The 101970-nt window shown below is 39.9% G+C and overlaps 8 protein-coding genes across 15 annotated transcripts; 6 read left to right on the top strand and 2 right to left on the bottom strand.

Annotated features, from left to right (window-relative positions):
• Window positions 1–3036: 3036 nt before the first annotated feature.
• On the bottom strand, window positions 3037–9073 carry lsm1 (LSM1, U6 small nuclear RNA associated). The gene is made up of 4 exons (XM_028034489.1): window positions 8895–9073; window positions 8698–8766; window positions 8429–8544; window positions 3037–4147 (listed from the first exon to the last, which is right to left on the bottom strand). The coding sequence occupies exons 1-4, from the start codon at window positions 8938–8940 to the stop codon at window positions 3977–3979; spliced, it is 402 nt and encodes a 133-aa protein (XP_027890290.1). The 5' UTR covers window positions 8941–9073; the 3' UTR covers window positions 3037–3976.
• A 959-nt stretch (window positions 9074–10032) lies between these two features.
• Window positions 10033–17119, top strand: bag4 (BCL2 associated athanogene 4). Its single transcript, XM_028034486.1, has 5 exons — window positions 10033–10308; window positions 10770–10889; window positions 11066–11287; window positions 12709–12978; window positions 15564–17119. Exons 1-5 carry the CDS (start codon window positions 10231–10233, stop codon window positions 16005–16007), a joined length of 1134 nt encoding a protein of 377 aa, XP_027890287.1. The 5' UTR covers window positions 10033–10230; the 3' UTR covers window positions 16008–17119.
• Window positions 17120–17267: 148 nt separating this feature from the next.
• On the top strand, window positions 17268–20636 carry LOC114154953 (dual specificity protein phosphatase 26-like). The gene is made up of 3 exons (XM_028034488.1): window positions 17268–17985; window positions 19076–19287; window positions 19370–20636. Exons 1-3 carry the CDS (start codon window positions 17807–17809, stop codon window positions 19564–19566), a joined length of 588 nt encoding a protein of 195 aa, XP_027890289.1. The 5' UTR covers window positions 17268–17806; the 3' UTR covers window positions 19567–20636.
• Window positions 20637–22842: 2206 nt separating this feature from the next.
• LOC114154181 (serine protease inhibitor A3K-like) lies at window positions 22843–26621 on the top strand. 3 transcript variants are annotated; one of them, XM_028033030.1, is made up of 7 exons: window positions 24426–24507; window positions 24865–24943; window positions 25034–25658; window positions 25745–25815; window positions 25894–26087; window positions 26172–26319; window positions 26390–26621. In XM_028033030.1, exons 3-7 carry the CDS (start codon window positions 25040–25042, stop codon window positions 26573–26575), a joined length of 1218 nt encoding a protein of 405 aa, XP_027888831.1. In that variant the 5' UTR covers window positions 24426–24507; window positions 24865–24943; window positions 25034–25039; the 3' UTR covers window positions 26576–26621. The 3 variants fall into 3 exon arrangements, with proteins under 3 accessions (XP_027888830.1, XP_027888829.1, XP_027888831.1); XM_028033029.1 differs by lacking the exons at window positions 24426–24507; window positions 24865–24943 and adding an exon at window positions 22843–22893; XM_028033028.1 differs by lacking the exon at window positions 24865–24943 and having other exon boundaries at window positions 24391–24507.
• A 1493-nt stretch (window positions 26622–28114) lies between these two features.
• Window positions 28115–30758, top strand: LOC114153984 (serine protease inhibitor 2.1-like). The gene is made up of 6 exons (XM_028032694.1): window positions 28115–28186; window positions 28585–29212; window positions 29294–29364; window positions 29448–29641; window positions 29724–29871; window positions 29946–30758. Exons 2-6 carry the CDS (start codon window positions 28591–28593, stop codon window positions 30138–30140), a joined length of 1230 nt encoding a protein of 409 aa, XP_027888495.1. The 5' UTR covers window positions 28115–28186; window positions 28585–28590; the 3' UTR covers window positions 30141–30758.
• A 407-nt stretch (window positions 30759–31165) lies between these two features.
• carnmt1 (carnosine N-methyltransferase 1) lies at window positions 31166–38926 on the top strand. The gene is made up of 9 exons (XM_028034664.1): window positions 31166–31335; window positions 31523–31718; window positions 32681–32847; window positions 32991–33131; window positions 33349–33527; window positions 33734–33847; window positions 34480–34583; window positions 34672–36346; window positions 37231–38926. Exons 1-8 carry the CDS (start codon window positions 31199–31201, stop codon window positions 34864–34866), a joined length of 1233 nt encoding a protein of 410 aa, XP_027890465.1. The 5' UTR covers window positions 31166–31198; the 3' UTR covers window positions 34867–36346; window positions 37231–38926.
• Window positions 38927–39570: 644 nt separating this feature from the next.
• On the top strand, window positions 39571–61726 carry trpm6 (transient receptor potential cation channel, subfamily M, member 6). 6 transcript variants are annotated; one of them, XM_028034812.1, is made up of 42 exons: window positions 39573–39725; window positions 42066–42145; window positions 42329–42367; window positions 44355–44541; window positions 44848–45061; window positions 45594–45718; window positions 45827–45998; window positions 46193–46367; window positions 47543–47666; window positions 47746–47818; window positions 48628–48728; window positions 48825–48959; window positions 49779–49832; window positions 50557–50691; window positions 50779–50898; window positions 51076–51350; window positions 51557–51785; window positions 52476–52628; window positions 52724–52861; window positions 52968–53096; window positions 53221–53472; window positions 53560–53734; window positions 54515–54626; window positions 54737–54933; window positions 55058–55190; window positions 55701–56142; window positions 56856–57161; window positions 57236–57506; window positions 57593–57690; window positions 57809–57911; window positions 58196–58242; window positions 58335–58399; window positions 58526–58551; window positions 58673–58723; window positions 58902–58967; window positions 59068–59366; window positions 59484–59566; window positions 59646–59851; window positions 59957–60008; window positions 60165–60277; window positions 61195–61298; window positions 61375–61726. In XM_028034812.1, the coding sequence occupies exons 4-42, from the start codon at window positions 44374–44376 to the stop codon at window positions 61378–61380; spliced, it is 5727 nt and encodes a 1908-aa protein (XP_027890613.1). In that variant the 5' UTR covers window positions 39573–39725; window positions 42066–42145; window positions 42329–42367; window positions 44355–44373; the 3' UTR covers window positions 61381–61726. The 6 variants fall into 6 exon arrangements, with proteins under 6 accessions (XP_027890614.1, XP_027890613.1, XP_027890612.1 ...); XM_028034811.1 differs by having other exon boundaries at window positions 39573–39798; window positions 61295–61298; XM_028034808.1 differs by having other exon boundaries at window positions 39573–39798.
• A 360-nt stretch (window positions 61727–62086) lies between these two features.
• On the bottom strand, window positions 62087–86645 carry rorb (RAR-related orphan receptor B). The gene is made up of 10 exons (XM_028034464.1): window positions 86206–86645; window positions 70474–70559; window positions 70218–70359; window positions 69170–69601; window positions 68596–68717; window positions 68258–68390; window positions 67334–67441; window positions 67119–67229; window positions 66693–66805; window positions 62087–66564 (listed from the first exon to the last, which is right to left on the bottom strand). Exons 1-10 carry the CDS (start codon window positions 86210–86212, stop codon window positions 66400–66402), a joined length of 1419 nt encoding a protein of 472 aa, XP_027890265.1. The 5' UTR covers window positions 86213–86645; the 3' UTR covers window positions 62087–66399.
• Window positions 86646–101970: the final 15325 nt, after the last annotated feature.

Genomic DNA, 101970 nt, shown 5'->3' with positions numbered 1-101970 from the left:
ATTACAAACACAGAAACACAATGCAATATAGAATCAATAATCAAAACAAAGCATTAAGTCAAGTTCCATCAATAAATTTGTAATTGATTACATTTCAAATACAATTCTAAACAGGTGGGTTTTTAGTTGAGATTTAAAAGAAGTCAGTGTTTCAGCTGTTTTACAGTTTTCTGGAGGTTTGTTCCAAATTTGTGGTGCATAGATGCTGAAAGCTGCTTCTCCTCGTTTGGTTCTGGTTCTGGGGATGCAGAGCAGAACCAGAACCGGAAGACCTGGGAGGTCTGGAAGGTTGATACAACAACAGCAGATCTTTAATGTATTGTGGTGCTAAGCCGTTCAGTGATTTATAAACTAACAACAGTATTTTAAAGTCTATTCTTTGAGCTACAGGGAGTCAGTGGAGGGACTTTAAAACTGGTGTTATGTGCTCTATCTTCCTGGTTTTAGTGAGAACGCGAGCAGCAGCATTCTGGATCAGCTGCAGCTGTTTGATTGATTTGTTGGACAGACCTGTGAAGACGCTGTTGCAATAATCAATACGACTGAAGATGAACGCATGGATGAGTTTCTCTAGATCTGGCTGAGACATTAGTCCTTTAATCCTGGAAATGTTCTTCAGGTGATAGAAGGCCGACTTTGTAACTGTCTTTATGTGGCTCTGGAGGTTCAGGTCAGAGTCCATCACTACTCCCAGGTTTCGGGCCTGATCGCTGGCCCGAAACCTGGGATGTAAACAATATGAATGTAAACAATAGTAAAGTATTTGGAAAATTATGAAATCATGGTAAGTTGTTTGGGAACAACATGGAACTGCTGCATTAATTCTTCTATAGGACTACCTATTGCAGTTTTCATTAGTAAAAGAACTTCTCTGTAGTGGATATGGCACCAAACTGACTTCATTACACCCTGCAGGATATAGTCGTTTTCAGATCTTCAGTGGATGACCAGCAGAAATAAAAAGGTGACAGCCTTGGAGGTGCTGAATTATCTTCGATCATGACAGTGACATACAGAAGATGTGCATGAAGTGTGAGCAGTAATCAGAATTCAGGTCAATTCTGATGATTCTGATTATGAATCATCAAACGATGAAAACACTAGTCATGTTCCTCCAAGCAAGATATTTATGTCAAAAATGGTGAAATGCATCAGCCTTCATCTCCATGTAAACTCCAAGGAAACTATGTGCAGAAAACATAATAAAGGGCCTACGAGTGTGGCAATAAATCATGTCTTAAGATATCAAGTCATGTCAAATATCATTTATATCCTTCACAAAAAATAATCATCTACTGGTGTCACAGCAATCAAACCCTTTGTCTGTCTCCATAGTATTTTGACAATGTATCTTTGGCTCCGAGCTCCAATGTGTTGAGGCCGGAAGGCCTCTTTGTCATCACCCTAATCTTTAACTCGATCCACAGATTTAAGCTGTGGCTCTTGCTGGTTGCTTAGTTTCAGTCAAAGGAAACATGTTGGTAAGATCAGAAGTTTACTTTAAACATAAATCTGACACAGATACAAATAATTTTGGACTTAATGTTAATTAACATTATGTTATAATGTTAATGGGCCTTTTTTAAAAAAAAAAAAAAAACCTCACATCCTGACACTCATGTGTCTATATTGAAACTAAAGCTGGTTAGTGGCCCTTTTCCTTAAGTGCTAAGGCAGACAGACTTAACAGTTTTGAAACTTCCCACTTTGATCCATACCCTGAGGAATCCACAGCTAAGCACATAAAAGTCTTTTATCTGTTGATGTGAAGATGTAAACGCTTGAATGCCAGCGTGGAGCTTGAAAATGGAATGAACAGACAGCCATAGTCTAATGTGTATCATTATCTCTATTGTGTACCTCTTTGTCTTATTAGTGATGAATTATGTAAAATGACAAATGGTCAAATGATTGGGAGTGACTTTTCCTCTAATATTGATTTGTTGGAAACGCACATTGATCTTCGTAAATGTAATTTCTAAGGGCATCCAGGGATGATTTAGGACCAGGGGCTATTAGCCATCACTTCGATCGCACTTAATGCTACCTCCTTTGTTGGCATCACATGTCAAGCCAGGGTTCTACCTCAGTCCTTATGGGAAGGGGGCGTCGCAGCCAACTGCATAGAGATGTAATGGAAATAACTGCTAAATAATTTTAGATCTGACTTTTAACTTCTGTTCTGCCTTAAAACATAGCCATCTCAGTTGTAAAAGTATTCACACACCTTTAAGTTATTGACATTTTCTCTCTTAACTATAATTTTGAATGTGTCTTTTTGGAATGTTGTGTGTTAAATCTACACACAGCGGTGAATAATTCTGAAATAAAAAAAAGATCCATAATTTTCTAAATATTTTCCCAAATCTAAAAAATGTGCCATGCATTTCTATTCAAGCTCCTTTACTTTGAGAATCTCACCGACTGCCTTCAGAAGACACATATTTACAAAACAGAATGCAACGCTGTATAATTTAATCTTGTGATAAATCCAGACGTCCTTTGATCTCAGTTGTTTCTTAGGGAACATTAGAATACAAACAGCATCATGAAGAGAGGCCAGGGAGAAAGAGTTTGAGAAGTTTAAAGAAATAGAGTATGGAGCTACATTGCTGCCCAATAAAATCAGGGCTGCCGAATTTCCGACCTCATCCTTCTACGTTTTCTAGGTGTGTATCTGCTTCTACACACACAAATCCAATACTCAAATCACTAGCAGAACTCTGCTGAATGTAATGAAGCTATTTAATTCAGGTAGACTGGACTATAAACTGCTCCAAATGTTTGCAGGACACCTTCCTGTGAGAACTGGAGCTCGGGATCCCTAACATACACTGACAAGAGGCCCATGGTAACACTGGAGGAGCTGCAGAGATCCACAGGGGGAGTCTGGCAAGGATAAAGTTTACTTAAGGGTCTTTGAGAAAGAGGTGTGAAAATATATGTGGAAATGTTTTCAAGTATTTTACAAAACTAGGCAAAAAATACTTAACTCTTCCCTTTAAATTGAAAAAAAAAAAACTATTACAAAAAAACTGAAGTTAAACACTAATTTCCAACTTTTATTTTGAAGACCTGAGGAAATCACAGGCTTTATAAATTTACTTTAGATCTCTCAGGGAACCTTCCCTTCACAGACAGGCTGTGTGTCTCTCCCCTGCATTAAAACAAGTAGTAATACTAATGACATTAAACATATTGAGCAGCGGAAGAGGGCAAAACCATGTGGCAGTGGCAATAATTGGTTTAATAGTGGGCTGCATGCAAAATTCGTCTCCCGCACGGGAGCTCTGTTACATGATCATCATTAGTCCAAACAATTAACAGGCGGATTATTGACTGATGAGGGCAGATAGGATCAATCTATCCGAACGCAACAGGACACAGGCTGTCTGATCCACTGATCTGCCTAAATTCAATTGCCACAGTGAATGATGCTTTTTGCTTGTAGATCTGCAAAGTCCCGTGTAGGAGGTCACTCTGCAGGACGCACCCTGATGGGTCATTCTAAAAATAAACTGCTTTTATAGCAATGCATACATCAGAGACAGAGGAACAATTAAATGATATGATTATACGTTTTCTCAAGCAGCTCCCATAATGACAGACTAATTCTTTTATTTGAGAAAGTAGTGCTCATCATTAGCAGACCCAGACATCCTCAAACATGAAAGCTCACCACATTGTGACAAAATACAAAGTGCTTCTATATACTCAAAACTACTAACAGTAATTTGGGAAAACAACGTTTTTTTGTTTTTTTTTACTTTACCGCTATGATCTTGCAAAACTGAGATGAGCTGATCACATTTTCCTCCCAATACTTAAAATAAAAATCGACCAGTACAGTAAATAGATCCAACTTGAAAATTCTGCCCACAAAACACAAAACTCCTCGGATCAAAGGTACAAGTTGCCAGTCCGATACAAACTGAGAAAAAGGCTCGTGAGAAAAGAAAAACGAAAGAAAGCTGCTTTAGTACTCGTCCAAGTTATCCGCTTTGGGAACGGAGAGGCCTCGATCCTTCAGGACCTGCAGCTTGACTTTCTCCGTCTCCTGCTTGGCTTGCTGCTGCAGCCGCTGCTCCTCTAGGATCTCTTCGATGGAGACCTGCTGCAGGATGGTGTCGCAGGGCTTATCCACGTCCTACAGAAAGACACACACTCCACGTCACAGCCCAACTGTTTATGATACCTACAACTTCACTAAAGATCCACACGTTATGTTCTCTGCTTCTTCAAACACCGACTCCCCAACTGTTCTGCAACTAATGTTTCATCAAAGGGGGCCAGCAAAGAAATCATCAGCAGCATTTACACCCGTTTATGAGCAATTAAAAAAAATTTTATAATGAGAAACACGACTGATGAAATTAACCTAAAATGGTAAATGAGACTAAATCAGACAAAACTCTAATTCAAAGGGATGATCATGTTAGTATCACATCCATACACTTGATCTAGCCTTAATTTAAATAGGTTATACATTAGACAGAACTGGGATTCATGTACCAGTAAATGGGGACAGAACAATAACCTCCATGTTTACCGACACCTCTAGCAAATATGTTAAAAAATTCCTTAAAAATATATTTTTTATTGTAGCAGAATAATCTCAGGTCAAACTACATGTTTAATTTAGCACATTTACTTGAACACAAGTACACCCCCCTGCTCTCATTGGCACCCCCTGCTGTTCAGATTTTGTACAACGACCTATGTGACAGAAGGGCAATTTTTCTCTTTACACATTACCCGGTTAGAGCATACAGAGAAATTGTAACTACTGCTCTTCACACAATCCGTTTAGGTCACCAGAGTCCCTGGTTCTCTATCTTGCTCTCTTCTGCTCACTCACGAGGTTTTTTGTTTTGATTTGGGACTGTGATGACCTTGGAAGAAGGTTAATTTTTGCCTGGTGATCCATTTTTGCATTTGGCCATATGTATTGAGTCATTATTCTGTTAAAAGGCCAGATGATGCCCTATCTTCACTTTTTTTTTTTTTTTTTATAAACATGAAGGGTTTTTTGCTTCCTTGAATGTCAAGCAGTCCACGAATCAACAAAATCTTAAGATTTTGATGGGCTTTTGGAAGAGAAGGAAGCAGATCCTCCACAACGAATGACAATCGGCATGATGTGATTTTCCACAAATTTATCTTTAACACTACACACACACACCTGCAGTGTGTGCTGCAGAACAGCTCAACCTTAGCCTTATCTGACCATGGTTCCAGTTAAAAATTACAGTGGAGTTACATCTAGTATGTTGGAGAGAAACGGCTTTTATTTTTTATACTCATTTCCTAGTTTAATAGTAGCTCCAACAGTGCATACGGATCAAGTTTAGCTTAGCAGCATTTTTTTTCCTTATAGAAATTTTATGATTTGAACAAATGTATGCAGCCCCATAACGTAAAAAAAAAAAGAAGCCCGTTATCTACTCTTTCACACTTTGAAGCGTGGCAAAGAGAAATGTCCCTGTGTGTCATGTCATATTTTTACCTCAGTAGAGCAAAGTCATAGATTATTAACTGGAAGTTCCTTGAAACTTCATTATTTTTTCAAAAAGCCAGGATTAAAAATAAATGCTTCAGTTACCTTATGTTTATATGAAGTCTTAGGAGTACCATTTGTAACTTGTATTTCTTTATGCGTGACTGTTTTCTGGCTGAATGAATGCAGTCAAAAGAAAAGCTGGATTTTTTTTTCTGCATTTCTCAGAGATATGAAGCTCACGCAATAGAAAAACAAGTTCATTTAAAGGCTTTTTACACATCTTTATCAGGGGTGATAAAAATAGTGGAGGGCTCTGCATGTTTGCTGCTAACAGTAGTCATAGAAAGCATTCTGAAGCTAATGTAATAGTACAGGCTGTATTATTGCCAGTACACATTTAGGACTCAATACATGATGTACATTTAGAGTGTGACAAGCGTCTGGCTCTATGACTCAGCCTTGCTCTGTGCGTTGGCCTAGAAATCTCTACTACTATTTTCTGTTTTCAAAAGTGTCATGTTTTTAGTCTTGCTGCGCTCACTTAAAGTATGTTCAATATTCAAAAATAAAATCTTTTTCTGTAGGGTTTGGACTTTAGACTGAGTGTTTTCAACTTAGTTTTTAAGTGCCTCACATGAAGACAGATTACAGGAGCAATAAAAGGATATTTTCTTAGCTTTTTAAAGTTACTCACTCTTGTTACCTTCTGCTTATATAAGCAGCAGGTTGTGCCGAGCAGCCAGTTTTCTAACATGCTCCAATAGCTTTTTTTTGTAGATGTTTTTGATGGCATTCCACATACTCAGCTTAATTGAATAAAGAACACTTACAAGTCAATTAACTGTGACAAATACTATCCGGGTCAATTATTGAAGCCCATGTATTGGACATTTGAGAATAAAGATTTTAGCTTTTAATAACATAAACCTGCTTTAATTTTTTTTTAAAATACAAGGATACGTGGAAATTGAACCAATGTCATATCATCACAGTCATGAGACTATCATACAGGAACAATCTTAAGTCACTTTTTTTAGGTTTGTTGCAGGACTGACTGCTACCAGAGATCCGTCCTGCCCACAGAATCACAATCCACGACGACTAACTGGAAATACTTTAAGACATTTAGTTGTTCTTTGGGGGTAAATAAATATTTTGTTTTATTGCTGAATTTGAATTGAACTTGTATATTTTGGCAAAGAAGCTTTTGCAAATATTCCTACATCAGTATTCCAAATGAGGTGTTTTGACAGACACTTACTGCATAAGCTGCAATAAGTGTCAAGAACTTGTAAATACAACTTAAAACGTACATTACATTAAATCTATTCTCTTACAATCGAGAGAAAAAAGAATAACTTTGTAGGGATACATAAAATCATGATCACCTTTTTCTATATTCTTAGCCACAAAACAAACTTATGTTACCGCACCATCATTGCCACCTGGTAATATTTTTCATCTCCTCCACTGGGCTTGAGTAAAATTAGCCTAACACTTGACCAGCAGCATTTTTTTGTTTGGTTTAATTTTCAGAGGTGTGACCAAGTCACTGAGTTGCAAGTCTCAAGTAAGTCTCAAGTCTTTGTCCTCAAGTCCGAGTCAAGTCTCAAGTAAAGACAGGCAAAAGTCGAGTCAAGTCTCAAGTCAGGAACCTTTAATTTCAAGTCATTTCGAGTCGTTTTTATTTTATTTTATTTTATTTTTATAATTTGCAATTATACAAAAAATTCAAATAATAGACCATTTGTTCGTCTTAAAATATGTATTTATCTCAAATGATAGAACATGTGTAGCTGAACACAAAGTATAAAAAACATTTTTAAATTGGACCACTTTATTGCCCAGTTCTGTTAAACTTGATATTCAATAAAAAAAGACGAAAATGCTGACATTTCCACAGCACAATACAAAGAACCATAACAGCAGTTTTTTCCTCTTTTCTCTGACCTGTCAAAACAATATATTGTCAATATAATTTCCCAACGTAGATGTCTTCAAATACACCAACCATCCTTAGATGATACTAGACCCGGCTCATCATCATGATGGGACAGAGAGACTCTGTTCCCTGTGTTCAGGTCCAGAATCTGCTTTCTGTTACGGAGCCCCGCTCACTATCCACCGGCTTCCTGAGCTAACACGGTGCACATTATTTGTGGAGGCATTTGACGGACCGGATTTATGGTAAATAATCACCAATTTAACCCGGAGTACACATGCTAACACGAAGTTAGCTAAAGTCAACTATCTTACAGCAAAAGAAAAGCGCCACCTACCGATCTTTGTGAAGCTTCAAATGCCGGACAAAGTTGGACGTCGTGGCATCTCCATCCGATATTCTCTTCTTGCATGTTTTACAAGTTGCAGTTCGGTTTTTAGTCGAAAGTTCATAACCTACGTAGCCAAAAGAAATTACTCGCGGAAGCATATTCGAGCGGTTATTTCGTATTTCGTTCCCTGAGCTCTGCAGCTTTGCCGCGTTTTTTTAAACGTCCAAATCCTGTTAATTTGATTGGTTGTGCTGCAGCTACGTACACACACATACATAAGAAGAGAGGAAAACCATAGTGACGGTCTGCGCATATTGATACGGAATGAGGGACATTAATTAATGACGCCACTTTATAAATAATGTGTTTTAAATTTTAAGACTTTGAGTAAAAAATATCAAGTCTTTTCAAGTAAACAACTTCAAGTCGAGTCAAGTCCCAAGTCAATGGCATGAAAGTCAAAGTCAAGTCCGAGTCTTTCAGCATTTTTTCAAGTCAAGTCTCAAGTCGTGATTTTAACGACTCGAGTCTGACTCGAGTCCAAGTCATGTGACTCGAGTCCCCACCTCTGTTAATTTTGCAATAACGCAACGCTGCTGGACACCGGTTTGCGTCATAGTAACAAACAAAAAGAGCAAAGTAAGAATGCCAGTACCATCTCTCCAAGCAGGACTACATTCTCCCCTCTCACGATGAAAATTCCTCTCGGGATGTCTCCAAACTTTTTCCCCACGTGGATGCGCTCCACCGTCTGGTGAAACACTAAATTGGCTGAGAAACAAAAGCAGGACGCATGTCAAGAGAGTTGTGGGTAAAACATGTAAAAATGGTGAACTAGTTAAGCAAACTGAACTGATTGGACTCGATTATCTAGTGTGGAAAAAAAAACAAAATCAAAGTGGAGCTGATTTAAAGAAGCTGTACCAAACTGGTCGATGCTCCTGAGGTAACCAATCAGAGTCCTGCCGTCTCGGAGCAACACCAGGTGCTTTTCTGCAGGGTAGAACCGAACACGAAGCGCACTAAATTACACATTTAATGTGCATACAAATATTTCAAGTCTCTCCGGAGAAAGCAGAATGTTCTGTGCAAATGAGGAATAATTGATGCTTCCAGCTTACTGTCGATGTCGTCAATGAGGCTCGCCGTCCCTGGTACATAGTTCATCTTGAGCTTCGGTATTTTTTTTCCACTTCCAGCACATTTATTTACCGTCAAGCCATGAATATTTCAGAGTATGTTTCTTCTAACATCTGCGCAGGAAGTGCCTTCTTCTTCTACTACTACGTAACGTAGGTTGCCATCATTTGACTTGCATTACCGCCACCTTCTGGTTCAAGTAAACGGTACTTGCTACGATAAAAGTGAGTAAATTTTCACTTGCTTGTAGTTATGAATTTCTTACTACGAGACTGGAAAAAACCACACAAGTATCTTAATATTTCACTCTTTCCTTAAATTTTATTTCTTTTTTTCTTACCTGGTATATGTATTCCCTCTGGTGTTTACAGTTTTAACTCTACATGCCTATTTTTGTCTGAGTACTTAATTTCCAGCGCCTACGGAGAGTGATTCTATAAACATTTGTAAAAGTAGGGTTCAAAAAGGAAAGGACCAGCAAGTTTGTTGAATTTCCTGACTCCAATCTAACACAATACTTTTCAATTAATTGGCGTGGAGACTACGGGAGGGATGGTCATAAATTCCCACGCACCCCTTAAGCCTGGTGGAAAATGTTGAAGCTTTAATATCTCCAGTGGGTTGGTCAACGTTATATTAAATGCTATAAAACAAAAATATAATATTACTCTGTGTGTGTAGTGGCCCATATAAAAATAAAATGTTTAATACCTGGTGTTCTGAAGTAGTATAGATCAAACTTTTCGAAGAAAGACCCCAACAAAAGACATGCTAAAATGTATTAATAAAATGATATAGTTTGAGTCGATTTTGGATTCTTATCAGTTCTTAAGAGACTGTTGAAGTAAATGTGCCACCAAAGATCGTTTATAGGCTATTGATATTGTCAAATTTCATAAGATTAGTTTAAAAAAAAAGTATTTGAGGAAAATATTTCTCATGTAAGCACAACAAGGTAGTACCGATAATTTTACGTTTCTGTTATTGCAATGTAAACACATTTAGAGTACATGTTAGGGCTGATCACTCTGTAAAGATTTTCACGATGCCATAAAAATGCGTTTGAGTGAGACATCTTGATATTTTGTTCCCTCTTTGTTTGTTTAAAGGGACAGGCCAGTACTTCCCTTAGCTTCGCCTCACTATCGTTTCCTGACTTTAATCTGACGACCTGCACTTCCGCGAAGAAACCGCTCTGGGAATCCTGGCAGCTTAAATAAGTATCGCTGTGCTAGTTAAAGGGTTTTTTTCCCCTTTACAATGACAGATGACGGGACGGCTGGCCGCAAACGCACGTAGCTAAAGCATCACCATCAAATGCAGTCAAATCTGAAACCTGACTGGCCCTCGACTTGTAACTCGGGAAATAACCACGGAAACTGGAATAGCGCTATGGTGAGTGAATGAAAAAGGTTTAAATAGTAATATTTGCTTTAAAAAAACGCAATGCAACGTGTTTAATATCAAGAAAAATAAAACCTAGGGGAATCAGTGTATGATACCGAAGTGGCTTACGTAGAGAAATGTTAAAGTATTAGCTGCACGGCTAACTGAGCTAGCTGGCATTATGTAATAGTTACAACTAGCTTGCTTGTAAAGCTCCTGTTCAGGTTTCGGCTTTTTCACTAGACACAACCTGCATGTTAACGATATTTAATCTGACACGTGAGTAAATTTAGCTTAGCTGCAGTGTATGAAGAGTTTGTCCTAAACCGGTCCAGCCAGCGCAGTAATTGAGCCATTGTAATTGTTAAATCCGATATTGTTTGTTTAAGGACAGGCAGCCTGCCTGTGTCAGCTACCACTTCCTGTTAAACATTAATGTACTGTTTTTTCTTTGTGGCATATGTTTACAGGATGCTCCCCAGTACCCAGGTTACCCTTCACATTACTGGTATCCACAGTCTCACTCCACTGGACACTATGCAAACACTTATCCCTCGGGATCAGATGTTCAGCAACAGTACAATCCACAGGTACAGGTCATTATGCAACACAACCCGACCTGCCTTGGTCCAAACAAGTTGGAGTTAATCTACTAATCTTCCTAAGCCTCTCCTGAATGCTTTTCATTTGTCTCACATTTATATTACGCCTACATAAAACTGCACATTTCTACAAATGGTAAATCTCTTCTTTGCTTTGGTTAAAGGTAATGCCAGGAGGCTATCCAAACGGCCATGGAGTCTACAACACTGCACAAAACCAGTATCCAGCGAGTGGTTTTCATCCATCCAACCCTTTCTACTGTGCTGACCCCCAGAGAAGTTCCTACCCTAGCCAAGGCTGTCCGGCTGAGCAGAGCAGTGGGCCGTCAGGCCAGCCACACACCCAGCACCAGCATCATCATTATTCTGGTCCGCACTGTCAAGGGGTGAGATGACGTTACACCTGAAATGCACAAATCAAATCAGTTCAGAATTAGATAGTTTGCTATCTAATTCTGAACTGTGGAACAGACAAGTAAATGGGGTGAGGAATCTCCTGGATTTATAGCAGATTTGTGAGAAAAATATTGGATAAAAACAGGGCTGAAGCGATTCCTCGAGTGATTCGAGTACCGCGATTATTAAAATTCCTCGAGGAAAATTGATCTGCCTCGAAGCTTCGTTAAGTTATATTTTATCATTTAATACACCGTGTTCCGGACGGATTATTACTTGCGCTACGCAGAGATCTCACTTCCGCCTAAGTTGTTGACAAAAACTAAGTGTTAGCAGCATAATGTCCAGTTTTCAAGTTCGGCCGTGGGGATTTTATTGATCGGTGATAATGTCTGGGTCTTTGTTGTTTTTCGGGGGACCAATAAGCATCCTTAAAATGACTAGCGCGATGCCTGGAGTACGGCAGCTTTTCTTCTCCTTGAGCTGCTGCCTGGTGGCGGTTCAGAGCGACCAGCACTGCAGGTGTATTTATACAGGTGAGCGGATAGACTGAACACTGCGGGTGGCTGCGCATTAGATGATGAATGTAAGTGTAGCTTTACGGACGAACCGGGAAATTTATTTCATATCATCCCAGTCTCAACAAATGTGTGGCGGAGCTCATCGTGGCGGCACGTAGCTGATAGATGTTTCTGTGTGTGACGAACAAAGATGTCAAATCCCGTCGCTAACATAAACACAAAAGCTATAAATGTCTGGGCAAGGTGAGAGTTCATTTATTAAATTGACTGGAGATGAATGCATAAACGAAAAGCTGGAGCATAGATATTTTTTATAAGAGTATTTGTGAGCCTGCCTCTTTATTATTAAATTGAATATAATTTCAGATTTCTGTATAACATTTCTTCAGGTTAACTTAGAAAGTGAGCTATTATTGTTACAGGTTATTTTTCTAAACTACAGAAAAGTTATTGTTAGGGAAGCTCAAATTGGACTGATGTTGATATGCGATAGAAATACGGCTGTTAGATTTACCAAAGTTTTATTTTATCTTTTTTTTTATCCAATTACTCAATTAATTATAAGAATAATCGATAGATTACTCGATTACTACAATATTAGTTTACAACAACCCTAGATAAAAACAAGGTGCATTTAGTTCAGGTTTTTAACAGCCTAAGGCAAGCTCTGTAGTGTTGTGCTGGATTTGCTTTTAAAGTTTTCCCGAAGGCAGCGGGTGAACGCTTATGGACTGTATGTGAGGAGTTGCCGACAATGCCCAATGCTGGTCGGGAGCGAGGCTTGTTTCAGTTTTCTCCTTAAAGTCATATTGATCTCTATACAAATGTGTTCATCTGCGCAATACTGAAAAGATGTTTTAAAAACCAACATGTGTTGGCTGCTCCCTCAGGGTCCTGGATACCCATCTGGACCATACTCCCACTACAGTGAAGGTGGACATGCTGTGCCTCCAAATCCCCCCTATCCCACTGGGCAGGCCCTCCATCCCAGCCCTCAGGGTGATGCTTGGGGGCACACAGGGCCATATGCTCCCTCACAGCAGCAGTGGCACCCAGGGCAGCAGCCTTCACAAAACCACTATGGAAATCATGTCCGCCCAGCACATCCTCCAGCATGGCCAGGAACTGGAACTGGTGCTCCACCACCCTATCAGCCCAAGGTAAGAATAACAGCAGTCAATTTGTTGAGATACATTCAGCGTCTTGCGTAAATATTCGTACTTATTTTGTCACATTACGGCTACAAAGTCTCTTTCAAAAAGGGATTCATGCAGTAGCTCAGCTTATTTATTAAGCAAAAGTCAAATATACTGAGGTTTTCAAGATTTGTTTTACAAAGACATATCTGAAAATCCTGCATTTGTGTTTGGCTCCCCCTGCTCTGATATAGACCACTATATCAGACTTAAATGTTGCAGATGTTTGAAAGGGGCTTAGGTTATAAAAAGTATCAGAAGCTTCGACTTTTAAATGGAGAACTGTTCAGTCATCCACAACTCTTTTACATTTGTTTTCAAGTGGCAAGGGGAAATTTCTTGTAAGATGGATGGAACTAAATGAAGGACGACCCTGGACGGAAATCAGTTGGAGACAAGAAAACTAGAGTGCAGTGAGGGTTCACTTTCTAAATGCAGTCAAAACTACAATTAAACAGTTTTGATGCCAGGGCATTAATGTGTGAAACTGTGCTAAGTTCATACTTTCACGTCTTTGGCAAGATTTTTAAAAAATCAAGCATTCTTCATCCAATCTGATTGAGTTTAAACTATGTTTGCAGAGGAAAAATTGCCAAAAATGTTGTTCCTAGATGTGCAAAGCTTGTAGTTTCATACAGTAGCAGACATGACTGAAGGGACAGACTCACCTGGCTGCCGTGTCGGCCCCCTCTCTCTTTTCACGTAATGGTATGATCCCATATCCTCACATGTGATTGGCCACAAGGCTGCCATACTACTGATCAAACCAAATCTCCGCTGTGAGCACAGCGGAGCCACTGACACAGAGAGCTGAGCAGCAAAACAAAACTGGGCGCTAGCTTGCGATCTCTTTCTCCTCCCTCAGCTGGTTTATCGCCTTCCATATTTCATGTTTTGTGGTTGTTGTGCTGCTATGTTTGTAGCACAACGACCCCTCCCGTACATTGACGAACGGCTCTCAGTGAGGAGCCGTCGTTCATTTCAAAGAGCCGTCGCATTAGAGCCGATACGTTCGCGACCGAAGGTATCCAAGATGGCGTCGCGGCGGAAGCGCTATGGTTGCATTGCACACTAAAAAAAAAAAAAAAAGAACGATGCTAGGGCCAATCACAATAAAAGGATGGATGCAACAGACTGTTCGCCAGAAAGCACACAGCTGATTTGTACGAATGTAGAGTGTTTGATACGTTGCCTAGCGACGGCGGTGACTTTTGAGGGGGGAGCTTCGAGCACGTCGTCATCTGCCATAAATGTCCCAGGTAACGTTAAACTCCTCCACGTCCTGGTCATTGTAGTAATGTTAGCGCCATACTGTACGCAAAATGTTCATCTCATATCAGCCTTTATAGTCGTATTCTGTAAAACTGAATATGGGTTCCGATGAGACTCGCTTGTCAGAAGCACAGTTTGAAAATAACCTGTAAGCCGGTATTGCACATATTTTTCATTTGACCCACCTTTCTGCATTAAAATAACTTTCTATGGTCTGATGTAATATTCTGATCTTAAATGTCGCGTTTTCATCAGTTGTAAGCAAAAAAGCCTCGTCATTAATTTAAAATATTTAACGTGAGTCTGTGTGGAATCATCTACATAATATTGTTCACATGTGAGCTGAGTTAATGAAACGCATTAACCTTTCCTTAATATTTTTAATTTAATATGACTGGTTGTAGAGGTCAGCCAGAGTGACGCTCTTCCTCATTTTTAGCCTCTTTCATGGAGGTAAAATGGCAGAGATGAAAAGTAAACAATACCTGAGAAGGTGTTTTCCTCGGCTGGAGATGCCTTAAGTGTTGAAATTTAGCTGCACACCACCTGTTGTTCAAAACGTTGCATTTCATGTTCAAATGTTTATTTGACAGAAGGATTCTTTAAGTCAGCTTTAATTTTGTTTGAATCAAATACAACATGATGCATAATTTGAATCATTTTATTTCCTAACTCAATGAAAGTCAATAAGGGGCTTATGCTAGGCTAAATCCTAATCAATTCCCAGCCCTAGGTTTTAGTGTTGCTTCAAAGGAACTAAGTGTTTCAGAGGTTTTGCATTTTTATAGAAGTTTGTTTCAGATTAGAGAAGCATACAGACTGAATGCTGCTTTTCCATTTTTGGTTCTGATTCTGGGGGTGCAGAGTAGAACCAGAAAACCTTAGTTGATACAACAGAAGATTTTTAATATATTTTGGTACTATGCCGTTCAGTGATTTATTAACTACCAAAAGTATTTTAAAATCTGTTGTTCTCTGAGCTACAAATGCACTTTTTGATTTTTCATATTTATATTAGTAAAGAATAAGAAAATTACATATAATTGTTATCCCACTTAACAATTCAGCATCATTTGATATTGATTTATCACAGAAAATCGCAAACAAAATGCATTAATTTTGTTGTTCTAACATGACAAAATGTGAGAGGAGTGTGAATACTTTTGTATGGCACTTAAGATATTATTCTTTGTTCCTTTTTTAACAATATTATTCTTCTAACTGCAGTTGTAAAGACACAAGTAAAGCTTAAACACACTGTGTTTGTGGCATTGTAGGACCAACAGCACCAGCGAACCCCTCAGGTGGGACCTAAACCCAGGTCAGCTCCAGCCCCGAATCCCCCCAACGGAAAGCCCGCTGAAATAAGCTCACCTCCTCAGATTTACAGCAAAGCTGGGCGAAGCGATCCCAGTCCTTCTCAGCCCGAGCCCCAACCAGCAGCCGCTCCGGTCGGACCTCAGCCACTGAGTGACAACCCCGGGCTCGCCAAGGTCCAGCAGGTCATGGCCCGGGTTCAGCTGCTTCAGGAAGACGTTGACGAGTTCGTCGGGAGAAAAACGGACAAGAGCTACCGATGTCTGGAGGAACTGCTGACCAAAGAGCTGCTGGAGCTGGACTCTGTGGAGACTCAGGGACAGGAGACTGTTCGACAAGCCCGCAAAGAGGCCGTGCAGAGAATTCAGGCCATTCTGGACCAGCTGGAGAAGAAAGCTTTCTGAACGAAACCTTATTTATCTGCCTGTTATTTGCTTATTATTATTTTCTTTGCTCAGATCTTCCATGGGCAAACAGAGGTGTTTAGTCTCCCTCTGCAGAGCTGTAACAATATTTGCTGACATCTTGTCATTATCATTTAGATGAGGTAACGGACATAGACCCCCCACAGGAATAGACACACCTCTGATTTAAAGTTTAAAAAGTCCTTTAAGGAGTGTTTTGTGCTGGCAGTAAACATAAAACTTGTATATCATAAGTGACTTTCAGCCTCTGTGAGTGACTGAGCTCGCTACCCTCGTCTTTTACATCATGCCCTCACCAACATGGCGCTGGGTCCTTGCTTGTTGTGTTTATTACGTCGTGCCACACGTTCAGACCACCCTCGGGATATTCGGTCCGTTTTCATCCTAACCTTCTCGGGACTACACACACACACACACATTTCCTCGGCTGATTATTGTAACATTTGCATGGTCATGCTGTTGTCCTCTCTTGTGACGGCTTTGGGATGCACTTAGTTGCTCATAGTCGCCTCCTCATGTCTCTGCAGCAGCTGGTGCAGTGTTTCTCTTATTCTCAGCCTTGCATGTACTGTAGTGTCAGATTAGCACTCACACAGTCTGTCACTCAGCCCGTATTGTAGCAGATTTAGTGAAAACCCCCTGAAGACCACTGCCCTGATTCCTCCGGCCACTGCGAGTGGAGACCTAAAATCAGACCTACACGTTGAACGCCCTGTATTTCTCTGTAGAAGCGAAGGACAATGTCAGCAGTTTCTTTTTAAAAGTAGAGTTTTCTTCCTCACTTTTTCTACACCTGTGAAAGTAGAATATTACATTTTCAGTATATTACATTTTCAGTATAGATGTATGCTTAAAGACAGTGTTAAATGCACAAGAATTAAGTTGGGGTTTGTTCACTATTTTGCCTAGGGCACAGACTCTTGTTTGGACTGCACATGTGCACTACAGGTCTTCGTCTCTACACCCCTCTCACCCCCCCATCTCAAACATTCTTGTTTTTGTTTGAAAAATGAAGAAGAAAAAGTGCCATATTTGATATGGTGATTTTTATATCTGATCAGAAGGAGAATATTAAAAACAACCAAAAGGTTTGCATGGAAAATCTTTTTTTGCGTTGTGTTTATTTTTGTTAGTTTTAGCTTGTGATGCGCGTTGCCAACAAAAGCTGGAAGTCTTTTCTTGATTACGATTCAGTCAATTTCACTTTTTTGTTTTCCCTTCTTTTTTATGTTCTTCACTGTTTTGTATTGACTTTTATTACAGTTAAACATCTTCTATGAGCTACATTTATTTTTCTCGTTCCTGGAAGGAATTATTCAGTCTGATATAAAAAGAAAAGAATTGATATAAAAAGAAAAGAATTGTCCTCCTTCCATCAAGTGGAAACTTGCCCTGGGGCATCACTCTTCTAGCCAGCTTTCACATCTTTAAATAGGCTGCTATTTTAATTCAAAAGCATAACGTGCAGCCCTGAAGGCTTGAAGGCATGCAGCCCAGATTTAATGCAAGGGTCAAATGTCCTGACAACACTCGAACATACGGGGTCGTGGTGAGTAAATCAGAGAAGACTAACGTCACCTGTGGTATTCACTCTGTTGTGTTTGACACACAGGCTGCTGAGGATTTCCATGGATTATGTTGTTAAATATCAGTGATATTAAGCTTTTGTGATGTTTTTTTTTTTTTTTTCAGTCAGTTCAATTAAGTTGTTTATAAACAGATAAAAAGGGTCATTTTTCCACATCTGAAGTCCAGGCGTCTTGTGAAAGGAAGAAGCAATGTCTTACTCATCCAAGCTTCCCGCTTCCTGGAATGATGAACGACCACGTCGGAAAGTGGAAATCGATCTGAGCTCGCCTGGTTTGGCAGTGTTTGAGTTGGAAAGACTGCTGTTCACAGGCAAAGCCATCATTAGCCATGCAGATGAGGTGTGGCCGAGGCTTTACATCGGGGACCAGTAAGAATCTCATTTTTTCCTCTTGTTAGAAAAATATTGTTCATTTGCTTTGAATTCTGCTTGAATCAAGTGTGTGTGTGAAACGGAAACTGCTCGTAAATCAGTTTTTAAAAAAAAACGAAATGGGTAACATAAGAGTTGTCGAGCTGTTGGATACTTACACCGACTCCAGCTGCGGTATGTGAGAGTTTCCACTGACACCAGGCCATGAAGGCATGCCACAGCTCCAGGCTATTTTCTTTATGCATGCCTAAGATGGTCTACATATCAGTCAGTCACTATGTTGCATGCTTACTTCATGTTTTATTGAAAATAACTTCAAAAAATACCTTGCTTGTTCTTTTTGGTGAAAGATCATGTCAAAAAACTACATCTGTTATGAATTTATTAGTTTTTTGTTTTTTTTGGTTTGCTTTCCATTTCACACAACATGCAAAATGATTCTCTAATGGCTCTACTATCTTTCCACATGTTCAGACTAAAAGTGTCTGAACAAGCAAAATGGCTCTAACTCAGATTGAATCAAGAGCATCTTCAAATAAGTGTTGCCACAGATTCTCAATTAGGTCTTCACATTGACTACTAGGCCATTCTAACACATGAGTACTGTGTGATCTAAACCCGTCTATAATACCTCCGTCTGTATGTTTAGGAGTTTTGCATCCTGCTGGAAGTTGAGTGTTCATTCAGTCTCAACTCTTCTGCTGCCTCTAACAGGTTTTCTCCCCAATACTGACCTGGATTTAGCTCCATCTACCAGCATTCCCACAGCATGATGCTGCCACCATCACCATCGATTGCAAAGAAGACATTGATTTGTAATGTTTTAGTTTTCCATTTCTTTTGGCTTTCTCTCAGGATCACCGTTATTGGGCAAGATTGTGTGCATAGACACAAAATTTTAATTTGATGATTGTTGAGGAGTACGAGAGACAGGAAATCGTGAACTTTTTTTTTTTTTTTTTTTACTGTTTGTTTGTCCAGGCGATTATTTGTCTGTTTGAAATTTAAATAATAATAATAAAAAATTCACAGAGGTTTGACCATATTTGGTTTGTTGTCCTTAAATTTAATATGTTGTTTTTTTTAGACACGGCGCAGAAAACCTTGCGGATCTGTCCAGGCATCGCATCACTCACGTCCTGAATGCAGCTCACAGCAAACGAAGGGGGCAACCAACCACATACGAGCAAATGAAGATCACCTACATGGGCATCGAGGCACACGACTCCTGCAACTACGACATGAACATCAACTTTCAGGCCGCAGCAGACTTCATCCACAGAGGACTAAGCACAGGAGGTAAGACGGCAACCACTTACAAACCATTACCGCCACTTTCAGAAGAAATGAATTAAATTTCACGTCTTTCTTTTATTCTCAGGGAAAGTTCTGGTGCATTGTCATGTGGGAGTCAGTCGCTCTGCCACCCTGGTGCTGGCTTACCTGATGCTGAAGCAGAAGCTCTCTCTTGTGGAGGCTATTTGTGCTGTGAAAGACAATCGGGGTGTGATCCCAAACAGAGGTTTCCTCCGACAGCTCATTAAACTGGACAGGCAGCTCTTTGGCAAACATCATTAAACCACGAGAAACCACAATCTCAAGAATGTTCACATCTGAAATCAGTTCATTTCTTCTGGTCTGGACTTAATGTGTGCAAGGACGTGATCCTAAAAACTTTTTTGTCTTTTTTGTTGTTTATAGTTTGACGTCTTAGAATGTAAAAATGAATTTATTTCCCGACTTACAGACATCCAAAACTCTCTAAAATCCCAATGTGAAAACTCATGAAGGTTTTTAAGTAATATGTAACAATCCACTTCTGTTACATAAAGACACAGTTGATATTTGATCAGAAGGTGAGCGTGTTAGCTGATATAGTCTCTAAATATTTTCTGGAATGCATTTATACTATTTGTACCTATTTTAGAAATGGATACAAGTAGTAGCTATTTCTAAAAAAGGGGAAACTCCTTGTATGCCAATATATTATCTTCAAATTAAAAGAAAATTTGCTGTACTTCAAGAGCTGCAAAAATGTAGCCTTTGTGGCTGAATTTTACCTGTTTACTAAAACAGGTAAACAATTTGTTTGTTTGGTCTCCAAACAAACAAATTCAGTTAATTTGTCCAACATTAAAACCGTTTTTATTCATAAAACCTGCACTGAATATTCTTGTTGTGAGAGAGGGAGGAGCTCAGAGAGCGATTTGAGGCAACTTAGGATAGATGTCTAGTAGATGAGTGATAAGAAAAATTCTATAGTTTTTTTAATGGAATTAAATTGTAATATATTTGTAAACCTAATGAATAAGCATAGTAGTTGCTACAGTGATGTATTAGACTGGTTTTGAAGACTTACCCACTGATAAAATATGAGCATCAGTAGGCAGGAAAAACAGCTGCAGCCCTCATTAGCACACCTGAGACAGGTTGTCTACTTTAAAGTGCAAATCTGTGCAGGGAACTAGCTCAGTGGGTGTCTGTGGGTTAACTGGGTGCTGATGGGTTCTTCAAAGGCTTCAGGGGCAGAAAGTGTAAGTACTGATTTTGAGATCTATACTATGTGAAAAGACAAAATCTTTCATGTGAAAAAAGTTGTAGTAAAGAGGTTGTGTATGGTAGTAAGTAAAATTACTGTTCCAACTGCATTTAGCTAGTTCCTTTTTTTGACTTGACCTATTACTTCGACTTCTTACCTGGATTCGGTTATAAGTCACAGAAGTCCTTATATCCTCTTTCTTAGATCACCTTAGATGTTGGCTGCTCCTGTGATTTTTGTTGTTGTTGGATTTTCTCTGCAGTGATCTGGCAAGGGAGAGGCCAACACCAGCTGGAAGCCCCAGACACCCTTGCAGACAGTGGTGATGACAGAATTTCCCTGGTGACATTTGCAAACAAGGAGTTTGCCTTCCATCTCTACAGGGAAGTTGGCAGATCTTGCTGCTGCTGAGGGCAAAAACATCCTTTTTTCCCCAGTTAGTGTCTCTGCTGCCTTGGCTGCTCTGTCTGTGGGAGCGAGGGGCAATACCTACCAGCAGCTTTTCAATGGTCTGAGCTTCAACAGCTCCCAGGTGAATCAGGCAGATATAAACCGGGCCTTTCATACGTTCATTGGAAGTTCATTGAAACTATCTTCATAAATCTGAAATGAAAAAGTGAATTGTAAAAAAGAAAAAAAAGCTCCCTGTGCCCCACCCTCTAAACTTGTGTGTTACAAAATGACTTGCGTACATTAACTATTTGCTGGTTGAAATAATTGCACAATATTTAAATATTTTCAGGAAAGAAAGTTTAATCAAAAATGAAGCCACTTTTCATTGGCTGTATATTTAGTTTTTTTTAGCTGTCCATGAACAAAACATCTATTCTTAATCCTCACAGTATTAATGTCCAGACCAGGTTTTATATTAAGTGCATTGTATTTTTACTGTGGGGATTGTGTATGCTAGAGTCTTCACATATTTATCTACAGAGAGCACAAAATGTTGTTTTCAGAGACCATTTCTGTATCACAACCATTCAACCACTTCACGACAAGCCTCCATACTATAGTACCTTAAACTTTTATGAAATGATACAAGTGTTACTTAGTCATGTTGGAAACTTAACTTGTTCTTGAGCTGGTTAAGTTTTTTTACATATAATTAAGGATGTATTAGCACATGATGCTCTCCAAATTATGTCTTGTCAGGACATTTATTTTTGTACTCAAATTTTCTTTTAAATAGTCGAGATATAACACTTTATATATATATATATATAAAATGAAGTTATTGACAATAGTGCCACCTGCTGGACGGAATTACTTAAATCTTCGCAGATAGAATTTGAAGCAAATTGAAACTTTTTCTGTTGTCCTCCTAAATGTTACACTTGCAGTGTTGGATGCAAAAAGGTTTAGTGACAAAATACAAGATACATACTGTAATAATGTGATTGCAATACTGATAAGAACAATGGTACAAATTTGCTTTTTGTTCACGGCGAGCTTCCATCTCTATTTTCCATCACAAATCATTTATCTTGGTTTGGACTTATGCAGCAAAGAAAATTTGACAAATGAGCATTGGCAAAATTGTTTTATTGTGATACCTTAGATGTTTTGCTTTTTAAATCCAGCTTTCTGTCTTCTGGTCAAAAATCATACTTTTCCCCCACATATAAAAGAATCCAGAAATGAGACTAATCCCTTTGTGAAAACCCCTGGAGGTCTATGATCTCCAAAAATCCATTTTTGCAGGGCAGTCCAGTTCCAGTCCTCAAGAGCAACACTCCTACAGTACAAGCTGCTGAGCGCTCTGCAGAAAACGTTTATGGGTAGAATTGTAAACCCAAACATCTGATGTTCTAACTAAAATTTCAAAGTGAAGTCTTTCTGCCGTCTTTATGAATGGAACACTTTGTTCTGCAAATAAAACACATTTCAAAGCATGTACTAATGAAATTTTTACAAAAGACAAACTAAAGATTTTTATTGGCTTCTTTAAACTTAACTGGATTCAGAGCCATGTGCCAAGCCCAGTGACATAGATTCTATCTTTTCTTCTGTCTTTTAACCTCCTTTTTAATTTGCTGACACGCCACAGAGTACACAAACATGTGACCGATGCCAGGCATACATAAACAGACTGAAACTGATTAAACAACCTTGGAGGGTACAGATTGCAGAGAATAAAAAGCTAAACTCTCACTACGATCTTCGCCTCACTTGGTTACATCCATAAGGCAGTGTTTCCCAACCCTGGTCCTCAAGGCACACTGTCCTACATGTTTTAGAGGTTTCCTTGCTTTAATGTGCCTGTTAATCAGTCATCAATTGAAATCAGCTGGACTGAAGCAAGAACATACCTAAAACATGCAGGGCAGTGTGGCTTGAGGACCAGGGTTGGGAAACGCTGCCATAAGGTGAGCTAATTGTGGCCCCAGTGCTGGATGGCGAATGTAACTCTGTATCTGTTCCATTTGTATGGCTTGTAACATTTGATCATTTTTCAGCATTGAAGCCTGCTTTAATATATACATATATAACCAAATCTAATTTCTCAAGGTAATTTACACTCGGGTTCTGGTCGGGTCCTGAAACTGGTTAACGGACCTGGTGGAGCACAGAGACAAAAATGAATGAACTCCAACACCAGTTTAACCCTGACAGGCCAGTTCTGATTCCTTCCCCCACAAGAAGTGATGTTTCTGTAGCTGAAGATCAGCTCAGAAGCCCCTGCTTTCAGACACTGCCTTTCCCACATTGCACGCATACCCTCTCATCTACCACTAGTGAGCCCATGGGAAGAGGCACCACAGTGCCTCACCTCCAGGCTTGGCTCTGGAGTGGGGCCCCAGTGACCATGGATATAACTTGTAAGGGGTCTTTAGGCTGCTCTGTCCATGCACATAGGACCAGTTTGTCATGGGTGACTCTACCAGGGCCACGAAGCCCTTCACAACATGGCTCCTGATCAGAGACTCAACCCCTCCACCACAATAAGTGGGTGCCACATGGAGGGGATGTGAGATACATCCTGATATGATGTTGTGCTTGTGAGGCTAACCATTTATTTTATTTTCACAGCAAAATCTCTCCCTGCTTTGTTGTGATTGGTCATCTACTCCACCAACACTGGTTTTACACATTCAGATTGGGTCTGATCTCTTAAGGCACTGGGTGGCTCATTAGTAGAGCTGGCACATAATGTACAGAGGCTGTGGTTCTTGTAGCGGTTGTCTTGGATTTGGTTCCTGGTCTTGAGCTGTTTGAGTATCTATCTCTTCTCTTTCGTGACAAGTTGCTATTGAGTAAGGGGCCTAAAAAAATATCTCAAATGTTGAATATGATTTGTAGGATGGGGCCCAGCAAATATACCTCAGCTTTTTAGTATCATTAAAAGACAACCAAGTTGTTATTCAAATATAACTGAGACTTCCTCTGCCAATTCATCATACTAAGCAGGAAGCTCTTCTGACATCATAAAACTATGAAAATAAAGAAAGGACAAACATATGAAAAACAAGCTGAACTATCACAAACCAGTTCATTTCCTAGCTTTGGAGTTATGGAGAAAGAATCTTCCTCTTATCCTGCAACTTTTAGATATATGTGTTCCAACAAACCTAACTTAATGCTTGAATTTTCCCATTGGCAGTCTTTGCAAAGGTCTGTCACAAGCCATTAAATATATTCAGGCGTTGGTAGCCCTTGAGGACTGGAGTTTTGTATCTCAGGTGTAAAGTAACAAAACTAAGCAATTTCTGGCAAAACTAGATAAATTTTAGTGAAGGTGCCTCTCTCTTACTGACTTCAAAATAGAGTATCAGTAAAACAGAGAAAAGTGGTTGATTATTAAATGTTCATCAGCTTTGAGCAATGAGGGCTGCATTCAATAAAGAGAGATTTTTCCACATGCTCTATAGCTAATGAGCATGCTCAGAAAAGAGACTGCAGCCCAACTTTCTGCAGGGCAACAAGTCAGCTGGACTTTCAGAAACAATTGTCTATATATCTTTTATTCAGAGCTAAACCTTGTAAGTATTGGTTTAATAATTGTGTGGTATGAAAAAAGAAGAATGCTGTGTAAAACTTTCAGGCTGTATATTTCATAAAGAAAAAATCTGAATTGTGAGTTTAAAAAAATGACCTGTGTCTTAGATTTTGTGTCACTTCTTTACAAGCTCAGTTTCCCATAATGAGTATTGATTGGTGCAGAGCATGTAAGAAACTTCATTCCTCCTAAACAGTGTGTGTGCTGTCCTCTGTCCATAAAATGAGCAGTTGTGATGAGAGTATTCTGTGAAAACAATTTAGAGAAGAACCTGCTTGAAAGTTAATCTTAGCTTATTTTTTTTTCCATTTAACTTGACCTGTTTGAAAAATCTATGCAGTTGTGACTTAAAAGAACCCAGCATCTTTAAATCAGATGTCTATGATTAGACAAGCGGAGGACAGTGAAGTCTCCCGTAGGTGAAGAAACAAAATGGAAACTTGGCCTCATGTTTTGCTGGCAAATATCATGCAAACTCAAATGAATGCAGTTTTGACCCTGTGTTTCAGATCACAATGGTGTCTACAATTGTGGTTCTCTGGACCTTCTTGACAGTGATCTGTACAGCAAGAGGCCATCAACCCATAGCGCAAGCTAAACAAGCCACAGACCTCTCTGCAGACATCAGTGACGACAAACTCTTATTGGTGTCCTCAGCAAACAAAGAGTTTGCCTTCAGTCTCTACAGGAAGTTGGTAGCTCATGCTTCCGCTAAAGGCCAACACATTTTCTTCTCCCCAATTAGTGTCTCTGCTGCCTTAGCTGCTCTGTCTGTGGGGGCTCGAGGAGCAACACGTCAGCAGCTGTTTCATACTCTGGGCTTCAACAGCTCCCAGCTATCTCAGACGGATGTAAATGCTTCATTTCTGAAAATCATTGGAAGTATGGCATTTAAGATCAGCCAAGGCACCGCTGTGTTTGTTGACAACCTGTTCACACCAAAGCCTGACTTCCTGCATGTCCTGAAGCAGTGCTATTTTACTGAGGGCTTCAAGATTGACTTCACTAACCCTATAGAGAGCACCAATACCATCAATCGGTATGTATCTGGAATGACCAGTGGAAAAATAACTCAATTAAAAAACCTGGATCCAAGCACAGTCCTTTATCTCCTGAGCTACATCTACTTCAAAGGTAAATAAATGTCTTGTAGCAGATTCAGGGTCTTCATTTTTGACTCTTGTTCCTTAGCCTGCATGTAACCATGTCTGTTCAAACAGGAATCTGGGCGACTCCATTTGATCCAAAGCTGACTACGCTAGATTTGTTCAGAGTGACTGAAACCATTGAGGTTTAATGTCTAGCACACAAAGCAGCTGAAAGATGCAATTTTCTTCAGCATCCAGTTGACCAACTAAACATCTTTCAGGTTCCAGTCCCGATGATGAGGATGGAAGCTGATGTGGAGACTTTTTATGATGAGGCCATTGCTACATCAGTCCTCCATCTGCCCTTCAACAACTCTTACTCCATGCTGCTGCTGTTACCTGATACCATGGCGACACTGGAGAACAAGATCAGTCCTGCACATATCACCAGGTGGTTGCAGCGGATGAAACAAAGGTTGGAAGAAGCTTTATTGTGGCACCTATTTATTTGTGCACTCAGCTCTGTGGTTAATTGCCCCCCCTTTTTTTTTAAACTTAGTAAGTACAAGATCTCTGTTCCAATGTTCTACATGAAGACCTCCTACAAGCTGAATGATGTGCTGGCTGAAATGGGAATGGCAGACATGTTTGGGGATCATGCAAACCTCAGTGGCATTGCAGATGGACAGAAACTGGTTGTGTCTGAGGTAAGCAATGGAAACAGAAGAAAACATTCTTCCCTGTCAACTGTTTCTGACTCTTTTTTTGTGCTATTAGGTTGTACATCAAGCAACACTGGATGTTGATGAGACTGGGGCTGCAGCTGCTACTGGTGTTGGCATCTCTTTTTTCTCTCACACAGCCCCGGAATTGAAGTTTAATCGTCCTTTTATAGTGATGATCACTGAGGTCTCTGCAGAAAACATAATTTTTATGGGCAAGATTGTAAATCCAAACATTTAAGATTGTTTTTACATTATGAATAAAAAGAGGTCGTTTTTCTAGTGTGTCCTGTGGCTGTATGGAACATTTTGAGCTCCAAATGAAGGTGTGGGGGCTGTGGGGTTGATTTGTGTGAGGGGTGAGGGGCAGGGACTTAAAATGAACTTCAAAGCAAGCAGTACAAAGCACTGCTTGCTTTGAAGTGGTGATTTTATTTTCCTTTAAAAGATTTGCAACTGGGTTTCAAAGCATAAAACTGACACTACTTTTGGAAATCCATCATTTAAAAAAATTCAGACTAGGTTTAAATCTAAAATTCTGTGGTTTTAAAGGGTCCCAAAAATATTATAAACTGCTCCCAGTCAACCAATCAGAGCCAGGGGGAGGGTCTTGGTGCACTCAAACGTGTGTGCAAGTTTGCTTCTAAATTCTGTTTTCAGCAAAACTTTGGGAAAAGTTGAAATGTGTTCAAAATAAAACTTAACCTATGCTCATAAGATGACATGAAAACAATCAGACTAAGTATGTTGGTCATATTGGAAGACAAGATAATCTCTCAGACCATCTACTATATATCCTAAATGTACAGAAAAATGTTCATGACTTGTATTACTTGCTGATCTTGGCCACCCTTGACTGCTTCATTTGTGTGGTGTGATAGGATAAGGTATTTTCTAAAGCAACAGCTGGAATCCTCTCAAAAGAGAAAACATGCAACTTTTCCAGCACTGTGTGAAAACAAAATGTTGTCCTTAGTAACACAAGGGCATTCACAACACTCTTTCCAGAGTCCTGTTGAATTTAGCCATTGTCATTAAAAACAGGTGCTCATAATTACATTATATTCAGATTTGATGTATTGGCATCACAAACATGTATAATTTAAAGCTTCTCCACAGTGAGGTATTGTCATAATCACTCTGCCTGTTTTACATGTACTGTTCACTTAATGTCACAGAACAGCAAATGAAGTATCAAGAAGCTTCATCTAAAGCGTGGACCAGTGCTTTTCCTGAAGTTCATACAATGTCACTGCTTTTCAGCATTTACTAGATGAGTGTTATAACTGCAACAAAATAAAGGCAGACTGTTCTAAAATACTAAAATATGAAATCTCACATTGGGCAAGTTATCAGTATTGGACTAAAGAAAGCAAGGCTGTTGCAAGCCTTTGAAATTGTGATGCTTTTGATGGGTCAGATAGACTCAAAAAATTGTAACAGCAGGTGCATAGGGGGTAATTAAATTTTTTGTCAGGGGGTCCGAGATTCCTGGCAGCGCCCTGGCAGCCTGCTAATAACTGGGGTCTTAAGCTTGGTGCATATTTTTTTGTAAAGCAATGAGCCTGTTCTATTCAAAGTGCAAGAAATGACAGTAAACTGTGTTAACTACAAATATACTCAGTTTTCCAGTTGACAGCTGCAGTTTTTATTTTTTATAATTTTTTTCCTTTAGGCTTTGTAAAACCTGAAGCCATGATTGGTCAGTGACCGACTCACTGCTACAGTTCCTGTAGAACAAATAAGTCTGGACAGAATAAATAATATCAAAGTTCACCCGATCATTGATATAAACAGGCTCTGTCTTCAGCCAGCCTTTAGTAGGTTGGACAAACTGAACAGTCAGTAAAGGGTAAGTGCTTCAGTTTTTTACAGAAAAGCTTATCTTAAAAGGTATATTTGTCCAGAACATTAGAGGCTTTTTTTGTAATGTGCTATTCCTTTTAAAATCCAGATTTGCAAAGAAATTGCAGGAAACGGCTACATTTGTGTAGTATTCGTCATTGTCTTGAATGTGTTAGAGTTAATATATTAAAATATTGGCTTTTAACCAGATCTGACATACAAAACTTTAAAATCACTTTAGTCAAGGAAACCATCTGTATGGAATATTGCAGATAAGTTTAATAAATCATGAAACTCCAACCAGTAGAACTAAATGAGTAGGTGTAGAGATTTCACTTTGTTTATGTGCAATAGCAAATATTGTGTAATCCAAAAATAAACATCACTTTTGACCCTTTGTTTCAGTTCACCATGTTGTCTGCACCCTTTGTCCTTTGGATCTTATCAGCATTGGTTTACGTAGGAAGAAGCCATCATCACATAGGGCATGGTGAGAAAGCCCAAGACACCGCTGCAGACGATGGCAATAACAAAATCTCACTGGTGACCTCAGCAAACAAAGAGTTTGCCTTCCGTCTCTACAGGAAGTTAGCAGGGCATGCTGCCTCCCAAGGCAAAAACATCTTCTTCTCCCCATTTAGTGTCTCTACTGCCTTAGCTGCTTTGTCTGTGGGGGCACGAGGTGAGACCCATCAGCAGCTGTTTCGTGGTCTGGGCTTCAGCAGCTCCCAGTTGGCTCAGACAGATGTAGACCAGGCCTTTCGTATGTTCTTTGCAAACACCTCTCAAGACATTAGCCAAGGCACCGCTGTGTTTGTGGGCAGCATCCTTAAGCCAAAGCCTGAGTTCCTAGATGCCCTGAAGCAGTCCTTTTCAGCTGAGGGTTTCAGTGTTGACTTCACCAAAACTACAGAGAGCGCTGATGCCATCAATCAGTATGTCTCAGATAAGACTAATGGAAAGATAAACAAGCTGGTAGAAAGCCTGGATCCAGGCACAGTCATGTATCTTCTCAGCTACATCTACTACAAGGGTAAAAGTTCTCTTCTTTCTCTTTCATTGTGGAGAATTTTAGTTGGTGGAGTTGTAATATATCTGCTTTCTGCTCAAACAGGAAAATGGGAAACTCCCTTTGATCCTCGAGATACCAGGCAGGATGTGTTCAGAGTGGGAGAAAACACTGAGGTTCAAAGTCATACAATCAAGCATGCAGAGCAGATCTTGAATTCAATTTACAACTAAGAAACTCTCAATCTTTTATTTTCCAGGTTCAGGTTCAGATGATGGAAATGGAAAAAGATGTTAATACTTATCATGACCAGGCTATCAACACATCGGTTCTCCACCTGCCTTTCAACAACTCCTACTCCATGTTGCTGCTGTTACCGGAAAATATGACAATACTGGAGAACAATATCAGCCCTGCGCGTGTCACCAAATGGTTGAAGTGGATAAAGACAGAGTAAAGAGATGCTACATCAGGTTTCACTTCAATTTCTGTCAACTCTTGGCAGATGAGTCCTTTAAAACTGTACTTCTTTCAGGACGTACAACATCTATGTTCCAAAGTTCTCCATCAAGACCTCCTATAAGCTGAATGATGTGCTGACTGAAATGGGAATGGCAGACATGTTTGGGGATCGTGCAGACCTCGGCGGCATTGCAGAGGGACAGAAACTAGCTGTGTCTGAGGTAAGGGAGTGGTGCATATGAAAACATTTCCTTGCTTGACATTTGACCCACTCTGCTTTGATTGTCCTGTAAAGGTTGTGCACCAAGCCACGCTGGACGTAGACGAGGGCGGAGCCACAGCTGCAGCAGCGACTGGTATAGGCCTTATACCTCTGTCTTTCCACTACGTCCCAGAGCTGAAGTTCAATCGTCCTTTCATGGTGATCATCACTGATCGGACTGCAGAAAACATGCTTTTTATGGGCAAGATTGTCAACCCAAACATCTGAGAGAAGACCTTTTGTTTAAGCACAGTTTTCTCAGTACTGAATACAAAGAAAAGACTTTCTTTGGTGTCTTGTTCTCATTGCATTCACAAGTTATATGTAATACGACTCTCATTTGTATTTGAAGTTCATTAATAAATAAAAAAGCAATGCAAGACAACGTTAAACAATATCTGATTGAATTCTGCGAATGTAAATAACAATCACCAGGAAATCTAATTTACTGCTTTCAATAAAAAAAAGTCACAAAAGTGTATGTTTATCTGGTTTTGCACAGCAAAACATTTTTCAAACAATGCTCATAAATGTTAAAATTAGTTATAGAGTATTTTGAAGGACCTAACATCCAATCAAGTTTCAATTTCCCATGCAAGACTCCTTGCCATTGCTTTCCTAAATCTTTCAAATGTGTGTACTCCCTAAGATTTCATCAGTTGGCTTTCTTAAAAAGTTTACATAGTGAGGTCATGTTCATAAAAAGTAAAAGGATGTAATGTACAGGAAAAATATTGCTGATCTTCTCATTACTGTCACGTTATGTGGAAAGCCATTTATTGGTAAATTCCAACTTGTTTGATATTCTTTCCATTTTAATGTGATGGAATAAACAGTGCTCTTTGAGATATTTGGATAGTTTTATGATGTAACCCAGAAACTACTTGACAACAATTTGCCAATTTATATTGCAGTGAACTTATTTTACCAGTGAGGTGTCTTATGACAATTTGGTTGCTTTGGGTTTTATTATGATATACTGTATGTCTCTATATACTCATAAGAAAAAAAGAAAACTGCTTATCATTCTTTAACGATATAGTTATATTGTATCGTGTGTTGGCCTGTCCCATAGTTCCCGGTGTAATACGTTGAAGTTTTTGGTTGTAACATGACAAAATGTTGAATGAATGTCGTTGCAAAGCGTATTAAATTCAGTTCGCAGCTGCAGTTCCGGTATCTGACTGTAGGTGGCAGCAGTATGCCATGTAGACGTTGATTTACAGAATCACACGAAGTAGAAAATAGTCGCGCAGTGATTGGATGGCCACCGAACTGTTTCAAACATGGCGGAACAACGGGCAGCGGACCCGAACAGTGGAGCATATTATCAGAAAGAAAGAAAAAAATACAGCGCAGAGGAGGAGGCCAAGCTGGAAAGGCAACATTTCTGGAGAATAATAGATGCTTTTAGGTCTTACAGGTACAATAGATATATTTCACAATGTAAAAGGCGAGACAGGAAGCTGCCATTTGTGTTGATACATAATAATGTTAATGTTTTGCTAACAAGAGAACGACAGAGGAACCACACAGCAGCCTTTCTACAACATATTGCTTCAGTTTAGTTTATGGAGATTTTTGTCGTGTTTTTGGTTTCCTCGCACCAGGTTCCACGTCCATGAGCAGGTCAAGCGGGCTGAGCGTCAGTTTCGGAGTCTGTCACAAAGGCACCAAAGGGTGCTGCCAGGTGTTTTATCCAACCTGGCCCGGATCAGGCAGTGCGCCGAACACAACCAAGAGATTCTGGACGCCGTGGTTCACAATAGCCTTCACATGTTTGAGAACGTGGAGTATGGGGATAGGGTAAGTCCCAAATGTAGGGTTTGCAATGTTTCAGCGGAACTCGGAGTGACACCTTGCCCAGCATTAAAAAGTGGGGTGGGCGAATTTAGAGAAAAGCATAGAACAGATTCACTGATGAGCGCTCCATAAACAGCCAAAAGATTTTATTATACATACATTTTTTGTAGCTTACATGTCGGGTAGATTTCGCATTGTAAGAAGTGTACAACACTTGTAATTGTGTGTGTGTGTGTGTGTCAACAAAAGACACACACACTTGTGACTTGTTTTGTTATTAGGTTTTGGAAGTGTATGAAGGGAACACAAGTTTATATTCTAGATAACTTTTACATAGTTTATTTACATTGTTAATGTTTAAATTAATTAATGATTAACAATTTTGTCTTTGATAACTTGACCAAAACAGCAAAAACAGCAGCAATTATGAAATGCTTCAAACTCCGTCCAAAAAACAGAAGTGCTCCAGACTCCCAAGGTGCATCTGGAGTAAGTGATATTGTGCTGCTGTTTTATAATAGTAAAATGGCATGTTTCAAAAAGACACCTTTCTTTCTCCAATTTTCTTCTGGACATCTTGTTAAATCGTGACTCTTTATTGAGGGTCTGGTAACATAGGGTTTGGTGGTCTGGAGCACTTATGGTTTGTTGAGCAAATTTTCAGTGTTTTACACTTATTGTTTTTGCTATTTGCAGCATTTGTCCTTTTGTTTATATTTCCTGTAGTTGCAGCATTTTTCGTTTGAATTTGAAGTGTTTTTTTTTAATACTGTGAATGGAGACTTTTAACACAACTGGATGGAAATTTGTTAGGACAGAGTTAAAAACAAAAAGATGCTTCAGCCTCACTCGAGAAGGTTAAGTGTTTGCACAAACACTGCTAATCGTCCCTATCAAACTCGCCGTATATCCGACATGCTCTTCTCTTAAAATTTGGTACTGTCCTTTCGCCTGTATTTTGTCAGGAGGATCCGAGGAAGGCACGGCCATCCACTACATTTGACATGGACAAACTGAAGTCCACCATAAAGCAGTTTGTCAGAGACTGGAGTGAAGCAGGCCAGGCTGAGAGGGACTCTTGCTACAAACCAATCATTCAAGAGATCCAGAGGCTCTTCCCAAGTGACCAATAGTAGGAATTTTATCTGCTCACTTTCACATCTACATGCATGTGATTTCAGCAAATGAACTCTACTGTAAGATGGTTTTAACAGACCATATTTTGAACAAACATGTCAGTGTTTTCTATGTGATGTGTGCATTTTATTATATCAGTGATGTGTCTAAGGTGAGCGTGCTGATTCCCGGTGCTGGGCTTGGTCGACTTGCCTGGGAGATTGCTCGGCTAGGATACTCATGCCAGGGCAACGAATGGAGCTTCTTTATGCTTTTCTCCTCAAACTTTGTTCTCAACAGGTAACACATCGAATTCACCCACTTAAGTTCATTTAAATAAAAGTTAAGTAAGCAACGTTATCGTAACTCCTTTTTTTTTCTTGCTCAGATAACTCTTAAATTTAAATAATTTTGACCTTTTAAAAGTTCTAAAAAAAAAGTTTTGCATTTAACTTAGTGAAATGCAGATCATTGCTATATCCTCGTTTTACTGACGAGTTTGAACGTCTTTGCTCAGATGTGAGGAAGAGAATGCTCTGACCTTGTATCCCTGGATCCACCAGTTCAGCAACAACAAGAAGTCTTCCGACCAAACACGGCCAATCAGATTCCCCGACGTTAACCCCCAGAGTCTGCCGCTAAACACCGACTTCTCCATGGTAGCGGGGGACTTTGTGGAGGTTTACAGTGAATTGGGTATGCTAAAGCTGACGTGGACTCCGTCAGATTTGTTGTCAAATGTTAAAATCAATTTGGTTGGTTAGAACCTTATTCCAATGCAAGATATAGTTAAGATGACTCAGTTAAAAGGTTTTTTTTTAATTATTTTTTAGTAAAAGATAAGTAAATATGTGCCTAAGTGGTACTGGACATTACCTTGTGACATCATGTGTTCCTCTCAGAGTGCTGGGACTGTGTGTCAACCTGCTTCTTTATTGACACCGCTAATAATGTCTTGGAATATGTGGACACAATCTGGAAGATTCTTAAGCCTGGAGGCGTATGGATCAATCTCGGTGAGTCGGCCTTGTTAAAATATAACTTAGCTGCACTAGAGACATTCAAAAACACTAGATTTTATATTTAATAAGCACATTTCTGACAAAACTTGAATGAGCAACTATTTATTTTACACATGATCTTATCGGTGTTTCAGATCATTTGTGGAAAAATGATCTGAAACACTGATACATAATACACATACATAATGTTCTTTAGATGGAACATTACATTCAGTTTCTTCCCTTTTAGTATTTTATTCTTAGTATTTGTAACCACTATTACTTTAGTCTTTTCGGGATTTATGTTAGAGTTTTTATTGCTGTCGAATAGCAAAAGAACAAACAAAAACAAACAGCCAAGTAAGAAATTCATTGTTATCTCTGAGCCACTGTCTTTATTCTGTACATGACAATAAACCTCTTGAAACTTGCTTGGGAGATTTTCAGGATCGACTAAAGAGGACTATAGTTTGCAACAGAAACATATCAAGTGTGTTGTTGTAAAACAATAAGGTTGTTCAGAAACAGTCGACCAACTTCTGGAGCCTATGCTAGTGTTCTGTCACATCTCTGTGTTTTTGGTTTCTGTGTTAAAGCTTTTAAGACCCTTTTAACTTAAGACTCTGTCATGTTCTTATGTTTTTAAGGTCCGCTGCTTTATCACTTTGAAAATATAGCCAACGAACTCTCTATTGAACTTAGCTATGAAGACATCAGGACAGCAATGTTAAAATATGGCTTCATCTTTGAGGTAAATTTGCATTATATAAATGTTTTTGCATTCTGTGTGCCTTGAAAACAATCATTGTGGTAGAAAAGCAGTTTTATTTCTGCCACAGGTGGAGAAGGAGTCGATGCAGACTACCTACACTGAGAACGAGTGCTCTATGCTGAGATACGTTTACGACTGTGTCTTCTTTGTTGCTCGAAAACCTACACTGCATTTTAACGGTCAAGAAGAAGAAGATTTACAACAAAATTCTCCACCGGCTGCTAAGTCGTCCAGGCGAGAGGGCAGCAACAGGCAAACGTGACATAAAATTCCTACAGAAGCTCAACCACCAAGACAAAAGCAATGTGGACATATTTTCATTTTCTCCCTGAATACGCCTTTTTAAATTGCCTCTCTTTAAAGGTGCTTTCAACATTAAGGTACTTTGGTGAACTCGCACATCTGAATACAGCTGAACATTTGGATTGTGCTAAGCAGGCATGGGCCATGAGACCTTAATAGAATGATAGCTTGAGTGAAAGAAACCTTGTTTTTACAATAATAGTAATGACCCAAAACCTCAAAACAAAAACGCAGCTCACTGTCTAATTTATTTTAAATAGCTAAATGCTTATGTCTTGTAACAGTTGGAGAAGTCTAGTGGCCTTCTTTCAGCCAGCTGACCTGCAGTGGGAGGGAGAGAGAGATAAACGGTAAAGTGACTGACAAATTTAGCAGTTTTTGAAACCAGCTTTTTAAAACCTTGATACTGATAACTGCCCAGTGGTATCAAACTTCGTGGGACTGCAATATCAGCTTTAATAAAAATGGGTCATCACAGCATTTTTTGATCATGAAGTTATAAGAGTAATCAGACTCAAATAGTATGTTTGTTTTTATTGGTTTTTTTGTGAACTCCGAACCAGAAGGCGTTCACTTTGTTTGGCCATTAGGTCTCACTCTTAACTTATTTTACTTCACTGCCTTCCCTTGCCACAGTTTGTAAGGATTCACGTGTGCCTCTGCAACTGAATTACACATTTTGTAATTTATTTATTTTTACTTATATCAGCTGTATTTACATCGGCCACCGTTCAGTGTTTAAGCTGTGTAGCTGTCACCATCATTTTTCTTTGAAATAAAGCCAAACGTTTAGAAAAAAATACAACTTTTATCATTATTTTGCCTTTATTTCAACTTCGTCAAAAGCACGCGGAGCAGTTTCGTGCTCACCAAAGGAAGAGGAAAGGCGGTGGGCGGGCTTTAACCAGCAGAGCTCTTCCATGATTGGTCCTTTTGACAGTGGCTGCTGTATGTCACTACCGGTATTTTCTTTTTTCTGCACTTGTACTGCACGTATTTGTGTGAAGCTTAAAGGAAAGGAGATTTTACTCCGCTACTTGTTATCGCTGATTCTCTCACAGATCTGACTTTTGATGGCCAAGAGACGCGCTGAAGAAACTGTGCTACTCGACTCTCCCAGTAAGAGAAGATACTTCCCTCCGATTTACAGCGTTGACATGCAGCTGGAGAGCATGGCCTCTGTGGGAGATTTGAGTTCCCCATCTCTACTGGCCATACTGGGGAGTCGCTGCAGAAAAAGGCCTCTTTATTTCGACAACGAAGAAGGATATTCTGGCCCAGCGATTTCACCCCCGGACTCCGGAAAGCATGCAAAGGATGTTTTGAAGACTCCATCTTCTGAAAGTTTCCCGGGCGGCCGCAGGTCCTGCGCACTTTCAAGAAATAAGCGACCGCGAGAGGACAGCGTGGGTTCAGACACTGTTAATGCAACAGATAAAGTAGGCCAACATGGTTTGATTTGGCAATATTTAGCCGATAGACGTTACTCTCTTGAAAGCAAATGTTTATGTAATGAGAATAAACTGTCACTAGATGTCGCCATTTGCTCACATTTTAATGCTGCTCGTCCAGCATGACTTGGATTTGAATGTGATGTTATATTTTCATGACGGCTGCATCTCTGTAAATTAGCATAACATAAAAAAAAATGTCGTTAAAAAGCTAAACTCGGATATCGTACAAAATTCATTATACCCAGATACATTTAAAGTATTTTCTCTTGATTTTGATAAAACCCAACACTCCGTTTCTCAATATAAATGAAATACAATTACAGTAAAAGACCAATAGATGTTTTTTTTAATACAGAAATATTATTTTGTGGTTTACACAATAATGGGGAAAACTGACAGCAGTTTTCTAGCAGACTGTAATACTCATTGCTAAAATCTGTTATCAATGAGTATGTCTGTTTACATACCAGCGCTGTATTTACGTGTATTAATAGAACATTGACACCACCTGATTGCATCCATTCCAGTCTGCATTGATGCAGTAAGTAAATCATTCAAAAGGAGGCCCAAAACAAGCACTAAGTGCATGTAATGTAACGTTGGTCTTTTGTACTGTGGTCATGTCCTGATAAATGACATTAAATCATTAATTTTTACTGTAACCCTATCAGCAAATTTACCTGAATAAACATTTGAAATTCATCACTCTTTGTGATTAATCTGTGCAAGTTTCACTTCTGAATTAAATTAGCAAGAGAAATTAACTTTGATAATTTTCAAGATTCCTCTGTTCAAGTTTTCTTGCATCTTTGCTTTTAGTACTCTCAAGGTTTTTCTAGATGCTCACTTGCCTTTTCTTTTTCTTTCAGACAGCTGATGAAGATGGCACTTATAACTCTTTTCAGTACTGGAGGGTCCCCTTACCTGAACTTGACCTTTCACTGCTAGACGAGTTTAGTGACCATTACCCAAAAAAAGACAAGTTCAAAGAGAATGACACAACTGCAGATGCAATGGAGACCTGAAGATGATGAACACTTGATGTGTTTTATTACCTGAGCAAACAGATCCTGTTGATCCATGTCCCATAGACATGTCAGATAATAGAACTAAAGTCGATGTCTTGCTGTAGGACTTCAGTGACTTCCAGATGTTTTGTGAAGGAGCTCTTGGTCATCCTGAAGCTTTATGTTCAATGGGTTTTGTAAGAGCGAGGGGAGGCTGTTCATTTATATCCCTGTCCTTTTTTCTGCCACATCTGCCAATTTCCAGCAGAGTTTGTGAAGTAGTGAGTTTGTCAAATGCGAAAAGGAGCTGATAACCAGTCAGTGCTTTATATCTACCATACATCAACTCACGCAGCAGAAGGAATGTTTTGTACCGACGTTGACAACTGATAAATTTAAGTAATTTTCCAGAATGTACTTGCAGGGTTCTGTGCAGTCTGGAAAATTATGGCATTTGTTTTTAGTATTTTTCAGATTTAAATACATGTATTTTCCTTTAGTCTCACTTTTATTCCTTCTTCCCTTTGTCCTTCCTCTTAGACAATAGTGTCTGCAGGTTCTGTTTTCTAAAGACCAGTCACAGCAGAAATATCTGCCATAAAGTCATTGTGAAGTTTCGTGCTTATGCTTAGTAGCCATCAGAAAATGGATGACGAACTCTGGAAAGACGTACAATTAAGACATGAACACTATGTTTGTAGTCTGGTGCAAGGAAAATGTGGATCTGGTCCCCAAATAAACATCTCTCAGCAGAGGCCGCTTTGAGTTACTTTGGTTGGATCAAGGAGCAGAATCTGTTATATTTTATAAACCAACTGGTCCACATGGACGTGCTGGTAACAATGTCTTCAGTAAAATTTCATATGAGATTTGAACAATTTTTTATTTTCTGGATTTATTAAGAAAAAAGAAAAGATGTGTAACATGCATGTAAACAAACGGGTTTGGGTATTTAAGGTTTAAAAAACGTTCTTGTAGGTTGGGATTATTGAAGCCTAATAAAGTGCCTGACTGGCACTGTGCAGCATTCGATAAGCCTACATTACCCCTCACCTACTTGTTGCTGCACACTGATTACCAGTGGGCTGAAACAAACCTACTACTTGCAAAAGAAAGTAGTAGGGTGTTTAGAAATATTTCTGGTTCTGAAAGGTCAGGACTGACTTGTGGAGACTAAAGGAGCCCCACTCATCACGCTTGTTAAGGAATTGCTGCAGTTCAGTTGGTAAGTTGCGACCTGTTTGGCAAGCTGTTTTAAATAAGCTACAAGATCATTCTTTAGATTTTAGTTTTGGATTTTTCTGCTATTAATATGATACAAAGAAGCAATCTTGTTTTTACCCAGTTATCACATTGTGAGGATCTAAATGACTCGCATATAGTTGAGAAGAATAGACTCAGAGTTTCATAAATCGTTATAGGTTCAGTATTATTTATTTTCCAGGCAAGTAGAGCAATTTTGTACCACAATCAAGTGACTATCTCACCTTTAGTCGTTACAAAAATGCTGTATGTATCAAATATGACTTAAAATAAATTCGATATTATTTAAAGCCTTTCAAATTGGGCCTGTGTCTCTTTAAAAACTCCTGCACTTTCTGACACTCCTTCTTAGGAAGTCTTCACAACTGCTCCTGTATTAATCCCTTAAAATCTTTCCAGCGTTGCACTAAGAAGTAGCTTGTATGATGAGCTCAGCAGAGTTTCACCAGGTGTTTGCTAATTGCTGCTGGCTAGTCTGAAGGAGGTGGGAGAGCTGCTCTATGAGGCCGAAGCTCAGAGGAAGAGCTCCATCCTCGAAGTTGGTGCAACATGCATGAAAGAATCAAAGCAACACTCCAGGTATGCTTTCCATGAGGGGATCATATTATAACACGATGTTAAGCTCCTAAAAGAAGTCGATTTAACATAATCCTGCACCTTTAACACCGTGATTGATTTAGGATCTTGTGTATAAATCAGGACTGCCATTTGATAATCAGTTTTTTTTTCTTCTTCTTGTAAATAAAATCATTTTCAGTACCCAAGTGACTATTTTTCTGTGACTGTTTCTGTCAGGGGCAATTCAAGGGATTAAAATTTCTTTCACCTGAACAATCGAGTAACATGTTTGTTGGCGTAGAGCTGTTCACTGTGAGTAAAGCCAGTCCTCCTTTGCCCCTGATGCTGCTGCTGCTGCTGTGCAGCATGTTTGCGGGTTGAAGGGGAGGACCGCGGCTCCGCTCCGGAGGTCGAACAGTCCTGGTTGTGTTGGAAGGAGGAGGAGGTCATGAGTTCCTCAAGGCTTCTTGGAAAAGCTCATTGCCCTTTGGACCAGCGGCTGATAAAAGCCTAGACGACAGAGTAATGATGAAGAGGTGGGATTTGAAAGAAGTTCTCCGTTAGACTTAAAACATTTTATGTATGTTTTACCCGCAGAGCACAGCCATGGTAAGTTATGCAAGAGGAAGATAATCATGTAAATCACCCGAAGAGATTCTGGTTTCTACAACCGGTGTTTTCTGACCGGAGTCCAGAACCGGTTCCATACGGGTTATTTACTATATTAGCTGTCGTTAGCTCTGAGCTAACGACTGCAGCTATTAGCTGACAAGTTAATTTAGTTGAACTTGTCAGCGAAAACATGGTCAAATGAGATGCGAAGTGCAATTTTTAGGGAACTTCGAAAAGCCAGAGTCTGTCTGCTGGACTTTGTGTTTAATTTTCTCTTTAAACATTTCTTATAACATGTACTTTAGGTGCGGAGGTAAGTTTTAGGGTAAGAATTTTCAATTAACCACGTACAGACGCGTAATATTGCGCATGTGCACAACGCTAGACGGCAAAACTCTTCAACTTTTGCCATGACGCTTTCCTTGACGTTTTGTAAAATTTGTTGAAGTATAAGAAACAAGAAATTTGTATGCATTGAGTGTAAAAAATATATATTTGACAAAATCCAGGCTGGGGAGTTTTGTTTACATTTTGTAAACATACTGAGGTAATTTCTTAATGCCATTATCAAGTTGCACTACGGTTTTATAAACCTTTTGGTTTCAAAGCTGCACGGTTATGAGATTCCAAGAAAAGACACACTATGACCCAAGTTTCCACTGAACCTATAGAAAATATAGTGATAGTAGGACACCTCCCAGGGATAACAACATGCAGCATGTTGTTGCTGCACATTCCCTCTCAGTGAGGGCTCTATACATTTCCTTCTCCTGCAGGATAGGCTCATTGTGACGTCTTGGACAATGTTAGAAATGTAAAAGCAAAAACAGCCACATTTAGAGCTTATGGTATTATTAAAAATAGCATCCTCAATTTCAAAGTAATGTGTAGCTGTAAAGTAGGATCTTTTTTTTAAAAAACTACAAATTGTTATAAATATGTGCATATTTAAAAGAAACAGAAAAAATGAACAAACATTTCTAGGCTCTTACGCCTGACTAATTAACCCACAAATATAAACTTTCTATTTATGGTTGGAACATTTTAAAATATATTAAATTAGGGTAAAAAACAAAACAAGATTATTCATACTCTTCACCTTCATTCTAATGTATAACTTTCTCCACAGAGTCTCTGTTAGATTTATAGTAATCACTCCATGATATTAAAAATGTCTCCATTGAGAACAAACATTAAATCCGAAAATACTCTTGGACTTAACTGCATATATGATGACAATCAGTTGCTTACAAATATTGTTAAAATGCAATAATAATAATAAAAAAAATCATTAAACAGTAGTAGTAGTAGCAGTAATGTTCCTTATATTTAGACTTGACTTCTATTTCTGTTTCTTTTGTTTTGGGACTAAAAGGATTCTTTTCCAACATCCGCTGATTTAATACAAAATGTCTAACAGAGTAAATGTAACAGATAAGCACCTGAATTCTTTCCACTAAACTAAAAGCTTTCCAAACCTTTAAACTAGAAACTATTTTGGATACCAAATAACAAGTCTACTCATGTGAGGTAACATTACAGGAAGTGATAAACTGCTATAGTTCATGCAGTATTTGGCATAGATAGTTGAGAAAGTTTTTTATTATTTTTTGCTTTTGCTGGACAGTCTCTCTAAATTATATAGCAATATAGTGTTTTTATGTTGTCACAAATGAGCATAACTTAAAATTGATACAACCCCTTGCTCTAAATAACTTAGTAATTCAGTGAATTTGTCTTTCGCTCTCTTGTGGTGTTCTGTGAGGCTGCAGCCCTTGTACTAAGGTTTTTTTTTATCTATTGGAAAATCTCTTTTCTCTGAAACCCAGCTATGCTTCAGGGCCTTGCTAAGTGCTCACACAGTCAGACTCTGTTTTTGGTGGGAGTAAACCAGTTCCGCAGACATGTGGCCTAATCTCAGGAAGGGGATATTTGTATGTTTCCTACAAACACAGCTCTGCTTCTTGCGGCTATTGTTGAATCTGTCGGAGAAACTGTGTAGAGCTAGGATGTTGTTGCTCACATTTCGGTGGTGTTTCACTGTTGGTGGGAGAGAAGTCTGATGGTGAAGGACTGAAGCTTGAGTTCAGCTGTAGAGAATGCTTTGACTACAATGAACTTCACTGAAAAGGTTTTTGTTCCCTAAAGGAAGATGTTTGTTTTTCCTCAGAATAAATTAATCTATGAAGATGAGAATACTATGACAATCTGCTTGACCTTTTATGTCGTTTATATTATCTCAATTGTATGTTTTCCTATTTCAGACGGGGAAATCTTGGATTGAGGAGAGCTTCTTCAGAAGGGAGTGTGTAAAGTTCATCCCTTCCTCTTGGGACCAACACAGGTAAACTATAAACTGGCTGCATGGATGGCTTTTATGATTCCTAGAGGAATGTATGTAGTATAATATTAACATTGGTGGGTGGAAATAAACATCTTTCTGAGAACAGAAACACTTGGCAGACTTTTCTTTATTCCAGGAACCATGTTGATTATTTCATAATGTGTTATTTCCTGTTTGTTTCAGATGCATTCCAATATGCCAAGTGTGCCAAAGCCTGATCAGGTATTATTTGTGAATTTTTAGTTAATATTTTATTGTGCATTACCACCTGGCTGCCCATGTGGCATTGGCATTCTTGTTTGCTTGTGTAGATTTCACTGCCCTATGTTTATTTGTACTGTTCCTGTGTTTGCTGTCTTTGTACTGCTCCTACATTATGTTTCATTTCACCGACGCACTATTTTCAAAATGCCCCAAACTGCAGATAGTCTGTGAGCTATCAACTGTTCAGGTGATGTGAAAAAATGAGAGAAGGCATGCGTTTCAAAAAAAATTGTTTGGCAACATAATAAACACAATGAAACAGGAATATGTAGACACAAGGGGAGGTGAAGAGGAAGGGAGGGAGACAGGAAAGGGGGAGTACTTGTTGCAGTCTGGCTTAGTCAGCTGGGGGTTTTAAAATGTATGCAAATGATTTACTTTGAGTTGCTTTAGCAACATATTGTTACACACTTGCGTTTCAGTATTTGTCTTTCTGGCACTTTTTTAATATATAAAAACATAAGTAGAAGACACAGACAAATAAAAAATTGGTTGTGGACAGAAATGTGTAAAAGTCTTTGCAATAATGAAGATTTCTGCAGATACCACTTAGAAAATAAGGTGTGATTTTATTCTTCGCAGCACTTGTTCAGTTCATAACTGTCCCAAAATTGCTAAAAGACACAAAGGAACATTTTGAGCAGCAGCCTATATAATATAAACATGGTAAGAAAACCTTACTTTTGATATGAATTCCTAAAAACATCACCTATTATCACTTACTTATGAACAACTGATAAAGTCAACCAGAAAAAAGTTACCATGAGTCATTGAAGTCACTTTCAGTCACAAAGGTCATTTCAAACTATTGAATCGTGGGTTTAATTGGGTGCTGATCCTTATGCCTCATCAATGTTTCGCACTTTTGGTTTTGGCCTTTTTCTTACTTGACCTACTGATTCAGTTACATCAGAGCTGCCATGACTCGGTTCTCCTGTAAATTACTCATACCAACCGTAGGAAATGACGAACGAAAGTAATTTCACTTACGAAATGAACCATAATAGAAATAGAGCAATATAAAAATCTACTGAGGAAATATTTAAATGATTTAATGTCCATCCATTCATCCATCCATCCATTATCTAGCATGCTTATTCTTATGAGGTCGCCAGGATGATTGGTGCCCATCTCCAGGCACCAGTTCAGCCTGGACAGTCCAGTCGCCAGTCCATTGCAGATAATTAAATGTATTTGAGATTTGAGCGTTTTGGTGTCATTTAGCTCCACAATTCATCACTTCACTACTAAGAGTAGGAATGCACAGATTTCCTTTGTTTTCGGAGATCGATGATCGGCCGATACTTGCATGTGAAGCCGATCTTATCCACTGATCTTATCTACCTTAGCAAGATAAAGTAGATATCTTATCTTGTTGATTTGTGCAAAGGTGCACAAATCAACCCCTGTCCTCACGCTGTCTGCATGTTTGCAGTTAACAACAGTCACCCCACTGTTGGCAGCTCAGAAACATTTTTTCTATATTTGGGAACATTTCAAACAAAAAATCAGTATTGGCCAAAATTGGAGTCGGCAGGCTTTTTACAGATCGGTAATCTGCGATCGACCAGAAACCTGCAATCGATACACCCCTAACTAAGAGATGGGAGATGTTATGCGATGGTTAAAGTATATGGGTCTGAAATAGTATGTTTTATGTTGTAATTAGGCTGGGACAAAATGGTAAAGCATGGGTAGGAAATAGTGGTACGAATTAGCCCAGAGCTGATAAAATCAATTCCTCTTGTACTGATTTTGAGCTTTAAAAAAAAAAAAAAGCAAATCATGAAACTGGAATGTCTAAGGTGATGGTGGATCTGTTTATAAGGAAAACAGCTGCTCAGCTGATATTTTGCAATGTAGAACAGATGTTTCTCAAACAGACTCAGTCAGATCTAATGATGAAGTGCTCTGACATATCCGATAATTTGTTTTCATTGATTAGATGTTGCTGTGGCCGCTTGATGGGGGAGCACTCTTGGCAGGAGTCTTTTCCTCCGATTTCCCTCTATCCCAGTCCAGAACAGGGCATGGAGGAGTGGTCCATGGAGGCTCACACAAAAGCCACTTCTACCAACGCCTATGGGATCATAGATTTTCAAGACACTGCCACGCGGGTCTGTCGCGCCAAGGTTTGTAAATCCATTAACTGTGGATTTCTTTGCCAGCATTTACTAAATTTACACTACGTTAAAAAATTATGATTAATCTTCCTTTTACAAAGAATAGCTTTAACTATAAAAGTTGATGCTTTCTCTAGTCTGAGTGAGGTGGAAGTCTAGATGTTGTTGGTTGTGTAAACTTTGGTTTGCTATGATGGAAGCAGATTTAAGGCGTTTTGTGGAGGCAAAGATGCTATCTGCTGTAGTGACAAGACAACCTTGCGAGCAGCAGCTGGAAAACGCAGCAAGGTCTTGAGTAGTGCCATGTTCTTCCAGTATGTTCGTGTGGCCGTGGACTCGAAGCCAGAGGCGCTGCTCCAGCTGATGCTGAGGGAATGGCAGATGGAGAGACCGAAGCTACTGCTGACTGTCCACGGAGGGTCAGAAAATTTTATTTTGCCCCCAAAGGTGAAGCAGGCCTTCAGTAAGGGGCTCATCACGGCTGCCATAAGCACAGGAGCGTGGATTTTCACTGATGGGATTAATACAGGTCAGTACAGGAGTCGATTTTCTCTAAAACATTGATACCAACACCTGTAGGGCTTTGCAGAAGCAATTATAACCCTTTAACTTTTTCACATTTTATTATTTTATAACCATAAACCTCAATGTGTTTTATTGTTTTATCAGTCAGTCCCTTAATCAGTCCTTTTAGATTTACTTTTCTTTGTAACTATAACTTCCAGTATTTAGATAATGCATTTATGGGATTGTCTCTACCAACTTTGTACACTTTGAGCCTGAAACATTGAACTTTTGCAAGGAAATAAATTGAAGGTAACAAGGAATATGTACACATGTTTGTAGACCCGATATTTATTCCTATTTACTTATTAAAAAGTCATTTGTGATAGTGCAAATATGATTTTTTTTTTGTTATTTTATTAATCGGACAAAATGCTCAGCACACTTTTCAGAAATCAGTCTTATAAAAGCTCAGAAAATCTTGCATTATTTTCATTTAAAGGAAAATGAGTATTTTTGCATGGCACTGCATTTGCTACTGTTTGTACACATTCCAGGTGTGTCTAAATATGTGGGTGAGGCAGTGAAGTTATTTGGAGGCCACGACTTGAGGAAGAGAAACACGATTGGCATCACACCGTGGGGAATGATCGACAACAATTTGGACCTCATTGGCAGAGATGTTAGTACTAAATCTGTGTTTTATTCCTTCTAACATAACAATGCACATATTTGACAACCAGCAAGATGGTTGTCCTTTTTGTGAGATGTTAACTCAACACCTGCTCAGGTATTCAGACCCTACCAGCCACTGGGAAACCCTTTAAGCAAGAGGACCTGCCTTAATGGTTTCCACTCCCACTTTCTGTTGGTGGATGATGGGACGCTGGGGAAACCTGGTTGTCAGCAAGGCCTCAGGAGAAAACTGGAGAAACAAATCCAGCTACTGAAGATTCATCCTCGTAAGTTAGGAGGATGAACATATTCACTGCTTGTTGAATATGTACGATGGGACATCGTCTTTCTGGCAAAATATATATCAGCACATTTTTATTAGTGTTAATTTTGTTAATTTCAGACTGTATCCATCTTTGCTCATCCTTTTGAAGTTCAGTGGTTTGACTTGGTTTTTATAATGACTAATTATTTCTCACAGGACTGAACCAGGGAGTGCCTGTGCTGTGTGTGGTGGTGGAAGGGAGCGCCGCCATTGTATCAACAGTTCTGGATTATGTTAGCAATGCGCCCCCTGTGCCGGTGTTTGTGTTTGAGGGGTCGGGCAAGGCTGCAGACCTCTTCGCCTTCTTACACAAGCAGACTGCTAATGATAGGTATGTAGGTAATGTTTATTTTAAGTGGGAAGCCATATAGCTGAACTAGCTTGTGTAAAGTTAAACCAATTATTAGGTACATCGATCAAACTTTTACCAGCTGATAATGGTTTCGGGCCACATTAATTTTCTTGCAAAGAACGGTAAGACATCCAAACTCTTTTTTGTTTTTATTCAACTACAAAAATAGCAAACCTTTGCATTTTGTCCCTGTTTGGCGGGAGACAACAGGGTTTTTATTTGATAGACCAAAACAACACAACGCAGCAATGTAAAGTGGAAGGAAAATAATAATTGAAAAAATGATGCTTTGTTGAAACCATTTTTGCTCCAGTTAGAGCAAGTCAGAGCAGTTAGAGTATGCTTTTTCACATCAAGAGACCAACATTTTTGCCCATTAGGTGCAAATTTGAGCTATTTGCACCTAAACAAATAGCTCAAATTAATAATACACTGTATGTGTGAACAGCAGTTTGGTCACAGATCAGTGGTGCCACTGTATCTCTGGCTATATGTCTAGGATTGTTGTCAGTTTGGTTGAGGATGAATTTCCACTCAAATTTCAAGTCTTTCTGTAAAACAACTTGGTGTTTACAGAAAAACGTCAAGTTGCATTTAGCTCCATCCATCTTTCCATCAACTCTGGCTCAAGAAAAAGTTTGATTTCTTTGTAAGCCAACAGTCACCTTCTTTCACATTTGCTGTGTCTATATGATGTGTTAGAATCTATAAACAATACATCTCATAGCTTTCTCTTAATAATGTTCTGATTTGTGAAGTGCACAACAAATAATCTTCCTGTGAGTATATTCTCCCACCTGAGCTCTGGATATCTACAGCACCTCCAGAGTTACCATGAACTTCTTTGATTTTTTTATTTCTTCTCTGTACAGTGCTCTGTGATCTTTGGTTTTTCACAATGTTGTTTGTTTTCTACTGTTCTCTGAAGCCATCCCAGAACACCTGATTTTATGCTGAGACTAAATAAATGGATTATATTGGCTAATTAGGTGACTTCTGAAAATGCAGCTCAAAGGCTTTTCATATTTTTTACTTTTAAACATTTTGAAGACCTTATGTGTTTGTTTTTTTTACTCAACAGGTATGCTCTATTGGCTATGTTTGTCTTCTGCAAGTCAATGTAATTTGACTCTCATCACTCTCATGCCTTTTAGGCAGCTGGATGCTGATATTGAGGAGGACTTCCTGGGTAGGATTGGAGATGTGTTCGGAGTTGAGAGGACCGAAGCCGCGCACCTTTACACTCTACTCCAGCAGTGTATGGATCACAGACAATCAGTGAGTAGAGCTCTTACTGAAATAGGCTTGGTGTGGTTTAAGACACAAACAGCATCATCATTGTCTCTTTGACCAACAGATCACCATCTTTGACTCTGAGGCTGACGAGCAGATGGCAACTGATGCAGCCATTTTGACTGCTGTTCTTAAGGGTACATGTTTTCTCTTTCTGATTACTATTACAGACTTGCTTCTGCAAATAAGTCACCACGGTTTTAGCAACAAGACCAGATTGCAACTTTGTATGTTTCAAGTTCCTGACTCACTTAGAGCTACATTATGTAACTTTTATACAGAAATCTGTTTTTTACAGATTTGTTAAAACTGTTACTATGTTGTGACAGTATGGCATGAGATAGATAATCTGTGAAAAACTTAAGCTTTTCCACCTCCTCACTGTGCTACCATTGCCATCTGAATAAATGCATAGCTCCTAGCCAGAAACAACCAATCAGAGTAAGGGGGAGTGTCTCATCTCTGTCAATCAATCTTGTGCACGTGTTGCTAAATGCAACAAATGGTTTCATTTGTTCTAATGAAACATTTAGAACAAATGTTTACAAACAAATGTTCACCAACATTTGTTCAACAAACACGGTGAGAAAGAACTCGTTCTTCTTTATGCGCCGTAATTGGTGGCCATATTAACTAGCCTGACCATTTATGACAGGCTCTACTGGCACAAATATGCGGAAGCATAACAGTGAATAAGGGGGAGAGTGTGAGTACAGCATACACAAGGGTGATCCTCCTTCTGGCTCTGATTACTTGTTTTAACAAAATATGTAAAAAAAACAAACTTATTTTTTTATAAAAGTTATATCCTGTAGCTTTAAATGTTAATCTATGTTGGATTGAGGCTTTTTCGTTCCTAGAAAATGGAAAAAAGTCTGTTGCTGAAATAAATATACATTGAAATGTGTTCTGCTGGATTTTGACATTTTTGTTGAATGGAAAACAGGAACCAAAGCCAGTCCATCAGAGCAGCTGAGTATGGCTCTGGCTTGGGACCGGGATGATATCGCACAGAAAGACATCCTGGTGTATGGTCAGCACTGGCAGGTGAGACCAGCTCTGGACAGGAGTTTATACCATTAATTTTACCTTAACCAGGTTTATTTGTTGATTTATTTGATTATAATCGTATGCTTTGTTTAGGTGGGTTCCTTGGAACAAGCAATGCTGGATTCTCTGGTGATGGACCGTGTGAGTTTTGTGAAACTCCTGATTGACAACGGCATGACAATGAGCCGCTTCCTCACCGTGGATCGCCTCGAGGAGCTCTACAACTCAGTAATTATACTATATCTGCTCCTTTTTAATCTTAATGATACTCCCTTTGTTTTTATAGTTTTGTCTTCCTAATAGGGCAACTTGATTAAAGAAAAGAAAAACATACTTACAATTATTTTGGCCAATACCAAAATCATCAATTTATTGTGCTCTACTTAATTAACCAACTAAGGCTATATTTGCAAAGCAGAATGTGCTAAAATTATTTTAATAATCATCATTTTTGTTTGATTACATTGTTTTTGATGTTTGGAAACAAATTTGAGGTGAAAATATGAAATTTGATTATGTAGACCATCCTACTTCCTGTTTTAAAACCTATTGTCAGAATATTTTTTTTATTTGAAAGCAACAACATCACTCCACAGTTCCACTGTTTGTCTTGCTATATTTTTTCTTAGTTTTCCCAGAGCCCCTTGTTTGTTTTTCAAACAGAACAAATTCAATCTCTTTACTTTGACTAAAACACAGATTTGAAAATATCATCTTTGATTGAAATCAGAGCAGTGCACTGTAAGTGTTTGCACAGAGTGATGTGTGGTCACCCGTATCGAGAGGATTTTCCCAGTTGTTGACTTTGATGCTCAAATGAAAAAGCTGTCTGTGGACAACTTACACTTGTTTTTTGCTCCACACTCTCTTTATCTCATGTGTTTTATAGCCTGTCAATTATTCACAGCTCTTGGTCCATTTCTGAAACATGAATATCCAGAGAGCTGCTGCTGTCTACCAGTATTTTTGTTTTTTTCAGGTTGGGATTTCTTGGTTTTTATTTTTCTTCTCTCACTTTCTTAAGTGTAACAAAACATATTTTTCCAGCCACAGGGTCAGACTCAGCGCTTCTTGCAGCACCTGGTTGAAGATGCAAAACAAGTGAGTGACGAACATACTAATACATGTAAACTATAGACGTCTACTGTTCTGTTGTACAGATAGATTTATATGTGCATAAGGGGAAATGTTTTCAACATTTATTAATGTTTATTTAAATTATTATGTCTCACAGCTAATAAAATCTGTGAAGTTTATTAAATTTATAAACAGAAAAATAAATTCATACAGGCATCTTACGTTATGGCCCATAAAATCATGGGGAAGACTGCTGACTTGGCAGCTGTCCACCAGAAAGACATGAAAACCGTTCACCTAGAGGATAAGACACTAAAGGTCATCGCTAAAGAAGTTGCTTGTTCACAGACTGCTGCCTGCAATTATATCATCGGAAAGTTATGTGGAAAGTGTGAACAAGCTATAGGGGTTTAAAGACACTGTCAAACAAAGCCCATTTAAGAGCTTGTAGGACATTATTAAGACGTTTTGGTATTCTTCAGCTGACATTGTTGTTTTAAAAATCCTTTTTTATTTGACCTGATAGAATAATCACATTTTCTCAGAAGCTAATCTTTGGCGGCAAGCCATGATCATCAAATGTTAACAAAAAGGCTGTAAATGCTCAAAATGTACACTTTTTGTGTTCAGCCATATAACATGCGAGTTCCACTTTTTGAGTTAAATTATTGAAATAAATTATTTCAGTTATATTTTACCTGCAGAGAGGCCTCTGTAGTTATATTCACTGTTCATTTTGTGTTGGTAGACCTCTCTCCCTACAGGTTACCGTCTGTCTCTCATTGACATGGGGCTGGTGATAGAATACCTCATTGGAGGCGCCTATCGAAGCACCTACACTCGGAAAAACTTCAGAGCTGCTTACAGCCGCATTCAGTGCAAGGTGAGCATTAAAACTTAGATTATGTCCCTCTTGTAAGAAATCTAAGATCTTTATGAGATGTTAACAAAATGTCCTTTTTGCTTGTAGGACAGTAGACGTTACAGCTCTGATTCCTTTATTAACCAAAGGCGAGGAATGAGCTTAAAGAAAAGCAGAAGTCTCCAAGATCTTCACTTCTTCAGAACTGCCCAACCCTACAAAAGCAAAGTTGGTGAATCTACTCTGTCCTTTGGCATCTCATTACATGCTTTGTTTTATAAGAAGTTCAGCTTCCGTTTAGAAGACCGATTAGTCTTAAAGTTTCTGTGTGACACATTCTTGGTGGAATCCCTTGACTTTTGTGTCCTCCATTGCTTCCCTCATCCATCCATTTTGTCTTTCCAGGATCAAACTGAGTCGACGGGGAGCAGCCATCAGGTGGTGTTGAGTCATGGCCTAGGTCGCACCACCCTACTGCCATGTACTTTCAACTCCAACGACCTGTTCGTGTGGGCTGTTCTCCAGCAGCGCCAGCAGATGGCGCTGTTCTTGTGGCAGCACGGGGAGGAAGCATTGGCGAGAGCCATCGTGGGCTGTAAGCTTTATCGCTCGATGGCCTTTGAGGTACGGCAGAGCAACATGGACGACAACGTTGCTGAGCGATTCCAGTCATATTCACTGTGAGTGTAAAGAGCGAAGTGAAAAGACACTACTTCCTGCAAAGTGAATCACATTTAAAATGGCTACCCCTTCCTTCAAAGCTATAAATTTATTTGAAATTGAATTCTAGTGTTTGATGTTTAGGTTCGGTTGTACTTTTTCTAAATCAGACTAAGTTTTATTTAACAGAAAACCTGCATGTCTATCCTCTCTCTGTGTGTACCAGCGAGTTTGGGCAGCTGGCTGTGGATGTGTTAGATTGTGCATTTCAGCAGAACGAGCAAATGGCCATGAAACTGTTAACCTCAGAGATGGAGGCATGGAGTCACTTCACATGTCTGCAGCTGGCTGTCTCCTCGTGTCATAGACCATTTGTGTCACACTCCTGCACCCAGACTCTGCTCACAGATCTCTGGACCGGCCCACTCAACATGAGAAAAAACTCCTTTATGAAGGTAAGCACCACGGTTGATGATAGTTTTAACCCCATACATCACCCTGTCTCTGATGTTTAAAAGAATCTCATAATTGTTGGAAAATACCATTCTGAGTCAGTTAGTTCTGTTTTAATTCTATGTGAATTAGGTTTATTACCAAACAAACAACAACAAAAAAAAAAACAATACTGGCGAAAACAATTTCCTAGGGCTGCAACTAACGATTACTTTAGTAATCTATTAATTATCAATTATTTTTGACAATTAATTGATTAATCAGATAAAAAAGGGGCACATTCTACAGGTTTCTCCATTTACCCACTTAAGCCTCTTTTACACAATACTATATATACATTAAACGATGCAAATAAGCAAATGATTTAAAAAAAATCACATAGCAGTTCTTTAGTGAACACTTGATAATCTGCATCAGCAACTCAAATTGGGTAGAATTGCTTACAAACAAAGGTTGTTTTTCATCGTAAATGAAAAATGTACATATATTTTGTAAAGTTTTAGCATAATTACCGGTCCAAGTGTGTTTTTTTTTCTTCAGCAAATTGTTTTTTTGAGTCCATATTTCACTTAATGATTAATCTGTGCTAAATTAGTTGACGATTATTTCAGTAATCGATTAATTATTTGTGTCAGCCCTACAATGTTCCCTGATAGTTGCTAGGTGATGGTGATACACACATTGTGTTGTAGATCATTTTGAGCCTTCTCTTGCCGCCTGCCATCTTGTTTCTGGAGTTTAAAAGCAAGGCTGAAATGTGCCACGTACCACAGAGCCATGAGGCAATGCTGTTTGGGCTCGAGTCTGTGAAATCGCTGCCAGTCCCTGAGGGATCCGTTCAGATGGTAGGATGCCAATGCAAAACTTTTTAAACTAGACTATAAGGTTTTCTCTCAGACTTCTCACCACTTGCCCTCTTTTTTCTCGTCTTATGTCGCAGGACAGACAGGATGTAGAGCGAGGCCTCCCCTTCCACAATAAATCCACCCTGTCCACTGTGTTTACGCAGTTTCTGTCATGGATCACAAGACTCTATGATTTTTACACTGCTCCTGTTGTTAAGTTCTGGTTTCACACAGTAGGTTATGTGCATCTTAGTTTTAATTTATTTTTTTGTTACTCATTTGATGTTTCTGATCCACTCAATGAAGAAATCTAACCGAATGTGTTTTGTCTCATGTTAGATGTCCTACTTGGGTTTTCTGATGCTCTTCTCCTACGTCATCCTGGTCAAGATGGAGGACCAACCAAGTGTCCAGGAGTGGTTGGTTATTCTTTACATCGTCTCCACTGCTGTTGAGAAAACCAGAGAGGTAAGTTATCCTGCATCCTTCCTCATTTGCAGATTTCAGTTATTTTTGTGAATTGGATGTATGGACTTATAGTTACAGTACAATGAAAGGTAATGTCATGGTACTAAAGACTCTTGTTTTTTAGGTTTTGATGTCTGAGCCTAGAAAGCTGAGGCAGAAGCTGAAGGTTTGGTTCTCGGAGTACTGGAACAAATCCGACTTTGTTGCCATCCTCCTGTTCCTGGTTGGGCTTTCGATGCGTTGCCATGCCGACCCCTACCGGACTGGAGGACACGTTGCTTACTCTCTGGACATCATCTTCTGGTTTATCAGAGTTTTGGATCTTCTGGCTGTCAATCAGCATGCTGGTCCTTACCTCACCATGATCACTAAGATGGTGAGTAGAGACCACGTCTGCCTACTAAAGGATAATACCGTAGTATTTGTGACCTGCTTTTTTTGTCTTTTCTGTTTGTGTTCCCAGACCAGTAACATGTTCTTCATTGTGGTGATGATGGCCATTGTGCTGCTGAGCTTCGGCGTATCCAGACAGGCCATTTTGTCGCCAGATCACGATCCGTCATGGAGTCTAGCTCGAGATATTGTCTTCCAGCCATACTGGATGATCTTTGGGGAAGTTTATGCTGGAGAACATGAACGTAAGTGGATCATTAGAAAATTTAGCACTTATTTTAAAAAGAAAAAGTACACCCAATTTTGTAAAGTGAGTAAAATAATTTTAAATCGACTACTTGGTCTCTTGGAGTGCTTAACATAAGGTAGATACTAAATTAGTTGAACAGCAGATGACACATTTGACTGTTACTCAAGAACTATTACACTCATAGTTCACTGCAAGCTAGTGGCTTACTTGTAGAACCATGGTTGGCTTTATTGTGGCCTTACATGTTTTACTAAAGCGCAAATATGCACGTTTTTCTTTACTAAAACTTACATGTTTTACTAAGGAATTTAAGCCCACATGTCTCAACAGTGGGCTTAGAAAATCAAGGTGGCATTTGTTTATTCAGATAGGTTAAAATATGAGTTTTGTTCCTTCTTGGTACTTTTGCTGTAGATTTGATGATGCACGTCAACCTCACGTCATCATTCTTTCTTTTACTTTGCTTGATAATTATTACTTCACTTGGAGAACATTAGTTAATTTGTGCATTTTTTGCAGCTAATGCCTATTATCTACCCTGTTTACTCCTAAAGAAACAATAGGATTTAAGTTTTAGTCTCCAGTACTCATCAAAGTCAGTTCAGATTTAGCATTTGCTGATACAGAGTTCAATTTTAAAAATTTGTTGTTTAAATCTGATGTATATGTGTTGATCCAGCAGTAAATGAAAAGTTTCCCTTACGTTTTTTTGTATATTTTCAGTCGCCATGCTGATTTCCACCAGTGTAACATCGATGTGTTTGTGTGTTGACAGCGTGTAGTGATGAATCCTGTCCTCCTGAATCTTTTCTGGCACCGCTCCTCCAGGCTGTCTACATGTTCTTCCAGTACATCATCATGGTCAACATCCTCATTGCATTTTTCAAGTGAGCCCCTTGTTGCACTGGCAAAAATACATAAATGTATATATATATATAGTTATATATATATACTGGTTTTAAAAACGCAGTGTATAAAATTATGTTGTCCCTAACAGCAACATCTATTTTGATATGGCTTCAATATCCAACAAACTGTGGAAGTACAACCGGTATCGCTACATAAGGACCTATCAGGAGAGGCCGTGGCTGCCCCCGCCGCTCATCCTGCTCAGTCACGTGGCTCTTGCTGTCAGGAGCATCTACAGGAGATTTAGTGGAGATGCTGAGCAAGAAGAGAGGCGCTCTGGGCTCAGTGAGTACCAACAGTACACACAGTGCTGGGGGGACTCCAGTTTGGGATAAGTTTGCAGTTATTTTTTAAATACATCTTGGCACCATAAAAGGTATGTCTCCTGTTTTTTATTTACTTTTATCAGAGCTCTATCTGGGCCTTGAGGATAGAAAGAGGCTGTATGAGTTTGAGGAGAAATGCGTTGAACTCTACCTTCATGAGAAGAACGAAGATCTCCACAGCACTCCCATAAACAGAATCAGAGCCACAGCTGAGAGGTTTGTTGGATTTTAATCTGCCTAATAGTGTGAAACACGGCATCCGCACATCCTTAAAATGTCTTAAATTCATTAAAAAAATAAGTTAGTATGTATGTATTTTTTTTCTCTGAGTTTTCCCTCCTGCCAAATTGCATTCAGACGTTTTCGTTGTGTTGTGTGACTTCAGGCGTTTAAGGTTACTACCTCTGACGAGCAGCTAATATAGCCTTGCTAGCTAGCGCGCTCTTTTGCCTGTCTGTATGGATAAGTGCAAATTTATCGCCACTTGACTGGACAAAGTTTGTAAATTTCTCTGTATATATAGGTTGAAACTCCATTCATAATAGTCTTAAAAAGTCTTAAATTTGAGTTTGTGGAAACTGCAGAAACCCTGTGGGGGAAAAAACAAGTCCCTCTACTCCAACTGCTGAAAGTTGGTATTTAATTTTAAAAGTAGTAGTCAAGTCATGCCACAAACATTATTACCTTGTTACTAACTATCAACATTTGTCCTTGTTGTGCCACTAGAGCTGATGAGATGTGTGGGATGGTGGGGGAGGTCTCAGAGAAGGTCAACGTCATTCAGGACAGCCTGTCGGAGCTGGACGGTCAGCTCGGTCAGCTTCAGGACCTCTCTGTGCTGGCTGTGGACACCCTCACTCTGCTCTCTGCCTCCGACAGCCGTCAACAGGAAGAGGCCCGCCTGGCTCAGTGTCGCCACGTTTTACCGGCAACCCGTCACATCCTCCCTCACAGCTGGACCCTCCCTCACAGGGGAGCAGAGGATTGTGATGTTTCTAATGTGCGTCGCCTGGAGATTAAAACCTGCAAAAGCACGCCGCCCTCTTTGCTAAAAGGCTCTGCTGTTGAGGGAAGTCGACGAGCGTCGCAGGAGCGCCACGTCGGGGTGAGAGAAACCAGAGCAGGAAAAAAGGGACTGCCTGAGGCAGGAGAGGAAACGGCTAAAGAGGTGGGTGGCTACATCACGATCTCGGATAAAATTAGTTTGTCTAAAGAAGGGGTCTGCAACCTGTTGCTCTTTTCACCTTCCACAGTTCTTAATAGCCAAATAAAGATTTTAACATTTTTAAACTTTATTTGATAGAATAATTGCACTCAATATCCACAAAAGAAAGACTACAGAACAACCGGTAATATTTTTAGGTCTTTCTTTTTGTCATTAGTTTGTAAACTGTGCTTTTTCAGAAACAAAATTGGTTTCATAGGCCATGATTGTGTGCCCAATCAAAACTTTTAACTCTGGATTTCAAGAGCTCCCAATAAGTTTAAATATATCAACTTTAGAGGAAATAAGGGATTTTTTATTGCATTTTCCACAAAGATCAACATCTCATAGAATAAAATGTATCCAGCCACTTTATTGCAAATATTTTATGTTTTTCGTAGTTTTTAAACCTAAAAATAGAAATGTATTTGAATGCGAGAATAGATTTTTTTATAGTAGAAATTTATCAGAAATTATAAGCAGTTTTTTTTCCCAAAAAAATCTTGTAATATTTGCCGTCTTAAACAAGTTTTATTTAGCTGGACTGGAGGCAAAATGGCTCCTTTGAATACAAAGGTTGCAGACCCTGGGTCTTAATGATTAATCTCTGAAACAGTAAAATACTCCCATACTAAATGATATGTAAAGTATAATTTAAACAAACACATTTTCCACAGGACTCCAAGTCTGTGCCTGTTGAAGATCCCAGTGAGAACTGGTTCAGAGGCCCTGGACGTGGGTCACATGTTTCCTCCTCTCAGGTTAACCTCGGCGGTGGAAGGACTAAGACGCCCTCCGAAACCCCTGAGTCGTCCCGTTGTGGGTCTCCAATTTCACCCAAACCGTTCGGGACGGCACATAGCAAAGCCTGGACGTATGACCCACATTTGTATCCCAGTCAGGAGGAAGCTTCAGTTGAAGAAGGGGAAGAGGATGCTGAAAGGGAAGAGAAGTTAGAAGAAGAAGATGTACCCAACCTGGAGGTATTTGTGGCCCTATAGTAATTGTTTAACTGTGTCTGACTGACATCGACAATGTTTCTTCCATCTTTTCTCAGGATGAAAGTCAACCAAGTTTTCCGTCCAGGTATTCCAGCCACTGGAGAAAACCCCCATTGCCCACTAGGTGGGCATGTGTGCCCAGAGAGCGTCCAGATGGGTACTGCAGGTCTCTTTCATCCAGCATGGAGAAGATTGCTTTTTCTGGTGGACCTCTCAGCCCAACGAAGGGATCTTTCCCATCTCTTGAAGAAACGACGGACAAGGAGTGCTTGTCTGACAGAAGAGGCCTGAGGAATGATGCGTCTTTATGGTGCAGCAAGAGCCAAGGTAAAACTCCTTGTACCACTTTAATGTCCCGGGTTATTACGCTGTCATGCATCCGAATTCTCCAGGTTATATGTTTGTTTCTGCAGAATGGGGAAAATCTTCAGATTTCTCGCAAGACTTGGACAGCAGAGGGAAAATCCACAACAGGAAGACAGTGAAGATAAAGGAGAGCATTCCAGATCCAGTAATCACACTGTTGATTTTTACCTCTTTTCATGATAAAACAAACAGTTTGCCTAACAAGCTTTAATCATAAATCTAATTTTCTGTTCCCATCTCTCTCTCCGGTTTCTTGACAACAGGAGACGCTGGAGTCCCACTTGTCCGATGCCCTGTGGAGGAAACGGCGGAGGTTTGTTGGAGAACAGACATGTTGGTCAGCTTCAACCAGCCTCAGTCAGCTCAGTAAGGATCTACATTCACCAACACAACCAGCTCAAAGCAATGGATTATTGTGAACAGGAAGAGAAGTGACACAGGCTTCTGGAAAGTTTTATTCTGAATAAAAAGTCTGACACACTTAAATAAAAAAATCAGTGGAACCAGTTGCCTGAAGAAGTGGCCTAATTAGTGAATAGAGTCCACTAACGTGTAAAGATTTTGAATTTATTTGAATATATGAATATGATTTGTATTTTTGCTCTTTATTTTTTACTACTTTTAGAGTTTTGGTATAAATATTTTTTCAGATTTTGATCCCACTGATTTGGTGCAGAAGCAGGTGATTTCCCATCAGGTAAATCCTCTCTAAGCTGCAGTTTATATTGAGTCTCTGTTGGAAATATCAGTAAACACCTGAAGGATGTTTTTTGCTCTTTTGTTTTTCAGGAGTTGTGGAGTCCGACTCATTCAGCTCGAAACAGCTTGGCCAAATCAATGAGCCGCAGGTCTTCGTAAGTCTCTGCTTCAGCTTTTCTTTCAGAGTTAATTGGAATATCCCTATATATATATATATACTGTATATGTATACTGTATATATATTTATATATAAATGTATATATTTAACATCTCTCTTGTAGCTTGCAGAGCGGATTTGCTCCAGAAGGTATTTCTTATTATTCCATACTTATCATGTATTGTGCGGTTGTTGTTTATTTATGTTTAATTATTAGTACATGTTGGATTTACATTGTAGTGTTTTATTTTTTTTCTTTTGCTTGCTGCAGCCAGGAGTTCCTCCTTCCAGCCCAGTGACAATCAGTACCCACACTTTTCAGGTATTATGAAAATAATATATCAACACTTTTTTATGTGGCAAATTAAAAATATATTTTTTGTTATGTTTTGTTTTGTTTTTTTTCCTTATTTTTAGTTGTATACGCATTTTGGTTATTTTTTCTGCGTTTATTGCTGCATTATTTGTTGTTTTGATAGTGCCTGTCTCTGTGTTATAAGCTATGGAGAGGAACAATCTGATGAGACTGGCCCACAGCATCCCGTTTACTCCTGTTTCCATTTTGGGTAAAATTCTGGTTTTTGACAAACAAAAATAGTATCATTACATGTTTTTCCCCCCCTGTATTTTCTACCTTTTCACTGCATTAACTTTTTGTTTTCACAGGAGGTGAAGAAGTGAGCGTCTACTTTCTAGAGGAAGTCTGCTCTAAAGCTGAACCTGAGTCCAGCTCTGTCTCTTCCTGGTCGTCGCGGGTCCAGTCTGCGATGCTCAAGCCTCTCTCTAGCGAGGAGGGTTCCCTGGACGGCGGTCTCCGGCAGGGCAGCAGAATGCTGTGCACCTGGGCAGAGCAGGATGTGCTCCAGCCTGGTCAGATATACGTGGTCAAAGCCTTTAAGCCAGAGGTGATCCGTGCTTGGCAGAGGTACTTCCATGGGAGCACTGCGCTGCAGCTTTGTTTAAGGGTACTTTTCCAAAACCATCTTTGGAGCATTTAAGCAAGGCATTGCTGAAAGATTAGCAAAAGTACCTCTTATGTTCCCTTTAGCGTTGTAATATATAGCATGTTTGACATCCTGAAGGAGATCCAGCAGCAGAGAGCAGCCCAGAAGATGATGCAAGTGTTTAACCAGATCAAACCCAAAGATATGCATCACTCACCAAGGTGTGTGCGTGTGTGTTCTCTGAATCCCACCTGTAAGTGCATGTGCCTGCATGAACTGACCTTGCTCCCTTTCTACCAGATTTCTAGATGTTTGCCTGGTGCTTCGGCATTCTAACGGCCAGTGGTTGACTATCGAGAGAAACTTGATCGGTAACTTCAGGAAGTACAATAACAACACAGGAGAAGAGATTGCCCCCTGCTGTTCATTAGAGGACACGCTACTGGCATTTTCCCACTGGACATACGAGTATTCACGCAGAGAAATGCTGGTGCTTGACATTCAAGGTAAGCGTTTTAGTATTCTTGATTATTTATGACATGCAAATGCATTATTTTTTCTCTTCCCTCTTTATTTGTTCCGGTCATATCTCTCATTTATGTTGTTGACAGGAGTGGGAGAGGAGCTGACTGATCCGACAGTCGTCATGGCAGATGACCAAAGGTACACAAATCCAAAATGGCAACATGCGATTTCAGAAGGGTGTTCTGTTTTTTTTTTTTTTTACAGAGAGCTTCATAACTCTGACATGAACTGAAGGCAGACAGACGAACCAGTTTTTTGCTTCACACTGTGACTCTCTGTCTGACCCCTTTGCAGCTGTAGCAGGGGTGAAGTGCTCTTTGGTCCCGATAACCTTGGAGACGTTGCCATCAATGGCTTCCTGCAGAAACACTCCTGCAACCTCTGCTGCCACAGGCTGGGACTAAAAGGTCAGAAATGTCACACATTTTTGTAATCAGTAAGCAGCTGTAAGAGGAAGTAAGAGTCAAGAAATATGGAGCCTTCCAGAAGTGTTGAACATTTTCTAAATGTTGTCACTTTACAACAACAAACTTCAATTTATATTATTTGGATCTTACCTGATAGACCAACATGAAGTAACGCCTAACTCTTAAGTTAAAGAAAACTTATTTTCAAAAGTGAAAGTCATTATTAATATCTGGAATATTTGGCGTACCTTATACCATTAATAAAATTCATCGCACCTTATTGAATTCATAAGTCACTGTGGTCCATTTAATCTCAGTATAAATCTGCCTCTGAGCTTTGGTAGAGAACATCAGCAGGCAAAAAACATCATGATGATCAAGGGAAAAAAGTTTAAAGCATTATATTAACTAAATATGGATTTTGTGATGTTTGAATTCTTAAGAAAATACATTTCCTCCCTAGTTATGTTGTTTTGTATCACCGTGTTGCTTCCTGTCACATCTGCATTTTTCTACTTGAATGTCACCTCTCTGTCGTCACTCATGAGGCCAAGTTGGCTCTGAAAGAAATCCCCGACAACTTCAAGTGAAGTCGGCGCGCACCAGCAGCCAGCTAATTAAGCAGCGAGTGTTCGTTTATTTCTCTAACAACAGTAGCGTTTGAGGCATGGGGGTGGGCCCTGCTTTGTGCGTTGTGCTGCGCTGCCTTTGATTACGTATTAATCATGTCTTTGTGCTGGCAATGTGCTGCTGAGACATTAGCTTTGATTAGCTATTAATTAATGTCTCTGGGTAGACACGATACCGGCATCTAGAGGATAACGGCGCGGAAAGAAACCGCACTCGAAAACAAACAAGCCCTGCAAACAAACACACAAAGGCAAACACTCAGACACAGTTGTTTTGATATTTCAAAGGTGCGTCGTGTTTGCTCTTCCTTTTCTTGTGTCCTCTCCAAGATATCTCCCAACAAATCAAACCAAATTATTCATGCTGGATGTGTGGACTTCCTCCCAGGCCTGTCAGTATTCTCTTTCTTGTGATAATGACTGTGTTATTGGAGTGGCGTGTCGCTAACTGATGTTTCTGTTGTTCAGATTTAAGGAGGTGCCCAGGCAGCGGCGAGAACAGCAGCGAGGCAGAGTCGGAGTCGGGGAAGGAAGAGGGCGATGAAAACGAGATGTAACATTTTGACTGAGATAAAATAACACTCAAATGCACTTTTTCTACCAAAGATGTTTTTTCTGAAACCATATTAGTCTTTTTTTTGAGAGAGGGAGAGCTACATCTGCCATCAGATGTTTCTGATTGGACTATTTGAACTAAAACTTGCTCATATTGTGCATTCATAATTCATATGAATATAATGCAAAGAAACAGAAAACTACATGACATATAAGACATTTTTTGTATTTTTTTTGTAAAGAATAAATAATTGAAAAATTGCAAGCTGTTTTTGCAAAATTGCACTGTGAATTTTTACAGCTCAAACATAAAGCTTAAAAAAAAAGAGGCAGAGATGCACCCATAAAATTTTTTTTATTTATTTTTTTCTTCCCACAACAAAATGTCTACAAAAGCAATAAAATATAGAATTTAACAAAAATCACTTGAAACCTTCACATTGTATGTACATCTCAAAGGAGGACTCACTGAGGCCTCCGCAAAGCTCTGAACCTCTCCCCAGTCTGGCCCTCCAGTTCTGGGTGCGTGGGACTCCCTTTAATAACATACACATGCATGCAAATGCATTCTCCTCCTCAAGTGAAAATGGAGGCTCCAACTGTGTGTTTTTTTTATATCGTGGAGCCAGATGTTCAGAGTCCAGCAGAGTCCCCAACAAGTGGGAAAAAAAAGCAGAAAATAAAAAAATGCTTCATCAGTACACATTTTCCTCTGAGTTCCCTCCTATTGTTTTTTTTTAATTATTATTATTGGTTTCTCATGTAAACTCACACAGTAAAGCATCTATGCCCCATACTGCCAATCCTTTAACTCCTCACTAACTATGGCACTTTGAAAACAAAAAAGACTTTTTAAAGTTGGCATTATTTTTTTCATCTTATTTTATGTTCTGTGTAAAAAGAGGTTCTGCAGCCCGGATACCTTTCAGCTTCCAGACACAGATTGCTACATTTTTTTTCATTTTGCTCTTGCTGGGACACAAAAAAAACATTCTAAAAAATAAATTAACAATTTTCAAAACTACTCCCAATTGCACAGACATTGTAATGCATCAAGAAAGTCTTACAAAGCATTGGTAGAGCAGAACATCGTCGCACTCTCTTCCGTTTCTCTAGCACAGGCACACAAGCTCACATACGTTTTCTTCATAAAAGGGAGGAGGAGGTCTGGAGTGGGTTTTGACTGAGTGTATGAAATGTGGTTTTGAAATCGGCTGTAATAAAATGTCCGCGCAGCTCTCGATGGCTGCCGTTGTGCGCTCGGTGATGTCATTCTGTGTTGATGGAGCAGTAAAAGGCGCGTGATGTGTTCAGCCCCTTTCCTCCCTCATGCTGAACAAGCTACTCCATAACATTCAGAATAGATAATCCCCTGACCCCTCCCACGTTGCCCCCCTTCACTCCCTTACTGCAGGTGAAGGGTTTCCAAAAGGCCAGTTTAGAAAAGATCATTAACTTACTGATTTGTAGTAATCCGCACATTCAGAGGGTGGGAAAAACATTTCATTTCCAATGACAAATTTCAAATTGTTTCCATATAAATTAGACATTTTATTTAAAATTTAAAAAAAAGATAATTCAGCATGTGAAAAACTTGTTTTGAACTGACTCATAAAGTGGTGTGAAATTTGTCCTAAACCCTTAACCCACCGTTTCAAACGTCTCCCTCACGTCATCAAGAGAGGAGGAAACACAAATAAGCCCAGAATATTTCGTTGCAATGAAACGTCATGCAAATAGAACAGAACAACAATAGGCTAATAGTAATAGAAGAATAGTAGTCATAATAAGAACAATAATAATAGTAAATAGTAATAACATAAAAATAATCTTACAATGCAAACATGACAGTAGTAAATGCCTCCAGTTCTTATTGCTACAGTATCTTACTTACAGTGTTGGTTCCCACATGTTCTTGCCAACGCATCACCATCCCTCCCGCCCCGCCTCAAGGCTCCCCAGTTCCACCCCTTTGATTCACAGTCTAACGAGGGAAAACAAAACAAAACAAAAAAAAAACAACACACTAAAACTTTAGAGTTGGAATTCACTGTCCCAGGATCGCTGTCCCACCAGTGGACTTCACCCACTGTCCTAAGACCAGCAAGCAAAAGCTTGCAGCTCAATGACAAGAGCACAGTGACATGTTCCATGTTTTTATTTTATTTTTTACTTTTTTTTCCATATCCACCCCCCATTTATGGTGTAAATATTGCTCATCATGAACTCTGGCTCTCTACAAAACACGGACAGTGAATTCATCCTCTACACACATACGCACAAATGTAGACATAAGTCTATCAAAGCCTTGTCTGGGCAGATTTTTTGAAAATCCTAAAAAGTTCTTCTTTTAAAGTTTTATTTATTTATTTCAGTAAATTTCCAAAAATATTAAACCCTCTTTTAATGCAAAGTGAGAAAAAGAGCTGCTCCCTGAGAGATGCTGTGTAGTGCATCGAGCCGTTACGAAGTGATTGTCTTTAAGAGTGACTGGCCTCTGATCTGTGGGTGGGGTTCAATGAAAGCCGCTGCGTTTAAAAGAAAAATGCCATTAATGGTGGAACGGATTGCTGATTGACCCGTGTTCCTCAGTTTATTTTCCCCCTGCTATAATGGAAACAAATGCACAGAAGAATTTCAATACAATGATTCCCAGTGTCACTGACGCTGAACTGATGGATTACAAGTCTAACTGTGTCCCTGGATACATCCGCTGGAGGATTTGGCCACTGTGCAAATAAAAAACCCCAACATTTTCAAGCATGAGAAACCCATTTAGAGTGCTTCATAGCACTAGATCACAGCCCACTAATCATGGCATCAAAATATGAGGTACAAAGAAAAAAACAGTTGAGCTAGATTGTCATTTTGTTTATTATATATTAAGGAGATGAGCATTAAATGTAGCAGTAAGTGTTTAGAGCTTTGGTAGTTCCCAAAGTTTTTTTTTTGTTTAACTTTTCAACCCGCAAGTTAAAAACTGATAAGACCCAAACTAACAGTTGAAAGGGGAAGCATTTATGTCATAAATATGGTATCATTTTTACTTCTAAATTTGATTTCTCATAACAATTCTCATGATAATTTCCCACCCCAACGTTGGGTAAGCCCTCACTGTAAAGGGGGAATCATTTTGGTCAATGGCTCATGAGATGCCCTTCTGCTTATACATGTAGTATTGACTCTTCAGTTTGTTCCTTCACAAGGATAAAGGCTGACTCAAGCCCAGAGTGATTTTACAGTGTCCAAACACTAAATACTAAAAAAAGGGACAGTGTTTAAGTGCTAACAGTTATTGGAATGACTCGGTGGAGAAACAAATGTGATTGTCTAACACAACTTTCTATAAAAGTGGCTACCGTTAAAGCTCAGCTACATGTGGTGTTGAGATCATTGGCGGCTGCATTTGTTAACATTGCATACATAACACAGCAGTTAGCAGGGGAATGCGTACCAAGATGATTCTGAGACATAATTGGAGATCAAGAGCAAACGACATATTGCATCCTTAGTTATTAAAGTTGTTACCCTGTTCTTGAACAGTTGACAGAAGACGGGTGCGAGACGAGGGAAAGGAGTGGGGTAAGACCAGACATGCTCATGCTGTGTGAAAGTTATTGCTTTCTAGAGAAAAGGGTCCTACATATTCACAGCCCACTGATATCCGTGGGCTGGATTGTGCAAATTGGACGGTGAGGGCGTACAGCACCCATCTAGATTTCAGTAATCAAAAAGTGTTTTCAATTCAAGTTTGTGTGGATTTTTTTTCTTCACATTTTTAAGGATCATCAGTACATGTATGACATGTCTTCGACTTGTATCTATTCATGTCTTCCAAAACCTACTGCGAATGTCCTGATGGGCATATTTAAGAGCAGGCTAAGTTAGGAGACGGCGTGAGCTTCAATGTGAGGTCCTGGTTTCTGATTGGTTCATTCTGATTGATTGTTCCACAGCAATCTACCTAGTATTGGACATAATTATTGCAGCGTGAAATAAACAACTGATAGGACGGCAAATCTGCCAGATTCTTTTCCTTGCAAAATAGAACATTTATGTATATATCTTCACCTTCAAAAGTAGTAGCCATTATTTTCTGTTTAAATCCTTCATATTCTCTTTTTACATTTCAATAACTTTTGATGAGAAGGACAATAACACCTTCTATACATATGAACAAAATCCAGACAAGGCTTCTGCATATCCACAAACCCAAAATTGCCCCCCAGTTTTTGCCCAGTTTTCTTTTACAAGCCTCAACTTTACAAATTCTGTACACAAGAATCTATCAAATAAAATAAAACACATAGACAAGGTATCGTCAGCCTCTCTGGACTGCTGTATATTTAAATTAGGACTAACTTATTTTAACAGAACAAGAAATAATACTGGAATCCGCTCTCAACTAGAAGAATATCTACAGTAGCTTCTCTAAATCCACAGTTCCCTCCCCCATCCAGCTTCGCCAAATTTGCAATGTTTTCATTGGGGAAAAAAAATAAAATAATTTTATTTCAAGATTAAATCAATTGAATTTACCCACCTTTTTAAATAATAATAAAAATTGACAGCTTAAAACTGTTTCGAGTTGTCTTGAAAGTCTGTACATTTCTAGTCAGTTCAGTTCAGGAGACACGTGGAAGCCCCTTTGAGGTTGTGGCTCGGGGCGCGCTTCACTTGTATATACATTCTTCAGACTGTATCGGTGAACAGAATGGGATAAGTGCAGGACATTCCTAGTGTTGTTGGCGTTAACTCTTTAAGTTTCTAGTAGACGAATCCTCACCCTCCAGCCTGAGACGAGCCTGGGGGAGCTTAGAAATCTGTGGTTGCCAGAATGACGCGGTTGACGCCTCCGCCAGCGTCTCGTCAGACGAAGCTGAGATAATTTCTTGGTCCTCTTTCGACAGCTGTTCATTGCATTCGGACCACAGGCGGTCACTTAGGCATGGCCATGGCAGAGTTCGGGTCGGGGTTAAACAGTTCCTTGTAGAGAGGAGGGAAGAGGACGTTCACTGTTTCTGGGTGGAGTTGCTGGAATGCCTGAAGCTCCTCGGTGTGGAGCGTACACAGGGCGGACAGTGTTGGGATCCGGCTGATCAGCTGCCAAACGAGAAGAGATGATCAAGAACAACATACTTACATTACTCCAACTATCTCTGACACCAGACAACCTATTGTCGAAGTTCAAATTGTTGTGTGAAATATGTTTGATAAATTCTTCTGCCCACCTTGGCTAGTGCATCTTCGTCCATGTGGTTCTTCTGCATAATGTGCTGTAGAGCAAAGTAGATCTTCTCCTGGAGCTTCTGGACTTTTCGAGGCTCCATCAGCCACGGCCGATCTGCGAACAAATCATTGACCGATTCACTCACTGGAAAAAGTATAGAGCAGATGCACGCTTACAGGGGTGGTTTACCACTCTCCACAATGGCAGAACTGAATAAACTGAATTTCTCCAATTAAAACTGCATTGCAGGAGAGTTGGATAACACTTAATCAGTTTAGCAGTTTTGAAACCGTGACTTTTGTATAACCTCGGTTTACCTTGACAGTGGCCCGTGCCTACAGACGAGCATAAACGGGGTAATAATCTTTTTTGATTCTTTTTAAATATGCTGGATAAACTATCATCAAAGCTGTGGATGAACACTGACCTGTGGAAATTAGTACAGCCGCTGAGAAAAGCGCAATCTCCTCTTCTGTTAGCTGCAGTGAACACAAACTCTTGGCAAAGTCGAACACTGCGCTCACTAAGTCGTCACAACCTTCAGGACACAGAGAAGATCAGACGAGCAACAGTATTATGACCCTGATTCCGCTTTGTCAATTATTGAAGAAAAAATAAAATGCATAAAAATAAATGTGGTACCTAGAGATTTAAACATCTGCATTCCTCCGTACTTCCCCTCAAAGAGCACAGTGTTGTTAAGAGGGTTGAAGGCTCTACACATTCGCACTAAGACCACCTCCAAACAACCTGAAAGAATCATTCAGACATTGGAAAAACATGATGATTAACAGAGATTGTTTTTCAGAAGTGCAAAGAGAAATAATCTCTTTTCAGCTAGATAAGCTTTAATCAGTGATCAGCCAGTTGGAAACTAAAAAAAAAAAAAAAAAATTCTAATGGAGTTTGTAAAAGCACAGAAGATGTAGAAAGCTGTTTAAAAGGAAACTATTTTTCATGAGACATGCTGAAACTTATTTTGGGTTAATTCAGGCCGCGAGAGAGAAAGAGACTGTCAGGAGGTAACAGGAAAGCTGGATGCAGGATTTAGAAATGTTGCCACCGTCTTAGAAATCACAGATTGAAGGTACAAGCATTTACAGTCCCTCAGTACATAGGGATACTGCTGCTTTGGTAACCTGGACATGTAATCATCTGGCCTTTAAAATAGTTGTAAAATAAATATTTTTCAGAGACTCTTCTCTCACAAACAGGGTGATGTTGCTTTTGGTCTTAATAAAAATACCCACACAAAAAAGTATTATTATGTTTATGCCTTTTTGTAATTCTGTGACTTGTATAACATATTAGGTATCCATTGGGCTTTCTATGTAATTGTATGTAATACATATGTAAACCTCTAAGGGCCAAAAACAAATAATTGCATCAACATCTGGGTTACATTTAGACTTAACGTGGACTCATTTCTAAATGTGGTTCAGAAACTGACTTGATTTCAAATTTGAGCTCCATCTGTGCAAATCAGAAACAAAATTCTCATGAGCAAAATAGTTTGTAATGAGCAGAAAGTCGGCTAGCGTAGCAACACCTGGTCCTACAGCTCACCTGACTTCAGGAGGAGGATCTGGTCATTCTGGCACAGCTCCATGAACCCAGAGATGCGCTTGGCGAACTCGACCACGTACTGGATGGCATGAGTGATCTGGATGGCACACTGCTGCCACAGCACGTCCCGTGGCTGCAAGCACCCAAATCCAGTTTAGGTACTCAGCTTTATGCTGACATAGTTACATTCATATCAATAAATGATTGAAAGCTACATTTTGCTTTAGTCGTTGACACAGAATCAGCAAACGTTTTTATTCTACTCCATCCATCATGTTTTCTAGAAGAGAACTGCAAAAAAAAAAAGAGAAAAAAAGCAACATGTCCTGAAAGCTCACCTTGCTCTGGTACATCTTGACCTCTTCATAGGAATGCGTCTGCCAGGCTAGCTGCTGTAGCTCCTCTGTTGTGTACTGACATGTTTCCAGGTGCGACTTGATGATATTCTGAGCGATCCGGTCTGGAAGAGAGCATTAGCCATTTAATCTTTTGCATACACCACACTAATGTACTTAAATATTTTTTATTTACAGTTGAATTGTTGTAGGAACCTGCATTTCTTTACATGCAGTACTGCAGCTAGAGTTAGGCAGTTTAGAGGAAGAGGCTCAAGTATTTCTTGTTCATAATTCCACAGTTTTTTGATTTGGGTGTGAAGTGCTTAATTTTGACTAAGTATGCAATCGGCCATAGGTATCCTCACAGTAATATGACACATTGTCAGCTAGCCACATAAGCCAGCCCGATCTCCTGTTGTGCTTTCAGATTAGAACACTGACTCACACTTTCTTCCAGACTTACTTTGAGAGTAATGATTAATTTCCTATGAGGAAGATCATAGCAGTTTTTTTTAAGGATTAAACCATTCCTACTGTATCTGTAGCTCCCGTAGAGCAAATTTTCATTCCTTACCAAGCTCTCCCATGCTGACATTATGTGGTCCAAACTGGCTGTCCTGGTAGCCTCCATAGCTGAACAGGTTTGGCACAGGCGTGAGGTCGTAAACGGGCTCCTGCTTAATGTGCTTCATGCCTGACATGTCCAAACCTGACTGGTCTGGAGACGGCTGGGTGGAATCCATGCCGTAGTAGCCGCCGGGGACTCCTCCGCCGTTGACGTGGCCACCTTTGGGTAGCTCTATGACGTGACCGTTGGCATACGTGCCCCCAATTTCATGGTTGAGGGTGGACAGTCCATTGGTTAGGCTGGAGGAATAAACACGAGCCAGAGCTTCAGCTTCTCCGGTTTGCTGTTGCCGCTGCTCCTGCAGCCGGGCCTGGTGCTTCTGGACTTCTGCATACAGGCTGTCTCGTTGCTTTTTGGACATGCGACCAAACTTCACCGCTATAGGGGCAGAAAGTAGAAACTAGGGTGGAAAAAATGCTACTAAAACGGGCTCAATAAAGCTTTGTAAGGAAATTAGGGCTGCAACGATTAATTGTGATGAATCAATCATTGAAATTAAAGTCAACCAATTTAGTACTTGACTAATCGTTTACTGACAGACTGGGGAAAAAAAGCCATTTGAGCTGCAAAATCATAGTCAGAGCAGTAATTAAGCCAAAACTGTGCAATATATTATAAATATAGATTTTGCATTTAAGATTAAAACACCTTTGTCTTTAAATATATTTTGACAAAAACTCTCAAATTGCCTAGATTTACCTTCACCCAGTTCAATTTCACCAAAGCAATGCTATGTTATTGCATTTAACCACTAAAATCTTTATTTTCTTATTTAGAAAAGGAATTTAATTAGTTGTTTGCATTTTAATGTATTTCTAACATTGTGTATAAAGACCTAAGTGGTCAAACGAAAAATCTGTTGAATGTGCCAGTTTCCTTTGTCTGATTAATCTTCAAAACAATCAATAGAATAATCTACTACTCAAATAATCCTTACTTGCAGCCCTAAAAGAAATGCCATCAAATATAATAATGGAGACAAACGGGGTCTCACCATCTCTGGACATTCCTAGGGCGAGACATTTCTGGAGACGGCAGTGTTGGCAGCGGTTGCGGTTGGTTCTGTCGATGAGGCAGTTTCTCTGGCGGGGGCAGGAGTAGGAGGCATTATTCTGCTGACTCCGTCTGAAGAAACCCTGATTACAAGTCAACAAGAACAAAAAGAAATCAACACTCGGATACCTGTAGAGCACATGCGGCGTATAATTTAGTATGCAATTCCTTTCCCCTCCTCAGATATTAGATCTTACCTTACAGCCTTCACACGTAATGACTCCATAGTGGATACCCGACGATTTGTCTCCGCAGATTTTGCATGGTATAACTTCGATTTGGGCTGTGGAGGGGAAAAAATAGCGAGAAGACAGAAAAGATTTGGATTAAAAATTGCATCCAGGACTCAACGCAGACTTTTGCTCCCCTGAACTCCACCTTGTTCAGTCAGAGGTCCAGCAGCCCCGTTGGGGGTCTCATTTAAAGTTGCCATCACTAACTGATTGAGCTCACAACGTGTCCCTGGATGCTATTTGTGTGTGGCTTCAAATTCACAAGGGCACGGTGACATATGGCCATTTATGTCTTTGCAGGAGTTTTCTGCTAACTGGGGCACTTATGGCTGCATAAGTGCACACTAAATGTGCACACACAACCATCCACGCACAACAGTACATGACTCGACTGGGTGGATTCTTTGTGTTTGGACTGAAGTACAGAGAGACCCCCGCAGGTTAAAAAGGCTTGTCCCATAATGTGAAAACTGATTACATCACTGAAGTGCCACACTTTCTCTTCATGTTCATCTTTTCTGTTCTCTCTCACAACTCCTATTCTGCAGATGCACTCGTCAAACTACGTCATCTTACTCACTGTGAAGAGGAAGCTCCATGTGCACTCCCAAGCAAAAGGCACAGAATATGCACAGAAACTACTTCGGCTCAAAGAAACACCTGTTGTTTCCGTCTCTGAGCGCGGCCGGCCATGTTATGCGAACGGAGCGCAACGCCGCTCCCTATGAAATGATGGCTGTACGTGGATGTGGAGGTAGGCAGGTATGCTGCTGAGACGGCACAGTCTCTATAAAGAGATTAGACAGCCTAACTAATCCTAAATTGTTTCCTTATGAGCTGGTTCCCTCCTCTGCTGAGTGCTGCCTTACCCTCAGCTGAAACAGCCATTCACGTGTTAATCTCCTTGCACAGTCCTACTTGTGGGAAAGTCCTGCATGAATTTAGGAAATTCCTGAGAGGTTCACAAGCAGATGTGGTGAATCCATGCATCCTTCCTGCAAGTAGTTTTAACTATTACCTCATTGATGCACATACAATACTTTCTATTGGATGTGTGTTTTTATATGCATGTTTAATAGCTCCAAAGGCTCATTTTTGTACATGACAGTTATAAATATGCTATGCATATATAAGTATATTTGTATTTCTACACAAAGAGAGTACAGGTGTGTATGTGTGAGTGTCTGTGGTAGAATGAGTCTGCAGTATGCATAATTGGATGATGACTTATGAGGATCAATGGAGTCATTTCTGTCTGTCTCGCAACTGAGCAGGTACAGCCGATCGCTGCTATCTATAAACTCTAATGACAGAGATGTACGTACATCCAATAACAAACAAAATGAGAAGCAAAACCAGGTTCACAGTTTTCTGTTTTTCAGTTCCTTATGATGGTAGGTTATTAGAAAATTAGATTCAAATCATATTGCTTTTAGAACATTTAAAACCAAGTCCAGTCTCGGGTTTTCTACTGGCAGATAATTCATCTTACTGACGGCTTATTTGAAGTAAGACACTTTTACATTTATATATACTGTATATATATATATATATATATACTTCTAGATTTCTATATTTACTAAAATAAGGACCAAGTGATTGGGTAAAATTACTTGCTAGTCAGTTTAACAGTTTATCATTTTCATTTTCCTCTCATTCACTCTTTCTTGTCTCCTTCTGGTCATTAAAAGGCATAAAATGTTACAATCAAAATGATTCAGGTTTTTAATTATTTTCTTTCTGCAAAGAAGTTTGTTTCTAATTTGAAATGAGAAAAAAGTATTCTTTTTTTAATGTACATATTAATAAAAGATTTAATGTTGAAAATAATTTTTACCAGTGGAAAAACTCTTTTTTGGGCATTACAGTAATGAAATAATACATAATTGGTGAGCAGCTTTTTACTGGTTTCCACTGGTGTTGAGGTGATTTATCTTTGGGGTTGGAAGCCCTCTTTGTCATCACCCTAATCTTTAGATCCATCTACAGATTACTCTCAAATTCAAGTCAGTTCAGACCAGGCCAAAACAGGCGATAACATTATGCTCAGTCAGAAGAAGGATGATGGTAAAACTAAAATATTACTTTAAACCCAAATCTATGAATAATTTTGGGTTAGCTGTGTCTAATTAGCCTCATCACGTGTTCATTGCATATTCAATATCAAAATATTATTTGTTAAATAATGGCCTTCTTTAAAATAAAAAAAAGAGCTCATGTTCTTGAGTTTTGGTGCGGACCATGATGTGACCCATTTCCACCAGTTCTCGGCCATCCGGCTTCAAACTGGGTCACAGTGGAGTGCTGGACTTGGACAGCACACAGAGTCCAAACAGAGCTGTCAATGTACGTGGGTCTGTGACACGCTATTAATAGGCCGCAAAACAGGTCAGTTCCACCCGAGAAACGGATGATGTCAACAGACCAAACGTGAGCAGCAGTCAGAAGACGGAGCAGTAATGAATGAGCGTGGGCAAAAGATCGCCCAGTTCTGAGAACCATTGCAAAAAGTGCCACAGTTTCAGGGTTTTAATACAAAACTTTGAAACGAAATGCACCAACATGATCTATTTGCGTTTTGTTTTAGAGCAGAAAATCAAGAACTATTCCTTGCACTGCAAATATAATATTTATATTAAGTGTACAATGTACATTATACACATCCAATACTAGTATCTTTACCATTTTTACAATAATTTTGATACATAGACTAAAGCTAAAATATACAACTAACAAAATTTCCAAACACCCTAATTAATCTGATAGGTAAACAAGAAGCTGAATTGCAATTATGTCCATTGGTGTGATATAAAGGAAAATGGTTGTGGATTGGAAACTGGATTTTCAAAACCTTGCAATACGTTGATCCCATGGTCCATGGCTATAATAAAGTAAGTTGGTTTATATTTGTTTTATCAATCTTCATCACTTATCTCACTCTGTATCGATTCTCTTAGTTGTGGTTTTTTGGCTCAAACCTGTTGGTTATCATGTGCCTCTGCAGCTAAGTGAAGGTCTTTGGGTTCAAGCAGTTTGTGTTTACTTCACACTCACAGCTGTGTGATGTGCATGCAATTTTATACACAGTTAATGATGGCTGTCGGAACAAGCTCTTTGTATTTACATCCCATTTTCACCATGTTTCGGGAGATTATGCTCTTCTTTGTATCACATAACGAGGCCCAAAAGAGCTTGGGCGTGTGGGCTTGTGCATTGTGTAAGTACGTGTTTTGGAGACATTTTTGAGCATTTAACTTCTAAAAATGACGCCAGGAATAATAATGCATGTGTGTGTGTGTGTGTGTGTGTGTGTTTCACAAACTGTATTTGCTTGCTTGTGTGGGAGTGTAGCATTGTGGAGTGTGTGTGTGTGTGTAGGGGGTGTATGCGTGTGTGTGTTACACTTATAGCCAGTGGCAACTGTCAGGTGGGATACATAGAGACAGTCATGACAGCATCGCTGTTGCCAGGGTGACCACCCACTCGCCGTACTCGTCTGGATGTCAAAGCAATGATGTGCTAAACCGTCACACTCTTAGAGGAAGTGATGTCATCCGCATGTGAAGCCAACACAACATGTCATCAGTGATCGTCTGTCGGCCCTATCCGAGCAGCTGAGGCTTTCTGAATGCTTCATGAAAGTACTCCCACTTCTGCATCGACGCAGTTTGAACTTCAGCGGCGTTTTATACATGTGACAGGATCGAGACGTGCCATTTGTTATGCGTAAAGGGAAGTCACCGACGATGCTTTGTTATGCGAGACATGATTCTACATTACAGAGGCAAACCTGGAGCTTCAAGGCTGCAGCAGAAAACTGAACTGAAAGAAGAATAATTCAGATATTCCACGAGCCGGCCTTGACAGGCATCCCCTTTGCAAGGAAAACACGAGTGGGAAAAGCTCCACTCCACTCAGCTTTCCCTCAGGCTGCATGTCTTTTATCAGGGATGGGAGGGGACCTCTTTCTGACCTAAGCTGACCCAGTCAGAGCAGAGTGACTGACAGCATCCTCAGCCAGCGGGACAGTGAGTGTTATCCTGAGGTAATTATGTAAGAGCAGGACTGCAGCGCTGGCGATACCTTAGCTAAGAGAAGGATCAGGCGCGCCACACAATCTCTTGAAAGAGAACCTACTAGAGGTGAATTTTCCAAAGAAGACAAAGATAGTAGTGCTAGAGTTGCCTATAAGCACATTTGCATGGGTGTGTGTGTGTGTGTGTGTAGCAGACTGTGGCCATAAGAGCTGCATTGAGCTGGCACGTGTGTTGTGATAATTGATTTTTAATGAAGTAAGGATCTCCTGTGTATTTCCAAGGCTGGCCCTTTCTCTAAATAGAGTCCTAATTATCTACATCACGCCACAGCAAACGGCAGCTGCCTCGCACTAATGTCTTTGCAATTCTTCACTCCGAAGAGTGCAAGTGTTCACGCACGCTGCGTCGTACAACTCTTGGGAGATTTGAAAGGACGGCATCCCTTTCTGTTCGGACACTGCAGCGGCAGAGAGAGGCCACTAGATGTTGCTGTACATGTTTGCCTTGCGTCTGCTGTCGGTGTTGCCAAAGGGCCAGACTGGACATGCATGTTTCATTCACAGCGCCTGCAGGAAGCAACAGCAGAGCCATACCCAAAGCAAAACACAGAGTCATGCAGCAATAATACCAGGGAGCGCAGTAGAGTTTTTAAAAAAAAATGTTTTTAACGTTTTTAGTGTTGCAGTTTATAGAACAGTTGAAATCACTTTCTGCCTTAACTTCTGCCAGTGCCAGCATCTTCAGAAATACAAACACAACTCCCGCTGTAGTCTCAAGGGCTGATTTGATAAGGTGAATGTGGGTGGTAGCTCTTCATTAAAAATATGTATAGCTGCTTCCCAGCTAACTAGATATCTTTGGGGAAAATGAAGGAGATCGGCGTTTTACCCCCCACCACCTCCTTGTTAAACCCGAACAGCTGCGGCACTGATCATGGATGCCTGTATGCCGTTGAATTATGCGATCATCCCCTTCACTTGAGTCTGTTTGACTCCTTCACTGGTGTCTGAGTCTTCCGCCTCGCTATAAGTGGCTGTGTGACTGGGAAATCATTTCAGTTTCTCTGTTTTATGATCTATTTCCATCTCTCAGGGAAAACCTTGTTTCAGTCTTATCTCACTGAGCTTAGAGAGAGAAACAAGCTCTTTCTCTCCCCCTCTGTCTCGCAGCCGATGATGAAAAACATGGAGAAAAGTTCTGGTGGCGCGATTGCCGAGTGGGTTAATGCACACTGCTGGGAATAGCTTACAGCAGTGCCTGCTTGGGTTATCTCCCCTGTGTCTCCTGTCATGTTTCCACATCATACTGTCCTATTAAAATCAATGAAAAGCTGCATTTGGTCTGCTGTGTGCTGTTTTACTCTTATTTTCCTTTGCTGCCTGTCTGAAACATCGAGAACTTTGCGAGGAGAGTGGCGGACTCTCGGCTTACCTTTAAGAAATGGATATTTTCATTCTGCACATCTACTACTGTGCCACAGATGCCAACCTTTACAGTGCCACTAATGTTTTCGGATGGGATTGAAGTGGTTAAGGCATGTTTTTCTGCTACATTTTTTAGAAAATCTGATTTATAAAGTGTCATGTTTGTCCTATTTTGTTTGTTATTTAGGTGGCTCAGTATAAATTTACCACCTTACCAATTGTGAACCCTTTTTGTTCCCACATTACCATTATGTCCTTTCTACTTCGACTTCCTACCCAACTGGTAAAACCACATCGCATCAGTTTATTTTTCTTTACTTAGTAAATTACTCCATCATTTAAGGGCTTAGTCTCAAGTATAATTCAACTATTATTTTCTGAAGGAAATTACACCCTGTTTCCACTGATTGCTATTCTAATCCCGTCAGCTTAAATGAAACCTCAGATTACGACCCCAGATCAGAACAAAACCTACAATCCTCTACAGCAGATGATGAGAAGAATTGTAAAAATACAGATAACATGAGAATTGATTGATTTTTGGTTGTTTTATGCGAAATCTACTTAGGTACAAAATGGGACGAAAATTACCTGCATTTTGTTAAGGCAATTGAAAACTGTGATTTATTTAGCGTGCTTGACCAGATGTTGGTCATGCAACCACTTTACCGTTTTGTAACTTTGGTCTTTCAAACCACTTGATGATTTTGGCCAAAGATGTTGGATGCAAAATGACCAAAACTGCATAATCTCACATTTTCTTACAGTGAATAACACACACACTATGAAAGAATCATTGGTAAGAAATTATGGTCAGTGTAAAATATTTTGTGGGAGGTGGTTTCTTAAACATAGCGACAACAATTACAAAAGTGCTAAATGGAAAAGGGAAAAACATATTCAGCACCCATTTTACTCAGAGAATTAGGATTTCTTTTGATGGTTTGCAAACAAGAGAAAAACTCTTTTTCTATTATTTTTAAGGCAAATATCTAACTGGTTAGCTGAAAACCCAGCTGGTGGTTGAGTATAGACGTTTTCTGACATTTTTTTCAATCAATGATCTGAGATGAGTTTAAGATTAGGTGCTAGTCATTCCGATCCTTTGCCAGTTTATATAGTAATTTATACATGTATTGACTTCATGCAGACAAACTGTTAATTCACATCTGGCAGGGGGCCATTTCATACCCTCTGACAATCGACAATTTTCTATCAATACATTTTTTATAAGCCACTCACTGTAAGAATAAATAGTTTTATGACAAAACAATCCCAATAAATTATAATCTCTACCAGCTGATTGTTGCTGAAAGGTATTTTAATTTGATCCGGGGTCAAAAACTGTCTTATTTCACAAGTCATCTGGTTCTAAAAGTAGATCTGGAGCAAAATAACTGGTATTTATTCCAAAAAGTATTGTACTAACATAAACTGATGCGGCAGTTCGAGTACGTGTAAATCGTTTTGCTTTTGGGTTTGAAGTGGAAGAAGGAAAAAATTAAACGGGAAAATTTAAATACAAACTGGAGTTGTTTAGACCATGGCCTGCGCTGATTAGTAACAAAGTGCTGACATACTGACCTAAACCTCCCTATTATTCATCTACATGTTTACACATTCCTACCCTGTAGAGTCTGCTGTGCAGTGTATTATAGTAATAATCATAATTTCATCCAGTGGGCCAATCTCCCCTCCCCCCATTGCAACCAAGTCGGCATCCATCTTTTAATGTAGACAGTCACACTGTTGCTATATGGACACACACACATGCACACACACACACCAACCCCAACAATCACCTTAACCCTCTCTCTTCCCCTCACACAGATATACAGCAGATTCACTCTCACCTTCCCACCCCCAACACTCACACCTATGCTGTATGTTAGAGGGCATGAGCTTGTCCAGCTTGCCGTGCAGCCCCAAAGCACTCTGGGTAATTGCTCAGATAGCAGGTCTGGGATCAGCTGCAGTTTGCACAGAGAATATTGTGCCACGGTGTGATTGGACGCCATAGAAAGGGAACAGAAGGGGGCCACTGGCTGTGATCCAGAGCATCGATTCTCACACACACACGCGTCTCACACACCCCCGCGCACGCACACACACACACACACACACGCTCACCCCGACACGTTCAGGCAGACTGAGGCGCACATTCAGACATGCTCAAATGCATTCCTCACTCCAAAACACTTTCAAACAAAAAAAAGAAAGCAGCAGACTTTACAGTATGTTTCTCAAACTTGCCCTCCCCATGTAACCTCTAACACACACACACACACCGTCTACACCCCAGTGCAGCTTGTGTCCTCACACAGATAAGAGAAGACAGAGGCGTGGGAAAAAATCCACAGGGTTAACTCAACCCCTGCTTTGACACACACACTCCCGCATGCATGCATGTATACACTGTCTGCCCATCTGCCGCCTCAGATTTGTCTCTCAAGGCCACTGTACACACACACACACACACACACACACACACCCCGTCTCACGGTCCAATGCCCTAGGTGACCTGTAGGACCCTGATGGCCCCTGACCTTTCCTTAAGGACTAAGTGAGTTCAACAGAGTGGAAGGAGCAACTGCAAGTGTGGGAGGCCCGCATCTGGTTGTTACCGTGCCGAAGTCGGCTACAGAATCGGACACGATATCGAAACGCACGCAGATGGCTGCAAAGTTTCCCCGCCTCCTGTATTACACAGTAGCTTTTCATTTACCTTCACATTAACCGCCGTGTGTGCATACATAGCCATAGAAACACTGTTCATGCTTTGGATGGTTGAATTCATTCAGCGCTTAACAGAATACAGGGGGGGAAAAAAAACACACTGATTGAGAAAGTGTCAAAAATAATCTGTTGTTGATGGATGTCCTCCCTCAGCCTCGCACCCCTCTTACTATGGTGTCCCTGTTGAGCCTAATTGCAGATGACAGTGTGAGTGTGTGGGTCTTTGAGGGGGAAGGGAGAGGAAAAGTGGTTGTTCCAGAGTACAGAGGAAAAATAGAAAAACAAGAAGAGGGGTGACAAAAACTCAGGTCTTATGTAAGAATGGGGAAATTTTTCTGTTTTTTCTTTGTAGAGTCAGCGATCACTCAAACAAAACCAGGAGACGGGAACATTGGCATAAATCAGACTGAATGGACTCTACAGCATTAATAAAGAGAGCTGCACACAGTGGGAACGGCTAACAAAGTAAAATGAAAACTGGCCACTTTCTTTCCAAAACTGACTGCATGATGTGTCCGTGTATTCATGTTCCTGAAAGGCTTTTATGTAGGGTACAGAGAGGAAAAACCTGCCAGGAGAAATAAAAGTTCAGCACTTAGTCATAGTTTTTAGTCGTTAAACTGAATCATCCTATCAAGCTTTCACACATTCTGCCATTTAACACCTACATTTCTCTTATTTTAAAAGGAAAACATGTTTCCTTAAGCTACCTATTATTATTCTTTTGTCTACATTGTGCTAAGTTGTGCTTCTTTAAGTTCTGTGTGCAGAGTTACGTTCCTGCAACTTATGTCCCAAAGGCAAGTTCTTGCCATTAGCAGAATTTTTATTTCGGTTTAGGGTATTTTATTCTTTTTTAAATGATTATTACACCGAGTTATCTGCAGGTAAGGATTTTTAAGAAAGATTTACTCACTGAGTTTTTCTAGTTGATACTGATCAGTGATCTTTTTTTCATCTGCAGAGGCAGATTTTGTTCTTCACAGTATCGTAACACACAAAGCAAATCAATATATATATGCTCTAATATATATGGTTCCTGGAAGCTGGTAGATTTGAATATTGAAGAAAAAAATTTAAAGGTTTATACATTGAATCATATCATATAATGACCTTTATTTAAAATGTATTAAGCTAAATAAATGTGCATAAAAATGTTAGGTTGCATTGGGAAAAGAATGGAAGCTCTTGGTATTGATGCATGTAATAAGTGGAGAAATAAAATCTGTTCTTTTAGCATTTCAATTGATTGGTGCTTCTCCTATAAGCGTTGCTTCAAGTATTTCATGACACCTATCGAGCACAGAGAGAAAAATCTCTTGATTAAATAGAGATCTGGTTGAGTTCTCAATTAGCTTTACGTTTGTTTTTAATTGACTTTAATGCATATGTTTTTTATAGCGGCTGTTAAAGCGAGTGGGTGTGTGAGCGCACACATGTGAGGGCGTGTGTGTGTGTGTGTGGGGAGGGGGGTGTGCGTGCGCGCCCTCTCCCAGGGATGGCCGCTAATAGCTCGCCTCGGGCAACAATTTAACTCAGCCTAACAAGGTTCTCCCCAAAGTGGCCCCCAGGGGCATCTCTCACAGAGGCAAATTGATCACAAAGATTATCAAACGGGCCGGCTCGGCTCGATCTGACTCGACCCGGCCCTTTCCTCTCTTCACCTGCTCTCCTTGCCTCCGGTGGGAGGATTTAATAGAACGTCTTCTGCACGTTAAATCTGAGGGAGCAGCGAAGGCAGCAGCGGTCTACGCTTCCTAATTGCATTCTCTTTGTGAATTACGGCAGACCAAATGTCAACAGTCTCTCTCTCTCACACACACACACACACACATGCACAATGTGTGCAAGATTGAAGAGCCATGGCCTGGGAAGGGTAGAGAAAGGCAGGAAGACCAAATAAGAGTCCCCTCAATGAGATTAGCAGCACTAAAACAGTTTAATCTTTGTCATTAAGAAAAGATGCCAACAGTGGGCTAAATCATATTATAGGCTTATTGTAGACGGTGCGTACTACCGTGGAACACCTTCACAGAGGATTTACTGTGGCCACTTTGGAGATAATTTGAGTACAGAGTCAAACTTCATCTGTCATTTTATACCTTCTGAGTCACTATGAAGATTTTCTTGGTGCAAAAAATGGATAAAATGATTGTTTATGTGGAAATTTTTGTGGAAATATACCTATTGAAGAATGATTAAAAACTGAACAATGCAGAAGCATTTTTAGATTTTTGCACTCAATTAGGTAGAAATACAAAGGCTGGAGTGTTTTACACACACACACGCACGCACACGCCATACACACGCAGTCTCTCCCTCAGTATATAAACTAATCAGCTTTCAGGGTTAGCTAAAGTCTAATAGGTGGTTTGTGAGCATGGACTTTGGATGCAGCTATTGCAGGCGCTCGCGTTATTCATTGCACAGGAAGGCTGCGGTGTGGAAGTGCAATTCGAGGACGTGAAAGTTTGCGTTGGCGGGGGTGTGTGTGTGTGTGTGGGGGATGTAAGCGGGGTGCGCTGGCGTGTGTGTACATAAACACAAATTAGGCCTTTAGGACACCCTCCCTTGTTGTTCTGCATGAGGCCCCGGTTCTTGCACAAGCAGCAGTATGCATATGACCACAATTGTGTGATTATATAACTCTTAAGTCTCTCTCTCATACTTACCCTCCTTTCTTATCTCACTCATTCACTCCCTCACATTCTCCTTTCTTTCCTTTCTCTGTGTGTATTTTCCGGTGTGGCTCAGGGATTCCCATTCAGAATCCTCATTATGAGTAAACTGATGTTTTATTGACAGTAATATAATTGCTACATTGAATGAGAGCAGTCGAATTAACTATTGAAGCATATTAGAGCTTACTCTGTGACCTTGGACCAATGTTTGTCTCGTCCTTCATCTTTTACTTTGTCTCCAAGCTCACGAAGCGTTGTCGCCCCCCTATCTCCCCTCCGCCCCGTCTCAGTTTTTATTTCAATCTAAATCTGTAAAAGAAAAAAAAGAAAAAGTGAATATTGAATATCACAGTGCCCTCTGAGACACGCTGCCTTTATGGATGAGTAAAGCTGACAAAAACAGAAGGAGCTGTCAGAGGACTCGGTGACTTCAAGGAAGATTTCGAGTCTAGGAGCGGTTCAGGCTGGAATCCCTCCCGGCGAAGATAAAGCAGAGACGCAAAGCAAAGTGTGCCGTATGGCCCGCGCTTTGTGTGTATTAAGATTTAACAAAGAGAAGAAAATTGACTGTAGCAAAAAAAAAGAAAAAAAGAAGGGAGACCCTCTAGACTGCCGCAGAGTAATAAAATCAACACGAGCTGCTGCTACGCAAACACGGGCCGTGATAGCATCTCAGCGGGACTCATGACCAGGCCACACATGTTGGCACATTTTTGCCGCCGTCTTGGAAAAGGTCAGGAGGGCACGGTAGGCGAGGACTGGAGTCAGACGTGGAGACAGCGAGGAGCGACTCCTGAATGTGTGTTAGAGCAGCACTCTGGTGGTACCTCAGTCAGTCAGTAGGGCTGAGTTGAAGGATTAACTGCGTGGCCTGCCTGGGCTCGGTGTAATCTCTCTGCTCTTCTTATGTAACACTGGGCCATTAGTCAGCACAAACCCCCCCCAAAAAAACAAAACAATAAACAACACAAACAATCCTCTACTTGGTAGCTGACCACAAACAGGGCGATGTAACGCTGCCAGCCGGAGCCACTCAGGCCAGGTGCCACTATTGTGTGCAATAACTGACTCAGTGGCAGCAGTGGAAAGATTCAGTTTGCTTAAAATAACATCTAACTTACTGATTCCCTAACTTATTTTGCAAGGAGTCTGTAAGCTGGCTGGCTTAACAGTAACTAAGAAGTGATTCCAGTTCATATATAATGATTTGTAGTTGTGTGCAGATACATGGGTAACTGTGCTAATCAGAGCTGCACTAGTCAATCGACCAGAGATCACATTTACACAATTATTGGCAGCGCCAGTCCTAAAAAATCTGATTTTCTTCTCCCTGTTCATAAAATGTATAGAAATCCCCAATATTTGCGATCTCTAAGTGCATCAGCATTCACTTCTGATTCATACGTGAAAGTCTAGCTAAGCTGGGGTATTTTATCAGCCCACATTTAGTCAGTGTTTAGTCTTCACATGGACTTCCTCTTGCCTTTCACTTTTCTGTTGTTTTGACGGGAGGCAACATCACTTTTTCTGTCTGCTCCATGAACACTTTGCTCAAAGTGGGATAGTTGTTAAAAAATACAAAGTTAAAGCTTGTGTCGTTATCGCTTATAAGAAATCATTAAAGCAGTCGTTCCACATTCAATACATGCAGAAAACTGATAATTGATGCTTGAGGTCTTTCATTGCCTTAAATTTGACTTTTTAACATCAAACACAATCAAAAGCCACTCAGGTTTTATGTTCCAAAGATCTGTCCAAACAGACTGTTTCCGTTGGCTTTGACTAAAAATTGATCACCGCGACGCTCTGGAGCTGGACAGATCGATGCTCACACAAGCCTCCAAAGCGAAGCCGGATGGGACTAATTCTATTGGCATGAGGCCGTCATGCGTAGCGCATCAGCTTTTTCTGTGTGTCTGAGTGAGTTTTGGGGGGCTTTCTGTGATACATTATTGCCAGGGGACAGTTTTAAACACTTCTGGGCCTCTCCGGTTCCTTGTCATTACCTTACGATAGTTCCAAAAAGGGAAGGTTAGGAGAGGCTGATTCATAGATCTCCTTTTCCTCTCCTTTCCCTTTTGGCACATCTGTTTGTAGACTCACTTGAACCCAAAGCATCTAATGGATTGCAAATCTCTCATAGGCTAAAACTGAAGCAATCACAGAGAGAAATTAAATGTTAGGTGTTGATGTAAGAGTGACTGTAAGTGGATCAAAATTTTTGTATAAGCTTCAGCTAAAATATCTATTTAAGTCCTAAATGCATTTTTTTTTTAAATTGCTAAGAATATATATGAGGTTAAAGGATTCAAATGAGCATCAGATAAATGACTATTGGCACATTTTTATGATTTATAATTTCACTGAGTTGCAGTGTGGTGGTTAAATAATAAATGGTTTTGATTTTACTCCGCGCTCAAAGTATTGCCTGGTTACAATTAAAGCGATTTAGCGTTGTCAAAGTCATCTCTAAAATCACGTTGCACATCAACGTACAGACAAGGTTAACCAGTCTACTTAACGCTGACCCTTCTTAAAGCAACACGCATGCTTAGATGCTGATTGCGTCTCCCGATGGCACCGTCAGTCGTTTATTCCCGGCTGCTCCAACACCGGGTGATGTGGTGACATCATCTTCGGTCGAGGCTTCAGGAGTTGTAGCTTTTGTTAAATGTTAATTACCACGGCTCATGAGAGGCCTCTATTTTTCATAACCTTGGTTGTGAGCAAATTTCTGTGTAAGGGCAGCCCAGACTACACACACACACATACACAGGTTGGGAGTGGGGGCCGCACAACCCACACTGATTTAATTCTATCTGACAAAACCCTTTGGGGCGTGCAGAGAGAGAGAAGAAGATGGGGAGAGAGAGAGAGAGAGGAGAGAGAGAGGTTGGAGGGAGGGGCCATGCTGAAAGAGGGGAGAGGGAAACGCTTCGGGGGCCTCTTCTGCCGTGCACGGCTGTAAAGTGAACGCAGGAGCTTTTGGTATGCCCCCCCTCCCCAATCCCAAAAAGCCTCTGTGCACGAGAGTGGACGCAAGACCCATTAGAACGTCGACAAAATACAAGGTGGATGAGAGAGGAGTTTGCCATGGGATTACAGAGAGAGGTGGTGGTGGTGGTGGGGGGGCACATAGCACAGCTCCATAAGACATTATGATGTATAAAGAGGTGTTTTTTTTATTTTGCATGTTTAAGCAGCTGTTTCAATTAAAAAATACAATTAAAAAAAATCTAAATCACAGGCATTTTATTAAACTGTCATTAATGTTTTTTGGGGGAGGAAATATTCAACAAATCATCTGGAAATCAAACAATTTTCCGCTGTTTGACCCTTGTCACTGATCAGCAGGCCAAATAGCTGGAAATCAGAGAGTATCCAAAAATGTCAGTATTTTTTTTTTCTATGAACACCAACAGCAGGTACTTTGATGCACTTTTAGGAGTAGGATAAAAATCAGACAAAGTTTATGGACATGTGGTTTGATGCATAAATTGGGACACTCCTGATATTTATTTATTGTGTCTGTTGGTTTCAAAACTACCACCTTTATCAGATAACCTGAACCACTTTGTTCCCCCTCCTTTTTATGTTGTAGAAATAAGAAAAGTTGATCAAACTGCAAAGAGAATCATAAATCCCTGATAAGGGAAAGGCCTTATCAGTGCTTCTCTAACAATGTCTGATATTATCATAAGAATATTGCTACTCTAATTGTTTTTTTTTATTTATAAATATGTCCTGACTTTTTGTTGTCAATTGAACACAAATATGTATTATAATTTCACTGGCATAATGTTTCAAAGCTTCCCTCCAGTAGGTACAACTGCTTTTTGAAGGCATACAGATCATTACACAATATCATGCTGCAGTTTTATGTGAAATTTGCAGGTGGATAAAAATATCTTTTGAATTATTCCATGCACAAAGGTCCAAGCATTCAATATGCTTTCAAAACGAATTTTCCTGTGTCAGATTATAAGTGGCACCAGGAGGGAGTTCAGCCATTTCAGACATAATTATTTAAAAACTACATTAAAACCCACAATCATCCCATCTTGGACAGTGGGGCGAATTTCTAAAAGAATTAATTGCACAAAGGGAAGAAAATTAAGTCAAAAGTTTAATACTTTTTCTTTTAAATAAACTGATAATGAACTGGAGAAGAAAAATGTTCAAAGAGAAACACGGGGCGGAAAAAAACAAACGTATTTTCTTATTTAAATCGAATTTCCATTCACGAAATTGCTTCTAGGCGGTGTTAACCCGGGGGTCAGTGTGTTATCTCTGCGTAAAACACAGGGCGTGAATTGTGCGTATTTGACCGTGAGTGTGCGCACAGGACGACATTGACATTGGAGTTGGACATCCACGGCGCTGGTGCGCTTGCAGGCGTGGTGTGTGTGTGTGTGTGTGTGTGTGTAGGGGGGGTTAGTGGAGCGCTTGAAAAGTTTCCTATAATCCCCCAAACACAGTTCAATTAAGTTGATCACCCCCCGACAACGAACCCATTAAAATAAATTCACTTCTGCGTGTAATCTGGCTGACTCGGGTGGGCACTTTACGTGCAAATCCTGCCACTTTTAATTTGTAATCACAGATCCGAGTGGATTTACGAGTCGATTTGCGTTCCTGAATAAACAGGCGTGGAGATAAAGTTATTTGTTGCACTGTACGGTGGTTGTGGCAAGTGTGCGAATAAAAGTTACAAAGAACAAACAATTATCTCTCCCCCCCGCACCCCCCAGTCGATAGTGGAATAAAGCGTGTCGCTCGGCGTGCTTGCGCGTATTTCCACGGGGATGATGGTCTTACCTCGCATCGTGTTGGCGCTGCTGGAGCTGGTGCTGAGGCTCGCTTCCCAAAGCAGCAGTCATGAAGAAACAAAAATAAACACTTAAAAACAGGGGGGCTTCTGTGCGGTGCTGTGTGCGGGTTGGCAAAGATCCTTGGTTAAAAATAACAGCGGCGGCAAAAAATAGCGTGGATGATCTGCGTCACCGTCCACTGGCTGCGTCTGCTGCTGCTGCTGCGGCTGCCCTGAGTGCAAGCGTGTCTGCGCTAAAAAGGCATCCCAGACCGGGGCGCAGGGAGGCGGGCTGAGGTCGGTCGGTGTGCTCTGGTCGTGTGGCCGCTTTTCTCGTGACATCTGCGCTCTCACCTCTATGGAAGGGTTTCACTGTTTTCTGCGGGCTGAGGGAGGGGAGAGCGCATAGGAGAGGCTTTACCCGGCGGCCCGGATTGGACTGGAGCACTTTCCGCTCCTCCCACTGTCTCCTTGCAATCTGCGCGCAGCCCGGAGCTTTAACACACACACACCCCGTCTGAGAACAGTAAAGTTTCTACATCCACTCACTCACATTTGTGCAATTAAAGTGCAGGGCCAGATCCAGACAGTTTTCAGAGAGGCAGCTAGATGCCTTGGCATTGGCAGACTATATAAACAAATACAAAAACAGACTTCCTGTAGCTTTACACAGAGATGAGGCATAACATTATGACCGCTGACAGGTGAAGTCAACCAGGTCTGTTTCGTGATGCAGGTGAGAAACATCAGGCCACATGTGAACATTTTGTCCTCAAAGCCGAAGCAGAAAAATGACTGACTGATTCCGAATATCTCCAAAACTGGAGCGTGGGAGGATTCTGGTCCTCAGTGGTCTGTATCTATCAAAGGTGGTCAAAGGAAGGATGATACCGCCAAGACTTTTCTGATACACGTGGGAATCATCAAAAAGTCTCACCAGTCTGCCCCAGTCCTAGTTCTCATAGGAAGGTGTCATAATTTAAAGTGCATCAGTTTGTTTGCACATGCTGCTAAATAATCGTAGGGCAGTCAAGCTGCCCATGCCGAGCCCATCCAGAACCAGAAGTGTTAAGATAACCATCAAAACTGGATAGAACAGTGGAAGATGATGGTGTTTTTTTAATGAATCAGTTTCCTCTCACGGTTTGTGTGATGCGTTGGCAGATGCTCAGTGGAAAAACCTTGAGTTCTTCTAGCCGTTGCTTTGACACATACCGCCTACCTAAATATTCTTACAGACAAAACAAATGGGGATCAGAGATGGCTTGAGGAGCACAATAGCAAATTTGAGATGTTGGTTGGATCTGCTGAGCCATCTGTGGACGCTCCACCTTGCCACTTACAGGATTTGGAGAATCAGCTGCTAACATCTCGGTTCCAGACATTACAGCACAGCTTCAGGGGTCTAGAGCAGTCGATACATGAATGAGTCGAAGCTGGATTTTATTTTACCTCTTATCAGTAAATATAGGGTAAGAGTAGGCGGCCCATTGCTAAGTACTGACAAAAATTTTTTTGAGAGCTGACTTGCTCTCTTACATTAATATTCATAAAAGAATGATCAATTTGAGACCATCTGGACATGGGTCGGTGCCATAAGGTGTTATTTGTGGCTGCAATTTAATCTGGTCTACTACAAGCACTAATTAAGAACCTGCTTGACAAATGACATTTATTTTGATGGCATTATTCATGCAAAAAGGAACATTTGAAAACACTGAATGCAAGTGCTTAACACAAAGATAATTCTACTAAACATCTTCGTATTTAATTGACCGCCCTTAAATTTTACACTTGGAAAATACTTTTTCCTACAAGATAGAAGTGGTGAGAAACTATTAATACTTTCAATAATCCACGGAATATTGAGTGACATTTTTAAGAAAAGAGATTATTAATACTTTACAAATATTGGTGATTCTGATCATTTATTATTCAATCACTAAAAGTTTATTAGTACCTCTATAGTCTTACTCAGCCCTAGGCAAAAGCAAGCTAAGTATTTGCTGAGACTCAGTGAGCTAAGGCTACTAAAATGGACAAGCAGGTCAAGTGTAGGCCTTAAATTATTTTCTTCTTTGTATAAATTGATGCTTTAAAAGTAGCCGAGCTGCCAGTCATCCTGTCTGAGTGTTATAATGACTCGACTGCAGAAGTAAACAGAAGCGGTGCCCCATACAGTCTGTAGCAGGTTTTCTCAGTGTCCACTTTTACAACACCAGCATGACGATTGCATAGGACTGCATGTTTATTAAAGAACTTTGCCCAATAACCAGATCCACTCCATGGGGGCCTAAAGAAACTTCCATCTGGGACCATCCCAACTACCATTAAACACCACAACTTTACCAGTTACACTCTCATAATTCACGTTTAAAAGTTAACATTTTGTCTAATGTGACTATTATTAATATGTTACTACTAGATATCATTATAAGTATCAAAGCTAAACATCAAGCTATGAGGGGCCGTTTAGGACAAAATTTACGTTTTGTCTCTCACACACTACCAAAAACTCTCGCATACTCCAAAAAAGTAGCCACGCACACTCCAAAAAATTACGTTTTGTCTCTCACACACTACCAAAAACTCTCGCATACTCAAAAAAATTACGTTTTGTCTCTCACACACTACCAAAAACTCACGCATACTCAAAAAAAAATAGCCACGCACACTCAAAAATTACTCACGCACATTCAAAAAATACTCAAATTGCGTATACACACACTACTAAAATGTCACACACACATTCACAAACGTTAACTTTCTCGCTCACATACACTACTACCAGCTCGCGCACATACACTACTACCAGCTCGCGCACATACACACAAACGTTAACTTTCTCGCTCACATACACTGCTAACAGCTCGCACACACAAAGACGTTTATCTCTCACATACACAAGACTAAAGTTGAACACACACACAGTACTAAGACTCGTTTTATGTATGTGTGAGAGCGAGACTTTTTATGAATGTGTGAGAGTGAGACTTTATGAATGTGTGAGAGCGAGACTCTTTTTGAATGTGTGAGAGTTGTCACGGAAGAGGCGGGGCATAATTTTTGGATCAAACTGCGCATGCGTAGATCCTAAACTATAAGTTTCGATTGTTGACTCACTGTATGTTCTATTACTTAGTATATTTGTGCTTTTAAATATATATAGAACGTTTAACTTTCTTGTAGATTAAATGTGCTATAGAAATAAATGAATCTGATTGATTGATTAAAAATAGCAAAATTGCTGTAGTACAATCTGTCCACTGGGTGCCAGTATTACAGGAATTATTAACCGGCGCCAACTAGTGCCGAAGAAGAAAGAGTTTGCTATACCGAACATGGCTAACTCTAATTCGAAACGAGAGAGAATTGGTCAGGCAGCTGCCATTTTAAACAATTAGAGTTAGCCATGTTCGGTATAGCAAACTCTTTCTTCTTCGGCACTAGTTGGCGCCGGTTAATAATTCCTGTAATACTGGCACCCAGTGGACAGATTGTACTACAGCAATTTTGCGATTTTTCATCAATCAATCAGATTCATTTATTTCTATAGCACATTTAATCTACAAGAAAGTTAAACGTTCTATATATATTTAAAAGCACAAATATACTAAGTAATAGAACATACAGTGAGTCAACAATCGAAACTTATAGTTTAGGATCTACGCATGCGCAGTTTGATCCAAAAATTATGCCCCGCCTCTTCCGTGACAACTCACACATTCAAAAAGAGTCTCGCTCTCACACATACATAAAGAGTCTCACTCTCACACATTCAAAAAGAGTCTCGCTCTCACACATTCATAAAGTCTCGCTCTCACACATTCAAAAAGAGTCTCGCTCTCACACATTCAAAAAGAGTCTCGCTCTCACACATACATAAAGAGTCTCGCTCTCACACATTCATAAAAAGTCTCGCTCTCACACATACATAAAACGAGTCTTAGTACTGTGTGTGTGTTCAACTTTAGTCTTGTGTATGTGAGAGATAAACGTCTGTGTGTGTGCGAGCTGTTAGCAGTGTATGTGAGCGAGAAAGTTAACGTTTGTGTGTATGTGCGCGAGCTGGTAGTAGTGTATGTGCGCGAGCTGGTAGTAGTGTATGTGAGCGAGAAAGTTAACGTTTGTGAATGTGTGTGTGACATTTTAGTAGTGTGTGTATACGCAATTTGAGTATTTTTTGAATGTGCGTGAGTAATTTTTGAGTGTGCGTGGCTATTTTTTTTGAGTATGCGTGAGTTTTTGGTAGTGTGTGAGAGACAAAACGTAATTTTTTGGAGTATGCGAGAGTTTTTGGTAGTGTGTGAGAGACAAAACGTAATTTTTTGGAGTGTGCGTGGCTATTTTTTTGGAGTATGCGAGAGTTTTTGGTAGTGTGTGAGAGACAAAACGTAAATTTTGTCCTAAACGGCCCCTCATATCAAGCTTTGTTTTGCGCATTCACAAAATAAGTTGCAGTGCCCTTCATGTGTCTTCTAATCTCTTGGGCTGGGCTCTGCCCAAGATTGAAAATGTCACCTTTAGTCTCCAAAGGTCACGTACAGGACAGGCGGGTTAATAGATCTTGTGACACAGGAAGCGGAGCCGCTCGGAGGACACAGACTGTCTCAGGTGTTGTCGGTATGGTTTTCAGGGCGAGGTCCTCTCGTTCCTCTGGGAAATGCTGGAAATAATCACGAGGAAACAGTAGTTGCATGTTACAGTTTGGACCACCACAGCACTGTACAAAGACAGCGTGAACTCCAGGGAAATCTAGAAAAAGCATAAATTGTATGATTTTAAATGGAAATCCTGAAAATGTAAACAATTTCCTGATTTTAATAGACTAACAATTGTCTTTGTGTGTTTATTCTTGTTAGAGCTCTCTTATTCAAAGGTATCATCAGCGTACAACTTTACAAATGTACAACTTTAAAAAAGTATGAAATTAGTTCAGGCATAAAACCGGAGTGGTTATGATACCAGATAAAAACCAATAAGCTTGCAGTTCATTTATTAAGGAAAAGAAAAACATTATATAAGTAAAAGCTGTTTAATGCTTTTACATACTGGGTGCTGCACAGTTGGTCAGTTGGTAGCACTGTTGCCTTGCAGCAAGAAGGTCCTGGGTTTGATTCCCATGGAGTTTGCATGTTCTCCCTGTGCATGCGTGGGTTCTCTCCGGGTACTCTGGCTTCCTTCCACAGTCCAAAAACATGACTGTCAGGTTAATTGGTTTCTCTCAATTCTCACTAGGTGTGAGTGTGTGTGTGCATGGTTGTTTGTCCTGTCTGTCTCTGTGTTGCCCTGCGACAGACTGGCGACCTGACCAGGGTGAACCCACCTCTCGCCAGGAACGTTAGCAGGAGATAGGCACCAGCACCCCCTCCCGAGCCCTCAAAGGGACAAAGGTGTTAGAAAATGGATGGACGGTTGTTTAATGCTGTCAATAAACCATAAGTTGTAGCTTTTCTAAAGGTAAAAGAAAATGTAAAATAACTGATTGCTACATTCCTTACAAGTTTAAATGAATTTTCCGCTTAGTTAAAATGAAATAAGTCCTTCAGTCTGGGTGTCAGTGACCTCACCTGCGCCAGTTTATTGCCTCTGTTGCTAATTGCTTAGGGGAGTATAAACAAATAATAAATATTTTCTATCAAAAACGTATTAGTGATGCTTTACTGAAAAGAGCCACTGCTGTCGCTCGCTGCCAGCCTCATACACTGTCCGGAGTCTGCCGCCGGAGTGGATTTTGATCCGAAAGTCTGTCGGCCGGTGCAAGGTGGAGCTGTGGAGTGGCAGGTGTGGGTGAGACACACTTTTGCCCCTTGTCTCTTGTAGCCTCTTTCGCTGTGGCCCAGGGAGGGAGACAAGCAGAGGGAAACAGAGAGAGAAACTGCCCCGAGCGCATCTTCACTGACCTACATTTCATCTGTCGCCCACCCCTCCCCTCATTTTTCCTCATCCTTTATTTCCTGTACCAACAGCTCGATGATTGTGATGTAATGACCAAAGCAAGCGTGAGCAAATCACAGACTGGTCAGTGTGTAGCAGCTCTCTTTAAGGACAGGCAAGGGAGAGAAAAAGAATGAGGTGAAGAAAAAGTGAAAGACGGAGATGGTAGTAGAGTAGTGGGTGAACCAAGGGGGAGGGTTAAAATAAACAAACAGGGACTGGATGGTGATTTCTTCAGAACACAATGAGGGTTTCCTTCCATTTGGTCCAAGCTAAAGAAACATTTTTGGATGATCTGAGTCTGCTTAGTGGACTTCAATCCATCTGAGGGTTGGGGACTCCATTAAGAAGGATTACCCCTCATTGCCACCCATTCACTCAGCTTCCAAAGCCACAGAGAAAGCCAAAAAAAAAAAGCAAGATTACTTTCACATGACAAAATACGTATATCATTTGTTGAGGGAGAAGGAACTAAGAGGCTGTGTTTGATAAGATATACTGGCGTGGAGGCTGCTCTGTCCATATGGTGGGAAGAGGGAGGAAGGGAGCAGACTGGGCCATGCCTCAGGGCTCGACTTGGAGAAGGAGAGAGCAGCGCTGTGCTCTCAGACGGGATCTCAAGTCCTTCTGTCTTTGTGCCTCATAGTCCGGTTTTACTGAATGCCTCATGCCTTGCTACAGCTCTGTCAGCGTACCTGTCTGACTGACAGCCTTTCTGAAGTTTGACTATTTATGTCAAAGGGAAGATGTGCCCACACCTTTAATTGTTGTTTTATTTTTAGGTTAAAGCTTTAAATATGCTTAACTATTCTCTTGGTTTGATTTCTCTTCCTAACTATAGTGCCACCATGTGGTTGGCTTTTGTGCTTTTAGTGATTTATCTAAAAAAAAAAAAAAGATGACCTGCAGTCCTCCCTCCTGAAATGAACTCTTGTTTATGGAAAGAATTGTGTTTTGACTGTAAGTCATGAATCAAGAATGAAATATGAAAAGCTCACTGCATAAATGTGTTCCTCAAGTAAGCACACAAGTTCAGTCCTGTCACCTAATGCTTTAACGTTTGATTGAAGTATTGTTATTGGGGTAAAATTAGTGGGTTTAAATATTTTGAAGGTGTTGGGACAGACGGAAGAACGAACAGATGGGAGCCCTTGGATCACAGTTTTGTCTTTTTTCTTTTTTCTTAATAATCTTTTAAATAGTATCTAAAGCGCAACACTACAGTAGTAGCACTAATTATGTAACATTGACAGCATCTGAGGTAGAGTTTGTAGCCTGGCCACATCTTGGCTCCTCTGCCCTCTTTGCTCTTTCTCTTACAAGGCTTGTGGTTAAATGTAAACAGGATTATGTTTCTCTTTCAGTGACCACTTTCTTCTTGCCATTCTTTCCATGAAGGTTCTGTCAATAAATTCTCCAACCTGAGCTCTGGATCTCTGCAGTTCTTATCTGAACGTCTCTTGTTTCTTCATGCTTCTTCGCCTCAGACCCAAACGATGTTTCTTCTAAAGCAAGGATGGGGAGCATCAACCATGATTACTACGATCTTATGGCTGAGGCCTTTATTCTGGCTATTATTTGAGTTGCTTTTGAAATGTTTCCTAAAGATGGTAGCAATAATAAAGTGTTGTTTGGCCATGTGTCTCAAGGTGGGAATGACTGTAAAGTTAAAACTGCAGTTGACATAGTTGAAGCACTGATGGATGCTGAGGCTGAGCAATAGGTGTGGAACTGCTCTGCATCCCCAGAACCAGAACCAAACGAGGAGAAGCAGCTTTCAGCATCTTTACACCACAAATTTGGAACAAACTTCCAGAAAACTGTAAAACAGCTGAAACACTGACTTCCTTTAAATCTCCACTAAAAACCCACCTGTTTAGGATTGTATTTGAAATGTAATCAATTACAAATCTATTGATGGAACTTTACTTAATGTCGTGTTTTGATTGTTGATTCTATGTTGCATTGTGTTTCTGTGGTTGATATGATGTAAAGCACTTTGAAATGCCTTGCTGCTGAAATGTGCTATACAAATAAAATTTGATTGATTGATTGATTGAACAAGCTCGAGTTGATTGGACAATTTTCTCTTGGTCAGACAGGCGAAGGTCAGGTCTGAATGGGGCAGTCCCAGTTCCTAAGATCAGCTGAACATAGGGTCAGACGAAGTATCCAAATCAGGCTGGTTAGGTTTGAGTCCCGCTGCGAGATGGACAGGATAAGAACGAGGGAGAGCACAGACCTTACTGGAGTACACAAATGTCCTGTTGGTGTTTGTGCATAAGGTTTCACAACAACCTGACGCCATGCAGGAGGAAGATCCGTCCTTATACGGCAGCTGCTGTGGATCAAAATGATGATGATCAGGTGCGAATGGTCACAGCTCAGCAGCAAGTCTGTGTTAGAAAAATGGAGGCTGATTTCACTTCCTTTAATTAATTCCTGTTTTCACTTTTTAGGTAAATAGCTTCTTCTATTCCTCCCTCAAAGCGCCTGTCTCCCATGTCCAAAATGTACACATTGCTGTCTCAACAAGAATGTCCCGGTATCGTCACGTCCTGGATGTCACACCAACACAACCCTACAGCTCCTCCACCGTAACCATGGGCCATTTTGCTACTTCTCCCATTGAGGCTCCGTTCAGGACAGCCTTGTCTTGGTAGATTTGCACTTGTGCCATAGTTTCCATTTTCACATCATCAATGAAACACTTCTCTGTGAGATTTTAAAACCTAACCAACTTTTAAAGAGAACCTATTATGCTTACTTTTAAGCAATTTAGAATAGGTCTGTGGCCTATATAAAACATGTTCATGGCGGTGTTTTTGCACCAAGTCATTTCTGGATAATGAGATTTCACCTGTTCAGGTTTGTCTAGTTTAGCTACTTCAGAATGAGCTGTTTTATGGCTCTGTCACTTTTATGCAAATAAGCTGCTGCTGGCCACGCCCCCCATCTCCACATCTACACTCACACTTTATACATGTCAAAATGCCTGCAACTGGATGCACAATTGTGCAACAATACATCTTTCGCCCAGAGTCAGACCCAGAAGCAGAAGAAGTGGAGTTTCCTGCACAACCATCATGAATGATGCAAGCAGTTTCCCCTCAAAACACTTGTCTTTTCCAGCAGCCATTGTACAGTGCAAACAGCAGTAAAAGCAGCTGACTATAGCTTCGCTTGGGTTGCAAGTCAGTGCCTACTTATTGTGATTTAATAATCAGGAAGTTTTTGAAACAGCTCGTTCTCCTGACACCAAAAAACATTAAATTGTTCCCAGAAAACAGCGGCATGTTTTTATTTTAGCACTTCTAGAAGCAGCAGAGACTCAAATGGAAGTAGAAAAATGTGCATAAAGTGAATTTTGCCTAATAAGACCCCTTTAAACTTTTCCACACCTTTATCTTTGTGCTGCCTGCTGTGATTCCTGGTCTTCGTGATACTGTTTGTTCATCAATGCATCTTAACAAATCTCTGACACTTTCACACAACATCTGGATTTGTAATTTAAATTGCACATAATTCTGACCATTTTCTTTCGTACGCTCTATGCCCAGGAGGAGATGTTGTTATATATAAACCCTCATCTTGTTATTCTCCAATATCATAATACTAACACAGAAAAACCGAATCGTGCACAGAATCACTGAACAACTCTCACTGATCTGATCTGTTTTAACGTACCTGTTGGGTTGAGTGTTTGCTTTGCTGCTGGAGGTGTCACGTGAGTCAAGAACACACAAACTCCTGCTCCAGCTGCCATTATGTTTCAACAGAGCCCTAGTTCAGAAAACGACTGTTTGTAAAAGGAGAGGAGGTTGTGATCGCCCTGTTCCCGTTAAGGCACCAACAGTCAGTCACACCACTGAGCGCTGCCCTTGAATCGACCACTAGGAAGTTAACTTATGTATAATTAGATAAGTTTCCTCTTGAAAATAAGAAATTAGGCCACAGGTCTCAGAGGAATCTCCCTCTCCGATCTGACGACATGTTCCACACTGCTTCTTATTTTCCCCTGAAACAAGCAGGTGATTTTTCACTCTAACATAATACTGTGAGGGGTGTGTGTGTGGGCGTGTGTGTGTGTGTGTGTGTGTGGCAGGGGACTTGACGAGTGCACACTGTGTACTCTTGTGAATTTGCATGCAGATGTTTTCAACCTTTTGTTTTTCTTTATATTTCTCACAAACATATGTGTTTGAGTAGAACCAAAAACCTCCACGACAGGCTGTTCTGCAGCAAGATATAATGCCGGTTCATGTATATTTTTTTCCTGTCAGCCCAGGTGTAAAATTGTTACATATATTGCCTCTCTCTAATATGACATTGACACATTGACATGTCAAGTGAGAGCTCGGAGAAAGAATAATAATAAAAAAAAAAAAACCTTGCCAAAGAGTAGGAGATGAGGGATAGAGGGATACACTTGAGAAATTTGCCGACAGATACCACAAGTGACATAGGCAATTTCTGTGGAAAAATTACTCCATCATAATTTCAATCCCAAAAAGAATTGAAAGGAAAGCCCTGAAGGAGGGAGGCCGAGTCACCTTGAGAGGCATTAGGAGAATCGCTTAGCCACCACACACACGAGCAGCATGATTTCACCTCTTGATTCAAATCTAAAAATAAAAAAATAAAAATCATTTTCCTCCTGTCCTAATGTGGTGAATGTACTTTTATGATTTGCATTCAGCCATTTTGTCCGTGTCCTTTTTAATGTTAGCGCTACACATCTGTGTTAAGTGCTCAGAGCCCGTGGTATAACTGAGTTAAAAATATAGAGCCTATTAGTCTGGCTGCTGCTATTACTAGCATCATCTAATCAAAGCTTTATATAGAGCCAGTGGTGCAGACAAACAGTTTCATGTCTCTACCTCACAGTGCCAATCATCAGCTTTTAATTGGATTTCTCTATTATCATTTTTTCCCCCCCACACAAAGCCATTAAGATATTAAATCTACTTTTACTTTGAGTCAGTCTTTTTCACTTCTCTCCCCTCTCCTTGTTCTTCCTAATATATATATATATTTAATTATTTTTTTTTTGTAGGCATATCGAATATGCCTCGGTTGCCCGAGGCGCTCTCTCAAAATAATTTAGTCGTCGTTGATTTCTCCGGAAGAGCTTAATAAATGTTGGTGTTAAAATGGGGAGGAAATTGCTAACTGGGACTTACAAAGCTTTTCAAGTTCAGTGCTGCTTGATAGTTGTGTTGATTTTCAGAAGTGGTTCTTGCTATGAACCAGCAGAGGATTCAGCTTTTCCAATGTTGAAACTCACAGCTGGTTTGTGAATGACGAGGTGGGTAAAAAAAACCAACACACACACACATGCTAACCTGAGGCTTCATAAATCTTTGTAGTCTGTGTGAGTAAAAGTTGCACTCTACTGTTGACAGTTTATGTGTTTTTATTTAACTATGTTGGCTGTGAAAGGAACAGCTGAAGTGTGGTTCTATTTAAATGTAAGGAGTTAATATCTTAAATGCAGTATATAATGCTTTTGGTGTCATTATTCAGCATAAATCCTGATTTGATGGATCTAGAGCCTAAAGCTAATTGTTACTTTGGACCACAGGAAATGGCAGTGCACCACCAATAATCTTCCTGTGTGAAACAAGTTCTGAAAAGTGAATACTTCTGGTCAGGCTATCATGCATACTGACAAATTAAATAGCGTTCACTTCGACGTATTAGGTAGACTTTGATAGCACCAAATTGGGTCAACATCTGTCACATAGAAGTAGGTGTTGGAAACGTTCCACCTGAATTTTGGTCCATATTGACGTGTTTGCATCATGCAGATTTGTCAGCTGCACATTCATGACGTTAATCTCCCCTTCCATCACATCCCAAATGTTCTCTCTTAGTGCACAATGAAGTCGTTGTCATATTCAATTGCATTTAAAAAAAACAAACATTACAACAGTTTTTTTTTTTTATTCATCAAACTGCTCAAAGTCTTGGTGAATGATCATTAAAGCAGATCAATGCTTGAGTTTCTAGATAAACCCAGGGATGGTGTGAACCTAAAATGGCGCCTCATTTGCCGTAGATCATACAAGTTAAGAAAGAATGAAATAAGATCATGTGAAATTACCTTTTCGGTTCTGAGCACCCGTCAATATTTCCAACCCTGCTTAAAACACTGTGAGTAATCCCCTTTAAAATGTAATCACAATTCAAAGCATTTCTTTTGCTTCCTACCACGTTCCCAGGGGCCGTCATTGGGTTGATTCATAATAATCCCTGTCGTGAAAACAAATTCATGTATCTTTTATAAACACTTCATTTTATGCTTCCCCTAATACTCCTGCTCCTTGACCTCTGACCCCTATCCTGTCTGTGGGTGTCCAGAAGGGAGGGAGTGGGGGGATTCCCCAGAAGACCAATGACAGGGACCTGGGGGACGCCACGCAGAGATCCTCTTACTGTCTGCACAGGGGTAGCACTAAGCATCATAATCTGCAGGGAGCAGGGGAAGCGGGCATGTGTGTGTGTGCAATGATGATGATGATGATGATGCGGTGGGGGTTGTGGGTGGGTCTGGCCGGCATGTTTTTTTTTTTTTAACCCCTCCCTCGCTCATATACCCATCCTCTCTCATTAATCTGGAGTCTAGCATGTGGATTAGCGGACTCTCTGCAGCACCACTGTTTGACACAGCGCTGAGCTTCCTACAGACTGTATAAGATTATGTGTTTAAGCAGTTTACATTCACAGCTCCAGGAGAATATTGGAGTTAGCACACCGGCTAATGACATCCTATGCAATCAGAGTGCAGGCACCTGCTGTAAATGCTGTGGCCTCAGGCCTGAAAGCATAAACGAGTGTGCAGCTTTGTCACTTCTTTTTTGAATGCTTACAACAGGTTTTTTATGCTTTTTCGTGTGTGTGCACGTGTGTGTGTGCGTTTAATTCTTTTTTCCACATGGATGCCTCCTGCCACACCCTACCTCCTACCAACAGTCACAAGTTCACATCATGTTAACACAATCTTCAACTTCACCCCCGGGTAGATGATTCGACATCTCTCTTTGTTTGGGCTGAGGTAAAATGAGTCTGTTAGTGTGTTAATCCACCAGGATTAAGAAACAACAACAATCCCCAGATGAGTGTGTGTGCTGTGTGAGAGGGAGAGAGTGCAGAACACTCTAGGTGTGCGACTTCATGTCTTACATTGTTAGAATTAGTTTTCAGAGCCAGATTTAGGAGATCTACTGAAAGTTTTGGCGTAGCAGCACAGTGGAAGGGATGATGGTGAAGATAATGATGGGGAGTAAGAGGAGGAGAAAAATCGGTTTTGAGGGAGGGGTGGAGGGCAGAAGAGTGAAGGGATTAGTTGATATTTCCCTGGCATTACGTACGCTTTGGCGAACATCTACTTAAGTCCTGCCTTATGCGCCGCTGTCTGGAACACACACACAAAAAGCCCTCTGTCCCATTCACACAATGACTATTAGTACAGTCCAGCTCATCCTCTCAATGCACAGAAGAAAAGAGAGAAAAACATGTTAAGTCTTTGTCCTGCTCTGTCTGGGCCTTTTTATTCTCCCATACATGGGAAGAAGAGTGATGGGGAAAAGAGGAGGAAAGAATTGGAAGGATGTACATGATTATTTGTCCATTGAGGTTTATGGTTAGATGGGAAATATTAAATTACTTTAGAGTTGCTTAAAAGAGTCTGGATGTATGGTGACAAAAAATGCACTGGCTAAATAATGAAAAACTAAATGCAGCTGATAATTAGATCTATATACTAGCTCATTAGTTTAGTTTCTCTTGAGCCACTGCGTTTATGTCTTCACGAATTCTGAATGGTAGTAATGAGGTAGTAAACCTCATTGAGGATCGGCTGTAACTGGAAACAACAAATACATTTCTTACATTCTTAACACTCACTAAAGTGATAGAAATGCATTTCTGTTGCAGTAGAATTGAAATAAACTCTAAGAAGTTATGACAATGGGTGTTGATGATTTTAAGTGCAACATATTCTTATGACTTTGCTGTTTTTTGTACTTTTAGACCTCACAGCTGCTTTTGACAAAGAACATCACAATATTTGGCTGTAAGGAGGTAAGGTAAGGTAATTGTATAAATATAGCACATTTTCAGCAACAAGGCAGTTCAAAGTGCTTTACAAGAATTAAAAGGAAATACAAACAAAATAGGAGAGTTGTGATGATATTAAAGGTTCTGCGCCAGAACTTTGTCTCAATGCAATAGAATATTATTGAATAGTTCATTTATTTCAATAACGTTTTTTATTAAGTGAAACACATTAGAGGAATATCACACACACTGACTTTTTTCAAACATTTATTTCTGTTATTTATGATGGTTTAATTACCAGCTAACTAAAATACTGCATTTAATTGCATTTGTAAGACAAGAATATTACATTGAACAAATAATAATAATAATAAAAAAACATTTTAAAAACAGAAGTGTGGGTTTAGTTAAAAACATGCTGAAAATCTGTTTAAATAAATTAAAATTTTGATACAAACATAGTTTTTAAGTTCTTATCAAAGTTGAAATTGGTTTATTTTTTGTGGTCTTGAAAGGGACATCCATGAAATCTACACAAAGTTGTTTTTTGTTGTATTTTTTATAGGGATTTTGAAATTGTTTTGGTTTTGGATTTCACAGCTGCAGATCAACACTGAGCTCTCATGGCAGGACAATTGTGCCAGACATAAAGGTTCTGCACCAGCATAGTTTCTTAAACCAGAAAAGATCGTCTTTGGTCAAGTAAACACCACTCAGTAATCTGGGTAGTGATTCATGAAATCACATGTCAAAAGTCTGAAGATTATATTTTTTATCCTAAAATAAAATTCTGCAGTAAATGTATGTTTCATTAAACTAAACTTCTAATTAAAATAGAAATTGTACTTATGTTATAGTTACATTGAAAAGGTGATATATACACTGAAAGAAAAAAGCTGTTCATTTTACTTAATTTTATTGTGTACATCCGTCCCACACAATGCAAATAAGTAGAACCGACATATTTTCCCTCTTTCCCTCAAATACTTAAAGCTCGTCAAATCAACATTTTATTTACATGAGATTACTTGAAAATATTAAGTTGAAACTACAAACATTTTATCTCTTACCCTAATGTAAATATATTATGTATTATCAATAACTTTTTTTATGTCTCAGCAACACTATTGTAATGAATAACACCAGCTTATTTTTCATTGCCAGTATTACTCAATGAAATTGTGTTGGGCGAACACAATTCTATCATGTTAATGGAACACATGTTACAGCTTTAAATCCTACTTAATTTTTTCAAGTTCTCTATATGCTGTTCTACTGTAAAAAATTAAAGACTGATATTTGACAAGAAAGACAAAGAAAGCGAGTGCTACTGAACAAATTAGTTTTATTTGAAAGAAAATTTAAATCACACCATTTTGTACTTAACATATTTTAAATTGAAGAGACATACATTTTTTTTTAAATTTAGTAAATACAATTTTTATGAACATGAAGGAAAACCTGAGACATATTTCTATAAAAGATGTACAAGATTATGAAAAGTATGTCAAATTTCTACAAACTGTTTTTGAACATGTATTCAAATGACATTAATTAATGCTGCAGTACATAGCTTTACAGACTTTTTTAACATATTTGTTAAAACTATCAGTATGTTATGTCAATATGAGACAAAGCTAAACTTTTTACACCAATTATCTGTCACATGTCTTACTGATTACTATGTAATACCATAGTGATAGTCTAAACAAATGTGTAAAAACGAACATTTTTTTACAAGGGAAACACTACAGCTTAGAAGTTTATCTTTAAGA

This window comes from Xiphophorus couchianus, chromosome 12 (genome assembly GCF_001444195.1).
Source record: "Xiphophorus couchianus chromosome 12, X_couchianus-1.0, whole genome shotgun sequence".
Lineage (NCBI taxonomy): Eukaryota > Metazoa > Chordata > Actinopteri > Cyprinodontiformes > Poeciliidae > Xiphophorus > Xiphophorus couchianus.
The sequence above is the reverse complement of the archived record's forward strand: the minus strand, read 5'-3'. Positions and strand labels throughout refer to the sequence as shown.

Excerpts from the sequence above, each read along its gene's own strand:
- lsm1 (XM_028034489.1), bottom strand. The coding sequence starts at position 8,940 with ATGAACTATGTACCAGGGACGGCGAGCCTCATTGACGACATCGACA. Across the intron at positions 8,767-8,894 it reads CCTCATTGACGACATCGACA|AAAAGCACCTGGTGTTGCTC; the intron begins GTAAGCTGGAAG and ends TCTACCCTGCAG. Across the intron at positions 8,545-8,697 it reads CAGGAGCATCGACCAGTTTG|CCAATTTAGTGTTTCACCAG; the intron begins GTACAGCTTCTT and ends TTTGTTTCTCAG.
- bag4 (XM_028034486.1), top strand. The coding sequence starts at position 10,231 with ATGCAGTCAAATCTGAAACCTGACTGGCCCTCGACTTGTAACTCGGGA. Across the intron at positions 11,288-12,708 it reads CTGGTCCGCACTGTCAAGGG|GGTCCTGGATACCCATCTGG; the intron begins GTGAGATGACGT and ends CTGCTCCCTCAG. Across the intron at positions 12,979-15,563 it reads CACCACCCTATCAGCCCAAG|GACCAACAGCACCAGCGAAC; the intron begins GTAAGAATAACA and ends GTGGCATTGTAG.
- LOC114154953 (XM_028034488.1), top strand. The coding sequence starts at position 17,807 with ATGTCTTACTCATCCAAGCTTCCCGCTTCCTGGAATGATGAACGACCA. Across the intron at positions 17,986-19,075 it reads AGGCTTTACATCGGGGACCA|ACACGGCGCAGAAAACCTTG; the intron begins GTAAGAATCTCA and ends TGTTTTTTTTAG. Across the intron at positions 19,288-19,369 it reads CAGAGGACTAAGCACAGGAG|GGAAAGTTCTGGTGCATTGT; the intron begins GTAAGACGGCAA and ends TTTTATTCTCAG.
- LOC114154181 (XM_028033028.1), top strand. The coding sequence starts at position 24,400 with ATGAGCATGCTCAGAAAAGAGACTGCAGCCCAACTTTCTGCAGGGCAA. Across the intron at positions 25,659-25,744 it reads GAGCTACATCTACTTCAAAG|GAATCTGGGCGACTCCATTT; the intron begins GTAAATAAATGT and ends CTGTTCAAACAG. Across the intron at positions 25,816-25,893 it reads GAGTGACTGAAACCATTGAG|GTTCCAGTCCCGATGATGAG; the intron begins GTTTAATGTCTA and ends AACATCTTTCAG.
- LOC114153984 (XM_028032694.1), top strand. The coding sequence starts at position 28,591 with ATGTTGTCTGCACCCTTTGTCCTTTGGATCTTATCAGCATTGGTTTAC. Across the intron at positions 29,213-29,293 it reads CAGCTACATCTACTACAAGG|GAAAATGGGAAACTCCCTTT; the intron begins GTAAAAGTTCTC and ends CTGCTCAAACAG. Across the intron at positions 29,642-29,723 it reads TTGAAGTGGATAAAGACAGA|GACGTACAACATCTATGTTC; the intron begins GTAAAGAGATGC and ends TACTTCTTTCAG.
- carnmt1 (XM_028034664.1), top strand. The coding sequence starts at position 31,199 with ATGGCGGAACAACGGGCAGCGGACCCGAACAGTGGAGCATATTATCAG. Across the intron at positions 31,336-31,522 it reads GATGCTTTTAGGTCTTACAG|GTTCCACGTCCATGAGCAGG; the intron begins GTACAATAGATA and ends TCCTCGCACCAG. Across the intron at positions 33,848-34,479 it reads AGGCGTATGGATCAATCTCG|GTCCGCTGCTTTATCACTTT; the intron begins GTGAGTCGGCCT and ends TATGTTTTTAAG.
- trpm6 (XM_028034808.1), top strand. The coding sequence starts at position 39,772 with ATGTTTTACCCGCAGAGCACAGCCATG. Across the intron at positions 52,862-52,967 it reads TTAAGTTCTGGTTTCACACA|ATGTCCTACTTGGGTTTTCT; the intron begins GTAGGTTATGTG and ends GTCTCATGTTAG. Across the intron at positions 53,473-53,559 it reads TCACCATGATCACTAAGATG|ACCAGTAACATGTTCTTCAT; the intron begins GTGAGTAGAGAC and ends TTGTGTTCCCAG.
- rorb (XM_028034464.1), bottom strand. Across the intron at positions 70,360-70,473 it reads TTACGTGTGAAGGCTGTAAG|GGTTTCTTCAGACGGAGTCA; the intron begins GTAAGATCTAAT and ends ACTTGTAATCAG. Across the intron at positions 68,391-68,595 it reads TCAAGATGTACCAGAGCAAG|CCACGGGACGTGCTGTGGCA; the intron begins GTGAGCTTTCAG and ends GGGTGCTTGCAG.